This window comes from Panthera tigris, chromosome B1 (genome assembly GCF_018350195.1).
Source record: "Panthera tigris isolate Pti1 chromosome B1, P.tigris_Pti1_mat1.1, whole genome shotgun sequence".
NCBI classification, from domain to species: Eukaryota; Metazoa; Chordata; class Mammalia; order Carnivora; family Felidae; genus Panthera; species Panthera tigris.
The window spans coordinates 51,815,742-51,959,920 of NC_056663.1; the positions used below are offsets into that span (position 1 = coordinate 51,815,742).

At 47.2% G+C, this 144,179-nt stretch overlaps 1 protein-coding gene across 1 annotated transcript; it reads right to left on the bottom strand.

Annotated features, from left to right (window-relative positions):
- Positions 1–14,673: 14,673 nt before the first annotated feature.
- Positions 14,674–65,737, bottom strand: LOC102967572 (XK-related protein 6). The gene is made up of 4 exons (XM_042984742.1): positions 65,706–65,737; positions 64,565–64,721; positions 39,852–40,048; positions 14,674–15,638 (listed from the first exon to the last, which is right to left on the bottom strand). Exons 3-4 carry the CDS (start codon positions 40,033–40,035, stop codon positions 14,674–14,676), a joined length of 1,149 nt encoding a protein of 382 aa, XP_042840676.1. The 5' UTR covers positions 40,036–40,048; positions 64,565–64,721; positions 65,706–65,737.
- Between the last annotated feature and the right edge of the window lie 78,442 nt (positions 65,738–144,179).

Genomic DNA, 144,179 nt, shown 5'->3' on the forward strand with positions numbered 1-144,179 from the left:
CAGACCTGGGTGTTTGGGGTCTCTGCCCATGATTTTAGGAGAATGCTCTTGGTCCATTTATTTCTAACAAGGGTTCCCAGAACTTCCTCCTAGACAGGACATGTATCACTGGCCTCCAAGCCCCTGCCTCTCCATTGACCTAAGGTGACTGGTGTCCTGGCCACAGTCCCAGCAAACACAGTAGGTGGAGTCTAGATGAGAAAGTGCAATTCTGAGCTGCTAAGACAGGGAAGGTGGGCCCTCACAGCCTTCCTCTTTAGCTCCTCCTGCTGCTGCTGGCCAGCAGAGATGGCAGAAAGAAGGGAAATCCAAATCTGTCATTATAACCTGTGGAAGGCACAACCTGTTGCTGACCAGGCAACCAGAAGCATTGGTTTGTGGCCCTAGAGAAGGGAAATATTGACAGGCTTAGCTCAGAGCTGCCTCTTCCAAAGGTCTTCCCTATTTTCAAAGTCAAGCACTCCCTCCACTGGACCCCTACAGCATTTACTTTGTGCCTCTATGTTTTTATCATATTCTGCCTTCCACTACACTAGAGTTCTTTGAGTTTCTAGCCGATTCATAGTGGTCAGAGTGTGTTAGAGCTGAAAGAAACATTTTGGAAACAAATTGATGACTAGAGAGCCTACATAATTGATCCAAGGTTACACAGTGTTGGGCCAGAGCTCAGATTTAGTAGTTTCTGACGGGGAGTCTTCATACTGTTCTGTTAGGACAATGGAGATGTCGTTCTTAGCATCTGTACCTTCCAAATTTTCATTCAATATTTTTCCTCCCTTATTGCATCACCCATGGGTAAGGACTGTGTTTTGCATGTATTAGGTTTCAGTTAAATGAAATTAAATCACATTTTTTAGAATAAGAGCTTTTTTTTCCCTATCCAAGGGGTACATTAATTACGTAGCACATGACAGCAGTCAAATGCTGATGGGCTCTCACTGATCTGTAACACAGATCTCTTTGCATAAGCCATACTGTGTAGGTCAAGTGTGATGAAGGGCAAGAGTCCCTCCTAGGTCTCCACCCACTTTCTTTGGCTAAGCCACTTTCAAATAGTCCTTTCTCTGGAAAGAAGGGACTAGAAATAGGCTCATTTTTATTCCCTTAGGTTGAAACTTTGGTCAACAGCAGGTGGCCATGAACCTATATGTTTGGGAAGCTCAGCTGGTAGACCTAATCCTTAACCTACAGTTCACTCTAAATTATTTTTAACACCACCAAAGAGTCAAGGAAGACATAGTCTAGGCTTTGGAAGCTATATTCCACTCACACAGCTGCTGCTCAGAACAGAAGAAAAGGGAAAAGGAAAAATTTGCAGCCAGATACAAGGGTGAGTCTCATGTGGGTGAGAGAAAACTCCCCATCTCGTTGAAATGGACAGAGAGGGACTAGGGTACACAGCATCAGCCTGGAATTGACAAGTTCCAGAACTTTCTTGTTATGGATGCATCCCAGATCATTTGCTCAGTGGGGGGAAATAACTGGAATGTCAGAATTAATGGTGTTTACAACTCTGCTTCCTTTAAATCCTCCAATATTCATACAAACCAGTTTTTCAGACATGGCTAATGCTCAGAGTAAATAGAAGCAATGAAAGAATATTTTGTTAGCCTTTTAGGAAAAATGGCAAATTGTATGCACTCAAGCTGTTGAATTACCTGAGAATTTGAATAGTTCTGCTCCATAGTCAGTTAGCAGTATCACCATCTTTATTGGGTTAAAATCGGAGGAATGACTAGTAGAAAAATATCCAAGAAAGACTAAACAAATGTGAAAACATCCTGAAAAATAATCATCATTTTGAGAAGAGAGATTCGATTGCAGCCTTCTGACCACTGAAGGCTGTGTCACCTAACCAGGCAGGCGGGTTGAGAGAGCCAGTGACCAGGTGAGCACAGGAGCAGACCCAAAACATTACTGCAGGGTGAAGTCAGTGAGGCCAGAGCCACGATTCTGTGGTCTGTTCTCAGGCAGACACAGACTTAGAAAATGCTGCAAAGTCTGCCCAGCTGCAGGGAGAAAACTGTATTTGCTTTGAACGGCAAACCCACAGACATCAAGACATGACAGAGACTTGAGGGCATTCTGTTTCTCTTTCTTTCTCTCTTTTCCCTTTCTCTTTTTGCCCTCTCCACTTCACTTCCTTCCTTCCTTCCTTCCTTCCTTCCTTCCTTCCTTCCTTCCCTGCTTGTATATTTTCCTCTGTAACAAATCTGTAATTTTTTTAAGTAAAGGAAAAGAGTCACATAGGAAGGCAGGGTTGCACCATTAGCCCCTCCGGAATTCTGTCTCATCTTCCTATTTCCTACCTCCAAATTTCTCTCCTTGTTGGAGCCCATTTTCAGTAACACCAATAGAAAAGTAGGTTTCTTGGAAACATGTCTTGTCACAAAAAAGTCCGTGTAGGAATAAAGATAATGGAACTGTTATACACTGAAGAATGACTTGGGGATAAGAGGACATCGATAGGGAAGGATGTCACATATGCTCCTGGAATGGCATTTTGCCCAGCTGGCTGTGTGCCGTACCACCAGATGTGCATCTGTGACATGTTATGGGAAGGGACCCCAAAAGCTGTTCCTATGGGTGGGCTTGAAAAGATTTCTAGGGGTTTTGTCCAGACCCTGTGGTTTTCTCCTACTTAACACAAGGCCTTCTGGATAGCAGCGGCTGTCTTACCTGCACCTGTCCAGATTCCAAACATTCTTAGAATATGTCTCACATCACTGCAGGTGGCTTCTCTCGCCCTTCCAGTCAAAGGAGGGACCTCAGCATGGGATGCGAGTCAGGAAAGAAGGCCTGTAACTCAAAGTACTGTATTGCATTAGTACCTTTCCCCTCTAGGTAACCTCAAATGCTCTTTTCCCTTCACCCAGCATAAGCAAATATCCTGGCACCTTGGGTCATGTGGATTCTGTCACAAGGGCAGGAGGGAATTTGAGTGGCTTTTTCACAACGAGTGTACCTATGTCTTCCCTCTGACAGACTCCAGGCGTGTTGTGGCCATCCAGGCCTACAAAGTGATTGCTCCAAAATGTCTCCCCTCTATTAAAGTCACCACAAGGGGATGTCACACTCCCCAAGTCTCCAGCAGGGAGGAGGCTGCTTCACTAGGCTATCTTCCCATCATCTGAAGACATGGCTACTGTAGGGCCAGACCCATCAGGTTTGGGTTTCATGGGCCAGAAATCTGGCAGCCTAAGGACATCTAATGCTGACCAGGGTCCAGGCAGTAACTTCCACCTTGCTTCTTTTGGTATGCTTCCCTCTCTTCACCTGCTCTGGGGAGGGCTGTGCCAATGGGTCAGAGTTATTTGGTGTGATCTGAACTCCAAAATGTGGGGAGCTATCAAGAAAGCTACTGCCTGGAGTCTATAGGTTGCTCTGTGGACCTGCTGAGAATTCTGGGAGCAACTGGAGAGTCTCAAAAGCCCAGCACAACCCCTGTTGGCCTCCTGTACTGGGTGGAGGAGAAGAAGGTGCATCTCAGCCCAGGGGGTCTTCATGGCCCCACACCCTGGAGAAAGAAAAACCCATCTAGGCTAGGTCTATTTCAAGCCCGGCAAGAGCCCTGAACATCAAGATACTCTGCTTCATCAACTTTTTAAGTCCTTTTAAGGAAAAGATACATATATATCTATACACACACATATGTATGTGTGTGTGTATAGTATACCTATATAGACATATATGTGCCCAATATTGGCATGTTTATGTATCTAGCAGTGATCAGTAAGCTTAGAATGCAGTTATGTGATCATGTACTTCAACTGGGCTCCTTTTAGTTATGCACAATTTGCAGTAATCTCAGAATCTCAGATCACTTCATAATTTATGTGATTTCCAGTGTACTCTCTCTCTCTGTCTCTGGCATTTCATAATCACTATAATTTCAAGCAAATAAAAATAAAGCCCTCAAAAATAAGGAGGTACCATAGGTTAGCCTCCATGTTGAAACTGGAGGGGACCCTACCACAGTGTGACCCATCACATTGCACAGGGCTTTTTGCTACGTTGATGTGCTAAATGCCCTAGATAGCCCAGGGGCTGTGAAAAGTGTATGTTCACTTGGAGGCCAATATTAGTCTCATAAGTTATCAGTGGGTGTCCCCAAATGCTGAAGGAACAGTCACCCTTTCCTGCCATTCTTTCATAAGTCTCCCTCAGAACCCTTTTAAAGAGCCACACCTTTTAAAGGCATATATATGTATGTAAATGAAGAAAGAAATGTAGCCTGTCCTTGACCTCAAGCAGGCTGGGCCAGTTGAGAAGCTGGGGCCATGGCTCAGATGAGGGGAGAATGACATATTTGGTGGAAGCATGCAGCAGCAGTGGGGTCAAGGAGAGGGAAAAGGCTAAAGGGGTTGAGTTTGGACAAACAGCCAACCTGAAGCAGTACGCATATGAGAACCTGCCTTAGGGAAGGAAGGCCTTTTGGAATGAACACCAGAGGTGGGAGCTGTCTTGGACACAGTCTGGAGAAGGGCAGAGAAGCGGCTGAGAAGCACAGCGTGATGTGGGGCCAGGCAGTACCAAAGCTGAAGACATCCCTTCCTTGGGTCCTGGGTTGGAAGGAAAAGGGCTCCGTACTACCTTGGGTTCCTATGCAAACTCACATAGGGCCTCCCAAGTCCTGTGTCCAAGGTGGAGAGAACCACTGTGGACCATAGAGTCCCACATCTTTTCAAACCAAATAACCTTCCCTTTCTCCTTGTCCCTTCTGCCCTTTGAAAGGAAAAGAAAGTAATCCTTTTCTTTCCCTAAAGACGGGCATCATATAATCATTTTCAAAATAACAAATGGTTTCACTCTGGTCCTAAAACCCAGAGGAAGCCCCCACTGAGCTCTGAGGATGTTCTTTCTGTGGCACGGAGATTTCTGGGGGATGGGGAGACAGCCCTAGTAATACTGACAGAACATTCCCAAAACTAAGCTCTGGCGCACTTCCAGGAAGCTTCACCTTGGGGCTGGAGTTCCAACCTGTTTAGTTCAATAGGTGTTTGACTTTTTGTAGAAACTAGATAACTTTGGGCACAGCACTCAACAAGTCATTTGAGATGTGCTATATTTTAGAATATTTAAGAATCCAGACTTGATTCCTTGAGTGTGTTTGGGAAGGGAAGAACTTTGCACATGGATAAACAGATGAGAAATTTTAGAAGACTTTTGATAGCTAAGCAACTGAAAACTCCTCCCCCCACCACCATGGGAAAAAAAAAGTTTTTTAAAGACAAGTCACATGTTTTGATTTGTTTTCTAGTAAAGACCCTTGTCTTTGGAAGCCAAGACTTCCCAGCAAACAACAGTATACCAGACTCTCCAAGGACACAAACCAACCAAAACATATCCAGCTATTGTTCCAGCACAGCATAAGCAAACTGTTCTCTGGGTCTGGAGAGAGAAGATGAAGGCTATGGGAATACTGAGGCTGAGCAGGAGAAATGATTGAAATAATAGAGCCGTATCTGCTGGTCACAGGATGCGCTCACTGAGATTTGCCTTCATTTTCCCCCAAAGGGAGGAAATCAACCAACATTAGTTTGCTTCTCAGAATAGCATTCTCTGATGGAAGCCAAAAGGTTTAAAGCCCTTCCTTCTTGCCCAAATATTTGGGAAGGAAAGAAGAGTAGCCTTTCTGGGTGGAAAGACAGAGAACATCTTTCTTGACCCACATAGAGATAACTCTGTTATTCTGTCCTCTTGTAATCATTTAAAAATATCTATTAATCAAAAAAGAGGAGAGGAGCTAGATCACCTTCCCCTTCAATTGAAGGAGCTCAATTGAAGTTTAAAAGGATTTTAAATAGGAAGCAAACTTGATAACCATAATACTTTTATCCTCAAAGTGCTTTACCAAGACATTAATTACCTTATCCTCACAACACCCCTGTGAGGTAAGTAAGCAATACTCTTCCCATTTTACAGAAAGAGAAATTGGCCCCAAGAGTGCCTTGACCTAGGTCCACAGAAGGATAGAGTCCTGGATATTTTACTTCTAGTGACATGATCTGTTCATGAGAACGTGCCTTTCTTTTCTTGAGATGCTTTCTCTGACCCTTCCATAAAACAATAATGCTTAAATATGTCACTCAGTAAAATCGATTTCCTCTGTTTGAATAGAATATGCTTTGCTATTTCTGCCCCCAGAGTGTGTAGGAAGTAACAATTAGACTGTTGCAAATATTTTCTTTCCACATACTTCCGGAAGCCTTCCTCTTCTTTATCACTCTTCCTACCCAACTACTGAGTCATTTTGTTCTCTGTGGTTCCACGTGTCCATCTTCAAAGTCCTCATTCATAAATGCTATACAGTTCATTTGCCATCCATCCCAGTCAAAAGAGGAATGCCGATGAGAACAGGGAATCAATCGGAGGTCTCATTTATTCCTTCCTTCAGGTAACCATCAGAAATACCTTGTGGAAACAAATAATCCCAGCAGAATTTGGCCTATCCACAGAATGGTCAGATACAAAATCAAACAGAAGTCATTACTGAATTCCAAACTATGGTCTGGTCCCTTGTGCTATCAAAACAATAATATTAGTCTTGGAGAACAGAGTCAGAGCAGGTGGGAAAGGAGTTCTTGTCGGGGATCCACAGCCAAAGAGCAGGAGGATTTGCAGCAACAACTAGAACCTGCTTGGGTGAACTATCTGTTCCTTTGGGATAGTCTCAGAAGGTGCATTTTTTTATATAGAATTTTTATATTGAAATATGCCTGAACTCCAAGGGCCAGAGCCAGGTTGACTGATTGAGAACAGGTGAAACTTCTAGAATTCTCCTCTCCAAGAAGGTTCCAAGAGCCAATAGAAAATCAATGTTGCAGCTGGTCCTCCTGAAGTGCTAGTGTTATTCTCCACTGCTCCCACCTGCCCTCACTCTAGTTGAGTCCTAAGAACATGGAGGTTCTTAGCATGGGTCTATTTTCTTGTTCAAAGGGTATCTTGGTAGTTGAATTGATAACAGTCAAACCATAGTAAAGAGAAAAAAAAGAAAAAAGGAAAGAAAAAGAAACTCAACTAAATTTTCCAATTCAAATGTTGAGGAAAAAAATACCCTGATTTGGATAAAAATCAATAGTGATATTCCCCAGCCCCTGTTTGTCTCTGAATCTTTGCCTGCAGGCTGCACTCAAAGCACACCAGGGAATGATTAAAACCCACCATTGGGACACACATTTTGGCTGATGGATGTTTTTTAAAAAACAAAGTTTGTTACTTTACTCTGCAGAGAGGCAAAGACAAGGTGAGTCCATTTGATGAGGTGAGCCTCAAGGTTGAAAAAGATTGTGAGAAAGAACAAAAGTGAGGGATATTTCCCAAAGAGCTTTCACCCACCTTAAAAACCATCCAAATACTCCCCATGCACCTATTCTCTTGTCTTCCCAAAGCTCAATGAATATCAGTGTTCAAATTGATCCCTCCATATATTCTCTGATACTTTAGGAAAAATTAACATCAGGACATTTGGTTTAGAACTACAAGTGGCTGGCTTGAGCTAGGTGACCCCTGGTCACCTGACCAGAGTACCATTGTGCTGGGTTCACAGTGCTGTGAAGTGTCTAAGAACTATACGTGTGTGAGACTTCTCCCTATCCAGCAGTACTGCTCATCCTGTGGGCTTCCAGGTTCTACTTCCTAAGTAACGAGGTCACCACTATTCCTTATATGATGCCTTCGCTACAGGCAATAATGACTGAATCCTCACAGCATCCCTGAGCAGGAGAGAAAGAAGAGGTTGGCTTTCTCTCTCTCCACTTTACAGATGGAGAAACCAAGGCACCGAGAGGTGAAGTGAGTTATCCATGATCACAGTGGGGACCCTGAATCAGCCTGTGATATTTCCTGATCTTTCTGGGTCTAAAGAAAAGCTTCTAGGAGGCCTACAGCTGAAACAAATCTCCTAAACCCACTCTAGCCTGAGGATCCCAGAGCCATGTTGGGGATAGAGAAACAGACCAAAGGAGTTCATCGAATTGGTGACCAGTTGTCTATATTCACCATGACATACGGCCAAAGGCTGCTTCTAGAGAGATGTTCACTGGGTTACCAATTGGCACTATACCCAAAGGAAATTATTTTTATTGTCCTCCTTGGTAGACTTGTCCTCCTTAAGGATGGACTTTAGGAGTAGTCCTTCCTGGATGAGCATGGGTGCACTGACTGACTTCAGTTTGTGTTGTGGGGTCTTGTGATTCATGTTAAGGATTGGCAGGGGCAGGCGTCTCCTATCTGGGCTTGCATATTGTTCTGCATGGGATGGGGCAGGCCAGGGCATATGCCCTTTAGGTCCTGCCTGCTCATTTCCAATTTGGTCTATTCTTAGCCCTTGACACAAGGTGTTGGCCATGTGCAGGGGGAACTCCTACGGTTGTCCGTCTGCTGCCCTCAGGAGCTGCCATTAATAGCACTCCCAACCTTTGGCTCCAGTACATACCAGCCATGTCCTGCCAGTCACTGCAAGGAAAGGTAGAGGGAGTGAGAAGGCACAGCTTCTTTCCAGGAGGTGGAGAAGAAGCAGATGGTGCCCGAGAGAGTCAAGTAAGGCAGACAGAACCAGGCAGGCAAAGAAATAAAGCTGCAGGCAGATCAAGGCAGTGCCCTTGTCTTTTGATATTTGGCCAATAGCACAAGATGCGGTGTTTTAAGCAAGAAACAGAATGTTTAAAATAGCTAAAGATGGATGAGAAAGAGGCTTGTGTTGTCATTGCAGGAATGAATCTTTTTCCCCAGTGAGGGGCTTCAGAAAAAAATCTCTGAGAGGGCAGAGTTGCCTCTTTACAAGTTTTGCAATTGGGACAGACACACATTGATTTAAGATGCTCTGGGGGCAGCCCTCATACAAACTTATGGTTTTATAGCCTGTGATAGGTCAACCACTGCAATTTCCATGTCCAGGAGGTTGACCTGCAGATGAGAACGGAATGTTACCTATAACTGTGGCCAGTTTTAGATGAAGGGATAATGCTACAGACTTTAACCTTGAAGAACTTCCCATTTTATTCACCTCATTGACACCTGGACTTTAATAAGAGAAGCTGATGTTGACTTAAATTCACAAGTATCATAGGATACTTGTGTGTGCTTCATAAGGAGGGCTGCCCGACAGAATCTAGTAATCAATAAATGTTTGAGAATGAAATGAACAGAACTGCTACCTGTAAGGCTGATCCAGCCACTGGGATGAGTCTGTCTACGCATCTGTGTCCTTCTCTTTCATCATGCAGGATCTTTCCCAGGACTCCTGTGAGCTCTTCAAGACTTTCCTGGCAGTTTTCTAAGTATACACTAGGAACATCACTTGGAATCTAAGTGAAATTAATTGCAATGAGCTCTCTTTGCATTCTCCAAATTTATATGCCCCCCCACCAAATCTGGCAGTGTTATTTTAACATTTTTTGGTTTAGCAAAGAAATAACAGATTTTAGCTTTTTGATAAGACAATCAAATGAGTGTGCACAAGGAATGCACCCACATCCAGGCCACCACCTGAAGGTGCTGTCATCACACACAAGAGGGCTGAAATGGCTCACTTTGAATAATGAGGCACTTTCCTTGGAAAAGAAAATGCCATCTTGTATACTAAGCAAATGTTAGGTGGCCCTGTTCACCCCACTGGAGAAGCTGGGAGCCAGAAGGTGTGGATACTGTAGGTAGAATATACCCCAGGCCCATTCTCCTTTGGGATCTGACATCCTTTTCTCTAGACCAAAGGCTCTAAGCCTGCATGCTACTGTCCTTTCCTTGCATCTGTTCCCAGGTAATGGAGAAAATTTTGCTACAGTCTAGGGGCATCAGGGCTTGGGGCTTATTATAGATCCCTCCATCCCCAGGAGCAGAGTAGACAAGGAAAGGGGAGGTATGCTCTATCAGGCACATAAACACAGGGAAAGAAGTTTCTGTGTATACAGAGGAGCAGGACCATGTCCATTAAGAGGTCCTCCAAACAAGATCAGCATCAGAAACCTCTGCTTCTGCCACTATGACTGTGTGGGAGGGGGTAAAAGTAGAGGGAGACTTGAGAAAATGATCTCATTTGGTGTTTTTTAAAAACCTGTAAATTTTTCTAGGAATAAGGCTCCAATTGGGTGGCATAGGGTCTGTTGCCTATGGCATGAGATGCCACAAGGCCAATAGAATCATCCTCATGACCATGGTCCAGACAGGTATATTTGTACTCTTTTAAGCCATTCTTAGACTCAGAGGGGCCATGGCTATGAAGGTGATGGTAAGTTAGGCCACCAGGGCCATAGAGTATTTATTGACTGAATTTGTGCCTGGGGAGGTAGAGTGAGGGGGATCTGGCAGGAGTGGGGAAGCCCCTGGGGCCATAAGGAAGTGTCCTCCTTGACTGGAAAGGGACATGTTGGCAGCATGTGCCATTAAGAGAGATGGTGCCTGTTCCCCATAGCACCCCTGCCCAACTTGTTCAGAACAAGGTGAACCTTTTGGAGACAGAGTGGAGAGGTGTGTTTGAGATAGGAGAAACTTTGGGGGGTGAGTGAGGCCAGTGGGGGCTCATCTGATAAATTAAACCCTCTTAGCTCCCCTCCTCATGGTCTAAAGAGACATGACATTCCTACTTGGGATGTCACAGGTTTGTGGCAATGAGCTCAGGGACATCACCTTAATATTATCTGAGGAGAACGAGGTTTCTTTTCATTCCGAGGCCCAGAGAAAAGGCACACTCCCTGAGCAAGGGAGAAACAGAACTTGCAGAAAGGATGCTAACAAAATCAGCCAGATTTTAGAGATAGTACATATTTCTGAGAATGAAGAGCCAAAGTTCTATGGGGGGTTGTGGGCAGATTTGATGGGGGGAGTGGCAGTAAGTAAAGAAAGGAGATTACCTTCCTATTTTATTCTACAGCTGCTTGTACAGTGTGCTCATCTCCCACCAGAACTAAATATAGAGAGTTAATTAGTCTTCATCAAGCACTCTGCTGGGGGGCAGCTGGGGCAGCATAGCCCTTAAGAGGTTTGCCAGGCGCTCAGGCAAATGGCAGACTAAAAGCAGGTTCCCAGTGTGGGATGAGGCCACCACTGCTCACTGAGTGATTCTGCCACAGAGCAGCCTGAAGGGTCTGGGTTTTCAGAACCAATGTCTTCCGGGTAAGGAGACAGACCTCCCAGGGGTGGCTCTGAGCAGGGGAATGTGTGCATTCCGCCAGCCACCAGCAGCCCCAGAAGCAACTGGAGGCGGGGAGAAGACCCAAGGGGACCTGCTGGTTGGGACTAGTGGCCAGAGGGTGTCCAGGGGATTGGAAAACTTAAGGACCTGCTATTGGCTGATGGTACTGAGAAGGCAAATGAAAACTCTCCTCTGTTCATTCTCTTCATGTGTCCCTGCCCCTCTCCCATGTTTTCTACTTCTTTCCAGACTTTTCTTCCTTCTTCTGTCCCTATGCCAAGACAGATTTCCCTGCTACTGCTCATAATGCATATTTTCATTTTCATCATTAGGAAAGTAACCGGCATGATGGAGAGGTGGGGAGTAACATTTCACGGGATAAGTGTGCTCTCCTGCCTGAGTCTTGTGGAGCCCAGTCCAATAGAGATGGAAAGAAAGGATTTCTGAAATGCCCTGTGGTCTTCTCATTTGCTCCCAGTGGCTAAGACCCCAGAGGGCCCTCCCTGAGTTGGAAGTTGTCACCCCAACTTTTGGCGCTCCAGGTCCACAAATGTTGGTAATTTTCTCATTTGCATGTAAACATAAATACACACACACACACACACACACGCAAACACACTCATGTGCGCACATGCTAAATGTGGAGTAGTAGAATACAGGTGGCAAATTAAAGCCTGTGACTGTATCAAAACGAAACAGAAAGAGAAAGGACAGGCAAACAAGCCAAAGTGGCAGAGGTCCCAAAGGGATGCACGGGGGACAATGTCTAGGATTGCTCCAGTGATGGACGTCTATAGGGCTCTAGGCACACACGGCCCCAGAGCCGAGGCAGACAAGAGTTAGGACTATAGCAAGCCAGGATGGGATGGCCCCTCTCAAATGGCCTCACCTCTTCCGGCCTCAGCAGAGTAAGCAGCAGATAAACCCTCGGCAGGGAAGCAGAATAAAAAGGAAAGCACCGCTGACCAGATTGGAATTCCCAATTAACTACTGAGTGGCCCATGGGCCTGTCCCTTGGATGGGCGGAGACAGTCCCGCATAGCTGGTCTTTGCCAAGGCCTGGGTGTGCTCTGTGCATCATGCTTCCTAGACGGATGGGCACGAGGGCCACAGGCTCTCTGCACCTCTCCTCCCTTCCTCCTTTCTGCCAGGAAGGACCTGAGGAGACAACCGAGTCAGGGAGAGGGACAGGACAGCGCTGCTAAGTTTAGTAATAATAAAGGAAATCAAAGGGACCTGAACAAAAAAAGGAGCATCCAGTTTACAACTGAAAGAAAATTTAAAACTTGTTCTTTTTTTTTTCTTTTCTCTTTTTTTTTAAAACAGCTTTAGATAAATAATAAAGGGGGTGGAAAGGAGAAGCCTCTTTGAATAATAATTAAAAAAAACCCCACAAACATAAAAAAATTCCTCAGGTTTTGAACTTCTTTTGAGAATAGTTCAATGTGAGGTCTTGCACCCTAAACAGTTATATCTGGAATTAAAAAAAAAAAAAAAAAAATTGCAGCTCCACACAACAAAGACAAACAGTATTTACCGAAAAATTTTGTGTGTGTATATACACATATACATATATATATGTGTATATACACACACATACACAGAGTTTTATATATATATATATATATATATATATATATATATCTTTTTTGTGGAGATTTTTTTTTCTTTTTGTGATTTTTTTTCTTTTCCTTTTTTTTTTTTTTTTTTTTTTTTTTTTTGTGCCCAAGTAGAGATACAATGGGATTGAAAAGATGCCCTAGAACAGAATATTCCTTACAGGAGCAATACTTTTTGAAAAATAACATTTAAAAATGGTTGAACATACTTGCAACACCTCCAGAAATTCAACTTGGTACAACATGAAAATAAATAATTGAATCACATCTTCACCCAAATGACGTGCCTCTAAGACCCAGAGTATTGCTGCTGGTATGAGTCTCGCCATCCAGACAGGGGCTGATATTCAAGCACCATTCCCTTGTCCCTGCTCCCACTCCCCAGCACCCTTATACTCCACCTCAGCCATACCCAGAGTCTGTCTTGTATCAGTTTTCTACATTTCTGGCAAGACTTTGCAGCAGACACATACACACACATAGATGTGTGCTATGGGCACACACACGCACATGCACACACACACACACACACACACTCACTACACACACAAAATTTCCCACTCAACCCAGATGCACCAAGTGAGCTGAATGACTTTCAGCCAACCACAATGGTGAAAGACAGAAGCACCAAACAGTCTTTGAAATGGGTCAGTTATTACAATTTGACTTTTTTTTTTATATTCTAATTTTCCTCTTTTGTTAATATTTTTAAAAAGCACAAATGAAAAATGAAGAATTCTTTCCAGATCAATTTAAGGCTTCCCACCAAATGGAAACAGAAGAGGCCTTACACAATATCACATGTGATAAATGTATACCTTTCACGGCCTTAAAATGACAGAACAAATCATTTTTTGCCGGTCACTGATTAAGTATTGTGCCTTTAAATTGATGTCATTCTTTTTGCTACTATGCTGAGTTTTATTATTACTGATGTTCTTTGATTACAGAAATGGAAATCTCCTTTAATTTGCTTTAGAATTTCCTGTTCTTACAGAATTATTGGGGTGGCTTTTTGTTTTGTTCTGTGTTGCTTTACACCAGGAAACAAATGTGATTCTCAGTGGGTGAATGCTAAAATGGCACATAGTCAACCTTCAAGTAGCTTCTCCAGCCATTTGAGTTTCAAACAGCCAGACTTTGGCTCCTAGAAGGCGCTGATTAATTAGGGGCAAGGACAGGAGACTGGGAGAGAAACCAAAAAGAAGGAGGGGTTTTTATGCCTTTGCTTTTGGTAAATTTGTTTTGTTCAATACAAATAATCAGATAGGAAGAATGATTGCTTTGTGATTTTTTGTTGGTTGGTTTTTGTTTTGTTTCTAGATTTGTTTCATTTGATTGTTTAATTTTCCCTCTCCTGGTGCAAAAATCACCAGAGAGTTTTGCATGAGAAAACGTGACAGTACTTAATGAAACTCAGCACCTAAGGGCATAAGGCAGTTGAAGGTTTTTTTGTTTGTTTGTTTGTTTGTGTTTGTTTGTTTTGTTTTGTTTTGTTTTGTTCTTTCAATCAGCACCAATCCCGTAAATGATCTACACTTGGTGTAAGGTATAAAACTTTGTTTTTCTTTTGGAGTGGAGACAACTCCTCCTTCTCCACCCTATGAACCATAGTGTGGGATTTTTCAATACTGTTTCTTATGTGTAAAAAACAAAAGAAAAGTTTTCTTTTTGTTTTTACTTACAAAACATAGAGAATATCTTTGTATACATACAGCGACTGGAAAGAAAGCTTATCTGAAGGGGTTGTGACTTATTTTCTTTTTTGTTTTTTGTAGCATTGGTGGTGGTGGTGATGGTGGTGGTGGTGGTGGTGGTGGTGGTGGTTCTGTGTGTTGGGGAAAGGGAGGGTTATATTTCTTGTAAGCGGTGTTTACCACAACCCAAACTTAAGTTCCCTTCTCAACTTGGGTCAAGATGCTCTTAGAGTGAAGACTCATACTGTAGCAACTCATAAAGGAGCGGTCCGTCTCGATACCGAATGCCTACTGCGGTGGGGGTGACATACTGCAGAATGTTAATAGTCCTTCTCAACCTCCTGTCTACAAAATGAGCATCCCAAGCTGGGTATCTCTTTCTTGGCATGTCAATCTTAATGAGGGGCCCTTCTGGGTGGTAAGGACGCCCCGACGGGGTCAAGGGCCCCATGGGTCTCACTTGGAAAACGGGCAAGCAAGTGTCAGCCGTGAGATCCTCCTGTTGTTCTGTTACGGCTCTGGTAGGCGTGACCTGGGTCCCCCGGTACCCAGGGGTCTGAGGCGCCATGGGCTCAACATCGGGGGGCAGAGGGATGCCCCAGAGCAGCTCGGCACAACAGGAGCTGGCCAAAATCTTAACTCGCGGCCCCATGGGATGCAGCACACCATAATATAAGAGCATCAATGCGATCCCAGCCACAAAGCTAATAAAGACACAACACAGTGCTGGCACCGCATAGGAGTCAGTGGTCTCCGGGTTTCTGTAAAAATACCAAAGGAACGTCAAGGCAGCATTCTCGGTCAACACTATCGTATAATATGCAAACATTCGATATCGAGTCCGCCCTTCCTTGACGTTAAACCAGCAGAAAATGTACACGATCCCTACCACCATGTTGAAGAGGATCTCCTCCCACTTGGACATACAGAAGTCTGTTCCGCCATGGATGATCCAGAAGGCCATGGCGCACCAGTGAACCACCACGAAGATCCCGAAGTAGAGCTGGAATATGGAAGCAAAGAGGGCAAAAGAGATAACTCTGGATGAGATGGTGAAGAGGCGCCAGAAGAGGTGGATGAGGGCCCCTCTGTAGCTCATACTCTTCTTGTCGTCCCTGGAGTCCCGCAGCAGCTTGTGATAGGAGGCTAGCACCCAAGCCAGGGACATCAGGGAAGTCACAGAGGAGACACCTGCCAGAAAGACACAAACCCACACAGTCAAAACCTTGGACATCCCACATGGGGCACAGTGGGGCTGTTGGCCAAGGAGATGCCCACACACACCGAAGTCTAAAGGAGGAGGGAGAAAGAAACACATAATCAGGAACGGGCCACAGAGGCTATAGATGTTCCCTAAACTGACAACTTTTGAGATCAACTTTTAGTTTTAAGGCCCCAGTCCAGAATTTCTGGGGACTCACAACTCAAGAGTGAAGGCTGAGGCTGATGTGCCTTGCCCGGGAAGCCAAGAACTGGAGCCACCGTGGCAGTTCCTTGCATCTGCTGTGGGTCGGGTGGCACGTGTTCTGTCTGAAGGGATCACGAGCTTGTGGGGGATCCTTGTTGCACACTGACATGTGGCCAGGGTTGGTGTCCCTGTCACCAGCAGCCTGTGCTCTTAGAGGAGCCGTAGAAGGGATCACTGATGGTGAAGACTGACAGCTTGCTCATTGCCCCAAGTTGCACAACTATTCTCCTCTGGGAAGACACTGGCATCTCTCCCACCTTTTCATCAGCTCACCCAATGCATCTTAACTGAAGCTTTGCATTTAGCTTCTCCATCCGCTGCCTAAGGCCACCTTGACCAAAAGCCCTGGGATCTTCTGTCTGGGTGGCTGCCTTTCTCATTCACTCCTTTCTCTCTCATTCTCACTCAGTCCTTGCTGCTTTCCCCACCCCAGCATGGCTCCAAGTTCTCCGAAGCCTTGACTTGGAGGCCCATGCTTCTCTGGTATCTGTCCTAACTTAGGAGTGTTGCTCATGCTTTGGAAATGCCTTTTCCACTCAGCACCGCTGTTCATCATTCCCCTGCATTTCAGTGATACTTCAATCATTATGGAGCAATTTTATTAATAATGCTACCTATTTGGTATGTGTAACTGAATCAAACTGAACACAACAAATAGTTACTGGAGTCTCTGACCCACGCACAAGCAACCAGCTATTAGTCAGGTATTACCATGTGATCTCCTCTCAGGCGAGACTCCCCATCACCCCTAGTCTCTCACATGTGTTCTCCACTCCGACCATCTGGAGCCTCCATTTTTCCTTTCTCCTCAGATTTCAGAACTAAATGCAATTAAATTTGGTTGAGGTCTTGAATACTGTCTCATCAAGTGACTCATTAAACTGCCCCAGCCCTGTAGTCTTTGAATTGTCTTTCCCTGGGCCCTGCTCACCGCCCCACTCCCCTCCAAGCCCCAGTGAAGAGTCAAAGTCATTTTACACCCTCCCTGCATCCACCTTCCTCACCCACCTCACGGAGCTTCCTTCCAACCTGAGAGACGCTCAGGTTCACAGCTTGCAGAACAATATAGTGCGATAACAAAAACCATTATGTTGGCGTGAACCTAGAAAAAACCCCCAGACTGTCAACTGTTGCAAGGAGTATGTGTTGCTTTCATAATAATAGCAACCAAGATTGAAAGCAAACAGGGGAGAAACCATAGCAATTTTGAAAGCCAATCTTGAAAACACCTAACAGTTTCCTCTCACCTTTCTGGAAAGTTCTGAACATGATACTCTGTGTGTCTTGCTCTGCCCTTTGTATGCATAGGGCATTCCCACCGGCATCTGCTAAGACCATGTGTGCTCCACAGCCACGTCACAGTGGTCATGCTAACGTTTTAGAGCCTCCTGTGTTTATGTTGTCTGGTGCACTAGGCAGGGAGGAGAATGGGTGCTTTGGGAGTCACATGATTTAGGCTGTAGGTTTCTGGAGGGCAGGGAATACGCAATCATCTCAGCAGTCTGTGCCAGGCTTATTATCAATACTGGAGCATCATCAGAAAGTTCCTTTTAAACATCTTTGTGACATCAAACCCTCTCCTGGTAAACTCATTTCTTGCTGTTAATAATCTTGGTGGTACAGCTGACCTTTAATAATCAGATGGGAGTTCTACAGAAACTGAATGGGAAGAAGCCTTGATTTTTTTTTTTGTTCCTTCTAATAAATCAGAATGTATTACTCCCCCAGTTCAAAAGAAAAACATGAGTGCCAAGCTGGAGAAATAAGAAAAAGCAGCTTATCTTTTGCCGGAGCGTGGTCTCATTCAGTCTTACTCTGGGTGTGCTTTTGAACAGACGTGGGGTTCAGAAGTAGGACAGCCCCTCAGCCTTCACCATGCTGATCTCGATATTCTGTGTGTTGTGACATTAGCCCGTCCATGCCAAATATGAATAAACAGGAATTCAAATGTCCATCAATCTCACATAGCAAAGCCAAATACAATTGTTCCCCATTATTCTATCTTCTGGGTTACCTCTGCCATTTCCTGATCTGTCCCTGTGGCTTTGAGGTCTGAGTTCTGTTCCTGCTCCACCCATCATGAATTGTTACAGAAACTGCTTCCCTCTGAGCTGACCCAGACACTGCCTTGGATCTTGGTCAATGCTACTGGAGTTGCTCTCTAGAATACAATATGAATGCTCCCCAAACATCATAAGACATTAATGCTAATTATAAGGAGGACTTGGGACACAGTCACATGGGAGACACATCTGAGCACTTGGCTCTGGGGCTGCTTGTCAGCTGATGCCCAACCCCAGTCTTAACTCTCTGCCTTATCTGTCCCAATTTGGTATATTGTATATCACCAAACAGAATATCCACAGGGAGATTCATGGACTATCCACTTCAACCCACTCATTCGACAGGATGCAGAAGTACAGGCATGTGGGTGCCTTGCCCAAGATTACCCAACTACTGACAGTAATGTTAGGCCCACAGCACAGCTCTCTGCCTGCCTTTTCATATTGGTCCCAACACTCCATTTTTTCTGCATCCTATCCCTTTGTCAGCTCGACCCTCCACCAGGTAGTGCCTTTACTGAGGTCATAAAGGCCATCAACCTTCTCTAATAGCAGGTGTCTGTTCTAACACCAAGTTGTTTGTCCTTCAGGGCCTTGAATGCCAGGCCACATCCTTGGCATTGTGCAAATGCTCTGAGTTAAAGGGAAAAGGGAAGGTGGGAACTTCTGACATTTGGCTCATGTGCAGGGTGCCCAGGGCAGAGGTCCTGCCCAAGACCAAAAAGAGTGCATTTGTCTGGGACCTCTCTTCTCTTCAGAGCCTGAGCATGGCAAGCAGGGACAGGAAGAAACATGAATGGGGTCATCATTCCATGACAAGCCTGCCCCGCTCTCTCTGCCAGCAGCATTGACAAAGATGATCCTTTGAAAGAAGGAATGTCTGGGTGTGGCTACCTTATAATTCACCACATTCACCAAAGAACTCCCTGTTCTGTGCAAAGCTCCAGACACATTTTTTGGGTCCAGAGTTAGTAGGCTGAGTACATCCTGAGTGGAGCCCAGAAAAAACAGGCCCATTTTAGGAAGCCATTTGGGACTTGAGTTTCTCACTAGATGCTCAACACAGAGAAACACTTGTCCTCTGAGGGCTCAGGAACCAATGGTAGAAGCCATTAGATACACTTGTTATCAACTCACCTCCAAGAAACTTGTCTGGACCCCATCTGTGACATTGGCACATTTGTTACGCTTGGTCAAGGGATTAAATGTCTCATGACTTGCCACCTTTGCATCATTTCACTGGACAAAGCCTGTGGCCTCACAAACCCACAGGACTCTAACGGCATCTCTTCCTTGAAGGACTGTCAGCAGAAGGTGCTTCAGGGAAGCCAGTTCATTCTGGGGGCTCAACCGGGGTGGGGGAGGGAGAGAGTGCCAGACAGATGTGTTCCTTAACAGTGTACCTGACTGTCCCAGAGAACACAGCATGATTCACTGAGCATGTACATTATCTTATTTGGAAGAACCTTGTGATGTAGGTACTTCTTATAGGCTGAACTGTGTCATCCTTCCCACAAAAAAATTCACATGTCAAACCCCTAATCCCCAGCACCTCAGAACGTGACTGCATTTGGAGACAGGGCCTTTAAAGAGGTGGTTAAGTTAAATGATATCATGAGAGGTGGCCCTAATCCAATCCGACTTGTGTTCTTATAAGAAAAGGGGATTTGGGCACACAGAAACACCAGGGAATGTGCTCACACATAGGAAAGGCCATGTGAGGACACAGGGAGAAGGTGGCCATCTGCAAGCCAAGAAAGGAGGCCTCCAGAGAAACCAAGACTGTCTCCACTTTGGTCTTAGACTTCCAGCCTCTAGAACAGGGAAGAAATAAAGGTCTGTTGTTTTAGCCACCCAGCCTGTGGTATTTTATTACAGCAGCCCTAGAAAACTAATACAGTGCTCTAATTACATTTTTTAGATGAAGAAACTTAAGGTTTTTTTAATGTTTATTTTATTTTTGAGAGAGAGAGAGAGGAAGAGAGAGACAGAGTGTGAGTGGAGGAGAGGCAGAGAGAGAAGGAGGCACAGGATCCTAAGCAGGCTCCAGGCTCTGAGCTGCCAACACAGACCCTGACTCAGAGCTCAAACTCACAAACCATGAGATCATGACCTGAGCTGAAGTTGGTGCTCAACCAACTGAGCCACCCAGGTGCCCCAAGACATTTTTCAAAATACATACATCTATCAAGAAGTAGAGTCAGGATTCAAACTCAGAGTCTGACTCCAGTGGCCCTGAAAGTAACCACTGTACTAACGGGCCCTCCAGACATGGCCTCAGAAGGGGGCTGGGTGAGGTGACAGGATAGAAAGTCTAGGTTCTCTGGGTACAAAGGATTTGAATCTTTTGCTGAGTGGACAAGAAGTTAGTAGCCGTGGGTATCTGAGAGACGTCCTTGATTTTGGAGCTAAAAACCAAATTTGCATTCTAGTCTACCTTCCTCAGGAGAGTAACATTCAAACCACAAGTAAAGAGGTGGTTCTGGTGAGATGGCTTTCCCTCTGTCAAGTGATTAATCTTCAAAGGCCTACAGTGTATTCCATTGCAGAGGGAAGAGGTGCAAGATTTTCCCTCACTGCTGTGGCTCACTAGAAGATTTCTGTCTCACCTGAGGTCAATCCAAAAGTCAATGCATTATCTTGGCCAGGACCCAAGCCCACAGGAATCAGCCTTGGAAGGGGCCTTGTGGCCCCCGGTGAAATTCTCAGACAGGCTGGGGAGCTTTATGATTTGCTTCCACTATGGCCCGATCCGTTTCTACATTCCAAAGATCAGACTGGAAATTGTTAAACACCTCACGTTTGGCTGTGACAAGTTCTGGGCAGTGACCTTCACAGCTAGCTCACTTTTAGTGGTGCAGACCAGGAGGCGGGGCTTGCGGTTGGCCCACTGAGCTGCCTGGAGTCCAGCTCTATCAGCTAGGAAGTCACTAAGCTGGCGCCTCCTAGGAAGCCACTCCCTCTGAGAAAAGCTTGGGAGAGGGGCCTTCAGGTTCTGATCACTGGAGCCAGGGTTTAAGATTTCCAGAAATGGAATGGCCACACCTTATGACCAACAGAACAGAGAATGAAAGGCTGCAATCTGCAGTGGGACACCCCTTACCAGTTGCAACCAATCTGCAGTTGACTAGCCCTAGTCATCAGGGAAGGCCCAATTTGGTGGCATCAATGCAATATCCAAGGGTCACTGTCAGTTGAACGGTTGCCAGTTGGGGAACAAAACAAAAGCTGTGAGTATGGATATCCCATCGTGTGAAAAGCATAGTGATATGGTGTTTGGGGAAGGATGGGATTCTAAAATCAGAGGGCAAGCAGCAGATGAAGTGGCTGAATCAGGAGGAAAGATGCAATGCAGTGGAAGGGATCAGGGCAGTGGGAGGGCCCAGCCACCAGGGTGAGGTAGAGAAGCTGAGATATGACAAACTGAAGCAGGGCCATGATCAGGGCAGGGCTGCACCAAGGGGCCAGCAAGTGGGAGCCCCAATACATCAGCAGAAAGGAAACTGGAAGGAGAAACCAGAACACTACAGTATCTCACAGGGAGAACATAGCATGTGGGTTTGAGGAGTACTTTGAGAACCTCCAGGGGTATCTAGAGATGGCCACAAGACTTTCTGAGCAAGAACGGAGGGGGCAACAGCAGGATTTGGTTTTGCCAGGTAGGACATGCACACCCAGGTCTTCAGCACCTGCCGTCTCCAACCTTTCTGCCGCAGTGCTCCGTTCCACCACTAAATCACATGGTGGAGAAACACTCAGAAGAGGGATGGAAAGGGCGCTAAGCACAGGATAGAGCAGGGGTAGGAAGAGTCGGCCCTGCCGCTCCCAGCTCCCTCTCTCCTGGCTCCTTCCCATCAGCATATAACCACAGTCAAGTTCCTCTTATCTTACAAACACTAGCTCTCAGGACCCTGCATTTTCTGCCAATGAGATCCCACCTTTCTTTGTCTCTTCTCCAAACTTCTTGAGGGTACTCTCCTTGCTCCCTTGACTCCTGACCTCCAATCTCAATGGAGAGCTCTCTTGGAAGTCACCAACCAATTCCTCTACGCAGACGACTAATCTCTTCTCCTGCCTCTGTGTGACATTTGGCATTTGGAGCCCCTCTGTCCTTCACGCTGGGCCATTAGCTATTCCCCTAGTTATGGTATCCTTTCTTTGCTGGGCTATTACTCCCATTTTACAGGTGAGGAAACTGAGTTTGAAGTTAAGAGACTTCAATGTGACTGCAGCCATGTTCTGACATTACATACTCACCTAATTTGCATGGTATTGTACCCCTAGAGGTTCCCCAAACCAAGAAACATGCTCAACTGGCTATTTGTCTACCTGCACATCAAGGTCAATATTAACCTCTTTCAACCTTCCCCTCTTCCCTGAAGTTAATGTTTGGGGAAAGTCAACCATCTGCTCCTCAATTCCCCCTGTGTATTTTCTCCACACCGAGTTCCTTTTAGATGGGCAATACTTCACTTTCCACCCATCCAACCTCCCTCTATCTTCCTACATTTTTAAAAAGCTTCGTTTCTTCTTGGAAATGCTCCCAGGAAAAAGATGGAGCAGCTGTGTGCAAGGTTGTCTAAACATTCCTGCCTGTCTCCTGTCCTCACCTCCACCCAGGAGGCACAGCAAGGAAGCATGGGTACAAAGCTACTTTCCTATGCCGGCAACCACTAGAGGAAGGAAATAAGCCTCACAGATGCCTCCTGTGAGCCAGGCTCAAAGACGTTGAATAACCTAGCCAAAGTTACACAGGTGGGAAGCAAGAGTGCTAACAATGATTCCTGGGATTATCTCACTCCTCAGGCATGATCAGCATGTTCAAGCCAGCGCATCCTGGCTCATGGCATCCAATTGTTAAATTTGCAGGGATTTTGCAGGCTGGCTGATGTCATGTTGGAGGCTTGAAATAGGCATGGTGGGAATATTTACACCACAGAAACTGGCAACTGCTACAGACCAGGGTTCCTCCAATTCTGCTAAGAGCTGGTTGTTAAGCATTTACCAGCATATCACTTGGCAGGACCTATTATCCTTCTTGAAGAATTCAGTGGGCCTCATTGCATATTAGATGAGCCCCATAAGGCTGTCCTCTTTATTCCAACACTGCACTTCTAGGCAAACCAGATGTGCTACTGTGCTACAGTCAGAATTATACTTAGTAGACTTAGAATTATACTTAGTAGACTTGATGTGAAAGCAACCAAGGAACCAATCTCCTTTTTAAAGTTTCACTAAAAATACATTCATGGTAAATAATTGAAGATCTGACCATTTTCTTCCCATTTCCGTCACTCGCAAGCATTGACACCCTCATTTTCATCACACTTCTGTGTTTGGAGAGGGTGTGATTCCTACATGAGGTTACCACATGGGGTGGCCTTAAGACACCCTTGATATTTCCAGACTGATCCTTAAGAAGGGTCAAAATAGAAGATGGCATCCACCATCTGTGGATGTAACCCTCAGGACTGACAGATGTTTGTGGCTGAGTTAATGTGGAAAAACCCAAGGGCAATCAAAGTAGCCTGATACAAACATAGGAAGGAAAGACTGGAAGGTGTCAGGAAAACCGACATCTATACAAAGATGTACATCTATACATCTATACAAAGACCATACTATACCTTGGCTGAAGAAAAAGCTCTTTAACATCAGAGGGATGGGACAAGGAGGACAGAAATCAAATTTGGCCACTACAGATGTGATCTCTGTTGTAGAAAATCATTTTACCATGGTTTATAGGAAATACCTCTTTATTGCCTTTGTATCCAGGCTGATCGGTATCTGCTAATCTCTAATAAAGATTTCAATAATGACGATCTCTTCCCTTTACTGAACAGCTACCTTGGCCCAGACTCTGTGCTAAGCATGTGACAGAATTAACTCAACTATTCTTTCCTACAAATATATCTGAAGCAGGGGACTGATTTGAAGATGGGGGAGACTAAGGCTCACAGGCTAAGGAACTTTTCCATATCAGGTAGTTAAGAAATCATGGAACTAGGATTTCAACGCAGACCTGCCTAACTCCGAAACTCAGACTCCTTTATATATATATATATACGTATATATATATATATATATATATACGTATATATATATATATATACTTATTTTTGAAAGGGGGGAGGGGCAGAGAGAGAGGGAAACAGAGAATCCCAAGCAGGCTCCAGGTTCCATGCTGTGAGTGCAGCCTGACATGGGTTCGAACTCACGAACAGTGAGATCATGACCTGAGCCAAAATTGGACACTTAACTGACTGAGCCACCCAGGCACCCCAATCAGATTCCTTTTTTAAACACCGGGATAGGTATGTCTCCTCATCCATACCCACAGATTAATGAACAAGCATTCAGATTTATACATCAATTTCTTATCAGTTTGGTTACTGTGTGGCAGCTCTCTGATCATCTCTGTGAGCACAAAGTCAAGTTTGTGGGCTTGCCAAACTGAGGACTCACCCCTGGAAGGCCTTGTCTGAGTGTCCCAGTATGTGCAGAAGCAGTGACATCTCTATTCTATGTTGGCATGGCCTCCAAACTCATTTCCTTGTACCTGCTCTCGTCCCAGAAATCTCTTCATTATGCAGCCAAAGTGACTAAGCTAAAGTATGCCCCTCTGCATGGCCCTGCAGGCACAATAGGCAGTCATGGTGCCTGATTTTCAGCACCTTTCCCATGGGAGGATATGCATTCTTGCCCTGCTCAGCTCCAGTTCCCGCCTGTGGCTGCTCTGACCAGGGAAACATGAGCAGAAGTATGGGTGTCACTTCCAGGTAGGAAGCCAGGCTCTCCCATGCTCCAAAAACAGGCTGCTCCACCCGCGACCTGTGATAGACATACTGCAACAAGCAGGAAATGAATCAACATTTTAAGCCACCGGAATTGTTGGGGTATCCTCCACTGCAGCATGACTAGCCTATCTGGACTGACACGCCATCTTGTTTGGTGTTAATGCCATGATAGGTCCTTTAAAAGGACTTCAGGGCCCTACATGATACAGCCTGGGAGTTACAAGTGTAACCTGTCCGTTCTCTTCTGTGCCCTTCAGTAATTCCCTTCTCCAGTGGGTGCAAATCTAAGTTCCTTTCACGGCATCAGGCCTTCATGCAAGGCCCTACTTGAGATAGCTACTTGTTCTCCCTAGGGGGTCACCTCCCACAGCTCCTCACACTCCCTTGGCCCCAGATGTGCTCCTGGCATACCCCCAACTCAGGGCGCACACACTTGCTCTCCCTCTGCCTGAAATGCCATTCCCCCAGATATCCAAGTGCTTCATGGAGCCCTTGACTCAAAGATCAGCTTCTCAGCGGGGCCATCCTTGACCACCACACTGGAAACTGCAGCTCCCCCCCCACACTGCCCCGCCAGTGCCTCCTTCCATGCTTTATTTTCTACCTTAGCATTTCCCCCACCACCTTGATAGACTTTATCTCTTACTCTTACTTCCTCTTTTTTATGTGTATTTATTTTTGAGAGAGAGCACAAGTGGGACAGGGGCAGAGAGAGAGGGAGGTGGAGGGTCCAGAACTGGCTCAGAGCTGACAGCAGTGAGCCCCATGTGGGGCTTGAACTCACAAACTGAGAGATCACCCCCTGGGCCAAAATCAGATGTTCAACCGGCTGAACCACCTAGGTGCCTCCCCTCCCTGTTTTGCCCATATGTTCCAAGGGCAGGGCAGCTATTTTGTCTGCTCCTTCTGAAACTATGTGCAAAATTGTGTGGGTATTTTTCTCATAAAACAGCCCACAGTATCCTCTGATTTCTAAGAGGGCCCATAGGGAAAGGGGCTTCTGACCCCACCAGCCATCACAAGTGCCCACCTCTAGCCCTAGATGTGGGAAAGGAAAATTCTCTGGGAGCCAACATTTATCCCTTCATCCTTCAGGAAGAAATCCTTGAGGGGAGAAAAGGCCGATGAAAAGGAAACGAACATCTATTGAACGTTTCCCATGTATTAGGCATTATGCCATATACTTTGCATGTGGTACTTCATTTAACCCTGACAATACTCTCATGAAATGTCTACTGGTGCCCCATTTTACCGACAAGGCCACCAAGGCTCAGGGATGTAAAAGGATTTGCCTGAGATTCCTGCATTAAGCATGTCCTTTTATTCTCATGCTTCAACGTCTGGGGCCCTGCTGACTCCTGTGCATAGCAAGCAACTGGTGCCCTTCCATGTAAACCAACCAATCCAGAGGGGGCCGCATTCAGCCCAAACAACCATAATCATCCATTTAACAGCAGAGCAAAGTCCACAACGGGGGTGATTTTGCCCCCACCCCCAACCAGGGATACGTGGCAATGTCACAACTCTGGGTATGAGTGCTACCGGCATTTAGTGGGCAGGGGTCAGGGGTGCTGCTGAAGATTCTACAATGCATAGGATGGCCCCCCAACACACCATGAAGACTTGCTGGGCCCCAGATATAGTACTGCTGAGGCTGAGAAGCCCTGTGATAGGGTATTTCCTATTTCCTCAATATTCTCAGTAAGTCAAAAACCAAACTGTGAACCTGGGTGTGTCTAGTAGCTGGAGATTGAAACTTTCTAGACAGTTCTTCCTGGGAAGTGACTATCCTGGAAGAGGTCCATGGGATACAGACACAATGATGTCGGGAGAGGCCATGAGAACAGCATCAGTCTGATATCTGTGTGATGAGTCTCTTCTGAGCAGCACACCATGAGCTCATAGCCACTCTGGGAACATGGTGGACATAGCAAGGTAGCAGCACGCCCCTCAAGGAGCTTCAAGGTCAAGCACTGATATTTAAAGGACACAGCAGAAGGAAAGCTAGAGCCAGCCCTCTGCTTTGCTTGTCTCTTCTCTCTAAGATGCTCTCAGCGCTATCAAAACACTATCTTCACAGCCAGCTGGAGAAAGACAAACTTTAGAGATTCTAGAACAAATGTCAGCCACTCAGCCAGTGTGGCGCAGGACTCACAGATGCCTGGATCCTGGCTGGCCTGTAGCACACAGTGAAGAAGGCCATCTGCCGTCACTAGAAAGTTCCAGTAAGTCCCTTCTCATTGAAGAGAAAATGGCCAACGAGGCTCATTCTCCTGATGCTCCCAGAATGAGTGCATTTTAACCCAGGTTGTGAGATGCCCTGGAAAGGACATGAGCACTGGTACAAACAGATCTGGGCTTAGCATATTGTTTGTGAACCATGGGTAAAAATGTGGATTTGGGAGTATTCAATAAGTTATGAATATAAAACATATAGGCACATCTTTGATGTGTGTGCATACTATACTATATATTCATATATCTATAAATAGAAAAAAGAACATATATATATATATAGTGTATATGCACATATTGAATATGCATATTGAATATTGCATATTCTGTAGTATCAAAGATGTGCCTACATGGTAGTCCTGTCAACAGTGCTGAACCTCAGGGCTCAGAAGGCATGGCAGTAAGGCCTACTTCCTGGAGCTGCTGTTCATCTGACATAGCCTGACAAATGTAAAAGTGCTTTGGGAATTGTAAAATGCCTCATGTACATTAGCTCTTATTAAGTTTGTTTTTGTTTTTGTTTTTATTTGAGAGAGAGAGAGAGAGGGCACGCGCTTGAGTGGGGGAGAGGGGAAGAGGAGAGAGGCAGAGAGAATCCCAAGCAGACTCCAAGCTCAGCACAGAGCCCGACACAGCCTGATCCAACCACCCCAGGATCGTGACCTGAGCTGAAGTTGGACGCTTAACTGACTGAGCCACCCAGCAGCCCCTAAGCTGATAACATCTTTTTAAAAGGTGGAGAATCGGGGTGGATCCTATCTCCCATGGCGTGGGATAAGATAGCTGTCAAAGCCCTGGAAATTCTGTCAGCCAAAATGGTCTTGGGTTCCTTTACCTGAGGCCACTGAGGCCCTGAGGATGACAGGCCTTGATTAACTGGACAGAGCTGTGACAGAAGCTCAGGAGGGGTAAGGGGCTCCTTACCAGGTGGCTCTCAGATACGCTTTAGTTCCGTGGCAGCTCAGGTGGGCAGTTTTGCAGAGGGACGCAGAACTGCTGAGCAGGCGAGGTGGGTGTGTGCCTGTGCAGGGCTGACTCGGGAGTGGTCCTGGCCCCTTAGCTCAAATTCTCTGTGGTCAGTGGTCCTGGATGAGAAAAACCTTCCAGGTAAAATGATGTGGTCCAATCGGAGCCTTAGGTGCTGAGGATGGCAGCAATGTGTGCCTTCCACGGTAGGCAGTAGAAATACTAGCCGCCATTGTCAGAGTGCTTCTTCTGTGCCAAGAACAAATGCATTTCACTTCCTCCTGACAAAACCCCCCTGGGGCAGGAGCTATGAGTTGTGCTTTACAGATGAGAACCCCGAGGCTCAAAGAGGCAAAGGCCTTGTTGGAAAGGATGTGTGGTTCCTATGTGCAGAGCAGGTGTGTGACGCCAGGCCTATGAGGTCCACGTCAGGAGCTTTCTACAGTGCAAAACAGGAGCAGCACGTTGTCTTGCAAGCGACCGGGTCAGGAGACCACCATGTGGACCAGCAGAAGAGGACTCAATGTGCCAGGCTGTCACTGGTGAAGGGTGAAGTGTAAAGGAAATGACGGGGCCCCCATGTTGTCACAGGTGGGCAGATTTTCCAACCGGTAGGCTCCTCAACTCCAGGGTCTGGCGGCCTGGGATGCATGATGTCTGAATGCACAAGTCTGAATGCACAGGAAGGCCTAGAATTAAAAGAGGACTCAGCTCTCCTCTGCTCAGCTTTAGACCCATCTTTATCTCAGGTTGGCCTTAGAGTGAATGCCACAGCATAGAACTCCTCCTGATGTCCTGACTCGCACCTCCAACTGGGTCCAGTTGGGGGTAAATCTTACAGATGAAAAAGTTGAGGCTCAGAGAGGGTGATTTGCTCATAACCACACAGTAAGTGGAACAGCTGATGGGAGTCACCCCCAGGGGTTTCCTTCTCGGGGTCTCTGCCATCCTGCCCCCTCCCTGGTGGTGACAGATGTGTGACACGGAAGGGCACTGCTTGTGAAACTCATGAGCTTTCTTTCCTTGGAAATCTTAAGGGATACAAAAGATCTTTTGAAGATCACTTAACTGCTGTCTTTTCCTGGAGCTCCAAGTTCCCTCGAGGCCTAGAGTTGGAGATTGTCTCTAATGTGAATGTCAAGCTTAATTAAAGACCGATACTGCCCTAGTTTCACTTTTCCCTTCCTTAGAGTCAAATGCTACCAGGGCTGAAAGGGTCTTTGGGAGTCCCTCCTGCCCTTACCCACAGTAGCACTAGCCAGGTCTAGAGAAGATGACGTTGCAGGGATTTGCCTGGGATCCCTCACATTCTCCCAATCAGACACACCACCTAGGGTGAGCCTTTTCCCTATGCAGGGAAGCCGGGGGAAGAACTTACAGGGGGGGAAGCTCTAAGAGGGGTGTAGTGTCTTTGTGGGGCAATGGACATGTTCTCAGATGAATCGGAGTGGTGGTGACAACTCTGTGAATATACTAAAGTCAGTGAATTGTACACTTCAAGTGGGTGAATTGTATGCTATGTAAACTGTATGTCAGTAAAGCTATTTAAATATTTTTTCCTTTGTTTGTTTGCTTATTTATTTATTTATTTATTTATTTGAGAAAGAGAGAAAGTACACACAGGAGGGGCAGAGAGAGAGAGAGAGAGAGAGAGAGAGAGGCAGAGAGAGAATCCTAAGCTGGCTCTGCACTGTTAGCTCAGAGCCTGACACGGGGCTTGAGCTCACAAACTGTGAGGTCATGACCTGAGCCAAGATCAAGAGTCAGATGCTTAAGCAACTGGGCCACCCAGGTGCCCCTATTTAAGCATTTTCTAATAAAGAATAAGGAGAAGTTCTGCTGGCAAGACCTCTGGGCAAGGGTAAGATACAGAAGCAGCCAAGAGACCTATCTCGGCCGAACACTGGAGGCACCCTCTTAGCTCAAGCCCTTTGCCCTTGGCTGTTTCCTCTTCCTGGCACACTTGCCTCCAAAGCTTGTGGGGCTGGATCCCTCCTATCCTCACATTTTTGCTCTGGAGTCACCTTCTCCAGGGAACCTTCCCCAGCTGCCTCAATGAAAACTGCCCACGGCTCTGCTCCCCTCCCATCTCTCTGTGACATCTTCTCCCTTAGTGCCTATCATTTTCTAATATAGAAAATAAAATACTTGTTTTGTTCGCTGTTTGCCTCTCTCTACCAGAAGTGTAAGCTTTGTGAGGGAAGGGCTTTCGATCTCTTTTGTTTATGGCTATATCGGTCCCTAGGTCCTAGAACCGTGCTTGGCACATTGTAGGTGTTTAATAGTTATTGATTAAATGAATAAATGGCCCAATTATAGTTACTGCTCAGGCTTCTGAATCTGCATCCCTTAGAGCCTTCCCCTCTGAGGTTGTACTGGTCAGCCAGTGAGTGCTGAAGAAGCCTACCTTGAGTCCTTCCGCGTTTCAGCATTTGACACACAAGCATTTCCAGATGGCCAATTGCAATTTCATTTGTGGCAACTCTAATGAAATCAATTTAGTTTGCCTTTCTCATATATTTTTCTGCTGCTTTAAGAAGTCTCTTTTGTATGCACGTACTACATTTTCTTTTGCACTTAAAAATTTGAATTTAAGAGGCTGGATTTCACATATAGTGTTCCTACTACAATTAAAAAAGAGGGCGGGGGGAGAAAAGAACTCTGCCTCTGTCCTTCTCTTGCCAGTTGGTAGGGGCAATCTCAGCCAGGGCCTCAGAACTGTAGTCAGATTCAAGGTGGATTGTGCACTGAAAGGGTTTAGGTCTCTGCTTAAAATGCTTGCAAATTCTGTTTGAGAGAGTAAGGTTTTAATGTGCTGTTTAACAAGGAGCCATTGGTCACTGAAGCAGGACCGTGCTCTGGAGTTGGCTGGTCAGGGAACCCTGTGCGCAGACACCAAGTAGATGTTGCATAGGAGAGAAGGAGGGTGTCTCCTCAAAAGCAGGACAGGATACAGCTGCAGAGAGGCCACTGTGGGGAAACTGGGAGAGGCTGAGTTCGTGTTCTGGCCGGAAAAGGCAGTCATACCTGTGTGCCTCTCTTCATATCAGTTATAGATGAAGATACAAGACAGCCAGGAGATGCGAGTCAACAGGGGATATTGTGCATCCTTTCCTTTCTTTATCTGCTCCCTGCTAAGACACGGATGTGTGATAAGAGGCCTGGAAATTGCCATCAAAGGCTGGAAGACCTCTGTACCAACTTGGTCTGAAACCCTGGGACTATCTCTTAGAGATGGGCAACTCTAGCTCAGCACAGGAATGAGCTAGGGCAAAGGGCTCTATTCACTAGTAAGGGATGAGGGGCATAGAAGTTCCCTATGACTCTGGGAAAGGCAATTCATTATGTGATTTGTTTGATGCAGTGGGCTGGTTGTTTTAACAGCAAGTTTTACTTCTTGGTAATGAGAAAATGGAGTGTGAAATTCATAACTCTGGTGTAGATCCATCATCTTCAGGCCACACAACCAGATTGCCATCACTTTTTGGATTGCAGCTTCACCTAATTTTAACCAGAATCCTAAAAGATCAAGGAATTAACTTTTGTGTCCCAGACATAGAGAGTGACAGCTAATGTCCATATGAATAGGACTGGAGAGAGACCAGAATGCATTTTTTTCAAATAAGTAAAAAGAAACCTACCAGGAAGAGGGACATGGAAATTTCCCATTGTGGGAGGAGGTGAGAGGGCTGTTTAAGCCATCTGACAGCTAAGAAGCAGCCTCTGGGCTTTCCCCTCACCTGAGAGCCCGAACCAGGTGGCTTGGTCCCTCACAAGGAAGGGAAAGCTGACCAGGGAGATTGATGCTGGAGAAGTTTCCTCTGGGATGCATTTCGTCCTCAGTCAGGAAAGGAGGAAGTGTTTGGGGAACTAGCAGCTGCAGACAAAGGCACAGACAGTTTAGCTCAAAAGGAGCAGAGAAACGGGAATGAACACTTGCCTTTGTGAATCTCTGGGATGCGGTCAGGGCTCTTGCTAGAAAAAGAAATAAATGAGAAGCTAAAGTACAAGTCACTAGACGGGCTTTGATGTAAGAGAAGCCAGCAGGGAAGTTAAGAAAGAAGACTATTATGGAGGTTAACACCAAAGAGACAGAAAGAAAAGGCCCTAATTGGATCTTAGAACTCAGCATTTGTTTAAAACAAAACCAGTGTCTAAAGACAGGGTTTAGTATATATTTTCTCATACTTCCTTGTCTTAGTAAAGATGCTTGTTTTTATATAACTCTGGGCCGGGATATCATGGTTATTGATGGTTAGGTGCGGGGTGGGAAGAACTACCTGAGTGAGGCTTGGTATTTGAACTACATCCTATAGATGCCATGCTACCATCTCAACCATAGGCCCAGTGTGGCAAGAAAAGGAGACTTTTTTGGGAGGCTTCCTTGCTGAGTGACCTCAGGCAGCTTACTTACCTCTCTGTGCTTCGGCTTTCCATATGTTAAACAAGGATGGTGGGTTAGATGGCCTAGTCAACCTCTTCAGTTCTAAAGATTCCATTGCTCTAAATCCCTTTGGAAACTGAAGTCGTGAGATTCAAGTCTTTTCACACCAGACATACCTTTATGTGTACCCTCTGCCAGCATTTGCCTGACCTCCACTCACAGGGGTCTTGGAAGCCCTGCAAGGTTTTGCGTGGTGGATTGTCACCTGTGAGAACAAGTCAACTCTGCTTTGATCCTCTCTGAGAGAAGCCGTTGCCCTCAGGAGAAGCGCACCCCCTGTGTGTGCCCCCCGAGCAGGACTGTTCTGCACTGTGCCAGCTAGCTCTGTTCTGTGGTCAGAGGTGGCTCCACCTTCAAGTTCCAGCCCTAGCTTAAGCCCTTGTGGCTATCTTGAGCCTCTGGTCCCATCCAGGAACTTCCAGTCTTGCCCCCTAGCCGAATTAGAGAGTTGAGGGGGACACACATAGCTCAAAGGGTATCTGGAGGTGCCTGGGATTTTCTCTAAGGGTTCCCAGATGGATTTAAGAAGACAGAGGAACATGCACCATACAGACATGGGGGGCACTGGGTTTTAATAGTAAATCTCTCTCTAATTGGGTATGCCACCCATTTGTGTCTGGCCAAGCTCTCCTGGTCTCCAGGGTCAGAATAGAAACTAACCTCAAAGAAAGGCCAGTGTATCTTTCTCGCTAATAGGTGTCTGGGGAGCTGTGAAGGTCTTGGGTCTTGGACCCATTCCCTCACCCCTTGGTCGGGCCAAGCTTAGCTCCATAGTGAGACAGCAAGTCTTTGCCCTGCATGCCTAGTAGAGAAGGCGTACGCAAAATGCTCTGGAAGGTTGAGAACATTTTCAAAATGCCAACCTCTGAGCAGAGATTTCGGGGGCAAGAAGCAGAAGCATCATCTTCTGCCCTTGTCAGTATAATTGCATCTAAGATACATAAACACACACGTGCACATGCACACACACATACACGCTGGAGCTGATTGGTCTGCAGTGCATATCAGCCCGTGCTCCCTCCCTGTATCGGTAACCGCTTCCCCAAGAACCCATGTAAGTCTGTCTCTTTAAGACTCAGACACAGCCATCCTTGCTAAGGACACAGGCATTAGAGCCCAACCACCTAGGTAAAGATCCAGCTCTATTGTTTACAAGCCTTGTGGCTGCCTCGTGCTGTTACTTAAAGTCTCTGGACCTCAGTTTCATCACTTATAAAATGGGAGCAATCAAAAGTATCCACTCATTGGACTGCCATGGGAGTTTAATGGGTTAACCCATGTAAACCTCTTAAACTAGCCTGTGGCACACAGTGGAGCTCCCCAAAAGTCTTAACCAGCATTACTAGCATCATCCTCTTCACTACCCTACCACAGCGCCCCCCCCGCAACCAGCTTGATGCAATATACCCTATGCTCTAGGTGCCCAGGACCACTCGCTCCATATCTACGTTTTGCTCTCCCAGGTGTCCATTTCTTGGCGCCTATGGTTCCCCTGTCCATAAGAGCCCCCAAACTTCTCTTTCAGGCAAGCTCCTGTGCATCCATCGAGATCCAGACCAAAGTTACCTCCTCTCTCATGCCCCCAGAAACAGCAATATATCCCTCCTCTGTATATGCACCTATCACAGAATTTGAAATGTGCTGCACCAGACCATAAACTCCTGAAGGGTAGGTGTGTTTGCAAGCCCATTGCCAACACGGCGCCTGGCCTGTGGCAGGTACCTGACAAAGAGTGCTGGTGTGATGCCGGGAAAAAGTGGTCAGCAGAGCCCTACTTATAGGATAACTCCTCCGTGCGTGCTTAACCAAAAAAGGCAGGCTCAGGTGCTATGTGGGTGCAAGGGGCTCACCCCTGACCCCTGCCAATGTTTACATGGAAGGATCAGAAAAACCCAGAAGTAAGGAAAAGTGATAGAGCTGCTAATTCTTGATCCAGTCCCCCAAACCTGTTCCCCTATAAGGTCTCTTCCATCTCTACATATCCAGTGAGAAATCACCACCTCTTCCGTCTATCACTGCCTACACCAGTTCTACTAAGTCTTATTGGTTTGATCTCCAGAACAGCCCTCAAATTCGTGCACTTGGTATCATTTCCCAAATGCTCTCTACCCCATAATTTCATCCCTGGATCTCTTAGCTCAGCTCTTGCTTCCTCCCTGAACAGCAGAAAAGGAGATCTTCTTTAAATCCAGGTCCAATCCTACAGCTTTCCTATGTAACCCTTCCCAGTATACTTGGTATCAGCCCAAACTGCTTGTGGGGCCCTGCAGACCCTGCTTGATCAGGCCTCTGACTTCTCCATCCTCCCCTGATATCACTTTCCTCCCCCTGCCCCACCAACCTCAGCTATGCTGGGTCCTTCACTTGCTGGAACAAGCCAGGCTTTTCCTACTCAGGGCTCTTTCCGCTGCCTGGGAGGTTATTTCTGTTCTTCCCACAGGTGGCTCCTTCTCTTTGCTTATACTCAGCCTAAACATCAGCTCCCTGGAGAGGCTTTCCCTAACACTCCTGCCCAAAGTAAGCTCTCTCCACCCCTCACCACATTATCTGTGGTCTCAGCACCAGGTTTGTTTGCTTCAAAGCACCTAACATGTGTCATCGGCCCCATTGTTTTTGTTCTGTCTGCTCAGAAAAATAAGACTTTCGTGAGGAGAGGGTCTGTGTCGGTTCTGTTCCCTGCTGCCCCTCAGCACATAGTATCGCAGTTGACCTGACGCATTTTTGTGGAACAGTGGATCATATCAAGTGCCCACCACATGGCAAGCAAGGTGCTGTAGGAGTGTATGCGCAGCTCATTAGACCTTTACGACACCCCCAAAGGTAGCTTCTATTCACATTTTACAGAGCAAGAGGCCCAGGTAGGAAATGAATTTGCCCCAGGCCATAAAGGCAGTAAGTGGTGGATGGTGGTATTGACACTCTGTCTCACTTTTCCTGCCCCGCCAACTGCTTTCCAAACCTGGCCCTACCTAGAATACTGGCAAAGCTTTCAGCAGACACTACAATGTCACCACCAATGTAGATGACATATCAGAATAAGCTTTGTTTTTATCTTTACTCAAACTTTCAAAACATCAGATTTAAGGAAACCCTGCTGAGATGCTCAAGTGACTTCAGCATAATATTTGTATGATTGTTTATTATTACCATATTTTTCACTTGAATGTGGTCTTCTGGGGAAATTGGATACAATCCATCTTGCAGGCTGAATACCACAGGGTTAGCCCAACAATAAGTGAGGGCCACAAGGTGGAGAGATGGGAAAGGTTGGGAAAGGTTGGCATTTGGCAAGATCAGTGGAGAACTCGCATATTAAAGTGATAGTGGTGGGGCACCTGGGTGACTCAGTTGGTTAAGCGTCTGACTCTTGGTTTCAGCTCAGGTCATGATCTCATGGTTCATGAGTTCAAGCCTTGCATTAGGCTCCGTGCTGACAGCGTGGAGCCTGCCTGGGATTCTCTTTCTCCCTCTTTCTCTTCCCTTCCCCGACTCTCTCTGTCTCTCTCTCTTCTCAAAATACAATAAAATAAACATTAAAAAAATAAAGTGGCAGTGGCAGCGGTCTTCCTAACCATTTACTAGTATTAACAGTGTAAATGGACAGCTATGTCATCAAAGCCCACAAAGAAAGGCCAATTAGCCATGGATCCCACCAGTATAGCTTGTAGTCCAATTCAGGAAGTGTATCTACAATAAAAGTTCTCCCACCACCAACAAAATGGCCAGGTGTTGTACCTGGCATGATATTGGTCATGTCATCAAATGCTCATAACAACTTTTTGTGGTAGGTACTAATATTATCCCCATTTAAGAAACAGGAAAGCTCAGGAACAGAAAGGCTCAGTAACTCTCCACAGATCAAACAGCTATCAGATATCAGCATGGGAGTCACCCACATCTTTCTATGCTGCCATGCTCTAAGCAGTCACATGGCTGGAAGATTCCATGTCACCATGTCCCTCCCAGGGTAACAGACTTTCTTTAATGTGTGTACATTTCATACAGCTTTTTATGGGAAAAAAGAAGGAAGGCATCTATTTCCAAACAAAATGGTCCAGTGATGAGCAGATGTTCTACAAGTTAAGTAAGAGGGAAATGCCAAGACCCCTGCAGTCTGTGCTCAGTGAGGGCAGGTTTCCTTCCTTCCCATTAATCCAACTAATGCTACAGACCCCATCCTTGTCTTGGGAAATCACATTCCAACAGCAAAGATTGCCACTGACCTTTGTTTAGCCCAGCAGTTCCCAAATGTATTTAACCACGAAAGCTTGTTTGGAGAAACACCTATTCCACATACCAAACAAATGTGGGGGAATGCTTTCCTGACCTCTGAGTGAGCTGCTCACTCTAAAAGAGGGGTGTGTGGGAGAAAAAGCCAGGGACAGCTTCCCTAGGGCAAAAGCCCCACAGCAGCCTGATCCTCGTCACTCCAGCTCCTCTCCCAGGGTGCCTGCTTATGGCAGCACAACTAAGCAGCCCCTTGGCCTTCACGGACTTGGCCCCATGGGACTCCCACATCAAGAGGGCTCTTAGGGAGCAACATCTACTTCCCCTTGAGTTTCTTCTCCAGGGATTTCACATTCAGCTTCTCTGTGTTTATAATATGAGCAGCTATCATAGAAAGGGCAGTCTCAGCAAGGAGGCTGGGACAGGGATGACCCACAGAGCCAAAAGGGGTGGGGTGGAAATCTCCCTAGGATCTCGCCCACGCCACTCACCACCAGGCTCTGGAAATGACAAACACACACCCTTAGGTGCCCTTGGAGCTTGACAGTTTACAAAATGATCTACATGCATTACATTATTGCATCCTCCCTAAATATTAGGTAGTGCTGTCACCTCCTTCATTACACCAAACAGAAAAGGAGGCCTTGATAAGGTGAAGGGCAAGGTCCAAAATCATACCAGGGTATAAGTGGTGACCAGGATCTTGGTCTGGGATGAATGTCCTATCAGGAACTCACCCCCTACATCACCCTGCCACCTGTCCCATCTATTTGCGGTGCCTGGATGTGGCGAAGGGTGCAAGAAGGATAACTTTGCTTCCCTGGTGATTCTGGGGGTTGGGAGGAGATCTGAACAACTGAAACAGCAAAGAACGGTTTAGATTGGGGTCTCGGCAACAGAGTTGGAAAAAGGAGGAATCGGATGGGAGAGAAAGAGGCCTTCCCCAGTCCCCCAGCAAATCTGTCCCCTGGAGCATGTTGCCCTGATCTGGGGAGGTACAGCCCATGGAAGGAGGGCAGTCTGGGTATGGGGGCTCCAGAGAGCAGGCAGGGTCACTGTGCCTATCACTGGGCACCTCAGCCCATCATCAGGGTCCCATGAGGACTCCCTCAAGACTTGCAGAGCAAGGCTGTGCACATCAGACCCTGCGACACTGGTGTTCTTCCAGAATCAACCCCCGAGTGGTTCTCTTGGTCTTGAAACAAATGGTGCTCTCTAAATGATGCACTTTTCTCCAAGGTTCAGAGAAGCAGGGGCTCCCGGGGCCTCGGCGTGGGCAGTCACACCAGATCATTGCCTAAGCAGATGGCCTGGCTCCGCGGGCACCCTGAAGACAAGGTCTCCATGTTTCCTAGTTTTTTCCGATGCCAGTGGCAGTGTATGTGCTTATGAATGGGAGTCTATCCAAAAGAGAAGGGACAGGCCAGACGGACTACCAGCCCTGCCTCCCTCACCATGGCTTCCTGCTCAGTGTCAAGATGCCCCAGTGGAGCTAGATGTCTATTTAGCTCCTTCCAGCTCTTCTCCAGGACAGGTCACTGAAAACTCCACTGGACCCTGGCTCCAAACAGCTGATGCCCAGGGGCTGGGTGGTGCCTCCTGCTAACAGTGGGCACTGCCCACCAAAGTTTCCCACATTCCCCTTTCTCCTTGTCTCCGTGAGGGATTCACAAGACTGCAGCCGGTGCTCTGTGGGACAGAGGGATCTGCCCTGAGGCCTCTTTCCCTTGGGGGCACTTCCAGCTGGGGTTATGCTGATTTGGGGTGGGTAGGAGGATTCATCAGGGAGCCAAGCTCCCATAGGGTTGGGGTGTCTGTTGGCAGTGCAGTTGGGCTCAGAACTAGGTGCTTGGGCTCTAAATGTCAGGAATGAGTTCACGAGCTGAACAACTCAATGTTCTCTGGCTGGCCTTGGAAGATTAAACTCCTTTTCCGCACAAGTGACCAGGGAACTGGACATTGCCAAGGACTGGCCAGTCTGGAAAAAGTCAGGAGGCAAAGCTGTTTCACGAAGGCCAGAGCTTGGCTGCTCTTGACAGACCACAAGGTGTAAGGCGGGAGGGTGTGGAGTCAGGAACCTCTGGGCTGAGTCTTCTCAGCAACATTTCTGCTTGAATATTCCTAGTGTCAGGAAACTCACTACCTGCTGAAACACTCTTTCCACCACTGAACAGCTCCTGCTGTTTGAAATATCTGCCACATGTTGCATCAGTAACACTCTCCCTATAGCTCCCTCCATCCCTTTAGGATGGCCATTCATTCCCCTTCAAATGTTGGGATTCTTGCATCCCAAGTCTTCCTCAAACTAGACATTTCCAGTGTCCCCCACATGATGGGATCTTCAGCCCCTCCTCATCCTAGACCTACTGGAGCTCCAGTCTCCCTGAAACATGCTCTGAGACACAGCCATGCTGCTTGCAGTCTGTCTGACCATCGGTGACCTGGTGTTGCCTTGGCCAACAAAGTCTAACCTCAGAAGGGCTTCTCAGGCAACCAGGACATGCCTAGAGACTTCCCACTGCTGCAGATATCAGTGCTATCCCACTGGGCTCTGGGGGCTTCTGGGGCTCCTTGGAGACCATCTGGGGCCACAGGGGACATGAAGGAGGTGGGTGGGGTGCGCCTGGCTCTGGATCCCCATCCCTATCCAACTAAAGTAGAGCTATTTGAGCATGTTTTAAAATGGGGCTGCTACATAAACTTTGATTTCAAGCAGTAGCACCACAACTTACAAATGTCTAAAATCGCTGGTGTTGCCTATTGTGATTTAGTCTTAGGCCGACTCCCCTATCCTGTGTATGTGCAAACACTTCGGCTCAGGCCAGCACCAAAGAAAAGGAGGCACTCCTCCCAGATTGGGAGACACAGAGCCCTCTGTTCTGCTGCTCCCAGGGACATTTGGGCCCCTGGCTCTGCTCTGTTCATGAGAACATAAGGTCTTGAGCAGGTAGGGCAGCTGGCACATGGGTGTATGGGGAACATCTGTGCCACTCATGTGCTTTTGGTGTGGGCTGGGTCAGCATCACATGGGGGCCTGGGCAAGGTGGAGACTCGGGGATCAGGATGGGCAATGCCCACAGGATGTGCCAGGCACTGAGTGTGCAGGTGGCAGTCACCAAGTGGTCCCCAGACAGAGGGCAGAGCCCTGTCCCAGCCCAGGTCATTCCCCCAGCCTTCCGTGGGGGGTGGGTGTGGGACACTCACAGGGCAGCGTCTCGGCGCTGTTCTTCTGGATCATTATGCAGAGCTGTAGCACCAGTTGGGGGGCGCTCTCCAGGAAGGTCTCAAGGAGGCGCAACATGTTGACGTCTGCATATTCATACATCATAGCCCAGTAGAAGCGTCGCTGGTGTTCCTTCCGCCGCTGGCTCTGAATCCCCAGGTACATGGTGCGGATATACCTGCCGAGAGAACAGGACAGAACACACAGAGCGTGGGTGGGAGCAGGGAATGCGGAAGGGTCATGCCATTCCCCAAAACCAAGGCTTGCCTGTGCCGATGTCCCCTCCTTTGCTGTGAAGTTTTCCAAGTGCTTGGACCAGGGTTTTTTCCAGACCACAGACAAGGTGCTAAGGCTTTGGAGTGAAGGGATTGGGAGTGGAGGGGGACAGGCCAGGGAAGGGGTCGTAAACAAGTTCTCCCCTTCCTGGTCTTGGTTTGCTCATCAAAAAAAAAAAAAAAAAAAATGAGAATGAAAGAGTGGGACCAGATGATCTCCCGGGGCCAGCCAGTGAAGCATCATAGGTGAGCTCAGAGGACGCATGACCTTTCTCACGTTCAAAACCCCAGGGGGAACATTCCAGCAGATATTCACCTCTTCTGCACAGCCCTGCACCCTCTCTGGGTGAGGAAGGGAAGGGAGTTAGGATTTGCGAGGCTCCTACGAAGTACCACTGGCTGGCTGGCCGCATGGTTCCAGGGTCCCAGGTGACCCGCAGGTGTAATTCCTATGTAAGACACATGGGGAACCACTGCACCACACCTGTACAGGCTGCATAGCTGGATGGTGAACCGAATGGGAGCTGGCCCCAGACTGCCGGACACCAAAGTTTGAGCTCTACACTAGGGAGCCACGGAAGCTGCAATGGAGCCTTTGTCCAGGGGTGACACAGGACACAGTCATTCTGACCCTGCACTGACCCTGCTCCATCAGCAAAGAAAGTGGGTGTAGGGGGAGGGCATGGGCTCTGGATTCAAATGCGGACTCTGTCATTTGTTAATTGTGGGATCTTGGACTAATTACTCCAACTCTGTGTCCTTGTTACCCTTCTCTAACATGGGGAAAAGAATCATAGCATCACAGGGCTGGCGGGGAGATCAAGGAGATAATGTGTGTGGTGGACATGCATCCTGCATCCCCCGTGCCTCACTTATACCTGAACTTTAGGAAGCTGTCTTTAAACCACAGTCAAGGGGCGGATTAAAGATACATGTAAGTCATCCAGCGGTCTCTGAGGCTGAGCCCGGGCCAGAGAGGCCAGTAGGGCCAGGGCAAGAGTGAGGTTCAGGAAGCACGGTTTTGCAGGCCCAGTTAAGATCAAGAACATGAACCATAAACCAAGGGCCACGGCCAACAGACAGAAGCACATGTGTGACCTTGATTGTTCCCTGGGAATGCATATCACTGTGCCCTTTAAAACACTAGCCTGCATCATAGGGGTCGAGAGAGCATGGTTGACACAATCCATAGTCCCTGTTGTCTTCAAGCACTGTCAGGTGCCTACTTGGGGCTACCAGGCAGTCCCTTCTCTCTGCCCCCATCACCACCCCCAGCCTGGTCTCTGCCATCACCCCTCTTGCCTGAATTGAAGCAGAAGCCCCCTAACTGGTCTCCTGGGGTCCACTCTTGCCCCAGAACAACCCTTTCTTCACACGGCAGCCAAGGTGCTTTTTGAAAATCATAAGTGCAATCAGTCATCCCCAAGCTTCTTCCAACTCTCCCACGGCTTCCCATAATGCTTAGAATGCTTAGATCCAAATGCCTTGCATGGCTCATGGGGTCCTGCCTGCCCCTCCAGCCCCACCTCCCACTCACTCTCCACTCCTTTCTTGTGTCTTTTCTGTCTCTCCTGGAGCATGGGAGCTTGTGTTTTGTTCACACCATTGCCTCAGTGCCTATGGATATAGAAGGAAGACTGTCCTGTAGAAGGACTCCTGTCCTGCAAGGCTGAGGTGTCCTGGTGGGACAACACTGTCACAGTACTGTGAAGGTAGTCCATGCCCACATGTGCAGCAAATTCATGAAGAGCTTCATAAAGCCAGTCACTAAGAGGGGCTCTGAATTTCCCCGGAGCAATGGGAGGAGCGGGGCATTCAAGATCTTGTATCGATGTTACAGAAGCTCACATTTTAGAAGCAAAGATGCAAAAGCATGCATTTATAAAATAGTTTAAAGTGATGCTCCTCTCTGATTCCAAAATGGTGGGTCTCCCTCCTGAGCATTAACCATGTACTGGACTCCTCAATGAACAAAGGCTCCAGGGTCCCCTAGACTGTGCATTGGGACACAAAGCAGCCCCACTGAACCATTGGTGTGACCTACAACAAACACACTAGCAACAAGGAGCACCCATCCCACACCAGATGAGTAATACTATGTCTGCCTCTCTAGATTCCTAAGAGCCTTTGGGTGATGGTATCTCTGAAGAGACCCACCCTGGGAAGCTGGGATGGACACCTTACTTCCCTCCAGATGCGCTCCCCACAGTGAGCAGAGCAACAGTCCTGCTGAAGACTAAAGCAGGAAAGCCTGGAGGTGAGGACTCAAAGGCAGGAAGGCGCTGGGGTGGGGCCGGTGTGAGAAGGGCAGGTGCAGAAGGCCGGCCATCTGCTGGAGTCCCTGCCATGCCTCATGGGGCAGGTCTGGTTATTGTCATTTAACTCATGGGAAAAACTGAGGCTCGAGTGAAGTAAAGCATCAAATTCTGGTTCTGTTACAGATTCTGGCACTTACTATCTGTGGTATGGCCCAAAATCAAGGGATGAGGCAGGAGGCTTGGAAAAGGGCAGGGACATTGTTGTAAAGCTACGGGGTCACTGAGAGAGAGAAAAAGAGACAGAGAGTGAGACAGGGAGACACACACACACACACACACACACACACACAGAGACAGACAGAGGCACAGAGACACAGAGCCAGACAGAGAGACACAGAGAGATACAGAGACAGAAAAGCACATACACACAGAGAAGAAATACAGAAAGAGAGAAAGAGAGAGAGAGATGTGAGAGGGAACACAAAGAGAGAGAGAGAGGAAGGAGAGGAAAGCAGTGTCACAATTTTGGGCCTGAAGGAGAAGACCAACTTCAAGAAGTCATGGCAAAGATATATTTGGGCAGGGGAGGGTTTGCTGTAAAGAGATATGATCACAAGTAGTCTGGGAGGGGTTGAGAAGCAAGGGTGGAGGAAAGGGTCAAATTGGTCAGATCTGATGGTGGCCTGGGAAGGCAGAGCAGTGGAGGACAAAGGTGCGCTGGCTGAGGTCAGGGCTGTGAGTCTAGAAACTCCACACAGCACCCAGAATGACCATGTGCCTAGTGAAGCCTTGGTGCCTTGGGTCTCACAGGTCAGATGTGGCCTCCATGACCCAAATCTGAGCTCTACCCACATGTGGCAGCTGTAACACACAATCCATAGGCCACAGACTCTCACAGGGAGTCTCTCACAGGGACCAGATCACAAATTTATACTCTCTAGGGGTACACTCAGACCACAGACTCTGCTTCTCCCAGCCTCACGAGGTGGAGGAATGATTATGTGGCAGAGCCAAGCCTACGCGTTCAAGTCCCAGGGCAGGGTCACGTCAACACTCAGATTCACCTAGCTCTGTCCTGCTAGGGCAAAAGGAGCACTTGATGTGTGCCCCCAACTCCATTTTCCCCAAGCCACAGGCCCCTGTGCCCCATCATTCCCATGGAAATGGAACGCAATGAGCCCAGGACATGCTGACTCAGCTATAATATCTGCCAGAGAAAGCAGCCTTGAATTTTCTTCTGTGAGAACATCGCAAGGGATGGGAAGAAACAAAGGTGGGAGTGGGCAAAACCAGAGCCTCTCCCACTATGTTGATGAGCAAACAGATGCTGGCAGCCCAGAGTGCACCAGGATCAAGTCCAAAACCAAATCTGGAAATCATGCCTCCTGAGACACCAGCTCACACAGCCTCAACCCCCTGTAATGGGAGCTGCGTCACGGAATCCAGTTCAGGATTTCCCAATCAAGTGCCTTCTTTCACACCTTCTGGCTCCTGGACCCTTCTCCTCTGTCCTTGAGTCTCTGGGCCCCCGAGAGGCAACTGAGGGTACTTGTAAAATCCAGAGGGGGTCTAGGTGACCTCTGGGGCCATCCAAGTAGCTGCCTCTGCTAAGGCTCCAGCCCCTGTGCGAAGACAGCTTTGGCCTGTGGCCACAAGGTGGCGCCATACCCTAAGCGACGGGGGAAACGCTGCTCCGCGAGGTGATCTCATTCCCAGCAGGCAGCCTCCTAAAGCCTGCACCCTTCCATGCAGTAGCATTGGGGTGCAGGTGGCGCAGGCGAGGCCCAGAGCAGGGCCAGATGTGCCAAATCCCCACAAGGAGGGCTGCTGCTCCTCCAAACCCTCATCCCCGCCACCCCCCGCCCCCAACTTGCCTGGCAGATTCCAAAAGCTCACCATCCCCTGGACACTAGCTCAGGATAGAAGACATCCAAGTCTCTTCCCGGATTTGTTTCCACATCTGATGGCACCTGTCATGCCATCTCTCTCCCAAGAACATCAGATCATGAAATGCTTGGGTCTAAAAGCAGGGAGGAAGTGTGTCATGATAGAGCGAGGGCTCATAAAGCTGGGCGGATTTGGTCTACAGTCTGAAGGACCTGCATGGCCTTGGGCAAGTCCGTCCCAAGGCGGAGCTTGTGCCATTCACCACCGCAGAGGGCAGACGAGGACCTCAAGCTTCCGCCAACGTTTTCACAACTTTATCCTTTCTTAACCGAGTGGCTTCAGAGAAACTGAAGTGTGCCCTAGCATCTTCATAAATAATAATACCTGATGTGTGTGTGACACATGTGCTGGGCACTGTACTGAGCATTTTGTACCTATGAATTTATTTAATTCGTTTAATCCTCACAACAACCTTATGAGGTAGATGCAGTATGAGCCTCATTTTGCAGACAGCAAACTGCAGCAGTGAGGTTCTGTTCTGCAGTTTGCCCAGCTGGGTAAGTGGTCGAGCAGGGCGTCAAGCGGGCAGTCTGGCTCCAGGACCAGTGCTCTTAGCTCCCACCCACGTGCTGATCAGGGACAGACCGTCTGCCTCTTTCCTTCTGAACTTAGTCCAACTCATTCCCCTCACTACGGTGGAAAAGCAAACCACCTGGGCTCTCTTCCAGTTCTTTCACTGGCTGTGTTACCTTGGGGAGAACATCTCCTAACCTCTTTGGGCCTCAGTTTCCACATCTTTCAAATGCCTGGGCTAGAGTAGGATCTCAGGATATGTTGAGTAAATAAATGCAGGCAAACATGCCCCCTCGGGGAGTCGCAGAAGCCTCAAATGTGTGTGAGACTACCTGGGAGACCAGATGGCCCAGAGGGCAGCTATTCCTGCCTCCTGAGGTGCTCCCCTCCTGTCTTTCCTTCAGCACACGCTGGTTATCCCAGCTCTGTCTCTTCCTCTTACTTTGTAAACCATGGAATTGTTCAAAGCTCCACATATCTGCCTCCAGAAGAACTTTCTAGTTCTCTGAGCATATTCTCACCTTTTCACCAGCCCTTTGAGGGAAGATACTTTGTTACCCTCTCTTTCCCATCTGGCACATCTGAGTCTCAGAGAGGTGGGGTGATTCCCCCCCAGGCACACAGCCAGTCATAGTTCAGGCAGATCGAAGATGGTCTTACCCAAACTATGTTGCCTCACTAGGAGTTAGCTATAGCTCTGCCTAAAACTGGCTAGGATGAGAAATAAGTGACTTCTACAAGAGGCAGGAGGCTGAACAGGTTTGCTGTCTGGGCCTACAGTCACATGCTGCTTCTGGTGACATTCTCAGAAACCGTATTTTCAAAGAACAATCCACCCTCGAAGCCCCAAATGATTTTGTGGGGCCTGCAACTTGACAATCCCTTTTAAGAAAAATAAAGCCTACCAAACATTTAGGGTAGAAATAGCACCCATTCTACCCTTTTTTTCCCAAAAAAATCAAGAGGAAAGAACACTTTCTCATTCATTTTATGAGGTCAGCATTACTCTGATATCAAAACCAGACAAACACTGTATAACCAAATAAAACTACAGACAATACCTTTCATAAACACAAATGCAAAAATCCTCAACAAAATATTAGCAAATCAATTCCAGTAATATATAGTAAGAATGATACACTATAGCCAATTGGGTTTATCTTGAGAAAGTAAGGCTGCTTCTATATGCAAAAATCAATCCCTGTAATCAAAGATATTAATAATACAAAACACGCATTAATTAATTAATTAATACAGATAAAAGGCATTTGACAAAATTCAGCATCGATTCATGATTTTTAAACAAAGAAGAAATGCTCAACGATCTAGAAATAAAAGAGAACTTCCTTAACCTGATAGATGAAGGACACCTACAAAAACCCACACTTAATGTCACACTCAATAATAAAAGTTGAATTCTTTCCTCTTAAGATCAGGAGCAAGGCAGTGATGTCTACTCTTATCACTTCTACTCTGCATCATACTAGAAGTCCCAGTCAGTGCAATAAGTCAAGAAAAAGAAATAAAGTATATACAGATTGCAAAGAAGGAAGTCAAGTTGTCCCCATTTGAAAATGACACAATTGTCTAGATTGCAAACCCCAAGGAATATACAAAAAAGTTCACAGAACTAATTAGGAAGTTTAGCAAAGTCTCATGATACAAGGTCAGCATATAGAAATTCAGTATATTTCTATGGACTACTAATTAACAATTGGAAATCAAAATTTGAAATTTAAAAAATATATACCACTTAAGGGCACCTGGGTGGCTCAGTTGGTTGAGCATCTGACTATTGATTTCAGCTCATGCCATGATCCCAGGGTTATGGGATCGATCCTTGAGTTGGGCTTTGCAACTGGGCATGGAGCCTGCTTAAGACTCTCTTTCAGATCTCTCCCTCTGCTCCTCCCCTACTCACACACTCTCTCTCTTGAAAAAAAAAAGTGGTAGGGGCGCCTGGGTGGCTCAGTTGGTTGAGTGACTGACTTCGGCTCAGGTCATGATCTCACAGTTTGTGAGTTCGAGCCCCGCGTCAGGCTCTGTGCTGACAGCTCGGAACCTGGAGCCTGCTTCCGATTCTGGGTCTCCCTCTCTCTCTGCCCCTCCCCCTCTCATGCTCTGTCTCTCTCTGTCTCAGAAATAAATAAACATAAAAAAAATTTTAAAAAAGAAAAAAAATGGTATATGAATATATAGATATAATATATATCACTTAAATTGGCTCCAAAAATTGAAATACTTAGGAATAAGCCTAATAAAATATGCAAGGTTTGTATACTGAAGCTACAACACTAATAAAAAAAAGTCAAAGAAAATCTAAGTGATAGAGAGATATACACCATGTTCATGGGTTGAAAGACTCAATATAGTGATGACACAATGACAATTTTCTTCAAATTAATGTATAGATTTAACATGATTTCAATACAGATTCCAGCAGGGATTTTTTGCAGATATAGACAAGCAGATTCTAAAATTGATATGGAAAGGCAAAGGAACCAGAAGAGCCAACACAATTGGGGGGCAGGGGAGAATAAATTTAAAGAGCTCACAGTGCCGGATTTTGGAACTCACTATAACACTACAGTAATTAAGACAGGGTGTTGTTGGCAAGGACAGAGAAATGGATCAATGGGGCAGACAAAAGTCCAGAAACAGACTCATACATATGTGGGCAACTGATGTTTGTTTGAAGGTGCAAAGATAATTTAATGAAGAGAAGTAGTCTTTTCAACAAATGATGTGGGCACAATTAATCTTTCCCATGCAAACAACTAACTTAAAATGTATCAGAGATTGAAATGTAAAACTAGAAAACTTTCAAGAGAAAATCTTTGTGACCTTGCATTAGCAAAGAGCTCTTACAGAGGGCAGCAAAAACATGATCCATAAAAGAAAACAATCGATGCATTGGATTTCACCAAAATTAAAAGTGTTTGCTCTGTGAATGACATAAGGAGAATAAAAACACAAGCTATGGAATGGGAGAAAATATTTGCAAGTCACATATCTGATGAAGACGAGGGAGAACTTGTCTCCAGAATATGTGCAGAACTCTCAGAATTGCCTACTCACGAGAAGGAGGGTAGGAAGAACTCAAGCAAAGGAGATACAAGAAGGCTTCCTGCCTCACCTTCCCTGGGCTTGGCCCTGAGCACCTGGCCACTGAGGACAAGTCTCTGCTGATGGACCCCTGGGTAGGAGGAGAAATGGCCGGGGGTGAGGGGGCATGGACTCACCCCCCAGGGGCTGCCCTGAGCCTGGGTAGGGGCTAAGTGTGTAGAAGCTATAAGGATTTAAGGCAGAGCTTGCCCCACAGGCCTCCCCCAGATGCCCTGGGGACAAATGAGCTGCTGAGGGAGCTGCTGGGGGGAGGCCAGGGGCCTTACCATCTACTTAGGTAGTGGACCCAGGCAGGGCGGTGTTAGCACGCCCAGCTCTCACAACTCACCTAGCACCTGGCTTCTTCAGGAACCCAATTCTGTGGGATCTTACATTCCACCCAGGGAGTGATGGTCACCTCAGATGGTGCCTCGGGCCTCCATCTGGCCTTGGTCCCTGAAACTTCCCTTAGGAAGGTAAAGAAAGACCCTTATAAGACAAGGGTGGCATACTGAAGCAGGAAGTACAAACGGGTCTTGTGGACACATGGACAGGGCTCCAACTGCACGTACTAAACCCCTAGGCCTGCCTTCCTCCTCTGTTTGCAAGTCTCCAGGCTCAGGGCCAGCTGGTGTCACTGTGATAAGGCTCTTCCTTCAAGGCTCATATGCGAGTCAGGGAAGGGCTGTGACCCCAGGAAGCCACTAGAAATCTGCTGGGCATATGCCAGGTGGAGGCTACAGCAGACCCTGCATTTCACCTACAACACACAGGTGTAGGGGGAGGCCAGGTGGGGAGAGCTGGCCAGGTTCTACCGGGCAGGGTTGGAGAGTGGCGGTGAGTTTCGACCGTCTTGCCTCACAGGCATCTGCAGACGCAGTCTGGTGGCAGAGCTGAAACAAAAGCACACAACACAGCTCCTGCCCTCCCCATGGGGCTCCCAGGGGCTAAGCGGCCACTGGTGTGCCACCTCAAGGAGAGCATCTTGGTTGACAGCAGTAACACTGCTTGTACCCCGAACGTACAAGACTTATACACAGAGACCATAATATTTTCCCCAGCCATGAGCTGATGAACCTATCCCCAGCCAGCAAATCCCCACTTTCCCTAGCTGGGGGGCGCCCAGGCTCCCTGATCCTCTCCAACCAAGCCACGGGAAGGGCAGCTTCTTCCCTTCAGCCAGCACATGGGCTGTCCTCCTGGGCCCTGCACCAGCATGCAATTGGCTCAGTACAAATGACATGCCAAGGCTGAGGTCGTGCGAGGACACAGCCCTGGGCCTGGCTGCCAAGCTGCCAGGAGGCCACAGGGCTAGGCCACCAGACCAGGCTCCTCAGACACCAAGGGGGGGGGGCATGGTAAAGGCTCAGTGGCTCCAGCAGGGAGGCAGACCTCAATGGGGAAGAGCCCAAGGAGGGGGCCATTCCTCTTTGCCTTCATGATACCAGGGGCCCCTCTCTCCAGGCCCTGTTCTCTTTCTACCCTCTCCTGTGTCTGCCCTCCCTGCCTAAAGCCTCCCCCCACCAGCTGGACAGTATCCTGCCTTTCTGGCCCTTCTTACCTCACTCCTCTCCCTAAACACCCCTCCACTCACCCTTGCTCCCCCAAACATAGCCTCAGCCCTTCACTGCAAAAGGCTGTTAATTGCTCTGTAAGTCCCAAACTGCAGAATTGTCTGCAGGGTTGGTACATGGAGGCAGCAACAGAGGATAGTATAACAACAACACAAAAAGTCAGAGGAACTGTAATAGCCACTCACTCAACGTGCCTCAGGCCTGAGATGCTACCTGCATCATCCCATTTAACCACACCCCCTCCCCAACTACGTGAGGCAGGCATTATTACCCGCCTCTGGAGATGGGGAAGCTGAGTATGGAACTTGCTGGTGTCACCAGCCAGGGTCTGCTGCCCCTGTGTGTGCCCTCAGAGCCTGTGAACCTTTCTTTGTACAGTGACCATGCAGCTGCTGGGTATGTGTGGGAGTGGTAGTTAAGACCTGTCACTAGGGGATGAATCAATGGAATCTACTCCTGAAATCATTATTGCACTATATGCTAACTTGGATGTACATTTAAAAATTAATTAATTAGGGGCACCTGGGTGGCTCAGTCTGTTAAGCATCCGACTTCAGCTCAGGTCATGATCTCACAGTCCGTGAGTTTGAGCCCCACATCGGGCTCTGTCCTGACAGCTCAGAGCCTGGAGCCTGCTTCGGGCTCTGTGTCTCCTCTCTCTGCCTCTCTGCCTCTCATACTCTCTCTCTGTCTCTCTCAAAAATAAATAAACATTAAAAGAAATTAAAAATAAATAAATAAATTTTTTAAAAATTAATTAATTAATTAATTAAAAGCAGAAAGACCTGTCATTCCTGTGGGACCCTAAGCCCAGGAGAGAGCCCAGCTTTGCAATAAAATTGTGTCCTCAGCCCCCCGGCACAGCACCTAGTACACGGGAGGAGAACATCTGCTGACTGAATGAGGGAGCAGGGCTGGGCCTGAGTCCCCACCTCTGGCCCTCAGAGCCCACCATCTGTGTGGCCATGCTACCTGGTTGCTCCTGTGCTCCCTGAGGTGAGGAGGCTGGAGAGGCCAGTAGGCTGAAGACCACCCCAACCGACAGGGTCTTGGCTCACCCAGAAGGGCCCTGAAGCCCAGAGGCGACTCTGGGCTAATGCCACAGCAGCACTCAGCCCCCCAAAACCCGTCCAGGGCTGTGACCCCCCAGAGCCACTGCCGCCTCGGCCACCAGCAACCAGGCCTGTGTGGTGGCTACAGCTGTCCCCTCCGTGACCAAGAAGTGTTCCAGCTCTTTCCAGAAAGACTCAGAAAGCTGCCCTCGAACTCAAGATACACTTCTTCTCTAAAACTAATAACAGTAGAGTCATTCACCTGGACAGCTCTTCGCTATTCTTAAAAAATATGTCTTTATATTTTTGTTGCATTTAGATACAAGTAACCATGTCTTCCAGGACCACCATGAGGCACCTTTACTCTTATCCTGGGTGCGTGTGACACACGTGCTCTCTCTCACACACACATAAGCAACTGCTTTCATACACACACCACCCCCAAGAACCCACTCCACACCAGCACCACACATAGACATGCATGCACACTGTACCACAATGTACTCACACTTTGCACAGAAACTTCCCTGGTGTGTACATGCTAACTACACATGAAATTCATATACCCACACAGCCACACTACATAGATGCACCGTGCCCTGCACAGCACAGAGATACACATGTACAAACCACATATAATGTACATGGCTCACACGTCTAAGCCCCAGCTGTACAGACACCTGTAGGCACATGACGGCATCCCTGTGTCACGGCCAACCCTGGATCACAGAGGGGGTGGTCTCCCACCTGTGCTTCCTTTCATGCCCCCCCCGCCAGTCCTTCCTGCTCCTGGCCACTAACTGTCATCACGGCCTCCTAACGAATGGGCGAGCAGACACAGAGGACAGAGGCAAATCCAAACCCACATCAAAGCCCTAAGCTCTCTTCAGTAGCTGTGAACCAGACCAGAGAACAGGGACACTGTAATACTAGTCAGATGAGAAGTAAGAGGGTAAGGGGGTTTGCAAATCCGATGACATACTGCCCCCAATATCAAGGACAAAGCTGGGCTAGCTGCCACCAAAGCCCCCAAGGGCTCACTGCTATCTGAACTCGCGAAGTACCCCTCTAAGCCCTGTTCACACGTATTCCACTTTCCCTCCACCTCTACCTGGTTGATTTGGGAATCCTGACTTGTCATGGTAGCAGCCGAGGTGTTAAGAGCTGCTGGGACTGTAAGTGCAGACTGGAAGATCTGCATTCTCGTCTGGTCCATCCTTCTGGAGGTGGCAGCAATGCCTCCCAGGTGTCCTTTCCATTTCTGACCACATACCGGGACAGGAAGGATCTAGGGCTTATGGCCATGCAGTGGCCGTAGGAGAGGATGTGCCAAAGGAGGGGTGGGGGAGCCTTCAGGGGGCTTGTGTGGAAACCTCACCTGTCTGGGGCTTGTCCCCTGCTGAGAATTGCTGAGCTGGGTCACCAGGTCCATTCAGGAAAGTACTGACTGGGGAGTTCTGAGGCTGCTATATCATAAAGCAGTGCTGCTATCTGCATGCATTTGATTCCATGCCCAGCAGGAAACCCTGTGGCTGTTCCCTGGGGTCCTGGAGCAGAGAGCAGGCAGTGGGACAGAGCAAAAGTCCTTCCAGTTCTCCCAGATCATTTACCTATCTGAAGGACATCAGCAGACATGATTAGGGAACAATCTGCAAGCCTCTATCTGGTTATCACTATCACCATTCCCATTTCACAGATGAGGAAATCAAAGCTGACCTAGGTTTAGTCACTTGGGTGGGTCTCCATTGGCTCTGTATCCAGGGACTCAGTCTCCTGCCTCCCCCATCTCTCTCCCACACCTGCTCCCTGCCCCCTGGCTGCACCAAATGGGTCTCCACCCCCAGACCCCCATGGTGTGTGCCTGTCTGTATGTCTTTATGCTGTTCCCCACCACCTGGAGAGTCAGCAAGGTGTGGCCCTCTGTTCCTTCCCACAGAGTCCACAGTCCACAGGTCGGAGCAGGAGGGCCCTGTAGCCACGTGCCTTACTCCATGTCAAGGTCAAATGACTTTCCTCTGCATCCTCCCATTATACCGAGTCCCCAGTAAAGTAATAGCTCCCATTTATTGGCTTTCCCCTGCATGCCGGGCACAATGTAAGCACTTTACACGTATTAAGTCATTTGACACAAAAACTTTAACATTGTCTACAGTGAAGAAACTGAAGCAAGAGAAAGCCCAGCGCATAGCTACTGGGATCCACACCGGGTAGCTGGAGTCCAGACAGGCTGCTTCTAACCCGGTACGCTATATCTTCCTGTTCGTTATCTTTCTCTCATTTCCCCTCCATCCCCATCTCATGTACTCCTTTCAACAACCTAATTATTAGATAACCTATTAGCCCCATTTCACAGATCAGGAGATTGAGGCTTAGAAGGATGAAACAGTATGCCCAAATTAGAAAGCCAAATTTAAGCCTCTGTTTGTTTGGCTCTGTTTTCCACCTGGAGGCCCCTCGCCTCTACTACCATAGCTCTGTCTGAAGCTCACACTGTGGCAAAGTCACGTACGTACAGAGATGCTTCCCACTAGATTTGAACCCCCAGGACAGGCATCTGTACACCCAGTGGCCCCGGCCCACCATGGTGAACATCCAGCAGAGGAGCTAAGGTGGATGTAGCCCCTGCTTTAATGGAAAACTGGTCTCATCTGGCCAGGAGATGCCTACAACCCTAGCTTCAAACACATGAAATGCACACTCCCCAAGGTAGATGGCCAGAATGGGGCCAGGAGCTCAAAGAAAAATCAGGAAAGATTTGGGTTGTACACAAGAGAAAACTCAGCCACCTGAGTGGCAGGACAACGCTGCAATGAAACAGGTTTTCTGCCCCTCTCTGGACAGTTGAGGAAGACAGAAGCACATCTGTTGGGGCTGTCAGATGTCAGACACTTCCGGCTCGTGGAGGATCACAGCTACACCAGCCAGGGGCCCTCTCGGCCCTAGCACTTTATCACAGGCACAGCACAGTGCACCCAACACCCACAAGAGCATACACATGTGTCCATGCACAAGTCTACCTGCAGCCTCCCTCAAAACTGCTTGAGATGCCAGTTCCAGGTGCCTTGAGGGGCCCTCAAGTCTGGCACAGGGGAATGTGTGTGCCCACGCAGCCCCAACTATGGACCATGGGCTCTCTCTGAGTATGAGCACAGATTCTAGAACCTTCCACTTCCTCGCTGGCCCTGGAAGCCTCTGTCCCCCCCACCCCACCCCACCACTGACAACCCCCATAGATACACTCCAACTGAAATGACTTTTGTGTAAAGAAAAGGTGGAGGGGCTAGCTGCCAGCTCACCCCGAGAGCTGCGCATCAAATGAGAACTATTTTTAGCCCTTCTCTCCAGTGTCCCTGACATCAGCTGAGCAATGGTGGAAGGCTCGGGGCATACATCTGGGAAGGAAGGCATGAAATGGCATTTCTTTGCCAGGGCCCAGGGGAAATAGCGGGGAAAGCACCAGACAGCTTCAGGGAAGGGATGTGGAATCACTGGGTGTCATCTAGCAGTCCCCCTGGATGTGCCTTGGTTGACAGGTGGCCTAAGCATCCTTTGACATCCCGGGGCTCAGAAGAGCAGAGCATGGGTGACAACTGCCCCCACACCACCCTGCCCCATTTCCCCATCAGCACAGTGAGGCCCAGGCTACTTCTCTGAGACCTTGCAAAAAACTTGATTAAAAATATTCAAACACCTTGGGATGCCTGGGTGGCTCTGTTGAGCATCCGGCTCTTGATTTCAGCTCAAATCATGATCTCATAGTTTATGGGATCAAGCCCCACATTGGCCTCTGTGCTTGACAGTGCAGGGCCTGCTTAGGATTCTCTCTTCCTCTCTATCTCTGCCCCTCCCTCGTTCATGCTTGCGCTCTCTCTCTCTCTCAAAATAAATAAATAGACATTTAAAAATATATATTGAGGGGCGCCTGGGTGGCTCAGTCGGTTAAGCATCGGACTTTGGCTCAGGTCACGATATCGCGGTCCGTGAGTTCGAGCCCCGCGTCGGGCTCTGTGCTGACCGCTCAGAGCCTGGAGCCTGTTTCAGATTCTGTGTCTCCCTCTCTCTCTGACCCTCCCCCATTCATGCTCTGTCTCTGTCTCAAAAATAAATTAAAAAATAATAATAATAAAATAAAATAAAATAAAAATATATATTGAAACGTCCTGAAAACCTGCATATTGGAGAAATGCATCTTGTTCCCTATCATAAGCTCCCAGAAAGCCAGAGACCAAGTTTTGGGGTTCCAGTTTATCTTTGCATACCCGATGCATGGTACATTATCGGCCACTTGGTAGGCATTCGGTGTCTGTCTCATGAAAGAATGAACCAATCAGACAGTCTGCTAATAAAATCCTTGAGCTCTAGAAAGTTCATACATTTATATTCTAAGTGCCCAGGGCAGGTATAAGGAAAGCCTCCCTACCTCCAGGCTCGGGATCGCCCTGAGCCTCCACTGGGACATCCAGGACCTGGAGCTGGAGCAGCTCGGCAGGCCTCCTCCCCGCCCTCCCTCCCTCCCTCTTGTCTCTGAGCCTCACTCTGGCCCAGCCCAGGTCCCCAGACCTGAGTGATTTGACTCTTTGCTCTGACCAGCATGTGTTCTTTCCAACCAGGCAAGCAGGTCCATGGCTAGCACTGCCTTGTGCTTTTCAGCTTGGAAGTGGAACCACTGGCATGTCCACAATGGGAGAGGCCACTCTGCTGTTCCCCAAATTAGAATGAAGACTTCTGACAACAGGCTCCCCAAAACACTGCTCTGCCTGCATCCTGGTAAAAGGGCATTGCCGGGATCCAAGGTAGCCCCTGTGCACACAGGTGGAGGCAGTAGAATGGGGGAGATCAGCTCTGTAAATGAGGGAAATCATTCATGGCTGTAAAAGTACCTTCCAATTCTGGGAGGGGCCCACTGATCCAAAGTAAAGTCACCCCCACTTTGCCAGCGGCTTTGAGTCATGTGATAAACATAGAAACATGACTCTCCCCTTCCCCGCCAGCCCAGTGACCCCAGGAAATCCCACGCACACTAGGCAGGAGGACATGCCTGTGCCTTTGCCATAAGCCTCAGGGGCAGCGTGTGGCTGAAACACTCCAGTATCCCCTTTCTAGCCCACAGTGGATCTGTGGTGTGTGAACTGAATTGAATTGAATGAAATGAATTGAGGCGGCTCTTGGGGATCATGTACCCCAGTGGTTTGCTCTCTCATATTCATCCCCTATTCATTCACTTGCCCCAGCTTTTCCCTTTCAGACTCTCACAAGCAGCAACCCAGACGCCTCCCATCTGTATTTAAGCATTCGACAGACATAACTGAGTTCCCACTGCATGCCAGGTGCTGTGCTAGGTACGGTAGACCCACCCTAGTCCCTGCCCCGCCCCCATCCCATGGCTCTGTCGGTTCCTACCGAAGATGCAATTGCTGCCTTGGTGGTGTGCGAGTTTCGTACTTAGGCTCTAGCTGTGAACGCTGCTGTTGACGAGTGAGAAATGGACTGAGGAATCCACGTGATGACTCACTGATGGACTTGACCCTGGCCTCAAGGTTGTTCTGCTTCCACCATGTCCAGGCTGCTGTGTGACCTTGGGAACATTCGTGGCCCCTGTGTTTCCTTCTTACCGAAATGAGTGGATAAGACCAGATGAGCTCTTAGGCCCTAATGCTACATTGAGACTGCAGGCCATATAGGATCTAGTCTGCTACTCAGAGATCTTTCCGGATTAGTGGTCACCCTATAGGACTTGGGCTGTTTCCTCCCAGACCATCTCCACCTATCCACCCCAAGGCTGCTGTCCTTCATGGGAGAGGTTCAGCATCTCCCAAGAAGGCAGCCTCTGCTCCTTCTAGTCCTCTTCTATATCCAGGCCCGTCTCCTGCCTCGGAAGCCAGACAACGTCATGTGTGCTATTTCCTGGGGCCGCCCAGGGAAGTAAGCTAAAAATAGAAAGAGACGGTGGCATTGAGTGGAGTCTGCACTGTGCCAGGTGATGCAAGGCTAAGGTCCACTCACCAATGTCCTGGGCAGCCCAACCTCGCCGGGAGGCCCCCCAAAGTCAGGCGCAAGAGAGGGTGGCAAAGGCCGGGGCATTCTCCTGCACCCAGGCCAGAGTTCTGCTGTGTAAGCCTCACACTCGGGCTGCTCGCTCCCTGACAGTGTCCCCATTCTGGGCTGGGACAGCAGGGAGTGCAGGAAGAGTGGTGACTGAGAGTCAGGAAGCCTGGGTCCCACGGCTGCCTCTGCAGTTGACTAGCGTGAGAGCCTGGGACTTCTTGCCCTCTTTGCCCGACCCCAGACCCACATCTGTAAAGTAAGGAAATGAATGCTAATTCCCCAGTCCCTGTTCTAAGGGGGCAGCCATGCAGACTCTCTATAACTGTTCCATAACCTGCAGGGAGAAGGGTGACCCAGCTCTGGCCTGCCTTCCTCTTCCTTGGCAGCAATGCCACGAAAGAGGCCATTGGAGATGGGACAACACCTTAGCCATATGGACAGGGGTGAGAGAGCTGGCTCTGCTCATAACATTCGCCAGCTTCACCCTGGCTGGGGGTAGGCGTGGGAAGCGGTGTCTATTTGGGCTTAGGTGACCTGCCAAGTTGGAGATGCCTTACTTTCTGGGGCTCCAAGCCGGGAAGCAGCATGAGCTCCTTCTAGGAGCCTGTTGGAACTGAGAGCACCCATCTTATGCCACCCAGTCCTTAGCAGGGCAGAGGGCAGCCACACCAGGAATCATCTGTGCAGGCCTTTTCTGTCATTCCACTGACCAGCCCAGAGATACCCAGAATCACATCAACATCCCGAGCCTCGGGTCACTTCATCCTTAAAATGGGGAGAAGGATCTCTTGTGGATTCTCTTCTAATGTCTTACAGGTGCAAGCAAAGAAAATGATGTGGCCGTACAATGATCTTCATCTAATAACACATAACAAGAACAGAAACAGTCTTGTCTCCTCCCTCAGACAGAAAATGCTTAATAATTCATTCATTCATACCTCAGCACATTCGGAACAGAATTTGAGATGGCAGCAGCATATGATACAGTTGGCCAGCACCACAGACTTCACTCACTAGCCATACTATCCGTCTCCTGTGAGTAATTGTTGAACATTTTCTATGCGGCAGGCAGTTTGCTAGAAGTTTCTCATGTGCCATCTTATTTAACCCTCACGGCTGTCCCATCAGGCAGGTATTATTACTGTGCCTTTCTACACATGAGCAACCTGAGATGATATTTTACTTGCCCAAGGTCACAGAGCAAGGACGGGGGGGCTGGAACTCACACCCAGGACTGACTCTGAGCCCTAGAATCTCAGCAGTGTGCTGTACGGTCTCTCTGTGCAGGTACTTGCAAAACTGCTAAGTGCTGTGTCGGGGCCATTCACCCATCAGCTTCCCCAGGAGAAGCTATCCTGGGCCAGTCCCTGGACCAACGTGGCATCCTATCCCCAGCCCTGCCCCACCTGGACCTCATGTTCCAGGTGCAGGCAGACAAAAAAGCTAAGGGGCAACTTCATTCTCCAGGGTGATAAATGCTGCAGGCCAAATAAAGCAGTTGAAGGGAGGGAGCTGGAGGAGTGCACGTGTGTGTGCACGCACACCCAACAGGGGAGGCCACGGCAGACCTGATGGGGAGAACCCCGGGCTGGAGCGGAGCGAGGGGCTGAGCCATGCAGAAGGAGCACCCAGTCGGCAGTCCAAGGAGGAGAACAGCCAGTGGAGCTGCAGCCAGACACTCTCCTGGGGTCTAGAGGCTGGGCAGGCATGAGAAGAGACAGGATTACCTGGGGCTCATCAGGGAAGAGCTTGGTTTTAGTTCCAAATAACAGCAGTAGCTACTCGTACATTACATATTGCGTTGTTTCTTTCTGATCTTTGTCCCAATGTCACTCTGCAACCTTTACACAAGTCCTTCAACTTCTCAGGACGCTAGTGTCCTCACCTGTAAGATGAGAACGCTGGTCTGGACAACACTTACTGCCCCTTATCTCCTTCCATGCCATCAGTGGGCATTTGGGACCAGAACCTGATCTTCTCCTAGGGGTTAGGGCCAGGCCTGGGAACATGTGGCCCAGCCTGGGAGGCCAGCAGCCTGCCCTGTGCTGCCTAGGTGATCTCCCTAGGGAAGGGTGCAGCCAGCAGGGTGGTGCGGGCAAGCATCTCCTGGGCAGGTGACCCCAATAGGAACCTGTGTGCGGTCAGCTGTCGGGGAGCACAAGACCCCTCTGTGGCCTGCCACAGCTTGAGCCAGCATGAAATGAGCCCACACATGGCTGGTGGCCTCAAAGGAGGAGGGAACAGGAGGGATATAGTTTCCTCCTTACCAGGCTTGAGGAGGACATGGGGATCCTGAGCCTGGGGAGGGGGCCAAAGCAAGGAGCCAGCATCTGGTTCGCATGACTGAAGAAACTGGGCTAGAGGCTGACAGGTGGACCAAGAGAAAAGCACCAGTCCCTGGCCCTCCTTCAGTGGGCTGGGAGAGCATAGGGTCAGCTTTGGTTCTGAGCAGGGCTGAGTGGCTGGGAAGAAGGGCCAGCTATACAGATGTCTCTTCTTTCCCCTGAGCACAGCACCAGGGTCCACGGCATAGCCTCCTATAGCATCCCTGCACCCCTCCTTGGCTTTTCCAGAGCCCCCACCTCACACCTAGGTTGCACCTGCCTCCAGGCCAGGCCATTACTGCTCTCTAATGGCAGAACATTTTCATCACTCCAAAAAGAAACCCTGAGCCCACTAGCAGTCACTCCCCAGTCCCCTCTCACCACAGCATCGGGCAAGCAATACTGTGTTTTCTGTCTCTAAGGATTGCCTCTGCTGGGAATTTCATAGAAATGGAATTATGCAATAGGAGGCCTTTTGTGTCTGGTTTCTTCCATTTAGCATAATGCTTTCGAGGTTCATCCATGTTATAGCCTGTGTCAGTTCTCTATTCCTTTCTACTGCCAAATAATATTCCATTGGATGGATACACACTGTCTCTTGTTTCTCTATTCATCAGTTGGTGAACATTTGGGTTATTTCCGTTTTTGGATACTATGAACAATGCTGCTGTGAACATTGATGTACAAGTTTTTTGTGTGGACATGTGTTTTCAATTTTCTTAGCTATATACCTAGTAATGGAGGCATCAGGTCCTATAGTAACCCTAGTGTAACTTTTTGAGGAACTTCCAGACTGTTTTCCAGAGTGACTACACCCTTTTACATTCCCACCAGCAATGTACGAAGGTTCTAATTTCTCCACATCCTTGCCAACATTTGCTATTATCTGTCTTTTTAATTTAAGCCATCCTCATGGGTGTCAAGGGACATCTCATTGTAATTTCCATTTGCATTCCCCTGATGACTAATGATGTCGAACATCTTGTCATGTGCTTATTGGCCATTTGTATTACTTCTTTGGAGAAATGACTATTCAACACGTTTGTCCTTTTATTAATGGGCTTATTTGTCTTTTTGTTATTGATTTGTAAGAACTCTTTATGTATCCTAGATACCAGTTCCTTATTAGATATGTAATTTGCAAATATTTCTCCCATTCAATAACCTGTCTTTTCACTTTCTTGATGATGTTCTTTGAAGCACAAAAGTTTTTGATTTTGGTAAAGTTCAACTTGTCAGTTTTTGTTTTCATTTGTTCCTTGTTGTTTTGGTGTCATACCTAAGCATGCTTTGCCTAGGGGCACCTGGGTGGCTCAGTTGGCTAAGTGTCTGACTCTTGTTTTTGGCTGAGGTCATGATCTTACAGTTCATGAATTCAAACCCTGCATCCGGCTCTGCACTGACGGTGTGGAGCCCTGCTTGGGATTCTCTCTCGCAGTCTCTCTCTCTCTGTCCTTCCCCTGCTCATGGTCTCTTTCTCTCAAAATAAATAAATAAACTTTAAAAATTAAAAAAAGAATGCTTTACATAACCCAAGGTCATGAAGGTTTACTCCTGTGTTTTCTTCTAAGAGTTTTTATAGTTCTGGCATTTAGGTCTGGCATATAGACATTTAGGTCTATAATCCATGTTGGATGGTTTTTACGTAAAATGTAAGGTAAGATCCCAGGTTTATTCTTTTGCATGTGAATGGCCACTTGTCCCAGCACCCTTTGCTGAAAAGATTGTTCTTTCCCCCATTGAACTGTCTCAGCACTCTTGACAAATATCAATTGACCATAAATATAGGGGTGTATTTCTAGACAATTCTGTTCCTTTGAATCACATGTCTGTCTTCATGATAGCACCGTGCTGTCTTGCTTACTACAGCTTATAGTAAGGTTGGAAAACAAAGTATAACTGCTCCAGTTTTGTTATTCTTTTTCAGAATTTCCCCCCCTCCATGTTTTTCTCCCTGTTTTCTAACATATATGGAGTTCAGACCTATGTCAAATATAAGCCTAAGTGTGTTGTGTGCATTAACTCAATTAACATGACCTGTGAGGTAGGCTCCATGTGGTCCCATTTTGCAGATGAAGAAACTGAGGCACAAGGAAGTCATGTAACATGCCTAAGGCCACACAAGTGGTAAGTGGCAGAGTTGGGAGGTGAACCTGAGCCATGTGGCTCAGATACCCATGGTGATGCCAGAAACATGGGAGTGAACCAGTCTGGGCCTCCCCTTTTATAGAGAAACATTTGGGGTGTAAAGAGGCTTGCCTAAGGCTCACTGTGAGACAGGCAGGATGAGATCCAGGTCTACAGATCCTGGCCTCTTCTGCCCACACTAGCCGCTTCCTGCTTGCATGTAGTGCTGCATGTTCATTTCAGTGTGAAGTTGCCTTGTCAAAATACTGACACAGTGGCCATGTGGTGATTCCTTTGGCTCCTGGCCAAGAGAGTGGGGGCCATGATGCTGGGCCAGGGCCTAAACAGATCCTTGGTCCTCCTCAGAGGTAAAGGGGCCTAAACTTACTGCCCAGGAAGCAAATTCAGGACCAGAACTGCATGGGGTCACTGTTCCCACTGTACTATACCACCCATCACTTTCTGTCTAGCAGTATCCCTGGAGTTTGTCTCCTTCCTGAAACTGTAAGCTCCAGGATTTTAGTGGCCCCATTTCCCATCCTTGTGACCCTGCTACAGACAGCCCACACCTCAGCAGGCACACAGCAGGCCTTGGCTGACACTGGCTGAACAGGGTGACTGAGTCATCTCTGCAGCCTCCTTCATTTGGGATCTAGTCTCCCCAGGCTGTTAGTCAGCAGCTTTCATTGGATTAACACTGCCTAGACCTCCCTAGTGCTGGAGGCAGCCTCCTCCTAGCTGCTGTCACCCCTGCAGAGAGCCCCACTGCACAGATCCTGGCACCTAAGCCACATCTGTCTATGAACAATAGGCCCACCCAGCAAGAAGGTCAGGGCTGGGGTGGCTGACAATTCCCCTGCTCCAGGCAGGAAGTAGGGCTGCTGACTCATGAGCCACCTGCCTCTCCCCTCCCTCCTGTCTGTCCCAAGACATTCCCCCTCAACACTTCCTAAGCCAAACCATTCCTCACTCTTTTTGTTCATACTCTACAGACTCCTGAGATGCCCTTTTCCCTTCAACTGATTAACCCCTCATTATCCAAGACCCAACCCAACTATTGTTTCTGGGAATTCACTCTCCTTCCCCCATCTCTACTCCCCAGGGGAGAGTGTGGTGCCCCTCCCCTGTTTCCCTTCTCCCCCAGCACCTGTCACTATGGCATTCAGTGTCTTAGTCTTGTGTTCTGTGATTTGCTTTTCCTTTGGCCTCCTTTATAAGATCATGAGCTCCTAATGCAGGACTTGTCCACACAAGGCTGGGCTCATGGCCATGCTCAGCTATTTTCTGAGAAGGGAAGGAGGGAGGGAGGGAGGGAGGGAGAGAGGGAAGGGGGAGGAAGGAAGGAAGGAAGGAAGGAAGGAAGGAAGGGAGGGAGGGGAGAAAGATAGGGAGAGAAGGAGGAATGAATGAGTAGAGACTAAATCAATGGATGAATGAGACTGCAGGTTGCCTCAGAGAAAGCACTAGAAAAGTCACTCAGTGATCAAGCTAGTCTTCAGGCAGCTTTTAGCGAATTATTGCTGCCCAGACCACCCAGATGACAGTTTAGCAAGCCTCCTCCCACCCCTGCAGGAGCCCCCAGGGGCCAGCTGGGAACCCACCTGCCCATCCTGGCCCTTCCCTCTTCCCACATGGTCAGGACTCACATGCCCCTCAAATCCTTCCTGTCACAGAAGAGAAAAATTGATTAGGCTAATTCACACTAAGATGATAATGGCTTAAGGTATTATCCCTCCAAACAGAGGAGCTAAATGCTTGGAATAAAAGGAATGATGTTTCAGACAATGCAATAGGCTCCCATTGCAGAGTGGACCCCACTCTCCTTTCTTCTACAGGAAAAACTGGCTTTGCTTATTCTCACAGATCTCCTTTCTATAGAGAAGTCTGTCTGACCAACCACAAAAATCCATCCTTGGACCAAAAGACACACCTCTTCCCAAACTAGATAGAGTAACCAATGTATGGAACTCAGTGCACTTCCCATTTATTGTTTCCCTTGAGCCGATGATGTAGATAAAATAGGCATTATTATTCCTCCTTTACAGATGAGGACACCGAGGGCTGTGAGGGTTGGACTCAGTGAATTTCACCCATGGAGACATTTAAAGTCATGTACCTCTGGACAGGCTGGTCTTCTTGGGTTCTCCAACATCACCCTCCCCAGCCATGGAAGTCCTGCTAGCTCTCCCTGGCTTCATCCATCACAGTCATCCTGGAATATCAAGTCATCTGTACGGGGAAGTCACTCCCAGAAATGGATACCCAGGGGTCTATGAGCTGAATTGTGTTCCCTCCAAATTCATATGTTGAAGTCTTAACACACCTTAGACTGTGACTGCCCTTGGAAACAGGATCTTTAAAGAGGTAATTAAGGTAAATAAGGTCATTAGGGTGGATCCTGATCCAATATGACTGGTGTCCTCATAAGAAGAGAGTAGGACAGACACAGGAGGACTGAAGGATGATCATAAGAAGACACAGTGAGATAAGATAAAAAGAGAGAGGAAGGAAAACCATAAGAGACTCTTAAATACAGAGAACAAACTGAGGGCTGCTGGAGAGGTGCTGGGTGGAGGGGAGATATGCTAAATGGCTGATGGGTATTAATGAGGGCACTTGTTGGGATGAGAACTGGGTGTTATATGAATCACTGAATTCTACTCCTGAAATCATTATTACCCTATATGTTAACTAACTTGGATTTAAGTAAAATGTAATAATTAAAAAGAAAAGAAGACATAGTGAGAAGGTGGCTGACATAGACTGAATTGTGTCCCCCCAACCAAATTCATATGTTGAAGCCCTAACCCCACTGTGACTGTATTTGGAGGTAAGGTCTTTGAGGAGGTAATTAAGGTTGAGATCATGAGAGTGAGGCCCTGATCCAATAGGACTTGTTTCCTTATAAGAAGAGAGAGAGACACTGGAGATCTCTCTCCCTCCATGCACACACAGGAAGGAAGGCCTCAGGGAAAAGGACTCCTCCCACCCCTGCAGGAGCCCCCAGGGGCCAGCTGGGAACCCACCTCAGGGAAAAGGACTCAGGGAAAAGGAAGGTAGCCATCTACAAATCAGGAAGAGAGGCCCCACTAGAAAGCAACCCTGATGAAACTTTGGTCTCAGACTTTCAGCCTCCATAATGTGAGAAAATGGGTTTCTGTTGTTTGTACTTACTGGGTGTAAGTACCACCCAGTCTGTGGTACTTAGTTATGGAAGTCAGTTACAAACTAACAGAGTCCTAGGACCATCCATGTAGAAAGGGAGCCTCCATTTATTCATTCAGCAAATTGTTGCCCCATGAGCGCCGGGCCTGGTGACCATCTGGCAAGGAGATGAGGTGGGATGCAGAGTGTGGGTGAAGGGGTTCTGAACCTAGAAGTTTAAGCTTCAATCCCTTTCCTGCTCTCATACAGTCATTCCTTTGACTTAAGCCAAATGAGGTAACACATCTTGTCTCGCTTTGCAAAACTCACAAGTTAGTGGTAGAATGGGCAGGAATCCAACCCCTTCCTTTACAGATGAAGAAGACGGAGGCCCAAGAGAGATGTGCCTCACTGTGATTTTCCCCCTGGTCTTTTGGCTCCTGGCCTGTGTTTTTTCTGCCACCTGCTGCGTTCCCTTGCAGGTCATCTTCCAGGGCCAGATGTTGCCAGTAGGGTGCAGAAAGGAGAGCAGAGGCCACTTGGTTAATCACAAGTTGTGAAGACACAGAACATCCCTCTGTGACCCAAGGACTAGATTACCTTCCTCATCTCAGTGGTCACCTCCTTGGTTTTGTTTCCCTCTATTTTTAGCCTGGCCTGAGATGCACCAGCAGCTGGACAGTGGGGGTGGATGCTAGTGGTTTGCCACATCTCTAGCCCTGTCGTGGGCCTATCTTCCCTGCCCTGAGGCACCAGTTCCAGCCTTCCTACAAAGTGGGGACCAAAGGCCTGTCCCACACTCTGAGAAGTCCCCCCCCCCGCCAAGGAAGCAAAGAGCTCATGCTGAGGTGGGAGAGGGTGAAGAGCCCTCACCCTGACTTCAGACCCTGGCCGACTATCAGCAGGGAGGGACACTCAAGGCACAATGGGAGCCCAGCAAGCTCCAAGGAATCAGGAGTCTGCAGCCACTAAGGACGTTCCATGAGAAACTCAACAGGCACCAAAGAAAAGAGAAGGTCAAACCGGTGACTTCACAGAGGACACAGCCAATTAGCACAGCAAAATGGCTGGCTGCTCCCTCTGCCCTTTCCGGCCCACCCTGTACCCCAGTGGCTACTGGGGAGAGACTGGACTAGAATTTGGGATTAAACTGCCTTCAGCTTCTCAGATACAAGTAAGGCCTCTATCACATCTGCATCCCCATCAGAAGAACTGATTCTCTCTTTACAGGTCTTTCCACTCAGCTGGGCACCACATGTCTGAAGAGAGCTTTGAGAAGCAGACCTGAGGTCCACTGCGTGCCCTCAACTCCACTTACTTCTCTTCACAGTGACAGGCCCCCAGGGATGGGGAGATTAAGTGTCAACGTCTGGCAGCCTCCCAGGAGACAGACAGGCAGACCCTGGGATACTGATGCCACAGTCACAGGAAGAAAAAATAAGAAGGAAGGCAGGACAGATGGAGACCTCACCTGCCAAGAGCCGCTGACTCCCTGCTCTGATGCCCAGTCTTACTCGTACAGCATGTTCTCATGCCTCTCTGGCCATCCAATCCTGCCAACAGAGACCTTCACCTCATCCCAAGACAGGACTCTCCTTCCCTCCTCAGAACCAGCCAAACTGGGGACTGGGGAAACCCATGCAGACCAGAATTCAGTTTTTTTGATGCAGGAACTTGAACTAAACCAAATTAAGAGCCAACAGTATAGCTAATATTAGAATCACCCCAATATTCTTATTCTTGCTCTTTTTTACTGATTTTTTTAACTCTTAAAAAAACTAGTGAATTATAGTTAGATTTGTAATTAAACATTGACATTTTCTAAAATGTCAATTTTAGAACTTGTTTTAGAATTTCTAAAACAAAACAAAAAGAAAAAACCCACAGTGATTTGGAAAGTGTGTTGGTCCAATGATGTGCTGTGTGACCTGGGGTAAGTCACTTGCTCTTTTTGGGCCTCAGTTTCCCTTATTTATGTCAGGCTAGAAGGTCTCAATGGCTCTTACTGCTGTTTAATCCCTAAATCTCAAAATAGTCTCTAAGTGAACTCTGCACAGCCTTCCATGAAGTTCAGTTCTCTGTCTGGATGATAACCAAGACAAGTCATCTGGAAAAGGAATGTTCTATATGTGCCATCTGTGAGGAGCCTGGGAAACAGAGGACCGAGCCCTAGGACTAGGGAAGCCTGCTGACTCTTTGGAGCCGGCACTAATGTAATTATGTGATTAGGACATTCACCTTGGTTTTCACTGTGCTTCATTTGGTTAAATCAAAAGTGACAATGAGCTGCCTGGTGGGTGATGCCATTCTCCCAGGAGGCCCCATTTATTCTGGGCAGGGGTCATCCTGAGATCTGAACACCCACTAGCAAGGCAGGCAGGTTAGGAGGCTTCTGTTGCCTGGGAAAGAATGTGCCTACTTCTGTCAGGGGCAGAACATAGAAGCTGGGGTTGGAAAGCCCTGGGCCACCACCCCAGCCAACCTTCTCCTGGAGAAGCAGGCCTGGGTAGCTAGCTGACAAAGGTGCCCATTTGTACCTGTGATTTCTTGCCTTTGAATGGAGAGATGCACTCCTTCTCTGTCCTGTAGACGAATGAGGAGCTCAAATGAGAAAGTAACACTGAGAGCCTTGGAGACAGAAAGCAGAAGGAGGAATTAGGAGGGATCATTCTCCTTATCTAGCTCTGATTGCTCGGAAGCAAGTCCTGGAAGCATCGCTGCTTTGGGGGATGGGTCTCTCCTTTTGTGCAAAAGCTACATCTGCACTTCAGTGGGAAAACATTAAGCCTAAGAAGGGGGGCCAACCCTCCTGGAGACTGCAGCACACATCTCTCCAGGGCTCCTGCAGCCAGAAGTGGGGAACTGACCCCCTGAGTTCCAACCACTTCTCCTGGGTCACAATGGGCATCTGTTTGCTATGTAGCTCCCCAAACATGGGCTCACACAGAGATAATGATGGTTTGTGTGGCTTTCCCTGCTCTCCAAGATGGCCAATGGGTTTCTCTAGTAATTCTCCTTTCCCTGCTCCCAGGTGAGCTTGATATGGAGACCACAGAAGTGAGAGAGGGACAGAGTTCTCCCTGCTGCCACATAGAAAGGGGCTACACTTGTTCCCTGAGGTCCCAAAGGGTGGGAGCAGATAGGAGCAATGGGCAGATGTTCTAGGGAAACTGGTTTTGCCTAGTGTATTAGTCAGTTCTAGCTACTATAACAAAATACAGTATGCCAGTGGCTTAAACAACACATAGACATTTATTTCTCACTGTCTTAGAGACTGGAAGTCCAACATGAAGGCACTGGCGGATTTGGCTCTTGTGAGGGCTCTCTTCCTGGCTTATAGATGGTGAGCTTCTCGCTGCATCCTCACATGGTGGAAGGAGGGAGATTTGGCCTCTTCTTCTTCTAAGGACACAATCTCATCATGGGGGCCCCATCCTTATGGCCTCACCTCACCCTAATTACCTCCCAAAGCCTTATGTCCAAATACTATCACATTGGACTTTGACATGTGAATTTGGGGGAGCAGGGACACAAGGATTCAGTCTATCACAGCCTGTATCAGAAAAGATAGGAGGAAGAGGCAGAGGAATCAGCCACATATGCAGCTGGACAAAACACTTTTTCTCTGTGTTTTTATGGCTCTGGGAGGGATCTGAGAATGGGTGGGAAGTGGTTTTCAGTGTCCCTTCCAAACGTGAGCTTCCATGATCAGCAAAGGACTAGGGTGAAGACCTGAGGAGCAGAGAGTGCAGAATTTAAGGTGTACTCATTCTCAGGTGAGACCCTGTGCTTACCCAACCCTGAAAGTGAGGGCCTCCTCACATTGATGCCCTGGTGCCTTGCTTGACTCTCATGAGTCCTGGCCCTGTTTTCAACCTGCCCCAGGGTCCCAAATGCCTCAGGAATGCCTTTTCCTACGCAGATTGGTTCAAGTACAGTCTCCTCTGGGACGTCAAGGGAACCCTCAAGTCAATTAACCCATGAACACCAGGCAGTGTTAGAGGCGTTACCTTGACAGCATCAGCCCCTGGGGAAAGGAGTCCTGAGTTCTCCAAGGCAGGAGAGAGCCTGACTAAAGTGACAGGTGAGGCCCTCCCCTTGATCATGGAATAAGGCCAGGTCTCCACTGGAGAGGAAGAAAATGAAAACTCATCACATTCCCACTGTGGGTCAGGAACTAATGCATAGTTATCTTATTTGACCCGCAACACAGTCCAGCAAGAGAGGGCTGTTCTCAACTTACAGATAAGGAAACAGAGGCTCAGAGACTTAAAAGGATTTGCCAAAAGACACAGAGAAACAGAAGCCCAAGTCTGACACCAAAACCAGCTGCCTCAAGACCCCAAAGCCTGAATTTTCATTTTTGTCTCACTGCCTCATCTACTCACCCATTCAGTCTCTCAAAGAAAGATTATTTAAGGGCCTACTGTGTGGCAGGAATTGTTCGAGGAGCTTGGGATATAGTTGGCATTTTAGAGATGGGCAGGGAAGAAACACATAAGCTAAGCAACAGTGCCATCAAGAAAGCAAAACCGAGAGCACGTGGGAGGTTGAGTTGGTTAAGCATCTGACTCTTCATTCTGGCTCGGGTCATAATCTCACTGTTCATGAGATCAAGCCCCACATACGGTTCTGCTCTGACAGCGTAGAGCCTTCTTGGGATTCTCTCTCTCTCTCTCTCTCTCTCTCTCTCTCTCTCCCTATCTCTCCCCCTCTCCCGCTCTCTCTCTCTCTCAGAATAAATAAATAAACTTAGGGAAAAAAAAGGAAAGAAAGCAAAAGCAGAAAAATGTGATAGGGGCCAGTACGGGTATGGCCAGGTTGGACTGACCAGTCAGTGAGTTCTCTCTGAGGAAGAAACATTTGTCCTGAGAACTGAATGACTAGAAGACAGCCACGCAGAGGTCCAGGGTAAGAACACTCAGGGCAGAGGGAAGAATGAGGGCCCAGGTGCCTAGGAGACCAGAGGAAAGGTCAGATGGCTGAGGCACCATGAGCAGGGGACAAAAAGTGACATAACACAAGGTCAGAAAGAAAAGCAGAGGTGAGCCCATGAGCCCACATAAGAAGTTGGATTTTTTCTAAGTACACATGGAAGCCACTGACAAGATTTAAACAGTGGAGTGGCACATGGTCCAATTTGCCAATTAAGAAGATCACACTGGCTCTCATATACCATCAAGCTGGGAAGCCGGGAGGCTGCGGGGTAGCCGATTGGCTACTGGCAATATTCCAGACAAGGGAGGGCGGTGGCCAGAATACCGTGGGAGCTGTGAGGTGGAGAGACGTCAGTGGTGCAGAATGGCTTTTAGACAGGAAGCTGCATGACTTTGTCACTGACTAGCTGGGAGCTGGTGGCCAAAACAGGAATCGGAGAGGGGACTCGCTGGAAGCCAGACTGCGGACACCAGCTTGACCTTCAGAGCAAGACACAGTCAACATCTAATGAATGAAGGAAGGAATCCAAGGGAATTTCAAGATTGTCCCTTCAGGCAGAATCTCAGTCATGTGGGCCAGCCCAGATGGAGGATATATGTGGCTTGAGGGTGCTGTCAGCTTCGTCAACATCATCAGGCCAAAACTGCATGCGGACCCCAGAGGGTGGCAACCGGGACCCAGAATGTGGAAACCAGAAGTGTGCACTCGGGTTTGCTTCTTTTTACCTTTTAAATGTGAGGCTGTGGTCACTTTGTTTCCCCACCACTCCCCTGTGACCCTGCTGTCCTAGAGGACTTCATAAGAGAGAAGAAAGGCCAGTGAGTGGGGCCAGCTTTCACCATGCCGAGGGCCACAAGAATTGTTCTTATTTCAATGACAATAAAACGGGCCATGTTGTATTCATCAACCACAAATGCACGTGTAATTATACACTACCTTTTTCAGAGTAAAAGCTATACCTTTTATTCAGGGGGAGAGCATTAAGCGACTTCTCCCTTAAAATGCTGATCTCGCTGCATGCTGTTCTTTGAAGTACAGGGAAGGAAACCTTGGTCTAATCTCGACTTTTATGGGGGGGGCGGAGTTAGGAGGAGGGGGTACCTCCTGAGAACACAGAGGGGACTTATTTTCAATCTTTTTTAAGAGGTAAGAAAATGCAAACCATAAGTAGGCTTAAATGCTTTTTTTCTGAAGCATAATATTATCATACAATGGAGAGGCTATTAAACGCATTATACAATTTAGTTCTGTGACCAGCTTTGGGAGACAGAATCGCACTGTGCTTCTGAGGCCCCCAACTTGAGGCCCAATTTGCCACTGCGGGGCTTGGAATCCAGCTCTAGTAAACCCTAAGAGGGGCATCCCTGGGCGCTCTGAGAGACAGAGGACTTGACTGCCTCCTTCCGGAGTTGTGGTCCAGGGAGAATTTTCTCTAAAAGGTGTAAATGTATTTTTTGTTTATCTTTCATGTTTTGCATCTTTGGAACTTGGAAGGGGGATTAGGTTCAATGTCTTTTATCTCCCCTGCTCCATTTTTAGGCTGATATCCTGGTTCATCTGTTTTTAAAGCTACTGAAGATCTCAGTTTGGGCCCCTGTCAGAATTTCTAAGTATCGACTGTTCTTTGACCCTGAGCATCCTCAGTAGTCCGCCCACAACCCCCCTGGGCCCCTATAGCCAGTAGACTTAATACTCAATACAGCCACCACTACTCTGCTCGGCCCCTCCAGTGGCCACTGGCTTACTCAGAGCCACAGCTGTGGTCTTAACAAAAGCCCCTTGCTCCCTCCCTGACCCGCCTCCTGTCCCCCTCACTCACTGGGCTCCAGCCACACAGGTGGCCCTCAGGCATTTCAGGCCTGCTTCTGCCTCACGGTCTTTGCACAGCCAGTTTCCTCTACCTGGAATGCTCTTTTCCTCTGTTTATTAGCAAGGCCTTTCCTGACCACTCTTGTCTAAAATCTCAGCCCTCCCCCTGAATGCTCCTCCTCCCTTCTCTCCTTTATTTTTCTCCAAGCCATTTTTATTGTCTCAACTTCGCTGTACCATTTTACTTAGACACTTGTTTATCGCCTGTCTGCTCTCATGAGAATGATCATGTCATGAGGGCAAGGATTTTGGCTCAGTGTGAATCCCCAGGGCCTAAAACAGAGTCTGGCACAAAGGAGGCCCTTAATAAGCGTTTACTGAGTCAATGAATGAAGTGAGCAAAGCATGAACATGGGGTCAGCCCTGGATTCAAATCCCAGCTCCTAGCCATGTGCCACTGGGCAAGTTAGTGAATCTCTGTCTAAACGTTCATTTCCACGTCTCTAAAATGGGTGACATAGTCCCCACCTCAGAAGGTGTCTGTGAGGAACATGTAGACCATCTAGCACAGTGAAGGGCACAGAATAAAGACTGAACAGATACTAGCATTCTGCCATCTCCTGCACACCCCCACCCCCAATGTCAGTGGCTGCAGAATTCATTGGTGGTAATGGGAGAGCTCAGTGTGTCCAGAGGGGTAGCCCTGGTGGGGCATCGCCAGCCATCCAGAGTCCACAGACTGGAAGGATCCCTGAGCCCTCACTTACCATTAGCCCTGGGTACCACTTGGGGGTCTGTGAACTCCAAGAATATTCTCCTGGGCATCCCGGACTAGGTTTACTCCCCCAACCCACCTTTCCACAGCAAGGGCTGCTTACAGCCTTTATGTATCCCAGGGAACACCTTGCAAGGAGAGGTAGTTGTGGGAGAAATAAGTGGTTGATTCTATAAACCCTGCACCCCCACATCCTCCTGGGGCTTCCAGGACACGGGTCTTCTCAGCTCTGCTAGACCAGAGAGAGCACACTGATCCCCTCAGGGCCTGTCCTGCTGACACCGAGCCTTACTCCGGGCTGGAGCTCAAACCTGGAGGTTCAAAACCACAGGTGGGACAATAGCTCCCACTTGCAGGGCCTCAGATCCCCCATATTCAGGGCATGGAGAACGATCATGACGCACACTACTCCCAAAGTGCAACCCGGTTCACCTGGAACATGTGAGGACACCGACCCTGATCGTTTCAATGAGGGGAAGTGACACCTCAGCAACATTGTCTTGGTCTTGAAAACAAAAGGAAATCCTAGTAATCACCTTCCAGAAGTCTCCAACAATCTGCACCTGCCTGTCACCATGACCTGCACCCACAAGTTGCTCCCTGCCCATCCTGGAGCTGGCCCTGGCCAGGGCAGGGGCCCATTATCTTCTCGGTTTCTCCAGCAACTGCAGCATGGGAACCATCTTGCTGCCAGACCTGCTCCCAATGCCAAGGGGATGAGCCTGGGCTAAGGTCAGCAGCATTCTCTAAAGCCTCTTTCCCTGCACAGGGCCTATATCTGCGGGAACTGCCTCTTAACTCAGTTTTCCTGATCGGCACTCCACGGTCCGCAAAACCTGCCGTCCACAGCATCACAATATTTTTCCAACCCTCTTCCATAAGCAGCCAAGCTCTGTTCTAGATCTCCTTCCTTTCCCTCTTCCTTGAAAGGGCTGGCCAAGGGCTACCCACTCGTGGATACTCCCTGGTGGCATGGCTCTGGGTTGGGCATATTCCCTTGATCTGCTCACTGTAGAGGGAACAGAGCTACAATGGAAGGTCAGGCTTCCCCCAAGCACTGGTCCTCTGAGGGTCTGAGGGCTCGCAGACATACCTACATGAGGGGTTGCCTGGAGGAAACTGTCCCTCTGTTGCTGGCTGGCACCTTGCACAGCACCTGGTGTACACAGAATAATTGGCTACATGAACACAGGTAGGAGGAATACAAGAATATGGCAATGCTCTCACTTTCCGGTCATTTTACATGGTAATCTCAGGCACTCAGGGGCCCTGGGGGAGCAGTTCCAGATTACTCTCTTTCCAGAAGGAAAAGGAAGACAGCAAACAGCTCACTTGAGACTTGAAGGGTGGGAGGGGTTGAGGGCTTGGTGCCTGAAAGCACTCTCTCTCTCTTTCCAGCAGCTGCAGGGTGTTGCCGGGGCAACAGACGGCTGTCTGACAGGATTTGGCAATTTAACTCTTACTCGCACAAAACACGAAAGTGAGAACGATTTAACAGATGTTCCTGCTTCCGACCGTTCACTCAGTGGAGAGAAGCTTGTGATGCATCTGGTCTGGGCCTAGTAAAGGCACTTCCGACTTCCTTGTGGTACTGGCTCATGCCCAGCAGGTGCAGGCTTCCCAGTTCTCTGGGAACCAAAGAATGATCTTCAACATCCCAAATACTAGGCTTCCTCAAGGGCACCAGGCTTACCTGCCAGCCCGGGCCCAGGAGACTGAGTTGGAATTTTTTCAGGTGCAGTGATGCCAGAGGTCTACAGTGGGGGCCCTCAAGCCTCAGAGTGCATCAGAGTTACCTGGGTGGGGGGAGGTATTTGCTAAAACACATATTGCCGGGCCCCACCCACAGAGTTTCCGATACAGTGTGTCCGGGGGTGCGGGTGGCCAAGAATTTGCATTTCTGACAGATTCCCAAAGGATGTTGATGCTGCTGGTCCAGGACCACCCTTGAGACCACAGGTCTATATAGCCTTGCCACTCGAAGCATGGTGCTGGGCTAGGAGGGCCAGCATTGCTTGGACATTTGTAGGAATGCAAGTTCTCAGGCCCTGTACTTAGCTCTCCGGAATAGAATCTCTAGGGGCAGTGCCCGGGAGTGTGGGTTTTAGCAAGACCTCCGGGGGATGCTGAGGGGATTCTCACACTCATGTTTGAGAAGTGCTGGGCTGGGGCAGAGTGTTTGAACCTTTGGGGAACACTCCGAGTGCTTAGCTGCACTCCCATCTCTGGCAGTGGTGCGCAGGCCTCCCTTACGTTTAAAGCTCCCCGGATAATTATAATGAGCTGAGGCTTGAGAAGGTCAGGTCTAGAGCCCCACTGCACAAGTGTGGTCTCAGGACCAGTGGCTTGAGTACCATCCAGGAGCTGCTTGGAAGTGCACAGGCTCAGGCTCTAGTCTGCTGTGCCAGAATTTCCATTTCAACGCGGTCTCTGAGTGGTTGGTCTGCACAATGAAGCCTAAGTTCCATTCACTGATTTAGAGACCCCTCCTGCCCATACCTACTTTGTATGACCCATGAACAAGGCATTCGTTCTCTCTGAGTCTCAGTTTACTCACGTCTTGCACACGAGTGTCTCGATAACACTCATGAGCTGCCAGTTCTTAGAAACTGGACTCCTAAGAAATCACGGTCTTTCTTGGCGCACCTGGGTGGCTAGGTCAGCTGAGCATCTGACTTCGGCTCAGGTCATGATCTCATGGTTGGTGAGTTCAAGCCCCACATCGGGCTCTGTAATGACAGCTCAGAGCCTGGAGTCTGCTTTGGATTCTGGGTCTCCCCCTCTCTCTGCCCCTCCCCCACTCATGCTCTGTCTCTTTCTGTCTCAAAAATAAATAAACATTAAAAAAATTGTTTTAAAGAAATTACAGTCTTTCTTAAATACAGAGAACAAACTGAGGGTTAATGGGGGATGGGGGAGAGGGGAAAGTGGGTGATGGGCATTGAGGAGGGCACCTGTTGGGATGAGCACTGGGTGTTGTATGGAAACCCATTTGACAATAAATTATGTTTAAAAAAAAAGAAAAGAAATCACGGTCTTATTTTCTCAAACCAGGCTGGGCCCAGCTAGAGATGTTACCTAGTAGTATCTAAAGAAACTCAGTGAAAAGGACTGTTCAGGACTAGATTTAATGAAGATGATGGGTTGGATTATATAAATTAGTAGGTGGAAGGTCTATGAATCAAGCAGGATAAGATAAATGTGGGTTCCTGAGCGCCTGGGTGGCTCAGCTGGTTAAGTGTCAGACTCGATTTCAGCTCAGGTCATGATCCCAAGGGTGTGGGATCAAGCCCTGTGTCAGGCTCCACACTGGCCATGGAGTCTGCTTCATTAAGATTCTCTCTCTCAGGGCTCCTGGGTGGCTTAGTTGGTTAAACATCTGACTTTGGCTCAGGTCATGACCTCATGGTTTGTGGGTTCGAGCCCCATATCAGGCTCTGTGCTGACAGCTCAGAGCCTGGAGCCTGCTTCAGATTCTGTGTCTCCCTCTCTATGCCTCTCCCCTGCTCATGCTCTCCCTCTCTCTCTCTCTCAAAAATAAATGAACATTAAAATAAATTGAAAAAGAAAAAAAGATTCTCTCTCTCCCACTGCCCCTCTCCCCTGCTCTCTCTCTCTCTCTAAAATAAAAAGATTAAAATATAATGAAATAAAATTTAAAACATTAAAAAAAAGACAACTGTGGGTCCCTAACTGCACACAGGCATGCCTGTCCAGAATTCACAGCATTAATGGAAATAGAGAATGTGCACTTAGCCCAAAAGGAAGTGCAACAACAGAGTTAAGGGCTGGGTGGGTGTGATTATAAAAGGCCAAAGGACCCCTGCAATTCGGCCTTGAGACAAGAACTTAAAAGACTCTGAGTATGAAGGGCATTGAGGAGAAACGGAAGCACCGCCCATCTCTTTCACTGAGGGCTGAGTTCACGTGAGGTCATAGACTCAGCCTTAGACTCCTGCCCAGGGGCCACTAGACACTGACTATGCAGGTAGCATGTCCCCCACAGAGCTTAATACCAAGCCTGACTCTCATCTGACTGGGACAGTTTATCTGCAGTTCGGCCAAAGACGGGATGCGTCCGGTGGCCTTTGTTAACAATCATTGTTCAGCTTTCTCACCTGTGTGAGGGGAGCGGGCAAATGTTCCCCTGGGTTCCTGCGTGGGTTCTCTAGGAAAATGCCATGCCAACCCTAGATGCCCAGAGAGCCCCCTGAGGCTGCCCCGTTCAGGTGAAAATGCACGTCAGACACTAAATGCTCACCACAGAGAGGCAGGGCTCACCAACAGCTTGGTTCGGGCTAATTGTCAATAGCCTTTGGGCTCAAGTGGGAGAAGTGAGCTGTCTGGCTTTGGTCAGACACCTTGGCTCTTCTCTGTGCTCTGTGCCACCATAACTATGCTCCCACCTATCGATGCACTTCTCTCAAGATGGGAGACACAGACAACTTCCGTGCATTCTATAAATGCATCCACCGTCCTATAAGGTCAGGGGACCAGGCCATGGCAGCAACACAGTGCTGAGTGGTGGCCCAAGGACAGAGACTCTGTACTAAACCCAAACCCACCACTACCCTTTGTGTGATCATGGGCAGATCAAGACAGCCCTCTGGGCCTTAGATGATGCATCTGTAAAATGAAGGCACTGGACCAAACACTTTCTCAGGTCCTTTGTGGCCTGAATTCTCCATGTCTGGAAATCAGCATATGATTTCACAAATGTTCATTGAGTGCCTACCGTGTGCCTGGTGCTGTCATAGATGCCAAGGCACAAAGTCTCAAATTAGTAACACAACAGGCCCTCCCCAGAGGATTTAAACATGAAATGACCAGGACCCAGGAATGCTCCAAACTCATCGAGACATTTAATGTTAAGTGTTCATTCATGTAGAATCTCAGTGTCGTTTCTCATCAAGTGCCTCAGTTTTAAGTCAGGTAACAGACATAGAGCATATTATTTTAACCATTGGGATGATTTCCCTGGGATAAAATTTAATGTGTTTGCTCTTAGATTGTATGAGGGAGCAAAATGAGAAATGTCCATTTGAAGAAAGGGTGTGTAACAAAATTTCCACCAAACACTGTTATTTCTGCCTTTGCTATGAAGACAAGATAATATCAGGTAGTAAATTCCTCTAGTGCCAAGATGTCTCTCTTAAGAAAAACCTGAAGTACTCTTTGATCAGAGAATATGACATGTTTCCCTTTTTGCCTTGGCTGTTGGGAAGCGCAGTGACAAACTGAATGCTTAACTGCAGTTATATTCATCTCGACACCTGGCACATCTATTCTTTGGCCTCTTGTAACTGGGTTTTAGTTTAGACTCTTTTAATTTTCTTGTTCCTGTGTGTTTTGTAATTGTGAGCAGGCTTAATACATTTTGGAACTGAGTAGGAATAAATATTCCAGAGAGTTACAGAAGGTGAAAGCTTCAAGAGCCCTTTTCTTGCACCAGAAAGTAAGTGACTTACCTAATGCTAGTCAGTGTGTTGTGACTGAAAGGGGATTCAAGGCAAAGCCCCCCCCCCCCCAGCCCAGTGGTCCTAACTACCTTCACCCTTCACACGATTCCCTAATGACCCTGGTAGTAGTTCCTCTTCCCAGTAGGCAGCTGAGATCCCAAACACAGGAGAAACGTGTACTGTGCACACTAATGGAGGGTGGAGGGTTCTGGCTGCCCCCACCTTTCTGGCATCCTGTAGCCTCTTCCTCGGACACGAGGAGCATGGAGCCAACTATGAGAATGCGTAGCTCACCAATCAGATATATTTGCATCACTTCTTTTGGTGAATGACAGACGTGACCAAAAAAAAAAAAAAATATATATATATATATATATATATATATATATATATATATATATTTCTTGGGGCCGATTCTCTATTCTCAGTTTCCAAAAATATATTTGCAGTGTTTTCTTCTTAAGATGCCCTTCCATCTCTGTAAGTCCTGCTAGGATCTAATCCCATAAGTGGCAATCGGTGACTTGCATCAGTACCAGGCAACTGTTATTAAATATTTGTTGAAATATTTCTGTTCTGAGTAGTGATTAGCCACAGGCTGAGACACCCTGTCCCCATCCCCAACTACTCTGGGGTTTGTATGGCCCAAACCCCAGGGGCCCCAGGTCACCCCCTCCCAAGGAGGTCTATCAGTGACTGTGCCTCACAGTTGGTTCATTATTTTGAATTATCAGCCCAGGTTCAACAGAACAGAGCTTTCAAGGAGAAATAACATGGTGTTTGGAGTTTGACATTAGATCAGAGTTTGAGTGTGTGCTTTGCTAATTGATGATGTAGGACCTTGGGCAAATTACTTAGCCTCTCTCAGGATAATATCTGTCTTATAGTGTTGGTAGGAGATGGACAGAACACGTACATAAAGGTGCTTTGTAAACTCTAAAAGGGCCAGCGGTCAGCATCTTGGAATGAGTCAGCAACGGTGGAAGTGGACAAGCTTGTTAAAATCGTACCGAGGGTGGGTGGGTAAATGAGATGTGGTCTATACACACAATAGGGTATTATTCAGCCTTAAAAAGTGCAAACATTCTGACACATGCTACACGGATGAACCTGGAGGACATTATGCTAAGTGACAATAAGCCCGTCACACAAGACCAAGTACTGTGCAATTCCAGTTACATGAGGTACCTAGAGTAAATAGAGACAGAAAGTAGAAGGTGGGTTGCTAGGGACTGGTGTGGGGAGGATATAGGGAGTTCGGTGCAGTGTCAGTGTGGGAAGATGAAAAGGGTCCTGAAGGGGGTGGTGGCGATTACTGCACAACACTGTGAGTGCACTTCATGCCACTGACTGTACATTTAAAAATGGTGAAAACGGTAAGTTTTATGTTGTGTGTATTTTACCACAAAAAAAAAAAGAACTTAAAATTTTAGAACTATACGGGGTGCCTGGGTGGCTCAGTTGATTAAGCTTCTGACTTTGGCTCAGGTCATGATCTTGAGGTTCTGAGTTCAAGCCCAGTATCAGGCTGAGCGCTGTCAGAGCAAAACCTGCTTCAGATCCTCTGTCTCCCTCTCTCTCTCTCTGCCCTTTTCCCACCCCCTCTTTCAAAAATAAACAAATAAAAAAAATTTTTTTAAAAAAAGAACTATACCAGGAGTCACACACCACAGGTCCCAAGGGAGACACTGGCATGCCGCTGGGAGGAATATTCATACGTCTTTGTGTATGGAGTTTGCAGGATTTAATCTGGCTGTTCAGTAACAGTTTTGCTCTCTCCTATTTCTTGGGAATATGGCTGATTGATGAGGCTTACGACTCAGTTCTTCTGGACTATTAGGGCATTCTTGTACACCATTCAGGAGTGTTCCTTGAGAATATGCATTATAGGACTAGGGTTTTAATTACTAGGAATTGATGGAAACCTATTTTGAAAGAATGAACTTGACCCATGTTATAAGCTAAGAATTTAAAGTAACCCATCACCAACTGTCACAGATGTCTCAGTATCTTAGTTGAAGATTACTACGAGTAACAAAACAACTATGGAAAAGAGATGTTACACTGGCCATTCCTCCCGGGGCAGTCATCAAAATGCCCACTGCTCAGAATGCCTGCAAAGAGTTCCTCTAAGTTTAGGGTTCCATGGCTACTGGCTCCAGTCTGTGAAGGGAAGGAGTGACATGAACTGAGCCTCAGTGTACCAGACTTTCCCATATACTCCTTCAATCTTCCCAACTGCCCTCTGAAATCTATTCTATCCCCACTTCACAAATGAGAAAACTGAGCCCCAAGAAAGGCATAGGCTACTGATATTTCTTGAGTGCCTACTTTGCATTGGTACTGTGACTAGGTGCTTTCCAAATTGTATCTCATTTTTCTGGATCTTCCTCTTCCCTTCCCCCTTGTAATCCTCCTCTTTCTTTTTTATTTAAGAAAATTTTTTAATATATGTTTAAGTTTATTCATTGGGGGGGGGGAGGGGCAGAGAGAGAGGGAGAGAGAATCCCAATCAGGTTCTGTGCTATCAGTGCAGAGCCCAACGTGGGGCTTGATCTCATGAACTGTGAAATCATGACCTGAGCTGAAATCAAGAGTTGGAAGCTTAACCAACTGAGCCACCCATGTGACCCTTCTTCTTTTTACAAGTAGGAAATTGAAGCTCGGAGAGGTTAAGCCATTTGCTTAAGATCACACAGGGAGTGCATGAGTCAGAATGGAACACATATCTTTCCAATCACCCGGCAATTCTCCTCCTTATATCCCAGTTGCCTTTGTGGGATGTGGGAAGGAGGAATAGGTACCTTAGTAGGTACCTGGCAGCTAGGTGGGCCTCAACAAATGGCAGCAGACTCTGATATGTCAGTCTTCAGAGAACACTGTGCTGTATACTTCTAGTTTTAATATGTAAGCCGGGAATTGGGGAGAAACACCTCTCCTTGGGAGTGTGGGATGAGCAAAGCCTGACTGGAGGGCTTCTTAATGACAGGAAAATGGATGGACAGAGAGGAGAGCATCTCGCCCACAGTCACACAGTGGGACCAGGGCTGCCATATCCCCTCCTGAGTTCCTTTTCAGAACAGTGCATGGGCAGCAGCGAGTTAGGGTGATCAGTTCAGGGGGAGGTGGATGACCCCAGGAGAGGCAAGGGTACTTCTGCCCCAGCCTGAACCTTGACCACAGTCCCTGCCAGGCCCTAGTCACTGGGCAGCTCGGCCACATCCTGGGCTGGTCCTTCTGCAGGAAAAAAATCACTTTTTATTTCATCCATAGCCCAGCTTCAGTGGGGGAGAAGGTGACAGATGAGTACTAGGTTACTCTAGGATGCCCAGAGAACAATTTTGCTTTTATCCCCACTCTCCCCTTTCCCTCTTGCTGAGAAACGTTACTCCAGTGAGATTCCATTCCTTTCCCAAGGGCTGCTTCCAAAGAAAAAGCCTCCATCTGTGGCAAGTGGCAGAGGAAAGAACACAGAACTCAATGTCAGCATACCAGGGTTTGTGGGCAGAAGAGGGACAGTGTTTGTGTCCCCCCAAATTCATATGTTGAAGCCCCTAACCCATGATGTGATGATATTTTGGGGTGGGGTCTTTGAGAGGTGACTAGGTCCCAATGACATCATGAGGGTGGGGCCCCATGATGGGATTAGTGAGCTTATGAGGAGAGGAAGAGAGAGAATTCTCTCTCCCTCCATGAACACACTCTGAGAAAGGGCCATGTGAAGGCAGAGGGAGAAGGCAGACATCTAAGAGCTATGCCACCTGCTGGCCTGTGACCTGGGATGGGGTTAGCCTCCCTCAGCCTCAGTATCTTCTCTGTCAAGTGACCCGATGATTATATGATCTGCAAAGCTCTACATTTGTACCAGTAGCTACAGGGGACAGGAGGGAACCAGTAGCTGCAGGCTGGCAGACAGCCCCCTCTGCTGCCCCAGGTGCACAGTGCCATGGGAGGCGGTGTGGCTGACTTGACCCCAGCTACTCCTGTGTCTCCCACTCATGAGCGGTCAACAGAACTGCTTCTCCCAGCAAAGGACAGAGCAGCATCGAGGCGGACTGCTGCCCACGAATAAAAACCACTCTGGCACAATCCCCCAGCTCTCTGAGAAGTCAGGTTCAAATAAAGTTGTGATGAAAAGCAAACACCAGCTAAGCAATGTGTTTTAAACCTTTGTCATCTGAGTGGGCCAGAATGGTGGCTCTTTCCCTCTGCAGGAGTGTTCCCGCGCCCTCGCCCACCAGCCTGCTCTGGGCACAGGGCTGAAAGAGGGAAAATTATATCTCTGCTCAGGCCCACGCTGGCAACAACACATGTGCTCTTGCTGATCTGCGTGGTTCCTCTGTGGGCTGGAGAAAAGGTGAAGAATCAGTTCCAGAGAGTTTTTCAAGAAAGTGGAGGCACAGCCCTCTGTAGAAGCACTACTGTCCAGAGAGTCAGGAAGGCAGAACTCCAATCCCAGCGCAGAGATGGCCTGGCCGGGAGCTGGGCTGACAATACATCGACATGGGCTCTGCTCAGGCCACTGCTGCCTCTACCACAGTCTCCAAGGGAGACTTGGGTTTGAATTCCTGCTCTACCCCGTGGACCAGCAACTCCGTCTCTGAGTCTCCCCCATTGGAAACATGATAGTATCAAAACTTGTCCCCAACACTGTGGGAGCATTTATGAGGTCATGAATAGAAAAGTACCTGTACTTATTGAATGACTGAATAGAAGAGTAAATGGGCCCAGCAAAGAGCCATGGTTTTCCTTCTCTCCATTACCATGGAGGCTCCATAAATGGGAAGGAGCCAGAGGAAAGACATGATTCCCAGAGACCCAGGGGACCCCAGACAGCAACTGGTCCAGTCCTTATTTGTAGGATAGGGACCCGCGAGCCAGAGGAGCCAGCACATGCTAGCTCTGAACCTCACCTAGCCGTGGTAGAGAGATCTGTATGCACTGCTGTCTTCATCAGACCACCAGCTACTTGAGGACAGCACTTCCGCATTCGTGCACTGAATACATGACTATTGGGAGTCTGCCGGGTGCCAGACAGTGGGCGCGTGAGGATGGAAAAGAGACAGCCTGCCTTCAGAAGTGTTAACTCCACAGTCTAGGAAGAGCAATGGGGCACAGACCGACCGGGTGTCATTCTTCTCTTTATTCTAGTGCCTGGCACAGAAGAGCACCCAATAAATATTGAGTGAATGAACATCATGAAGCCATTAAAGTAGCTTCATGGCATCAGTGTTCCTGAACCAGCCCACTTGCTGACTTTCTCACTATTTGTCTCTGTTTCCCTCTCTCTCTCTCTCTCTCTCTCTCTCTCTCTCTGTCACTCTCTCAGAGCAGGGTATGCAGGACAATTTTGCAATTAATTAATTTAACAATGAATTCCTCCAAAACTGATGTGGCCTCACTGAAAGCGGAACACATCTGGCTGCCTGAGCGCCCATTTACTTGAGGGCTCGAGTGAACCAGGAACACATGTGTGGACACAGGACATGGTCATGACCAAGCATGCACTCCATCAGTGCCTGAGCTTGCGGACACCCACGTGGGCCATTCCTCACTTGCTTGCCTCATTCTCTCTTCCACTTTACTGAGGCCTGGGCCACCAGATGTTGCACGACTTCCAAGGTCCAAGGATGCCCTTCTAAAAGAAACGTACTTCAAAGTGGCCAGGTGATATGCCTGAGATTACAAAGCTAGTAAATTTTCTTGAGTTCACACCTGGGACCCTTTGCTTCCCACATGAGACCTCATCTCATCGAAGCTCCCATTAGAAGCAACCTGGCAGCCTCCCATAGCTGGCTGGCACCCCAGAAGTGGTCCAGGCCTGTACCCTTGTTTCTAAGATGGAGCAGGCAGGTGTTCAGGAGTGGAGCAAAGTCTGGAACCCTTGCCTCCTAATCCCATTATTGTTCTCACCCGCCCCCTGCCACACTGCCCTCTGGTGGCCATCTGGAGACCACCTGTGAAAAATGACAAATCCTCTAATCCAAGGTAAAGAAACAAGATATAGAGGTTTCTCAAAAAATTAAAAATAGAACTACCATATGTTCCAGCAACTCCACTTCTGCTTATTTATCCAGAAGAAATGAAAATACTAAGTGGAAGAGACATCTGCACCCCATGTTCATGGCAGTATTATTTATAATAGCCAAGATATGGAAACAAATGTCCACTGATGGGTAAATAAGTTGTGTGTGTGTGTGTGTGTGTGTGTGTGTGTCTGTCTGTCTGTGTGATGAAATATTATTCAGCCATTAAAAATGAGGAGATCCCGCCATTTGCAACAATATGGACGGACCTTGAGAGCATTATGTTAAGTGAAATAAGTCAGATAGTGAAAGACAAATACTGTATGTGTGGAATCTTAAAACATAACCCCCTCCCCAACTCATAGAAAAAGAAATCAGACTTTGGTTACTCGAGGGGAGAGTTGGGGGAGGGGGGATTGGGTGAAAATGTCCAAAAGGCACAAACTTCCAGTTACAAGATAAATAAGTACTCGGAATATAGTGTTCAGCATGATGATGGGAGCTACCACTGTCCCATGATACACAGCAAAAGTGTTAAGACAGTAGATCTTAAGAGTCCTCATCACAAGGAGAATTTTTTTCTTTGTCTTTCTTTTTTTTTTATATTATCTCTATAAGATGATGGATGTTAACTAACTTACAGCAGTAATTGTTTCACAATACATGCAAGTCAAATCATTATGTTGTCCACCCTAAACCTATATGTACTGCATGTCAATTATATCTTAATAATATTGACTCGGGGAATAAAAGAAAGAAACAGGAGAATTTCTAAAAACTGAAATAGTCTGTCAGTGGGCCTTGGGAGGTGGTGAGTCCCCCATCACTGGAGAAATCTGGGATGAGACAGGCGATAAGTGGGGATGTGACTCAAACTTTATAGCAAGTGGCACTACACAAACAAATAAGCCCCAACAGCTTTTGAAAACTGGAAGAGCAGAGCCTGGGCTCTCCAATTATCAATTTTGCCACCCTCTCAGAGATGGTAGGAGAGCAAAGTCCCTCCATCCCTTAAGGTCTATAACTGAGGCCAGTCCTGGAATGGAGACAGCATAGGGTCATGGAATGAGGTGGGCCTTTGGAATTGAGAGAGTAAATTAGGCCAACTACTTAACCTCTGTTTTACTTCCCAACTTTGTGTAAGAATCAGAGGGGCTAATTTTTGAAAAGTGCTGTCAGAGCACTTTGGCTGCTTGTGGTGATGGGGTGATGATGTCAAGACATGGCTTTTCGGAGCAAAAATTGTCATCTGCATTGCTCCAACTTCCATATTTTGACTCTTTTAATCCCATGTCTGAAACCTAAAGAGTCCACCTTCTTGAACTTCCTTCCCATTCCATTAGCCAGAGGGATGGAAACTGAAGGGGACTGGCCCCTAGTTCCTGGGCACCACCCGGGGACCCAGTGACATCCAATGACAGTCTAGACCTCCCCCTCCACTACCACCTAAACCATAACTTACCACAATTCAGAACAGATTTATAAGAGGGAATAGATTTATTGCCTAATATGTATATTTAATGATCTTCAAAGATAGTTCATAAATACACCATGCAATTTATTGGTATTTAATGTTATACATTAATTAATAATTTTTAAGCCATCCAACATTTGCCAATTTGAAAAACTTAATATAACATTCAATAACTCTTGTCAAGACTTAATAAATTTCTGTGGATTTATACATCCTACGAAATGCACTCTGTCTCAAACAAGTTAAATAATGCGTTTGGGGGGAGGACAATTTATTAAAGCCTGATTTCACAAGAAATAGGTGTATTTTATCAGTTGAGCTTTCTATTAGAGACTCTTATGCATTCTCTTCCAAAGAAACAGAGAGTCACCTTAACACACCCTGTTCATGGGGGCTGTGTTAGACACAGTATTAGCCTCTGACTCTAACACAGAAGGAAATGTGGTTCCTCTTTCCCTTCCTGCCCCAGCTCTGTCCTTGACCCTCCTCCCTTCTTTGCTTTGACAAAGGTCTGTCACTTTCAGCCTCAGCCACTGTCTCCATGGATTCACTCACATTCAACAGCCCAGCCCTAGGCTGCCAAGGGCTTCTCCACCAGACTGTGTGTCTTAGGCCCAGCACACTGATGCTGCTGTGGGCCACTACCCACCAGTCACCCTCTTCAGCACCAGAGGCAGCCAGACAACTCTCCCCATAGGCTGACGCAACACCTTGTCCTGTCGCTCTCTGCCTAGGAAATAAAGTGGCTACCACGGCCTGTGCGCAAGGCCACACTCCCGAGCTGGACATTCTAGGCCTCCTGAGTGTCATCCTGCCACCTTCCCAGCCACAGCTCTAAATAATCTCACACCGAAAGCCCCTCTAGGCGAATTACCCTGCTGTCATGCCCACACTTCTCCGTCCTGTGCTTCCCCTGCCTGGAATCCTGTTGATGTCTCCTGCTGACGTCCTGCTTGAGGGTCAAGGACCAGCCCCATCTCCACTGTCCTTTCTACAGTCTCTCTGAATCCCCAGCTGGAAAAGAGCTCATCTTCCTCTGCAGGTTCCCTGAGGGTCTCATGGCATACCTGACTCTACCTCCAATCTTTCTCCTACTAGAAAGGCTCCCAGAGGGACCATGGCCCACTCATCTGTCCCCTCATCCCTGCAGGGCCCAGCGGGACTCAATGTGCATTTGCTGAGATAACACACAAGAAAACCAACTAATGTTCCTTTGCATTCACAGAAAAACAAGGAAGCAAGCAGGTGCTTGCACCCACAGGCACAGGAGTCCTGGTGGCCCCAGGCATCTTCAGCCCTGCCCAGCAGCCAGCATGGTCCTGGTTCCTAGTGGAACCACCTGGAACTGAGGCCAACTCCAGGGTCACCACATTAGACCCAGCCTCTTTGACAGTCTCTTTTCTAGCCAGGTCTTTTAAAAAGACTCCTGTCTCTCCAGCCACCCACACAACCAAGATATGCACATGGAAATCTGGGCAAATCACTTCACTTGACTGAGTGCATTTCATTCTCAGTGAAGTGGGCTAGGCCTTCCCCTACCCGGGTCCCAGCGTTCTCATGGGACCACATGAAGTCACATGTTTGCAGGTCCTTTGCGGACAAGTGTGGTAGCTGGAACTGCTGATGACTGTAGCAGCTCCTGGCTGCCTTGGCCTCTTGCAGGTTCCTCTCTGGGCTTTGACCACGGCCTGTGTGCTTTGGAAAGAGGAGATGTACGATGGTGAGCTGCTGTGCAGACGTGGTGGGTGAGATCTTGCAAAAGACTAGAGGACCCGCCCCTCTTGGTGTTTTGGAGGCCCTATAAGGACCTCTACAGTGACCCTGAGAAAAGGGTCCATGGGAAGGTTCACTCGCCCCAACCCCAAGCCTACGGATGTAGTCGGCCATGCCCCATCCTCGTCCATGTGGACCTTGAGGCCGAACTCTGTTCCTGGGAATTCCCCAACTGATGCAGACAAGCAGGGGGTGCCAAAGGAAACCAGAGCTGGACAGTAGTTAAAGGTAAATACACGTTTTACTCAGGAACTATTGCAATAGGAGAAAGAGACCTCAAACTGAAACTGGGCCTAATTCCAAATAACAAGGAAAAATGGGGATTTATAACCAAGGAGCAGGGAAGGAGGTCGGTGGATAGAAAGTTTCTAACAGGTAGGGACTCAGGTGAAACCCACCTACCAGGATTCTCGCTAAAGCAGGTCAGGTCAGCCGACCTCACTGTGGGGGGTGGGGGGGGCAGTGAGGGAATTGATTCGATATGAGGGTGGGGATTCTGGCTAAACTGATTAGGCAGGGCTTTTGTTAACACTGGTCAATGCAGAGACAGACACAAAAGTGCAAAGGTAGATGGAGGCCTGGCTGGGAAGCCGGTTCAGACGAGGCTGACCAAAGTTTGGTTGAGGGCGGGGGGGTGGTCATCATCAGTAGCCACAATGAGATGCCTTGGGCAGGCCAGGAGTACAGAGGCAGAGGGGTCTCAGAAAGGCTCGCTGGGCTGGGCTCTGAAGGTGGTGCACCCTGTCTCTTTGGGGGTGGTCAAGGCAGGGGAGCAGCCGGCAGAAGTGGGGGTGCTCAGGAGGTTGGGAAGGGGCAGTTGGCTAGGGCTGCAAGTGGGAAGGGACAAAGAAGGGTTGGCAAGACCCTCAGAGGTCCAAGTGAGGAGGACCCTGATTCCAGGCAGAGATGTTGGCACCAGATCTCCTGGGTGACAGGGAGCTACTCTAGGATGTTAAACAACAGATTGGTCTCTCTGGTTTATATGCAGAAAGGACCACTCAGGACAGGGATTCTCATCCACCTTGTTCATTCCTGGTCCTAAATACAGAGAATGTGCCTAACACACAGTAGATGCTCAAATGGCATTGTATGGGTTGTGACTGATGGATTATGATCTCTCTCTCTCTCTCTCAGATTATGACCAGTAACTAGGGGCTAGAGGGACTAGGGACAGCAACACTTTGGGGTGGCAGTAGGACCCCATAAATTGTTGTAGTAAAAAAAAGACAGCAAAAGCAAGTTTTTAGGGGGAAAAATACCCGGTAAATGCAGACACTTTTTCAAATTTTAAATTCCTATCCCACTTCTGCCCCCACCCCAGAAACCTTCAATGTCTGCTACCACTTATCCACTGTTAGGTAGGCTCAGGCAAGAAGCCCAATGAGAAAAGAGCAGAACAACACACATAGACACAAAACTCATACAAAAACTCGGAGGCAAGGAGCATGGCCATTTCCCACAGATCAGTGTGCCCACAGGTGTGGGTTTGAGTGCATAGACAGGAGATAAACAGATTCTCTGAGAGTGAACTTATTCAGAACTCCTATGGCAGGATGAATTCTATCAGTCACGTATGTGGTCTGGGATCCGTGGCTGTGTTTCATCTGGGGCCCACAGTGGCCTGAACCAATGCACAGCAGGGAAGAGACAAGGAAAAGAAAGGTTTCCAAGATCAAGCCAGCAGGGCTTGGTAAGAGATCAGATATGAGGAGGACAAGGGTGAGGAGGACAGCTTTGGAAAGAGATGAAGGGTTTTCAGGAAGTGACCAGGTCTAGCTGAACCCTATCACCAGGTGGTTGGATAGAAGTAGTTTAAGAGAAAAGATAGCCTACCATTTCTAACCCTGAATCTAGAAATTCGTAGATCCAGGGATCTAGAATAAACCTCCCAATTTACTATCAGCTATACCTTATAAATAATAAAATCTAACAAAATTTCTTTTAAAGATGTCTAGGCAGCGACACTGCCCAGTTTCCTTCAAAACTTGTTCTTGTGTCTGATTACGCTCGTGTCCAGCAATCTGTTCCTTACAACTAAGTTTAATCCTTCACACTGTACCTTATGTCTGTCTTTGCTTATTCCTTCTTTCCCCAGTGGAAGGGCCACCATTTTGTGGTTAAAAAATAGCACCTATTATTATGCAGAGATATCACATGTCAAACCCAAACAAGGGCTGATGGGAAAATGGGTAAATCCATGTATTGTGTTTTATTCAAAAGCCTAATTGTTTAGAAAAAGTTCATGGTTTATATTAAGGCTATTCAGGATTCCAAGGTTAGTTACTAAGCCTGTATAAAGTAAGGCCCATGCTGGCCAAACAAACTTTTATGCACTAAAGGCCACTGTCAGCACAGAAGCTGTGGTTGCTGCCCTATGTGGAGGCTACTATGAGGGTAAACACTTCAAAGTGGAAATGCAAATCAGTTAACACCAGTGAAGTCTGCACTCACCTCTTTATGACATCTTTCCAATAAGCTCTGTTTCAAAGGGGAATGGCAGTGGCAAAATTAATATGTAGCAACAAAGTAAAGATAAATAAAAGATACAGCAAGAACTACACGTTCCCTTTGGTTTCTCCCAGTTGAAAATCATTTCCAAGAAAAAAGGCAGTCTGGGGAGATTTCCCACGTGTCCTGGTTTCTCTAAGATGCCATAGTATAATGCACGCAAAAATGATAGGCACACTTAACTTGCTGAGCTCAGGTCCCACCTCTGAAACAGAACATGCAATGCTGTTTCTGAGCAACCCCTCTCCTATGTCTGAGCCTGTCTGTGACTCTGTGCCTGGGTCCTGTACCAATGTTTAACTCACCCCTGAAGGCTGGGAAGGAATTTTAGTGGCTTTTTGTGATGATGAGCAAAATAGGAAGAATGTTCTCTTTGCTGTCCAATTAGCATTGGCAAAGAGACCACAGTCCAGGAGAGATCTTTCTGGAATCAGTTTTATAAGCTCAGAGGAAGTGCTTTGGGTACAAAGGTCAAAAACTACCAGCAACCAGTTTGCAGCTGGAATTAGAGCCCTGGCTTTTCTCAAAGCCTCCAAGCACTGTGATCTTCACCTGTAGCAGGTGACATGGCTGAGGGAGGACCGAAAGACTGGAAGGTATTCGGAGGGAGCAGGCCTGTGGCAGCTCCATGGACATGTGGCTGTGTGTCCAAGGACAGGCTGGGAGAAGAGCATCTGGGTAGGGTGGCCCCCCTGGGACCCCATTTCTGCTTCCTTGTACCTATGTGAACTTGGGCAAGCCGTTTAACTTCTCTAGGCCTTTTTAAATCTGTAAAATGGGGGTACATACCAATTACCTCACAGATCTGTAAGAATCAAATAAAAGAATATATATGAATATGTTTTACAATATCTAAATAATGTACAAATGTAGACTCTGAGGTGGGTCTGGAAAGAAAAATAATGTAATAAAATACACCTAAGAAAAGTAAAAGGGAAGAATTAATATTGATAAAAAATTACTGAACCAAAAAATTTTAAATGTAGAACAGATATATAAATTCAAAAGTTGCTTCTTTGGGAGAAAAATAGAATAAATTATTAGCTATAACAACAAAAAAAAAGAAGAAAACAGAAATGCACAAAATAAGAAATGATGATGGGGAAATAGTCACAGATACAGAAGATATTAAAGGAATTATATAAGACTTATTTGCAAACTATACAGCGAAATCTGTGAACCTAAGTGAGATGAACATTTAATAGAAAAGTACAAATTCCCACAACCAACCTCTGGAAAGACAGAAAAAGTAAAGAGAACAATAACCATAGAAAAAAGTTGTCACAGAGCTGATCCTTCTAAAAGAAATTGGGCCCAACTGGATTTATAGAAAAATTCTATCTAATCCTTTGATAGAAAGAAACAAGACAACTGCTCTGAAACTGTTCAGAGCATAGAAAAAGAAGGAAAGCTTACAAAAACTAGTTCTTTTATAAAACTAGTATAACATTGACATCAAAACCCAAAAAGACAAAACATAAACAAAAACTGCAAACTAACCTTATTTAGGAATATTATTGCAAACTTTTAAATGAAATATTAACAAATAGAACCCAGCAGCACAGTAAAAGAAGGACACCTTTACACAAATGAGTCATGTATTCCACATACACAGGGATGTTTTAAGAAATCTATTACCATAACTTTCCATATTAATGCATCAAAGGAGAAAAATCATATGATATTCTATGATACTGAAAAGGCATTTCATAAAAGTCAACATCTATTCTCAATCAAAATAAAACTCATGTTTAATCTTTAAATATGATAAAATTCTTACATGCACACACATACACATGCACACATATACACACATCTCAACTCAAAAGTCTGTGTTGTACTTATTTAGGGAACATGGGAAGTATCCCCAGAACATTGATTAGTAATACAAATTTTTAGCATTGGTACTAGTCAACTCAACTAGAGACTGAATAAGAAAGAAGACAGAGTACACAGTTGGAAAGAGGAAGATAAAGTTATCCTGATTTTCAGGTGAAAACTCCAGAGAATCATCTGGTAAGTAAAGGAATCCAAGTAGGTGGTTGTACAGAATTCATAAGCAGAAATCATCAGCTTTCCAAATGAAAATGACAGGCAGATGAAAGCAAATACCAACATAATAGTAACACAAAGGATAAAATACACAGGAATATACTTAGCAGGATATGTGTGTGAAGAAAATATTAAAACTCTACTAAGACTTACATAAATGGAAAGATGTCCTATGTTCTTGGTTGGAAAGTTCCAATGTTGTAAAGATTTTAAATCCTCCCTAAGTTAATCCATAAATTTCATATGACCCCAACAAAAATACCAGTGGATATTTGCTTGACTAGATAAGTTGATTCTCAAATTCACATGGAAAAATAAACAAACAAGAATACTTAACAAGTTTCTGGAAAAAATAAGACTACTAACAGATGCTAAAAATATTGCAAAGCTATGTAACAGTTAAAACAGTGTAGTTCTGTGGTGCCTGGGTGGCTCAATCTGTTAAGCCTCCAGCTCTTGATCTCCGCTCAGGTCATGATCTCATGGTTGGTTCAGTTCATGGGATCAAGCCCTATGTTGGGCTCTGAGCTGACAGTACAGAGCCTGTTTGGGATTCTCTCTCTCCCTCTCTCTGTGCCCCTCCCCCACTTGCTTGTGCACATGCACATGCGCTCTCCCTCTCTCTCAAAATAAATAAACTTAAAAAAATAAAAGTGTGGTTCTGACATATCAGATACAGACAGATCTACTGAATAAATGAGAAAGGCCAGATATAGACTGAAAAGCACACTGCAGTAAAATAAACAAAAGTGGCATGTCAAGTTAGTGGGGGAGGGGAACAGATTATTCAATAAATGATAGTCACACAGATCATTAGACTTCTGGAAAAATGGAAACTGGATATATACTTCACAACATATAGCAAATTAATTTCAGATTGATCAAATATTTAGACATACAATGAAATTATATTAGGATTAGAAAACCAATAGGAAAATATTTGTATAATCTCATCACTCAGACAGCCGTTCTAAATATGATGTGTCCGGAAAAAAAAAAAAAGGATCTACAAATGTGGGTTTTTTTTTTAAGTTTACTTATTTACTTTGAGAGAGAGACCATGTGTAAGCAGGGGAGGGGCAGAGAGAGAGGGAGAGAGAATCCCAAACAGGCTCTGTGCTATCAGCAAAGAACCTGATACGGGTCTCGATCTCACAAAGTGTGAGATCATGACTTGAGCCAAAATCAAGAGTTGGACAGTTAACTGATTGAGCCACCCAGGCACCCCAAATGTATGGGGTTTTTTTAAATTAATTTTCCATTAAAAAAAAGGTACCAAAAAATCAAGACAAACAACCAACTGGGGAAATTTTTGTAACTCATATTAAAGATAAAAGGACAACCATCATCTTTGTATTTTATGATCTTGGTCCTCTGGAGAAGCTTTAAAAGAAGTTTTTCCTACAAAAAGGTGGTGGAACTTTGTGATCAGCAAGAGAGGGACTTGGCAATTTTGGTGCAGAAAAATGAAGTGGGAGGCATTAGAAATGTCAACAGTTAAAAGAACAAGCTTTAGAATTAGACACAGCTGGCTTAAATTGCAGCTCCACCACATATCAGCTGAGTGGTCAGGGGCAATATTTCTTTTAATCTCACTGGAATTCAGTCTTCTTATTTACAAAGTAAGAATACTAAGATCTTTTTCACAGGTTTGTTTTAAGGATTAAATGAAGTGTATATAATGGGCTTAGCTAAGTGCATGATATATAGTAACCTATAAATATTACCAATGTATTAAGAAAGTCATGTTTAAGCAGCTTCAAATATTTAAGAAAGTCCAAAATACAACACAGAAATGCATCTATATATAGGCTGAACAAATGGGTGCAACAATACTATATCCTGGAGAGACACCTTCTGTGCTAGAAATCTGAAATGGCATCACCAGTTCATCAATGCATTCAAAACTCTCAACAATCCAGTTAATAAGAGCAGCAGCATTATCATGCAATTTAGAGTTGAGAAAACTAGGAAACCCATCCTTCCAGCTGTTCAGGTCCCAAACCTTGGAGTCAGCCTAAACTTTCTCTCTCTCTCTCTCTCTCTCTCTCTCTCTCTCTCTCTCTCTCTCTGTGTGTGTGTGTCTCATACTTCACATCCAATCTATTAGTGTATATTGTAAACTTCAAATATATATTCATATTTCAACCACTTCTCACCAGTCTTTATTGTGACCACCTTTTCTCCCACCTGATTATTCCCATGTAATAGATGTTCCCTTCAGGAAAAACTCCTACCCTTGTCCCCACACTCTAGTCTTCACTGCAGCCAGAGGGATCCTGTTAAACTGTAAGTTATTCTTCATGTCTCTTCTCAAAAACCTGCAATGATTCCCATTTCACTAAGATCAAAATTCAGAGTCCTTACTTTGAATGACAACATCCTTATTTCTGCATAGCAAAGGAAACCACCAACAAAAATTAAAAACCAACCTATAGAATGGGGAAAAATATTTCCAAATCATATATCTGATAAAGGATTAATATCCAAACTATATAAAGAACACCTATAACTCAGCCCCCAAAAATCCAATTATAAAGGGGGCAGAGGGGGTGCCTGGATGGCTCAGTTGGTTAAGCATCAACTTTTTATTTCACGGCTCATGAGATCGGAGCCTGCACTGGGCCCTGTACTGACAGTGCAGAGCTGGCTTGGGATTCTCTCCCTCCCCCTCTCTCTTTCTCTCTCTCTCTCTGCCCCTCCCAGGCTCACACTCTCTCTTGTTCACTCTCTCTCTCTCTCTCAAAATAAATAAATAAACATTAAAAATGGACAGAGATACTGAATAAACATTTTTACAAAGTAGATTCTCAAACGGCCAATAGGTGCATGAAAACATTCTCTACATCACTAATCATCAGGGAAATGCAAATCAAAACCATGATGAGATATTACCTAATACCTGTTAGAATGGTCACGATTAAAAAAACAAGAGATAAGTAAGGGTTGATGATTTTGTGGAAAAAAGGAAACACTTGTACACTGTTAATGGGAGTGTAGATTGGTACAACCACTAAAGAAAACAGTATGGAGCTTTCTTTAAAAAATGAAAATGGAGCTACCATATGCTCCAGTAATCTGATTTCTGGTTATACATCCAAAGGAAACAAAATCACTATGTCAAAGAGACATCTGCACCCTCAAGTTCATTGCAGAATTATTCCCAATATCCAAGATATGGAAACAACCTGAGAATCCACTAATGAATGAATGGATAAGTAAAATTTGGTGTGTGTTTGTGTGTATAATGAAATATTCAGCCACAAGAAAAAAAATGAAATCCTACCATTTGCAACAATGCAGATGGAATTGAGGGCTTTATGCTAAGTGAAATAAGCCAGACAGAGAATGACAAATATTGCATGATCTCATTTAAATATGGAAGCCTTTTTAAAAATAAAGATGAAACTCACCAAAACAGAATAGAACAGTGGTTTCCAGGGGCTGGGGGATGGGAGGAAATGAGAGATTCGTAAAGGGTACAAACTTTCAGCTTAGATGAATAATGTCTGAGGATCTAATGTAAAACACGGAGACTAAAAAAGAAACTCAAAGTCCTTACTATGGCTCCCAAGACTCCTCATGGCATGGGCCCCGATCTCCTTCGGGAGATGTTCATGGGCTGACATCGTTTCCTCTCACCCTCCCTAGTGTCTTCCCCATCCAGCTCAAATGGCCTCCTTGCTACTCCTCAAACGTTCTAGGCAAGATCCTGTCCCAGGGCCTTTGAAGAAACCTGGAATGCTTTTTCATCTATACCTGCATGCTCCAGTCCTCACTTCTCTCACATCTTTACTCAAGAATCACCTTCTCTGCGGCATGGGTACATTGGAGGTTTAATTATTCTGTCCTCTCTGCTTTGGAACATGTTTAAGTATTTACATTTTGAAAAGTATTATTTAAGTTGATTTCTTAGGGGGGCTTTCTCTGGCCATCCAATCTAAATCTCAGTAGTCTTCATATCCCCATCTCCTGCTTTGTTTTTTGTTTCTTCTCACTGTCTAACATTTTCTTTATTTATATTCCCAGTTATCTAACTCCCCTCTAAGATGTCAGTTCCATGAGAGCATGGTTTTTTGATCCGTTTTGCCTGCTGCTGTCTCCCCAGCACCTGGCACGGCTCCTGACATAAAAGAGGTGCTCAGTAAATTTTTGTTAAATAAACAAGTAAATGAATTAACTCAGTCATTCTCCCAAAGATATTCAGTGATTTTGTTTGGCAAATTCTGGTCTCTTTTGGTATCTTTTGCTTTCATTCTTTGGAAATCCCCAGTAGACCTTATAGACATTATGTAGACCTATCAACACCATGTAGACATCACCATCATTTCCAGGAAAGCTGACAATCTCCATTGTCATGCAAATATAACCATGATCTGAAGGAGGAGGGACTTTAAGCTCAATTCCATTTTTTTCCCATCCCTTCTCTGCTTTTCCATAGAGAGTACACTTAGAAATCAGGGCTATTGAGGAGGAAGACAGTGTAGATTTCATTACATATTGGCTACAAAGAGGAATAACTCTGTGCTTGTTCTGAGGCTTGTCAGCAATTCAGAGCCAAGAGGTATAAAATGTATCACAATCCTAGAACTTGGTACCAGCTTAGGATGCCAAAGGAAGAAAGAAGACAACGAGAGTTACTGATCCCAATTCTTCACAGAATAAACCTGAAAAGGCGAAGAACCATGACTCTATGAATTCAAGGTCTTCAATCTGCCATAGACCCTGCTGTGGACTGAAGATTTATTCTTCCACCCAGTGGCTTGTGGAGTATATCCCAATGACAAAAACTCACACCATTCTAGGTGACTCAAGGGAAAAGACAGAGGACAATACCCTGGACACAAAAGACATACTTGACATTACCAATGGGATTCGGTCCTGGCACTCATTGAACACCACCGGGAACAAGCTACATCCTTCTGTTGATTCACCACAACTACCTGTATTAGGTACTAGGAAACAGACAAGGAAGGGGACATCTACAGTCTAGTAAGGGGCATGATCTCTGTGCAGGTCATATTAAATAGGGATTTGGGTAGTGCCTAAAAGGAGCAATGTCCAGGTGAGTGCAATCACCTGAAGAACCCAGTGGTTGAACAGAAGAAGTGAATAAAAGACTCATTTGCTTGGATGAGGGAAAATGAATTGTGAAATATCACCAAAGCTGACAAAAACTGTTTGTGGGTTAATACTTTTCTAATAATTCCTTTGGTTGTATCGTCTGTGAGAAAACAAGAAAGCTGGGGAGGGAGGGGTCATTATACAATGACTTGCAATTGGACGTAAGAGTTAGCTGAAACTTGCCTAGGCCAAAATCACAAACCAAATGAGACATGAGATCACCAATATCCATATTAGGCATATTCTAAAAATCAAATCTGTTTCCATCATTGAAAGAAGTCATGAAGGAGAGAAGAGGCTAAAATGAAAAGCCCTCAATATAGCACAGTGTCTGGAAGAATAGTTTCACAATTCCTGGCTCCACCACCTGATGCATACATAACATTTAGTAAGTTCCTTACTTAATCTCTCTAAATTTCAGTCATAGCCATAAAATTGGGCCAATATCATTCTACCTTACATAACTAAAGTTATGAGAATTAATGAGATAATACATGTAAAGCATTTAGCATAGTGCCTCGCAGATAGTATGCACTCAAAAAGAATTTTAATAATACTGTGACAATGCAGGGACAAGTATCCTGTCTGAGTCACAGACTATAGGAAAAAAGTGCTTCCTTGTGAATAGGAAATAGTCTGGCAGAGGTTATGTAAGAAACGATGTAGCCAAACTCACTTCCTTGGTCCCTCACTTGTAGTGTCTTTCGACTGACTTCTGTTTGCTACATGTAACAGAGTCAGATGAAATGTCATGATTCAATATTTATCTATCCATATTCAGGAGATCATATGATCTGCAAAGCAGATCACACACTGGGAATCAGGTCATGGTCACTGTTGTACCATGTGATCTACAGGACATCATCATTCTCTCCCAGAGAGCAGTGACGCCCCTTGTAAAATCCTGATTGACATCACGATACGCCACACCTCTTTGAAAGGCTGTAAAGTGACAGACTTACTATATTAAAACAAACAAAAAAAAAGTTTTGTAACAGCCAAGTATCTGGATGAGTAGGGGTTATATTGCATAGTGATTTTCAATGCAATGTTAACAAAGAACTGCTCCAGGACAGAGAAGATTCTATCCAGGGGCTGTTAGTGTATGGGGCTGCTGCTGGCCATGGTGCTGAAAAGCTGGCTCTGGCTCCAACAGGAGCTGTCCATGTCCACAAGCCAGAGTGGCTAGGAGTTAGCAGAGCATGGGGGCAGCTGCAGAATAGTTAACTGTTATTTTCACACCAAGAGCTGCTGACCATGGATTCAAAAAGCCTTCTCTGGTCCAAACAATAGCTGTCACAACTCACTGTGGCTCAGACTTGTTCTCAGTGTTCAAAGCTTTGCTCTAGCTGAAAGTGCCTTCCCCTTTCCTTTTAAACTCTAGTTAGTTCTTCCTTGATCTTCTGGCTAACTGAAGCCTGAGGATCATTATGATTCAGAGGATTCAAAGAAGGTTCAATTTCAAGATTAATTTGGATGTTAAGATCTGGACAAGATGAGTCTATCTTTTCTGGGTCCTCAGGATTGCCAGAGGTCTTAATTTGCAGCAAAACCACAGCTCAAATCAATACAGGAGCAGACTGAGGGGACCTTCTACACAAAGAATGACTCAGGCTCAAGCAAGGTTTTCTACGGACTTGAGCAGTCAATGGTTAATCTCTGGACCCATATCAGACAAGAACCATGGTTTCTAGTCTAAATTTCATTAAAGTTGAAGTTGCAGGATTACTGTCTTCGGTAATTTATATTCAATGTCTACCTCCTATTAACTCTCAACTTTCTTTCCTCATGCTATGTAAGATAGCACTTTTTCTTTTTTTCCTGACCATACATCTAAAATGGAATTGGTTCAAATGCTGTTCGCCTCTGGTTTTGCTTCTAAATACATGAAGAGAGTAAAGCCTAGTGGAAAAAAAAAGTGGGAAAACAGAACTAGATAATTTCATTTTCCACTTACATCCTGGCTTCATATTTCAGCTTCCTTTTTATAAACAGGTGGTTAACAACGGATGTCATGAGACAGCCATGTGATGGGTACAGCAGGAAGCACAGAACTGGGCAGGAGTCCTACCCACAGGCCTCCATAATCTAAATATCAAGATCTGCACTCTTCAGGGAATGGAGATCTATAAATAGCAGAGTGATGATATCATCACCTTCTAGCCTGTTGCTGTTCAGCTATCAATTATTTTTTAAAGAGCTTACAAAAAAATTAATAGATGGTGGTAAATTCTATAGCACCATTTAACCATAAGCATGCATGTGCGCGCACACGCATGCGCGCGTGCGCACACACACACACACACCACAGACCAATAGATTTTAGATTTTAATGGCTACTTATTAGAATGAAGAATCATCTATCCAAAAGCACCCTTCTGATTGTATGCCAGAGCTCCTGTGTCTAGCTAGTCCCTAATGCCTTCTCTATGTCTAGAGGGGCAGATGTGCTTCTCTCCATAATTCACTGGCATTGTCTATAAACAAGGTCTCTATTTCTTTGTATAGTGAGAAACTCAGGGTTTAACCTTGAATGAGTAGCAGCCTGTGAACCTTTAAAATAGATCTGATGTGTTAAAGGGAACTCTAATCTCCCTCCTTCTTACCATGAAGTGAGGCTCTGATTGGACACCTCAGGAAAGAACCTGGGACTAAAGCCTCTACTTCCACATGACCTTGAACAAATTTCATGACCTCCTCCATCCTGCTAACCAAGCAGTGACTGTGTATTAAGCATGTCAATTCTGCATCTGGAGAGAAAGTCTCCCAGAGGACAAGTGTTGTAGTGAGAGCTTTGCAGGAGATGGAGGAAGGAGTGATCCTTGGGCATACTCACAACCCCTGGGACAGCACCACCAGATGGACCTCCATGATCTCAAGCCCAGCTCCACTAAGTTCCTAAATGGTGCTAAGCCTCAAGCTGACCTGAAGCAGCAAACTACCTCAGAAGGTCGGAGAATGTCATTTTTCCCCAACGACCTTGGACCCTTAACACTTCCTTTAAAAAAGTGGTGTCTGGTCTCCATGAATAAATACCAAAGAGGAAGAGAAGAGGGTAGGTGGGAAATAGAGAAAAGACTCTGTTTAAAAATGTATATATGTGCGTTTCTACATTTATATAAATAGCAACCAAAATGGAACATGGAGGGGCACATGCTATTTTAAGGACAAGCTGCAGTAGTAAAGTAATCTCCTGAGTGATGCTACTTTCTGGCCACATGCCCTCATGTCCAGGCAAGGCTGTGGTGGTTTTTATTCTAGTCACATTGAATGCCTCTTACGAATCCATCCATCTTAATCAGCACCTACCATTTGCAGCAGCAGCCCCGCAGTCAGGAAGCAGAGGAGCAGACAGCAGGAGAGGACGGGGTGTGAGGGCAGTGGCGAGAGGTGACGTCATAAAAGGAAGGAAGGACAGAAAGGGGGGTGGGAAAGAGCTGGTGAGGTGGGGGAGGAGGCAAAAACCCAACTGTCCAGCCCCTCTGCCCCCACCTCATTCTGAATGGATGCTTCCTTCCTTGGTGTAACTCTCCCAGCCAGGTGGAGGGCTGAACCGTGAGCCAGGGCCTGTGTCTTCAGGGTGGACATGCTGCAATGCTCAGAGGTTTGAGGAGCAGGTGCCCCGCCAACCAAAGCTCCTGACGCAGAATGGATAGGAAGTGCATGGCAGGAGGGAGGCCAAATAGCTGTCTTCTGCATCTTCCCTCTGCTCTGCTCCTCTGCTCCTTGCCTCAGCTCCGTCCCACCACGTGCTGGGGGGCCTGTGTCATGGAACAGTCCTGCCCTAGCCACCTTGCCCATATATATACCCTAGATCCTCCCCTGTTGTCCTTTGTAATGGTTCCATTGGAGTTTCAGTCTTCCAAAGGGAGTCTAGGCCTCCCTACCCCACAGAGCCATAGCTACACAAGCCCTATACCCACAGCCTTAGCCCAGCCCATATTAATCAGGGTGGGGCCTACAGTGAATTCGGAGCTCAAAAAACCCTCATGCCCACCAAGCCTTCGTTTGCCCCCATCATAAGGCCTAGATCCTGCCTAGTATTTGACTTAATTGCTATGGTCAGAACACATTAGAAATTGTAGCTGCCTTGGCTGGGCTCCTAAAATCCCTGCCAGCCCTTGGGCCCTGACCCTAACCCCTAGCTGGGAGCTGAAGTCCCTCTGCAGAGCAACCCACAATGTAATGTGACCAGCCACCCATGTCACCATGCCAGGGAGCTACTAAGAACTAAGACCCTGGGGAAATCAGTACAACCTAAACCAAGCACAAGCTTATTATACACCTTCAGACCCTACTGTTCTTTAGTTACTACATTGTCTTCACTGCTCCACCTCCTCAGGCCTGGTTCCCAGCTTTGCTCCTGAGGGTGGCACTCAGCAAAGCCCTCTGGAGTTTGAGGCTTCCCCGTTAGGACTTGGCTGAAGGACTTGAGCTCGAATTAGGGGGGTTTGGTCATGTCAAAGTTCAAGGTCAGTGGGAGACCAGCAGGAGGCACCCTGTCCCAGGAAGTGCAGAGGAGGCTTGGCAAGATAACTGTCCTCAGGCCTGGTCATGAGGTTGCAGTCACTCTAAGAATCAAATCTCGAAATCAGACTCAACAATCAGAGTTAGAGGTGACCCCCGTGTTATTTACAAATTATCTCCACACTCAGGTGCCTGAGAGGTTTAAGGAGACTAATATTTATGAAATGCCTGTTCTCTGTTTATACATGTATTATTCAATCAGCAGAACAACTATAAATAGGAAAAATCATACCCATTTACAGATGAGGAAACTAACTCAGAGGACTTTGGTCTGACCCCAAGAACTAATAAATGGTATAGCCAGAATGCAAATAAAAATCTATCTAATTCCAAAACTGATGATATTCCCCCCACCATCCCAGGAAAAGAACAGAAAAAGCTTGGGAATGGGAGGAGAAGACGGGTAGGGCCACACAGAAAACAAACTTCCTGTATCACAAGTTACATCTTTGCCAAGGCTGTTATAAGAGATAAAGGTTGACCCCTGAGTTACATTCACCAGTCTCCTGGCAAGGACTGCTTGTATTTAGACAGCACTGTCTGAGAACATGGGGGACTTAGGCTAGACCAATGCTGCAAGAAGCCTCAGCAAGTAGTGACCATGCAAGATATATAGACACGAAAGCATTTTTGTCTCTGTTACCAGTGCATGCTGGTAAGAGGCGGGAGATAGGAAAAATCAATTTGTGAGCTATTAAATTTGGGATGTTAATTTGCAAGGCTGAACTGGAAATCAAGAAAGCTGCTTAATTGGAAGCTGCAGCATGCCAGAGGGTGAAATTAATGGAGGAAGAGGAGCCTCCTTCAGTAGAGATGGCACGAATATGAGAGGGGTAGAAGCTAGGTGGCCCCAAAGGGTCCTTCCAGCCATTCTCTAGGTCACCTTCAAAGGTAGGGTTTTGGGGACATGCGAGGTTCCCCATGATTATTCTTCTCATAATTTCTCAAGATGTTTTCTTATGATGGATCCCACAGCTGAGGGTGTGAGGACCCATATCCTTAGAAGGAAAGCTCCCCCATCCCCGACACACACACATATGTACACCTTACCACTGAAATGCTGCACACTCAGACCTGGTCTTCAGCCTTTTTAGGAAGTCACTCATCTATTGAGAATCTTAGGATTCTGTAGGAATCTGCAGGAAAAAGCATCTAGACCCAGTTACATACATGTTTACATTCAATGCCAGGGAAGAGCCCTGCTCCAGAAAGTCTCCCTACATCAAGACAAGATTCTGCCTGCAGAGACTGTCTCTGGGGAACTTTATGGGAATATCAGTACCCAAGGAGAACAGAATCCAATTCCATAAACAAGACTCTCTAATGGAGTAGGGCTGGGGGGCTTTAATCTGCTTTTGCTCCAACTTTTCTCTTTCTTTATCATCTATCACAGATCCAAGTTACCTCCTGAGATTCTCTTGAAAATGACTTATATTCCAGCCTGGATGATGTCCAGCACCAGTAAACGCTGAATGAGATGCAACAGGGCAGGGGACTGAGCATTGTGACTGGGGGCAGGAGGGAGGGGGGTTGACTCATACTACTTACTGCATGGGGCAGTTGTAAGGATTAAGTGGAACTATGTCTATATATTAGTCAGGGGTCTCCAGACAAACAGAACCAGTAGGATATAGAGAAATACATAGAAGAGGAGGGTGATTATAGGATCTGGCTCTCACAGTTATGGCAGTTTACAAGCTGAAGACCCAGGAAAGCCTGTGGTGTAATTCTGGGTCTGAGTCTGAAGACCCGAGAATGAGGTGCAGCAATATCTGAGGGGAGGACAAGAGGGATGTCTCAGCTCAAGTAGAGAGAACACAATCGTTCTTCCTTCCCCTTCTGTTCTATTTGGGCCCTCAATGGATTGGATGAGGCCACCCACATTGGGGAGCACAGTCTGCTTTATTGAGTCCACCAATCCAAATGTCAATTTTTTTTGGAGACACCCACACAGACACCCAGAAATAATGTTTAATCTAGCACCCTATGGCACAGACAAGTTGACACATAAAATTAACCATCACAGTTTATAAATGTGCTCCACAGAGGTTAGCTTGTCCTAGAGTCAGTACTCCTCCTATTGGGAACAATATCACTGGGCCAAGTGACAAGGTCCTACTGATTAGGAATTAGTATATTATTCCATTGCCTAATGGAACTTTGAGAGGTTGTAGATCTGTACACAATCACACGCACACCATTCATCAGTTACCCATGAGTCACACCTTCCCCTCAGTTGGTTGGCTCTCTTTGACAACATCTCTTTTCTTTGCTGGACATGGACAGGTGAGCACTAAGTGAATGTGATCATATCATATGAAAGACCTGCAACTTTACACTTGTCATGTGTCCTTGGGCAAGTTGTGCATCCTCTTGGGCCTCGGTTTCCTCATCTATATGATAACAGAGGTTGAAGTAGATCTTCTCTAAAACTCTTTTCAGGATTAAAGTTATCATAGTCTGTGATACAGATCCACCTAATATAAATCGAGAGAGAACTTTTAAAGGAAGAAATACCCAGAAAATTAAATACTTTTCTTTAGTAATCATTATCTATTGTCAAATTCTCACATCAATAATATTTTTCACAGATATTGACTAAAATAGCCTTTGTAACTCACCATGACTATCTGTATTCTATTAAGAATCACTTTCAAGGGTGTGCAGTATAGTGGGCATGCTAAGCTTCATATTAACTGGGTGTCCGAAGCTCTACAAGGCACTTTCTTCTGTCAGTGACTTCTGTTCTCTCAGGACAATATTTCTGACTGCTTCCAGCTAATTTGAGGAAAAGCTTTGAATTGTTTTTCTATAGTTTCTGCTTTTTCCCTTATGCTCTTTACATACAGCAGAAGTTAAGTGTGAAGAAGTAGAGCACATCTCTACACTGCTGAGAGCAAGAAATAAAATTTTCCCAATTACAGGTTTCCTCTGTAATTTTCCTCTTTGAAGAACAATAAAACACTACACCCACCCATTTGCATCCCCTTAGCTTTTTGTCTCCTGTATACAGAGAAGATATAAATGGAACTTTTTACACATGGTGTTGTTGTGAAGACTGCTCTGGTCCATAGAAAAGGGACTGGCCTTGGGGAAAAGGAGAGTAATAAGCAAAGTCTTTCCCCACCAACCAAACAGGTGCATGTGCACACACACGTACACATGCAAACACACACACAATCTTTCTAGTCATGTGCACTGTCTCTCCAGGAAGGACACCAAATGTCTTCATAGTTTTTCCTCAAATCACCTCATATGTACTCACTTTTCATATCTTCTCTACACACTTTGTTATAAATGACTCCACTCAACAACGGCTTAGGGAATGTCTGGTATATGTCAGGCTCCGTGCTCAACCCAGGGACTACAGCAACCACAGCAATTCCTTATAAACATCTCATCCTAATCCTCAAAACAACCCCACCAGTTAAGTATTATTATTATTTACTTTGTGCGGATTGAGGAGATGGAGCACAAACTAACCCAAGGCCAGAGAGCTAGTAACTGGAAGAGCCAGGGTGTAAACCCAGAGAGTAGAATGCCAGAATCTATGCTTTTCACCTCCTCAGAACATTGCAGACACTGATATCTCCTTCTAGCTGGTGAGATGGCCATATGAAAAAATACTTAAGGCACAACAGGTAAAATTCCTTCTTTTTTTCATTTTTAAGTTTATTTTAGAGAGTGCATGCATGCAAGTGGGGGGGAGGAGCAGAGGGGAGACACAGAGAGAGACAGAGAGAATCTTAAACAGACTCCACGCTCAGATGGAGCCAGACCCTGGGATCATGACCTGAGCTGAAATCAAGAGTCAGATGCTCAACCAACTGAGCCACTCAGGAGTCCCTAAAATTTCTTCTAACAGACTGGGGTTGCGGAGAGGGAGGGAATAGCACCGTTAATGGCCTGTAGACAGGAACCTTTGTAGGGGCCATGAAAAGCAATGAGTGTGTGGGTGGGGTAAAGAATATTGGGTGGTATGCAGTTTGTATGTGTCATCTTGACTGGTCCATGAGTGACCAGACATTTGGTCAAATATTATTCACGGTGTTTCTATGAGGGTGTTTCTGGATAAGATTAACATTTGAATCAGTACACTGAGTAAAGCAGATTGCACTCCCTCATTTGCGTGGTCCTCATCCAGTCCAATGAAGGCCTGAATAGAACAAAAGGGCTGAACTTCCCTTGAATAAGAGATCATTCTTTCTGCCTGACAGCCTTCAAATGGGGATGACTTTTTTCCTGCCTTTGGGCTCGTACTGAAACATCAGCTCTTCCTGGGTCTTGAGCCTGCCAGCTTGCAGACTGGAAATACACCCTTGGCTTTCCTGATTCTCAGTCCTTCAGATTCAGACTGGAATTACACATCAGCTCTCCTGGGTCTCCAGCTCACCAACCACAGATCCTGGGGCTTATCAGCACCCATAATTGCATGAGCCAATTCCTTACAATAAATACCTCTCCATCTCTGTTTGTGTTCTCTATTTCTTTCTACGTCTTCTAATTGGTTCTGTTTCTCTGGAGAACCCTAACCAACACAGGTAGGAAGTGCTGGGGGGAATGAAAAGAAAGGCTAATTGTGTCCAAATAATGAAAAGGGATTGAGATCATGGACGAGAAGCTAGGCAAAGCTGTCTCTTGCCCTTTCAGAGAATTCCATGGTAATAAGCAGTCAAGGTAAAACTCTCCAAGTGGAGTGTCTGGCATGATCAGGGCAGGTCAGGGACAACAGGGAAAGGACTTCACAAAGACCATAAAATAGCACAGTGAGAGGCATTTGCAGTCCCAATCATAGGATGCATCCTAGAGCTAAAGGGGAATTTAGAGAGGTCCTAATCCCACCCTCTGGTTTATACAAGAGAAGGCTGGGTCTAGGGAGAGGAGGTCTGGGGTGATGCCTGTGTGTGAAGCCGGAGGGGTGCATCAGCTTTCCCTGAAACAGAGTCTAGAACTCACCCCCCAAAACTGCACATCCTCTCACTGACCCAGCTGGCCCTGTCCAAAACACATCCAGGAGAGCTTCCCCATGAGGTAAGGAAAAGAATGAGGAAGAGTGGCCACACATGCACGTACACACACATACACACATCCTGTGGTTGTCATTTTGAACCTAATTGTTTTAACACCAGCTGTCAGGTCTGCAAAATTCTTCTCTGGTACCAGTGACCTGCAAGCTCTAGAATAACGAGGATGTGTTTAAAAATAGTCCAGATTCCTGGAATTCACCTCTCCTTCTCACCCTCCCTTCTCCATCTTACTGACAGGCCGGGTAAGAACTCCACTTCAAATTTATGAGAACAAAGCCAAAAACTGTGATTCAGATTTATTAGAAGTGGTAGAGAAAAGGGGAGGACAAGAGCAGGAGCTGATGAAGCAGGGACTCGGGCTGTTTGTCCAACAAAACAGGCTAGAAACCTTGGCAGAGGCTCAGCCCCAGATTCCAATAGGTCGACTTTCCTCAGCTCTCCAGGTGGGGTGCTCCTTTCATCTCCTGCCCCCAGCCAGCTCTGGTTCCCCTGAGCAGACAAGCACCTCAACCTATGATCTGAAACCTCTTGTTGGTGGTGGGCATGCCAGCTCCCCGCATCCCAGTCCACACCCCACAGACTCTGCTCCTTCTGTCTCCAAGCAGCATGGCAACGAAGGAGAAGCCAACTCTGCAGTCAGACAAACTGAAGGTCAAATCCTGGCACAGCTGCTAACTAGCTGGGTGACTTGACAGCCAAATTCCCAAATCTCTTGAAGTGTCTTTTCCAGCTGCAAAACCTATGGTTGTTCTAAGGATAAATGTGAACTATAAATTACCCTCCACTCCATGCCTGGAAGGTAACAAAAATCTTTCAATATTTGTTCTTTTACTTCCCCCTTTGTATGCCCAGTTGTCTTACTCTTTCAAGCACACTTTGGTAACATTAGGTAAGGGGAAATTTCAGTCAGAAGGAGCTACCATGTTTGTGTAGGGGTTCAATCATGGAGCTATTTACGGCATTGAAGAACTGAAGGCAAGTTCACTGTCCAACCTTGAGGAAATGACTAAGTTAAGATTCATTTCTTCTATGAAGTCGTGTGCAGGCATTCAATTTCTATTCTACTGACATGAGGAAATGCACACAATATGATGTTAAGGGGAAAATTCAGCATGCAAATTGTGTCTATAATATAATCTTATTAATGTGAATGAAAACACTAAAATAAAACTAGGCAAAATGTTGACAGATTGGTACTGGGTAGAGGCCTTATCAGTGAGAGTTTTCTTTTCATTTACGCTTTTTTATTCCAAGAACAAAATGTTTAAAGAAATAAGTCAATGGTCGCCAGATTTTTAGTTTCAAAAGAGAAAAATTGGGCTGACATCGTGGGGGAACAAAAAGTCTCTTCCTAGACACCAAAATAAATTAAAAGTTCTGAAAAAAGCTGTTTTCCATATTTCACCAAATAGTGAGGTAGCCCAAAGAAACGGAAGGAATGAATCTCGTTCCACATCTGGTTTGATTGGTTAAAAAGTGAGTTGAGAGGAAGCTTTAAAGGAACTGGCTGCCGTCCTGCAGATGGGGTGGGCATAAATGTGTGCAGACAGAGCCCAGAAGTCACTTTGGGACACATGAGACAGTCAGCTCCATGCTATAATGAAAGTCATGGGGCAGGGTTGAGAAAGCTTCTCCAGGATTTAAGACCAAATAGTACAACTCTCCCGTTGCTTATGAACAATTTAAAGGAATATGAGAGAGGAAAATGTCTGGATGCACTGTTTCCTATGACTTGCCCAGACCATACGTTTAGTTAATCGAGATTTCCATCTGTGAGGACAACCAAAAGCTTTGTCCTTGGAGGAGCTTCAAGGAGCACCTAACTCAAGACATTCAGATCATAGATGAAGAAAGACCCACAGAAGTGAAGTATTTTTTCCCAGAGTCATGGAACCAATTAAATACATATTTTGGATAAGAATCAAGCCCTCCTGACTCCTAGTCCTGTCCTCTGTCACTAATTCTGGATGGTAGAGTCCACATTTAGAAGCTTGTCTGAAGCTCTATGGAGAAGGGGGCAGGAACAGAGGCCAGTGCAGCCTTACTGCCCCCGCGCCTTCTAGTGAAGAAACAAGATGACTGCAGCTAACCCCTTCTCAAGATTAAAATGGGATCGAAATGAGAAACGGGTAACAATGCATCACAGCATCTTGTTTTCTTCTTCACTGAGCACATAATTGCACTTTTATATACATATATTACATGTTTTGGAATATCGTTATTCTTTCCTTAGAGATTCTTTGTGTAATTTCATCTCCTTAAGCGTTTGCCTTTCTGCTTCAGAAAGTGTATCCCTCCCCCACTTAAAATAAACCCTATATATATCTGAAATCTGGATCTAGGCAGAGGAAGGAACAGAACAATCGCTGGATTTATATAATGATTTAGCACACGGGCAATGAGAAATGGAACTAACATTTGTTGAGCACATGCTAAGTGTTAGATGCCATACACTCCTCTAATTCGAAAACAACCCCGTGAAAAAAGAACCCCATTTTTGATGGAGAAACCAAAGCTCATTAAAAAGTGACCTGTTCAGAGTCACCCAGTTAGGAAGTGGTCTCTTTTTTACAGACTTCCCTGAGGCTCCCTCAAATAGAAGCTGAAAGAAACCGCTAGGAAGAGACAGGGTCTTGATTCTCAGATACTCAAACTATTATCTCATTGACAACAATACAAGTTTATTCCAACTGAGCAGAAATTTGTCTGATGTAAAGAAAAATTCTCCTCCGCCCCCTGGAGCTGGTCCCCAGATGGCAATTCTGGGCCAGCGAGGCTTGCTCTATCACTACTTCTGGGTCCACCTGCCTCCACAACGAGGGGATGCTGTCACTGTTGCGTCTTGGAAACTCACTAGGGTAAGGAAAGGAGAGCAAAGAGAGAGCCCATGTGTTGAAGCAAAACCAGGACAAGACAGAGAAGGAACCTCCTGGCCCTGCATGCCTCAGAAATTCACTGGCCCCAGAGTCACCACAGTGTCCCCTGCTGGGCCGCTCAGAGCCAGTCACGGGCAAGCAGCAGGCAGGCTCTGGATCCTATGCCATCGATGGCCCAGGAGACCTTAGGGTGCTCACATCCCTTTGCACTACAGGCTTCCCAAGTCTAAACACACTCTCTCATTGCCCCCTTGCTCCCCACAGCACTTCCTTTCAACAGACCTCCGTTTTCTAATCAGACCTTCAGAATTATAAGGATAACTCTGCTTTTCTTCTCTAGTAGATGACTTCAGAGGATGAATCCATGTTGTCACTGTATGGGTTCCAAAGAATATAGAGTCATTCCAAGTTCTTGCCCAGGAAGTACAAATTACTTCAAACCACTTCTGCCTCTGTGCACTTTTTCAAGGCATATCCCTGCCAGGAATGTTCTGCCCTCCCCCATCCTGGGCCCCGTGCATTCTTCCACAAGGACACTCCCCTCTGAATTCCAAAAGCTCTCCAAGTCATGCTTTCTTCATTTGGTAATTACTTGTGTCCATATATGATCTTCCCTCCTAGACTGTGAGCTTTTCAGGGGAAGACTCATTCTGTATACAGATGTGGCAGGTTTATAACCCTTGAATAGACCAAGCACTCAGCAGTGCTTGTCATTCTCTTCATTGCTGGGGGAGAAAGGAGCTATGGAGAACATAAATTGACCAATATATACAGCAAGTGGAAAGGAATAGGTGAGGTAAATGTCCAGATCTCCCCCCCCCCCACCACAGCCCAGCACAGGAGGCACCCAGTAACATCCCCAACAGGTGATACACTAGCAACAGCTAATTGCTCTTACCACCCCCTAACCATGGGACAGACTAAGTCATGATGATGTATGAGTTCAGTGACCTTGAGCATTGTCTTCTCCCATCCAGCCCCACCACCATCATGGCTAAGATGCCAGTTTTGTGCTGAGCACAGCCCTGGGCACTCAGAGGGCAAGGAAAATGAGGCAAAAGGGAAATGGAGTGTAGTCTCCATCCTCAAGCCCTTGTGCCCATTCCAGTTGGAATGTCAAACTCAATCCTAGAAATAATCTGGGTACAGTTTCAGAGCAAGGCACCTTGGATGGAAACCAGTGTTGCATGAGAGATTTGACTAGGCATCCCCCATGGGGGCTCCAAAACCGAGAGGAAGGAGGTGCCCAGCCTGGTTAAGGGCAGTGCTGAGGGCAGACCCCAATTTCATAGTTCTAGGTTGAGGGTTTTACACACTGTGCTGCCTCAGCTCACAAAATTCACAGTCAAGGAGCATTCAGAAGGGAGGCTCAGCTGGGACTAAACAGGTTAATTCAGGAAGGACTGTCCCCCACCAAAGCAATTTAGCACTGAAGCAATTAATGTATTTTTTACTATGGATTTCCTCTCTAGCAGACACTGACAAAGCAGAGATGAAGCTGCATGGCACCTGCCTGAGGAGTAATCACGTTGGGTCAGAGAGATAAGTATATCATTGTCATAATTGTCATCACCACCACCATCATCATCATCACTACCACCATCATCACCATCAAACCCATCGTTATCATTGCCACCATTGCCACCATCAGTCCAATCATAATCACCACCACCATCACCATCATTATCACAACCATCAACCCCATCATTATTACCACCACCACCAATATCATCACCACCACCACCATCATCACCATCACCACCATCATCACCATCACCCCATCACCATCATCATCATAATCATCATCACCACCACCAACCCCATCATTATTGTCACTGCCACCAATATCACCAACACCACCATCATCACCACCACCATCATCATCACTCCATCTTCAGCAGCAGCAGCAGCAGCAGCAGCAGCAGCTTTGCTCATCATAGCTACAATACTGATATAAATACTAAAACACTTAATTGTGTTACTTGGGCTACATGCATCACCTCCAATCCTCAAATAATCTTTTAGTAGTAGAAATTATGATCCCCATTTTACAAATGGGCAAAGTAAGATTCAGATAAGCCACACAGCCTTATTCAGATAAGCCCAGTGTTATACTGTAAGAATTGGGATTCTGGAGTTGGACTGCAAAATAGTCCCTCTTTCTGCTTTTTCATGCTGCCTCCATCAACAAACAATTATGCTAACACATGATAAATGCTCTAACAGACATAGGTAAGGAACTCCAGGAGTACAGAGAAAAGTGTGGTTAATTCTGCCTGGGATGGTGAGCAGGAAGTTCACAGAGGAAGACACAGTCAAGGTGACATCTTGGGAAGGCTTTCAAATCCTAGGGGAAAGAGGGATGGCCATATGTCTCAAGGAGAGGAGGGAGCATGTACAAAAACAGGGAGTGGGAAGGAGTGTTGGGCACTCAGTGTACAGAAGGTCCTAGAACATTGTATGAGTGAGTAATTAGGGAGTGAGGGAGAACAGTGACAGCTGGGACCAGAATGTAAGGGCCTCATCCCCTGAGCTACAAAATAGAGTTAAGTCTGTGAGTTTGGAGGAGCCCTGGGAGTCTTGAGCCAAAGCAGTGAGATGCTCAAATCTGTCTCAAAAAGCTCACTGTGGGATGAAGATATATTGACAAGGATGTTTATTATTCTGATGCTTATAAAAAGTGGCAACAGCTTACCAGGTCAGCAATCCGAAACTGGTTAAATGAACTCATTGCTCATCCAAACAATGGAACACCTTGCAGTCATTAAAAATGATGGTATGTATGATCCAGCAATTCATCTTCTGGGTATATGCCCAAAAGAAGTGAAAGCAGGGACTTGAAGATGTATTTTTCCACCCATCTTTATAGCAGCACTATTTACAATAGCCAAATGGTAGAAGCAATCCAGTGTCCATGAGTGGATGAATGGATAAACTAAAGGTGGTGTACAGATACCATGGAATATCATCCAGCTTTAGAGAGGAAGGAAATTCCAACACATGCTATAACATAGATGAACCCTCTAGGATTTTGCTCCTCTATAAAAGGAAAGAACTGCTAAGGAAAAGGCTCATTCTATACCTGTCCTCTTGTTTCCAGCTAGGGATGCTGCTCTGATACTTGGAGCTGGGGCAGCCAATTTATGACCAAGAGGGACAGGTCAGGAGAGTCACAGAGACAAGGTCCAACATCCTAACACTTTTGAACTGCTAGACCATTATTGGAAATATCCATCTCTAGCATCTTGTTACGTAAGATAATTAAATTCCTTTGTTATTTGGCCTCTGTTAATTGGGTATTCTATTCCTTGCCACTAAATGCATCTCTAGTAATATGACTTCCTTGAGACCAGGTGATAATGTGAGAGCTTTTGTTGGTCTGGCAGCAAAACCTGGGTCCCAATGATCATTTGGTGCCTAAAAACCAATACTTCCCTTAGTCAGGTCAGACCTCCTGCAGCCTTTTACACGTACAAAGAAATGACGCTGTTAAAATAGCTTCCACCCAGCTATCAACACCATGACTGCCATCAATTGTCAACGAGCCAGTGCAAGACAAATTATATCAAACCCACAGAGGAAGACAGACTGGTGGAGTCAGCTCCTCTCTTCCCCCCAACAAAACAGGTGAAACACGCAGGAAGCAAAACAAAAGGGGAAAAGACTCTACCCAGATCTCATCTACTCAGATGCAAGCGTGATCCAGGTAGCACTGTGGGTTCCTGAAGTTCATCTTTGGTGGCCCTGGCTTCATTCTAGGCTCCTTCTTCTGGGCTTGCTCTCCTTCCCTTGGAGTGGAGGAGGTAAAACCCAGGTGAGTGTGGCAACCAAGAGAAAGGAGCTTGCTGTCACAGAGGTGGATGGCAGGGCAGAGGTATGTAGGGCCCTGACAAATAAACCAGGGCTGAGTGAGGAAAGAGAGGGAAGCATGGGTCTGCTTTTTTCTGGCTGTTGCCTGCAGGGACTGAATTGCATCTCTGTTGCATTTGCTCAAGGGGAGGACAATGAAGTCTTCTGCCAACCAGGTTTTGTCAGCTCTGCATCTGAACCTCACTTGGAAAACACCTGTGGAGAAGCTGCTGGTTTAACGAACCATTCTTTCATTTTATTCTCATAATGCCCTCTTCTGCTCAAACACCCTCACTGGCTCCTGCTGTCTACAGAATCAAGCCTGATCTCTTTAGCCCAATCACCCACAATACCCCACCACAGTGGCCTTGTCTCCCACCTAGCTCCAATGTTTACCCTAAAGGCTGGCCCAGACACTCAGGCAGGTGGGCAGTGCATGGAAAAACTGCTACCTATCTCCAAGGATTTCTCTGATTCCCTCTTCCTCAGATTGGAGCATCCCATCCCTTGCTCTGCTCAGCCTCTTGGGGGCTCCAAAGGCTTCCCACAGAGTCCACCAGCAGATGAAACACATCTGTCTGGGCTGAGGTGCTTCTGGGAGCCTGGGTGAGCCACAGGCCAAGCTGCTCATATCATGCAAGGAAATCCAGTCATAGGGCCCCAGGTTTAGTGAAAAAGAGCACCTGTGTCCACTGCAGCCTAGTGGGGCTCTCCCAGAGCTGAGGGACACCATTTAGATGCAAGAGGACCATCAAGCTCAAAAAGAGCAAGGGCTAGAGTCAATCTTCTTAAATTGTTGTCTAAAGGGGGTTTGTTAGCACAGACAAGTAGCCAGACTCCAAGTTACACCTCTCCTACAAAGTCAGTAGGTGTTGGGATGCCTGGGTGCCTCAGGCGGTTAAGCATCTGACTTTGGCTCAGGTCATGATCCCATGGCTCCTGAGTTTAAGCCCTATGTTGGGCTCTGTGCTGACAGCTCGGAGCCTGGAGCCTGCTTCAGATTCTGTGTCTCCTTCTTTCTCTGCCCCTCTCCTGCTCATGCTCTGTCTCTCTCTCTGCCTCACAAAAATAAATTTAAAAATGTTAAAAAAAAAAATGAAAGTCAGTAGGTGTGGGTGGGTTCTATTCTATAACTTCTTGGCCTTTGGCAAATCACTCCACAGTAAATCAATCAATGTCTCTCTCTCTCTCTCTCTCTCTCTCTCTCTCTCCCCATCCCCCTCTCCTACCTCTCTCTCTCAATGACAAGAGACAGGGCCTAGTGGAGGTAGCATGAACTTTGGAATAAGACAAATTTGGGTTCAAAATTGGTCCCAGCCATTCTTTCTTTTACAGAACACCTGACCAGTACTCAAAACTGTCAAGGTCATCAAAAACAAGAAAAATCTGAGAAATTGTCACAGTCTATAGAAGTCTAAGGAGACAGGATGACAAAAAAGCAATGTGGTATCCTGAACAGAATTCTGGAACAGAAAAAGGACATTGGGGAAATCAAGGTAATCTGAATAAAGTATGGGCTTTAGTTAATAATGTATCAATGTTGATTCATTAATTGTGACACATATTCCATACTAATGTGAGGTGTTAATAATAGGGGAAAGTGGGTATGGAATATAGGGGAACTCTCTGCATTACCTTTGCAATACTTCTGTAAATCTAAAACTTTTCTAAAATAAGATGTTTAGGGGCACTTGGGCGGCTCAGTTGGTTGAATGTCCAACTTCAGCTCAGGCCATGATCTCGTGGTTTGTCAGTTCAAGTCCCACATCAAGCTCTCTGCTGTCAGTGCAAAGTCTACTTCAGATCCTCTGTCCCCCTCTCTCCCCCTCCCCTGCTCTCTTTCTCTCAAAAATAAATAAACATTTTTAAAATAATAAAATAAAATAAGATGTTTATTAAAACATAATAATAGGGGCGCCCAGGTGGCTCAGTCAGCTAAGCACCAGACTCTTGATCTTGACTCAGGTCATGATCTCATCGTTCATGGGATTGAGCCCCAAATCGGGCTCTGTGCTCACAGCATGGAACCTGCTTGAGATTCTCTCTCCCTGTCCCTTTGCTGCTCACATTTTCTCTCTCAAAATAAATAAATAAAATGTTTTTAGAAATTAAAAAAAAAGACATAATAATAATAACTGGTCCCAGCACTACATGTGGTATGCCTTTGAACAAATTATTTCCCTTCTCTAAGCCTCTGCTTCTCGTTTATAAAATGGAATAACGATATGTATTTCATGGGAGTGATATAGCACATGTAAAATGACTTTCCAATACAATGCCTAGCACACAATCAGCACTCATTATACATTTTTTAAAAATCCCACCCAAGAAATGTATTTATGAGTCAATAAGAACTAGTCCATATTCAAAACTTCCCTATTTTCCCCCAAATGTCCTTTATAGACTTTTTTTTTTTTTTTTTTTTTTTTTTTTTTTTTTTTTTTTTTTTGGTCCAACATCAAGCCTCATATATTCCATTCTACTAACAGGACTCTTTATTAACATTTGGTCTAAAACAGCAGACCTCTCTTACCTTTCTTTCTTTCATGACATCGACACAGAGTTAAACCAGATATTTACAGCAGGCCAAAGAACACAAGCTTCCTCTCCCACCCAAGTATTAACCAGACCTGACCTGCTTAGCTTCCAAGATCAGATGAGATCAGGCACATTCAGGGTAGTATGACTGTAGACTGAACACAAGCTTCTTGCCACAGTAGCAGCTAAAATCTGGCTGGAGTGACATGGTAATTTTTTACTCATCACCTCCTGTTATGCCATACCTATTGTGTGCTAGGCATTTTGCTATGCACACTGTGCACATTGCCTCTATATTTCTCAACAACCCTACAAAGTCAAGATTATTATCCCTATTTGACAGATGAGAAAACTGAGACTCAGAACAGTTAAGTAAAACCTTAACAGTCCCAAAACCATAGCAGTCATGAATAGAGCTGAAATTTGAACTCTGGCCCCAAACTCATGCTCCTTCCCACACACTGAAGTCCCTTCAGGGAACCCCCACCTAACAGGGAGAGACTGGCATAAAAACAAGCCATTACAACAATACAATGAGCCCTCACATAAGCCAGTGGGGAATGCCACAAGAAGAAGAGGAAGGGAATGTGGACTCTCACAGGAAATCAGCAGGACTACAAGGGACAGGGTTCTCAGGCTGGGCTGGGTAGAGGGGAGGGCCATCTGGCCCTGCAGCCACAGAGGGGATGAGCATTCTACAGAAGGACACAGGTACATGGCAGATGAGACTGGAAAGGAGGTGGGTACCAGCTGAGAAGGGTCCTGAAAGTTTTCATTCATTTTTTCATTCATTCATTCACTCATTCATTCATTCATTCATTCAACAAGTATTTATGAAGATTCTACTAAGTGCCAGGCTCATCCTAGCTGCTAAGGATACAGCAGAGAACACAAGGGGTAAACACCCCCTGGCCACATGGAACTTACAATTATCTAATGGGGAAGGAGACAATAAACAAGTGATTCAGATGGCCTTAATGTTATGGAGAATAAAGCAATAAAGCAGACAGGGACAGACAGGGAATATCTGGAGTCAGAGGGTTTTGATTTTCAGTAGCTGGAAAGGCCTCACTGAGATATTTCAGTAAAAACCTGCAGGAGGAAGTGAACAAGGTGCTGGTGGTAAGAGTGGCTGAAAGAGCCCAGTGGGAGAAAGCCACCAAAGCCCCCAGCTAAGAGCTGCCACTTGCTCTGGGGTTCACTGAGGGGCTCCTGTGATGCTAGAGGAGTAACACACACCTACAGGTGCAACAGAACAGTTCAGGCGTGTTCATGCTGTCAGCTTTGGGACCATCAGCTGTGTCAATGATGGAAGCCCTAGTTATTTTCGTGCCCATTTAGGACCTGAGTGAGGAGTACTGGGAGCACAGGAGGCAGGACTGTGAAGCCCCTATCAGCGCACACGGGGAAATCCACCCACTTCACCTGTGCCTGCACACATGATCCCTGGCCTGGCACTCCAGGCACAGGACCTTCGCCACATCCCCCTACCCTGACCCTGAATACCAGCACGGGGACACACAGGAAAGTAATGGCCCAAGCCTATTTAGAATCTCAGCTGGGGGCTGGGTGGCTCAGTTGGTGGAGCACCTGACTCTTGATTTCAGCTCAGGTCATGATCCTAGGAATGTGGGACGGAGCCCTGCGTTTGTCTCTATACTGAGCATGGAGCCTGCTTGAGATTCCCACTCTCTCTCCCTCTTCCCCTCTGCCCTGCTCACATGCTCTCTTTCTCTCTCTCTCTAAAATAAAACAAAAACATAAATTAAAAAAAAAAAAAAGAATCTCAATTGCTTAGGGAACTGCTGTGCAGGTAAATTTCACCTGGCAAGTTACTTTATGTCTCCATGCCTCCATTTTCTCATCTGTGAAATGGGAGTAATAATGACACCTATCTCATAGGTAAGATTACATGAATTAACAAATGTGAAATATTCACAACACCATTTCCATATAGTAGGAGCTCAATAACTGAGTATCTATTCATTATTAGTGTCCTTGTAACTGCTGGTATTATTATTATTAGCATTCTGATTGACAATAGCCCCAAACTACATTCTTAGTAGACCTAAGAGTTTCCAGCCACCATGCGGGATGGAGGAGAGCTGGAAGAATGTAAACAGTGGACAAGATATCCCCCCCTTCTCTCTACGTGTCTTCCACCCCCAGTTTTATGTGTTCCTCTCCATGGCCATCTCCTTCTTCTCTAGTCTAGTACCCTCATTCTCTGGATTAATCTTTGTTTTGATAGCCTTCCCCAGTAAACTCACTGGTAAGTACATTAGCAGCTCATTAATGACCACAAATGAATACATTTTGCCTCATGTCGGGCCACTTCTAATCATTTGCTGTAACAAACACAACTCCATTCTAATAATTGCCCTCTGCACTTGAGGACATCTGTCACCCAAGGCCTTGCTGACCTGTCCTGGTGCCCCAAGAATGAAGCAGTGCCTTGTTGAATTGCAGTATTTTGACTTATAAGAGCTATAAGAGCCTTGATACATCTTTAGACCACACCTACCCTCAGTCTGAAAATAAAAATGAGGCCCAGAGAAGGGAAGTGAATTTCCCAAGGTCACACAGCAGATTGGGGGCCAAGTTGAAATGGGAACCTGGGTTTCCAAGTTAACATGTATTAAGCCCTTACTACATGCCAGGCACTTAATCTTCAAAGCAGGTACCATCAGTATCTCTCTTACAGAGAAAGACACCAAGGCTCAGAAAAGTTACAGAAACTGCCCAAGATCTCCTTGTAAAGGTAGGTCTACCTTTAGGAGGAGGAAGCTGAGAAGACTGATCTTATCCACAAGGTGGTTTTCTAGGAGGCTCTCCATCAAGGAAGAGAGGGAAGGAGGGCTGTGAGGGAGGGAGAGGAGGAGGATTTACCACAGCACTTCATAAAGTGAGGTCTAGAAATACTGTCTCTTAAGGCCAAAGAGGGGCCATGTCAGAAAACAAGGCTGTGTGTGCTTATTCGAGACTTATGCTCACGGTCCCGTAGCCACCTGTAAGGGCCCTGTCTGGGTCAGCCTGGCAGAGACAGGCTCCAGACGGTGAAGGATGGACTTTCGTACCAGCAATTGTCGCCACAGATTCATTCACTTACTATTGGGCCCTTTTTGTGAAATCGCAGCGCCTACATCTGGCCAGGATCTGTGCTGCTGATGGGAACCATGCCACCATTAATCCATAACCAGTGGAGAGAAGAGTATGTCCCTACAGTCGGTATGGAAACCGGTGCCTGCATTTTTATATTGATTCTCCCCCCGTGCTTTGCAGAAGGAAATAAACAAAAATCAAAACCTACTTCAGAGGGGGTCCTTAAGTAGGAGAGATTTGCTATATGAAGGCTGGGGGCCACAGACGGACCTCTAGAGTCATCCTGTTAAGGTTGACTTACCAGAGGTCATCTTCCAGCCCACCTGTACCCAAACCACTCCTGGGGGGTTCCCTGTGAGGCCACCAACCTCCTCCAGCATCTGTGCTCCTTCACCAACATCTAGGCCTGCAAGACAGACCCAAATCCATCCCAGGCCACTGCGCAAAAATTCTTTGTCCAAACACTTCTTTACTTACAGAGCAGACAGGCCTAACGGGCCAGAGGGATTTGTTAGGCTCTCCAGATCCATCATAATCTGAGTGTTTAAAGGTCCCCAAATGCCCATTTAGACAATCCACATTTTCTAACAGCTAGTAAATACTCTGGGACTGGGTCAGCATTTTTAAAGGTCCTTAAATAGCTCATTTGCATAATCCATATTTTCAGAGCCCCTAAGCATTTGTCCTACCAAATAATCTCAATCTTTATTATGCGTGAGAAAGAAAAGGCTCCCAAGGAGTGTAGCAGCCCTTCACATTCCCTTCTGGGAGAATTGATTCTTGTTTTTTAAAATGACCACATTTTCAAAGGCAGGCACGGAGCTAACCACAAAAGGAAAATATTTAAAGGGAAGCTGTTAACCTGTGTAGGCCTGCAAATGTTCTTTCCTTGAAGGCAGGAAAATCCCCTACGGGCTCCCAAGGATACTAATTACACAACTGGCCCCTGAAAACATTTCAATTCAGGTCAGAGGCCTCCCCCTCCGTCCCCGCCCCTATTGGTTCCCTCCTGGAGGCCATGTAGGAAGAGCACAGGTTCATCCAAACATCTTTTTCAGCATCATTTTTCCAGTTGGGTCTCAGCTCAAAGCCTTTCCTGGGGAAAGGAAAGGCAATTTGCTAAGAGAAATTCAGGGGTCAGGATTGTGGGCCATTGAGCCGACATCCTGGGTAAAGCCTTTGCCCAGTGGGCAACAGGGAAGTTGATTCCTGCTGTCATCAAAATAACACCCCAGGGACAGTGAGAAAAAGCCCCTAGTAAGATAAATCCAAGGCAAGAAAGACTTACACTACTGCCGCTCTACTCTCTGGGATAGAAAAATTATCTGAACCATTAGGAAGGCTACCCAAATTCTGAATGAGTCACCTGCCACCACAGGCAAAACATAGACAACCCTCCCCAACATAATGCTGAGCCAAAAACCAGGTCTGAAAGAGTGCATATGATTCTGTTCCTACAGATTTCTAGAATAGACAAAACTACTCTATGATGGGAGAAGCCAGGATGCTGGTTGCCCCGGAGTTAGGGCTGGTAGGAAAAATGTGTGGGCCTAAGGTGCTGATAATAGCTTGATCTAGGTGCTACTTACCTGGTGTGTTTACTCTGGCTAAAAGTACAGAGCTATACTTTTTTTTTTTTTTTTTGAGGCAATCCAAATCTCCTTAGTTCTAGTTTCACTTCCCCAGTTTCTTCTACTATTGCTCTTAAATCACTGTCTGCTGCCCCTTTATTTGTGCTCTTCTGGGCATATCCCGGATGCCCCGTTCTGGATGAAAAGGGGTTCCTCATCCTGTGTCCAGACTGTTGATTTAGGAAAGGTCTGGGGAAAGGGAAGTATTCATAGTAGCAAGGATGTCTCTAAATGGACTGGGGGTTCGGTTGCGATTTTTTGCCCCTTAATTCCCACACTTGATAGAAACCCCACCACCTTGGAGAGGGGTACCTAGCGGTGGGTGGGGGCTGACGACAAAACCTCAGCCAGGTGTAACAAAGACGGATGTCTCCCTGTTGAAAGTCTCTGAAGCTGGGAACTGGCGCCAGGCCAGGTGACTGGGTTTCTCCATCCTCTGGCAGGATGCAAAGCAGGCCCAACCTGAGACCCACCGCCAGATCGGGCAGACACTGGCTGGAGTTCAGAACCAGAAGGAAGGAGGGGATAGAGAAAGCCAGGGAGGAGTCTGGAGGAGAGAGAGAGAGAGAGGGATGGGGAGGAGGAAAGGAGAAGAAAGGAGGAAGAAAGAAAATTGACCTGTATTGAGGGTGGGCTGGGCATCCGTCGGTGGGGGTGTCAACATACCACACCTAAGTCTCTAAATCTGGGCTCTTTCTGGCCGGACTGCTGGGCGGGGGCGACTAGGGAGGGCAGAGGTACTTTGACAATCCGGCTCTCTCAGCAGATCCTTCGTTAACACCCAGCCTGGCCCGCTCCCCTCGCTCGGCGACACCGCCCAGTCCTCTGATCTCCCCTTGCAGGCGCTGAGCCCTAGGCTCCGCGCGCCCTCCTCCGGGCGCCCGTCGGAACTCGCGCGGTAGGCACTCCCCTGAGCGCAGCCCGCCAGGCCGAGGGACGCGCACCCCGGCGATGGGGATTTGGTCTAGAGGCTGGATCCAGAGCCCGAATTCCGGGAGGGACCTTCCTCCACCCTTACGCCCCCACCCCCGCCCTGGACGGTGAGAGTGCGCTTCGCGCAGCAAGTTGGCGTCGCGGCCGCGGGTGACGTTGTGCGCCCGGGCGGGCGACCCCGGGTGAGTGTGCGCGCCGGACAGCACGCTCGCCGCTGGGTCCTCCGCATCCGGAGCCTAAAGACCCTTCCGCGCACCTCAGCCCAGCGCCCCGACGCCTTCGCCTGCACGTCGCCGCCCCGGGTTGCCGGGGCTGTCACCAGGCCGTCCCCGTCCGCGCCGCGAGAGCGCCATTCACCGGTTGGCTGCGGGTGCGCCGAGCCCTGGGCGGGGGCGTTTCGAAAGCCCCCGCCTTCCTCGTCACGGCCGAAAATGACATCATTCCCCCTGGAGCCCTCGCCCCCACGCCTTAGTCTTCTGCAGCCGTCGTCCAGCGGCACCGAGGCGTCCCTGCCTGCTCTCGGCCCTCTATCCTTCACACCCCCGCTCGGAGCCAGCACATCTTTGCCCACCCACCTCATCTCTTCCCGCGCAGGGCTGGCAAGGCCCAAAGCCAGACTAGCCTCCTCTTCCTCTGTTTTCCCAGTTCCTTAGTAGCTTCCACCTCCTCTCAGACCCTCCAGTGCCCAGTCCTGAGGAGTCACTTTCAGGTGATAATAGATAGATAGGATAAACGGATAGGTAGGTATATATAGATAACAGATTCATATAGATAGATGATAGTTGGATATATGGGCAATAGAGATAGAAAAATAATAGATAAATATAAATTGATGACTGGTAGATGGATAGGAAGATGGTAGGTGGATGGATGGATAGATGGTTGGATATGTAGATACGCAAATATATACAAAAGGGATAACCCGGGACTCCAGGCTGGCCAGGACAGTACCCAGGCTTTCACAACCTGCTTCATAGAAAGGAAGCTGCAGGGTTCCAGCTGCCTAAGCTGTGCAAACTGTAAAGTGCTTGGAGCAGCTTAGCCTGGAAACCCAAGTTCTGCTTGCAGATGGTTTGAGCACAGCTCTGGTTCTACTGGGCTGGATTGTTGGCAATTGCCATTCTTTCAACAAGCCTCTCTGACCTACTGTGCAGTCACACATGGCTGGGTCCTGTGAGCCAGAGAGTAACAGGGCGCGTGCCTGCTTGTGAGGGGCTGACATTCTGACATCAGACCCCCACACGGTAACCTCACGTGACAGGCGCCCTGGCACAGGTGATAGATGGAGATTACGGAACACACAGGAAGGAAAGCCTTTGACCTGGGTCTTGAAGAATAGGTTGGGGGTTTCCAGAAGAAAGAAAGGTATTTTAAGTAGAGGCACCATCATGTGCCTATAGGAGGGATGGGCCCGACCTTTCCTGGGATGGGGGCAGTTCTGCAGGACTGGATGGCCAGGTGGGTAGCCGACTGTGCTCAAAGAGGAGAGAGCTGACTGAGGCCAGGCTGAGAGGGGCCCTGACCATCAGTCTACTTTATCCGTTCCGGAGTCCTCTGCTAGACCTGTCCCCAGGCACCTAAGGTGACATAGGCCTCTTGGCCAGGTCTTCCAACTATGGACACATGACAATACAAGAGTTAATCAGCCCTCCCACGGGAGATGGCTCCGGATGTCAAAGGGTTACACTGCTGTCAGCAGGCCCTCCATCTGTCTGACCTAAATCCCCCCACCCACCCAGGACTGCCTCCCCCTCAGGGTGACTCAGCTCATGGCTCACTTCCTGCCACCGGCTGAGATGTGTAATTGGTTACCATAGTGATCCCAAGGAGCCAGTTCATACCTATGTTTCCTGAGGAGACCTAGGTGTCTAAATTGCTCCTGAAATCAACACGGGTACACAGCTGCTCACCAGCAGAGGTATTTGACAGGTGGCATCTCAGGGCCTTCTTTCCCTGCATGAATGCAGAATGGGGGGAGTGGTAGGGAAGGGGGGACCTCATGACAGATGCCTCCACTGTGGGGACGCTAGGCTGGTATTTCTCTCCATAAGATTCAAGTCTCCAGAGGGAGGGGGACAGAGAACGTGAAGGCAGGAGCTAGAACTACCATCAGAGTTTAGCGTCTGTGGAAAAAAACCCAGGATTTTCCACTATTCCAAGTCATGACACATATGTAGCCTTCAAGAATACACTTGGCAGAAAGGCACACTTTTTTGTCAAATGCTATAAAATTCTCATCAAATCTACACACACACACACACACACACACACACACACACACAGCACCATAATACTCTTCCTGAAACATGATCCATTACTCTCCTGCCCCAAACCTTCAATAGCTCCCCAGTGCCAGGAAGACCAAACTCTCACTCTGGCCCCAGCCTCCCTTTTATACCTCTCTCATGACCTGGCTAGTAACCATCCTTGCTGCCCCTGACAGAGTCCCGCCACCCCCAATGCCACAGCCTTGGCAGACCACTTCCTGCTTCCCAGAGGTTCTCCAGCCAGTATGCTTAGCCCACGCTAGACTGGGCTTCTCACCATGTCCACATCCTCAAGTCACCCTCAGCCTCAAAGCTCAGCCCCAATCCTCAGGCTCCCTCGTCCTTTTCTTATCCTCAGTTCAAATGAAATCCCTCCTTCCCTCTACTAGGGGTTTTTTGGACCCCTAGTAGAAAACTGAGTCTGTCATGGATTATGTGGATTTAAGTGTATCTATCACCCACCATGGCACACGGCCCCTGAAGGCAAACACATGGATTTGCTTATTTTGGTGTCCCTTTATCCTTCAGAGGGCCAAGACTGAAGCCAAAACCAATATAAGTTGCATGGCACTGATTTGCCCTCCCTCTCCTCTCTGAGTTGGTTTTGAAAAGCTTCACCAAAGATAAGTGAGGAGACCCTGGGTGGACTAGCCATTGCACATCCAGCCATACGAGCCTCCCTCCCCTGGTAAAGAGATGGGGTTCCAAGAGCAGAGGGACCAGATCCTTCCCCTCTGGAGTTTTGGACCCCCTCGTAATGGTACTTCCCCCCCCCCCAACTCTTCAGAGCTGCGGCTACCCAAAGGGAGATGGGTTTCTGGGCCTTCTCCTCTGGGGATGGAGACAGGGCTCCCTGGCATCGGGCAAAGGAGACAAGAGACTCAGTAACAGGCCTCTAGCTAGAACAGGCACATGGTGCTCCAGCTACACCCAGGCCTAGCCCTAGGGTGTGGACCTCACCTAGTGGGGGAGTAAGCAGCTTGGCGGCAGGCTCTGGTCTCCAGAACACAGCTTGGGGAGGCTGCGGGGGGGAACCCTGACAGGCCTCAGCAGAGCTTGCAGACACAGCCTGCGGAGGCAAGGCTAACGCGGTTAATTGGTTCCAACCTTCAGCTAAGAGTACGAGCATTGATTGGGCACCCGTGGGGCTCAGGAGGTGTGACCTCTGAGGATTCTTTGCTTCCTTATAAGCTTGAACCCAGAAAAGAGAAATCCGATCACAGGTCGTGGTGCTCACTTCCAGCTGGGCCAAAGCATGGCAGAAAGGCAATGGGTTATAAATAGTGGAGAAGCAACCACCGAGATATCAATGGTAAAGAGAGAAGAAGGCTCTTTTCCCCCTGGTTGAGCATGGCAAGCCTCTCCAGGGAAGAGCCAGGCCCAGTTAGAGCAGATGACAGGGGACAAAGGGCCACCTTCCACCTAAGCCCTGTCACAGTCCCCTGGCCTTTGTCAGAAGGGCTTGCACCTGCCCTGACTCCTGGAACATGGGGGCTTACAGGGTGGGAATGGGGTGAGGGAGCTTGGCTGTGGAGCCAGGAGTCCACTCTAGTCAATGTGACTGAATGCAGGAAGTGGGCGCCATATGCACACACCACACCCAGAAACCCGAGCCCATTCTCCTGTCATTCCTCAATCCCTACAGAAACTCATCCATACACCCAGTCACTCAAATACCTGGTCATTCAAGAATTAATTCAACAAACAAGAATTGAGACCCTACTCTGTGTGACCCCCTCCTGTAAAATGGTGGTAGTTCTACCTATGACCTGTGCCTCATAGGGCCCTCATGAGAATCAAATGAGAAAGCCAATGTCACGGGCTTGCAGCCTGTGAAGTATTAAGCACATGCTGGGAGATGTGACTTGACAGGGAGAAACCCTTTGGATGCTTCCAAGAGACCCCCTAACAAACGCCTTTCCCCTTCTTGGTCCTTGCAATCCCATCTAGGTAGTCCTTGACTGACATCACTGGCTAATTTCTCAGGCCAGCTTTGTACTTTATCCTAATATGAAGACTGAAGACATAATTTTGATGTCCTTACAAAAGTATGCTCCCCCCAAAACTTGCTGTATGACCTCAGCAGGTCAGGTGACCTCTGCGTGTGTCAGTTTTCCCATCTGTAAAGTGTAGGATAGTGTGAGTAATTATCTTACGGGGCCACTGTGAAAACCTGAAGGGTTTGCATATGCAGTGTTTTGAACAACCGGCACACAGTATGCAAGGGTGAGCTGCTTACGACCATGATGCCATATGCCCATGGGAAATTAGGATTCAGGCTCACCTTTCACCAAGGACCTCAGGGAGTCTATTGGACAAATGCTTTTGGCTTGAAGATACATCAAACCCTAGTCTCCCCAGACCTTAACCCACCTCCATATAACAGCTTTCTTGGGGAGGAGACTCAGGGCCTCTCTTGGAAACTCAGACTAGACACTACAGAGTCTCACAGGGGAAGGAGGGGTAAATGAAGAATGCTATCTTTGCTCTTCCTACAGTCAGGTAGGTGAACATGTTGGATTTTCACTGTGATAAGGAGAAGAACAAGGCATACAACTAAAGCGATGGACAGCTGAGGGTTTCTAGATGCTGCAGGCTTCCATTGCATTCTATCAGATTAAGGATGCTCTCAGTATACAAACCCTTAGGCAGAGGCACGGCCTTTAAGTAATGGTTACCACTCACAACACAAATATTAATCGATAGTTATTTGCTTCTTTGGAGCCTGGCACAGTTCATAGTAGCTTCTGATCTTCTGCCCCCTCAGGCAGAAAACAGTCCCCAAAAGAGTAAGAGGAAGCTGTGACCAGGAGTCCAACCAACATCACGTAGGATCCTCAAAAGCTCCAAAGTGCATGGAGGCTTTGTTGTGAAGCACATCAGAGTTCATGCCTGCTGTATATTCTTGGTCCTGCTATACTTTTAATTAAAAAAAAAAATCCAAACAGAGCCTCAAATCCTCCCTCCTTGCTTTGCTGCTTTATTCTACTATGCTAAGATTTAACCAGCCTCCAAAGATGTCACTGTGATAGGTAAGACACAATCCCTGCCCTCAAGGAACAATTATCTCCTTGAACTTGGCCTCGTTCCACCTAGCCCTCTTTCCTCCTGCCTGTGACCCTCACACCATTATTGCTGGCTAGTACTAAGGACTGCTTCTGTACTCCCACCAGCATTTATATATAGCCCCTGCCTCTAGCCGAACACTGGACTGGACACCGCAGAACACAAAGAGAAGAGAGCCACCAGCCACAAGGGGACCACAGCCCACTGCAGAACTTTGCAAGGAATGTAATCAAAGCAGGCCAGGCCTTGGAACGCTTGCAGTTCACTGGCAGTGTGTCCTAGACAAAGCAGGCCCTCTCTTTAAGACAGCAGCATTGGGGCGCCTCGGTTCAGTCAATTAAGCGTCCACCTTTGGCCCAGGTCATGATCCCATGCTTCGTGGGTTCGAGCCCCGCGTCAGGCTCTGAGCGACAGCCCAGAGCCTGGAGCCTGCTTCAGATTCTGTGTCTCCCTCTCTCTTCCCCTCCCTGCTTGCACTCTGTCTCTCTGTCTCCCAAAAATAAATAAACATTACAAAAAATTAAAAGAAAAACTTTAAAAGACAGCAGTGCTTCTCACGCATGTGATTATGACACATAACAGACAGTGGGGGCAGAAAGCACATGCAGTCTAGAACAGGGCGCTGAAGAGCAGCTTTCCCATAAGCCCTCCTGGAAAAGGCCTGCGGTGGTGACCAAGCCCACCAGCCTGCTAGGTTACCATGACCGTCACTGGGAGGAGCAGCATCTTCAAACGTGGACTTGGGAATTTGTGCTCTGGGTTCAGTGAACCAAAACTCTCTGGCTGATAAGAAGCGGCCAAGTGGTCCCTGGATCCAAGGCAGAGGGTCCACCTCAAGGGCGAGGGTACATGATGACATTAGGCCAACGCCAGAAGATCCTGGACTCGGTGTGTGGGACAACGACTGAGTGTCAAAGTGCCAAAGTGAGTCATCCCTCAAGGGACAAGACAGGCGGTGGGAGTGGAGAACCTCTGTGCTTCCACCTGTTATCTTCTCCAGTCTTTGCAACAACTATGGTTGATGATTCCCCTTTTACAGATGCAAAAACTGAGGCTCAGAGGGGTTATCCTGCCCAAGGTACTGCAGTTGGTAAGTGGCAGAACCAAGACCCAGGATTTTTGTTCCTAACGCTTGGGCTTTGTCAGGTATACTTTCCATTTCTATATTTGTTATTAATATTGAATCAATATTTAATCCATCAGGCCCCTCTTAAACATCCTCAATGTCTTAGGGCCTCGGCTAGGCGTCTCTATAGCAAGTCTCCTTGAACTTGGGTTCCTTGCCTTCCCAGGCCCGCGGGAAAGTGCCCCTCCTTCCCAATCCGGCGCCGCCTCAACGCTGGCGCCAGCAGTACAGAGCTCCCAGTTACCCCGCTGAGGCAATTTCAGTCCAATTTGTTCAAACTCCAGACCAAAGGCTCAGACTCAGCCTCTGATGTGCTGAACAAAAACCAGAGACAGGAACTTGTCTCAATCAGTGAGTCGGGGCGAGCGACGAGAAAGTGCTGGGGCGGGAAGGACGGCTCGCCCTCGGCGCGGTGTCCCCATTTCTCACGGCTGCGCGACCCTCGCCATCCCGGCCCCGCCTCCGCCAGGGGCGCTGCTCTCAGACCCCGTGTGCGCAACAGACACCTGCAGACTCCCCGCCCCGCCCTGCCCGCCGGGCGGCTGGGGCGCCTCACCAGCCCGTCCGGGCCTCTGAAGCTGGTGGTTCATAGGCCACAGTTTGAGAAATACTGCCTGGGGGCGGGGGGGGGGGGGACGCTCAGGCGGGGGCAGGCGGGGGCAGGCGGGCGTGGGGAGAATCATGATTGCAAAAGAACCGAGGAAAGTCCTCAAAACTATCTGCTCTTACATTATAACACACATATCACTGCATACACAGACAGCCCTCAGCCAAAGCCATGTTGCGCATCTTAAAGTACTCATAGAAGATAATGTACAATTGCTTTCCAATGTCCACTCTTTGCTCCATAGAAGCAGTCCAGGAATTACCTCTCCCATAGTTTTAAATGAAATGTTAATAAATTATTTTCCCTTGCTGCAGACAAAATTAAGAGGGGTGTGTGTGTGAGAGAGAGAGAGAGAAAGAGAGACAGAGGCAGAAGCAGAGACAGAGAGACAGAGATTCTCCACCCAAGTTTACTCCTTTTCTGATTTTGTGACTTTGGGTTGTTGACTCCTGTCCCCCTGTCCCACCAGCCCCTCCCCAGTTGGGTGACCTAGGACAAGTTACCCAACTTCTGATCTGTTTCCTCACCTGTGAAATGGGCATAAGACAAAAGCTGTGTCAAGCTTTTGGTGCTCCAAGTATTAGAGAAGGTAATTCAGGTAAAAGGCTTAGTAGGGTTTCTGGCACATAAAAAGTGTTCCATAAATGATAGCATGAATTGATCATCACTGCTATTAATGAACTGAAATACTGCTACCTACCAAGTATGTGGCTGTCCTCAGCCCCTGCCTCATGCTCATTACTCAAGGACTTCATCCACCTCCATGCCAGTGCCATCGCACCTCTGCCAAATCACCCAGACTTCTAAGAGGTGCCCTCCCTCCATCATTTCCATCACCTGGCCTCCATGGCTGCCGAGGAGATGTGGAAGAGAGTCTAGAATTGATGCCTCTTAAAGAGACAGTACACAGGGTGGGAACTGAGAGCCCTGGGGACACCCAAAGCTGGACTGTCCCTCCTTCCTCCAAGGTTGCAGGTGTGTCCTGAGTTGCATTAGCAACTGTGGCCAGCCAAGTCACATGCTCACCATTAACCTGGTCAAAGCCTGCTCCCTGACTCGGCTGTCTCAGAGTCCCTGCAGTTCCTCAGTAATCAAAGCCTGCAGGCGGGGCCACAGGGTCAGATCTGCTCCTGAAGAGGGCTCTGACGCGAACACGGGGAGCAAGGTGCTCTCACCTTCCACAGCGCCTTGAAGCTGACTAGAGCATGTCCCGCAGGGCTGAGACAGAATTTAGTTCACCAGAAGTTCAAATGCCTGTGACAAATTTCCAGACACTTTTGTTCTGGCATCATCTCCCAAACAGCCACCCATCTGTTGGAACCCTGTACTCACCTCTCCAGATTCATGTCTACTCAAATAAAAACTTCAATTCGGTGGTTACATTTGATGTCCCTGCTGCCTTTCAACACAGTTTTACATCATCTGACTTTAGAGCCTTTCTTTATAATACGCTTCTCTTCTAAAAGGAAACGATACTTTGGTTGATGGAGTCTATTCAAAAATGCCTATTGAATACCTGCTGGGGCCAGCCAGCAGCTAGACACTTGGGGTGCAGGGAGGGGTCGTGGGGGAAAGAAGGATGCGAGAGACACATCCTTTCCCTCCAGAAAGCTCCGAGCTGGGGCAGTGTGAGGGAAAATAAAGACACAACTAATCCCAACACATGCCAGGCTTGGTAACTACTCTGAAAGAGGTGAACACGAATTGCTTCAGGAACAAAAGGCTAATTCCTGGGTTTGCATGGCCTGTGATTGCAAGCCTGCGAATTCATGAGTTAGAATTTATGAATATACAATCGTGGTGCGTGAAATAAAGCTCTTGATCTAATAATACTAATACACGCTAGATAGAGTGTGACTGGATGAGTAATTAGTGAGGCTCTGGGGTGTGATATTGTTATCCCCACTTGTAGAGGGAGGGGTGGAAACTCCCTATATTTATAAACAGCAGTGCTCTCCAGCAGGACAGCCTCAGGCCACAAGGGGCTAGTGAGCGCCAGAAATGTGGCGGTCCCAACTGAGAGGTGCTGCGCGTGGTAAGTCTCCACCAGATATCAGGCTTACTACAAAACACTGGCATATTTCAAGAGTAAACGTTGTATCGATTACATGTTTCAGTGATGATATTTCTGATAGATATTGGATTAATGAAACATCACTATATATGTGTTCTTAAAATTAATTTCACCTACTTCTTTTTACTTTTGTGAATGTGGCTACTAAAGATGTAAACTCCCAAACATGGTTTGCATTTTCGTTCCATGTCACGTTTCTGTTGGCCAGTGGAGGTCTAGAGCATCATTTAAAACTCACAAGTCTCCAAAGTAGGTATTAGCTCCATTTTATTTTTTTAAAAAATATTTTTTTAAGTTTATTTATTTAGAGAGAGAGAGAGAGCATAAGTAGGAGAGGAACAGAGAGAGAGAGAGAGAGAATCCCAAGCAAGCTCTTCACTGTCAGTACAGAGCCGGATGTGGGGCTCAAACTCAAACCAAACCGCGAGATCGTGACCTGAGCCATAATAAAGAGGTGGACGCTTAACCGACTGAGCCACCCAGCATTAGTGCCATTAAAAAAATTTTTTTTAATGTTTATTTATTTTTGAGGGTTGGGGAGGGGCAGACAGAGAGGGAGACACAGAATCCAAAGCAGGCTCCAGGCTCTGAGCTGTCAGCACAGAGTTCGAGTCCTGCTCCAGCTCACAAACTTCGAGATCATGACCTGAGCCAAAGTCTGCAGCTTTAACTGACTGAGCCACCCAGGGGCCCCAGCACCATTTTAAAGACAAGCTAACCAAGGCTCAGAGAAGTGGCAAATTGGCCCAGGTCATACCACATTAGGCATCAACAACTCACTTTTGCCTCACCTGCTTCCTCACCTGATGTGGTATAGTAACAAGCAGGAAATACATTCTCAGCTTTCAAGCGGAGACAATCATCCTAATATCACATATCCTAAAAATAACCCTTCCATGCACTGTCTTCTGCTCTCAACAACCACCGACAGTTACAGCTCCCAAGGCTGTGCTGAGAGCCCCCTCGTCCCTGGTGCCGCCCTTCCCAGGGCCTGTCCTCACCTGGCCCTTCCCACACCCCTGCATTGTGGTGCCACAATGGCTGCTACCTGCCTAACAAGAGCGGTTCCTTCCTCCCTGCATTCCCTGTGCCTGATACCATGGTCCCCAGATGATTGCTTAACCACTCCACGACTTGCCATGAGGCCTGGGCTCCTGCACAGCCATGCTACTTTCTTGTTAAATAACAGACTTTCCCTTTTAAGGCAGTTTTGGGTCCACAGCAAAATGGAGGGGAAGGTACAGAGATTTCCCATGTATCCCCTGCACGTGCTTCCACACACAGATCTCCCGTGAGCAACATTCCCACCCCAGCATGGTACGTGTGTTACAATTGATCAGCCTACATTGACACACCATTCTCACCCAGACCCTTAGTTTATATTAGGGTTCACTCTTGTGTGCACTAGGTTCTGTACATTCTGTGGGTTTGGGCAAATGTGTAACATCATGCAGCCACTATTACAGTTTCACTTCCCTAAAATCCTCTGTGCTTTACCTGTTCTTCCTTCCTTCCCCTTAACCCCTGGCAACCACTGATCTTTTTACTGTCCCCATAGTTTTGCCTTTCCCAGAATGTCATGCAGTTGGAATCAAGCTTTCCAGACTGGCTTCTTTCGTCTAGTCTTTCCATGCCTTGATATGCTCATTTCTTTTTTAGTGGTAATTATTGAGGGATAATATTCCATTGTCTGGATGCACCACAGTTTATTTATCCAGTAACATCTTGGCTACTTCTAAGTTTGGGCAATTGTGAATAAAGCTTCTGTAAACATCCATGTGCAGGTTTTTTGGTGAACATAGGTTTTCCACTCCTTTGTGTGGACGCCAAGGAGCACAGCTGCTGGATCATATGGTTAGAATATGTTTAGTTTTGTTAAGAAACTGCCACACTGTCCCCGAAGTGGCCACACCATTTTGCATTCCCACGGGCGATGAATAAGAGACCACACTACGGTTGATGAGCTGTTACCACTAGTAACATGCTACTTTTTAGGAGCTGCGCCTCTGTGTCCCCTGCCTGCTGAGCCCAGACCCCAGCTATCCAACTTTACTGAGGCTCCTGTGGGTATTTAGCTCTCAGTGTATGTACCTTTGCTCCTTAATAATAATTATGCTAATGGAAAGCACTTAATATGAGTTGGGCACTGGGAAAAACTCTTCCTACTAATCTTCACAGCAACCCTGCGTGGGTACTATCATTATCCCCATTCACATGCATGGAAACTGAGGCTCAGATATGATCATGGCTTGCCAAGGTGACCCTGCTGCTGGGGGGTGGTAGTGGTGGGATTCAAACCCTCTGCAGGTTACCCCTGGGCTGGGCTGCTCCTGACACACGCGTCTCTATCTTACTCAGCTGTGAGCTCCTTCTGAACCAGGACCATGCCTCACTCACCTGGAACTGTGCCTTCTTGGCGGTCATTGTGAACGCTGGCTGAGCCTTCAGTGACCCTCCCTGTCCTATGTTCACAGGCACTGCTCTTTCCTCTCACATGGGCTGTCCCCAAGAACGCAGACTTGTTTCTCTGCCATCCATGCCCCTCTCTCCCAGGCTCCTGCACCCTCACATCCCCACTTTTCCTTCTGGGCTGACGACCCTCAAATCTCACACCTAACCCGGCCCCCTGAAAGGCTCTCTATCTCTCCATCTCTGAACACCATGGGCACTTCTCCTAAATGGCCCTCTGCCATCACATTCAGCTATGGACTGAATGTTTGTGTCCCCCCAGAATTCATGTGCTGATACTTCAGGTGGTTCTAATACCTTAGCAACCTGAGGGGCGCCTGGGTGGCTCAGTCAGTTAAGCGTCCAACTCTCAGTATTATCTCAGGTCATGGTCTCTCAGTTATGAGATCGAACCCCACATCAGGCTACACACTGAGTGTGGAGCATGCTTGGGATTCTCTCTCTCTCTCTCTCTCTCTCTCTCTCTCTCTCTCTATGCCTTCCCCACTCATGTTTTCTCTCTCTCTCTCTCTCTCTCTCTCTTAAATAAACATCTAAAAAAAAAAAATACCTTAGCAACCTGTTTAAGCAAACCAAAACCTAAGGCTAGCCCTCAATGAGATATAGTTAGGAGGTGATTGGGATAGATGAGGTCATGGGGCCCCCCATGATGGGATTAATGCCCTTATAAGGAGGTGAAGGGATAGGGCTTGCTCCCTCTATCATACAAGGACACCGTAAGAAGAGAGGGTTCTTACCTGAACTCAACTATGCTGGGTCAAGGTGCCTCAGTAACTTGAGACATAAATGCCCATTGTTCAAGCTGCCCAGTCTGTGATATTTGTTATTGCAGCCCAATCTGACTAAGAAAGATCTCATTGTCTCCCCTTGCCAAGCCCACCCCATCCCCATTTCCCCATCTCAGTGGTATTTCCTTTTGCCCTTCTGCCAGTATCCTGAAACCTGGAAATCTAACTCCTCTCTCTTACTCAAATTCTCACCTCTCAATTCTCCCTTGAGAACTCCACTCAGACTAAACTTTTCCTTTCCATCCCTGCTACACTCTGCTGATCCAAGTGATTTCCATCCACTTTGGAACAACTGTTACAGTCCAACTGGCCTTCATTCCTTCAGTGTCCCTTTATCCAGTCCATCCTATGTATAAATCTGCAAACAATAATACCCAAACCATGCACACCACTCTACAACCTGCTATGGCTCCCAAGTGCTCACTGGATTAATACTCTTTAGTATTCTCTGTATTTAGTAATACAGAGTATTTAGTAATACTCTTTAGTATTCACAATCTTCAGTAATCCAGCCCCCAGGCTGTGCCTGTCTCAGCTCACCCCACATAGATCTCTGCCCCAGCCCAGCCAGCTCCCTGTCTCTTGCCTGCCCAAGCTGTGCTCATTTCCATCTCCAAGTGGCTCCACATACCATCCCCTGACCCAAAATGCCCTGGTCCCTCTTCCTTTTCCATCTGGATGCCAACAGGCCTTCCAGAATGGTCCCAAATCTGGCCACGCCAGGAAAATTGTCTCATAATGCCATCCCTGTGGCCTTGGTCCTTCCTGACTGTCCAAAGAGAGAAGCCTGGTGTTGCCATTGCTTTTTCTCCCTTGACACCTGGTAGCTCAAGTCCCTTGTGCACTAGTTAGTACCTACAGCAGGTATCTACAGTGAGAAGGTATCCCAAAAAACCGCAGATTGAAACCTTTGATCAACATGAAAGTAAAAAATAATCTAGTGACAACACCCAATAAAATATAACCTTCCTCTTGAGAAATCTGGTATGTGGCTGAATGATACCCATGCAGTGACCTCGTGCAAGTGTCCCATAGAGCCTGAGATCCCTGTCAAAGGGATGTTTCTGAGGTGGAGGGGGTATGGCTCAGTTAATATTTTGGGGGCTGTGATGACAGGACCAGGTCCAGTCCAGCCTCCTATTAGACAAGGATGAGGGGCCTCTTGCCACCTCCGACAGAAGACTCACGGCACAGAGTGCTAACAGTCGTTATCAACGATCTCTGAGGCGTGGAAGGTGGCGATGGCATCAAGTGAAACCCCCCTACTTTAATGCCCTCATCTGAAAGACCCCAAATCGGGAGGCCAGCCAGGGAAAGCCTCCCTTCAGCGCCTTCACCGAGTACACGTGTTGCTACCACTTAACAGATGTGAATCATGTGCCAGGCCTGGGGTAAGAGCCCTAAGTGCTGCTCCATTTCAATATTGCAAGAATCCTATCAAACAAATGGTCAGTCTACTACCATTTTAAAGATTAGACAATTCAAGCCCGTGGAGGTTGCACAGCTAGAAAAAGGCAGAGCTGGTGTCTGGGACATTAAGTAACTACCTCCCTGGCTCACAGTGAACCTTCCTTCTCTAACTTCCCCTCCCCCAGTCTCAAGGGTGGGCCCCCGCTAGCCTCGCCTCACGGAGCTGACCCTGTCCACTGGCTACTGCTGGCTGGATCAGAGATGGACTCCTGACTCAAACTGGGCCAATCAGAAGCCCTTCCCCAGACTCCGCCCCCTCAGCAGAAGAGCACCTGACCCAAGCTGAACCCTTCAGAACTTGGCACTGGGAGAGAAAAGTGCTGAGACAGATTGAGAAGGGGAGGGAGAGAAAGCACCTGGGATCGTTTGGACTTCCACCTGCTGACTTGTGGTGATCCCAGGGCCCAGCTCTTGCCTTGGGTCTCCTGAGATATCTCCGACGGGCTATGGCAGCTCGCTGGTTTCTGTTACATCGAGAAGGCTACTATGCAATCAAGGTCGGACTACATATAGCCCTGTGGCTGCAGAGACAAGCGTAGCCCCCAGAGGCTCCTGGCTTAGGAAGCTGGCTCCACGGTGGAAGGAAACACTCCGCCCCGCTCCACTCCCACATGGAGATGGGCCATGAGAACAGAACCGAGAGGCTCCGCAGGTCCAGAAAGCTAGCACAGGAAAGTGGAGACTCAGGGACACTCAGCAGCTGTCTGCCGGGACCCAAAGAGCTGCCACACACAGAATGGAGAACTGCTCTGAGCTGGACCAGGGGCGGAGGGATCACAAATGGCTGGAAGCCCCATGGAGGCCAAGTTCAGGGTACTGGAGAGAACCTCACTGGAAAGTTCCGTCTCAGCTCAAGCCACCTCGTCCTCCAAATCTCCCCTAATTCCCCAGGCTAAAACGAGCCTCCCATGTGAAACTAGAACGCTAGTCACACTTCCTGGTCTATACGTCACTTTTTTTTTTTAAGTTTATTAATTTATTTTTGAGAGAGAGAGAGTGGGGGAGGGGCAGAGAGCGAGAGGGGGAGAGAGAATCTGCAGCAGGCTCCACACTGTCAGCACAGAGCCCAGTGAAGAGCTCGAACCCACGAACCATGAGATCATGACCTGAGCTGAAGTTGGACACTTAACTGAATGAGCCACCCAGGAGCTGCTATACATCTCTTTCTACTCAATGTTATAAAGTTAATATATAAATCTTCACTCTCTACTAGACTGGAAAGTATGGAGACAGAATCCATGACTGATTTATTTGTGGAGTCCCAAAGCACCCAGTCCATTCTCCAGCCTGTAAAAAGAATGGATAGATGTTTATTGAATGAGTGCACATCGAGACCCTTATCAGCAGGTACCCTGCCACAGCTGTGTCCCCATCCAAAGCTTCCAAGAGGGGCTTCCCCTGGGGGCAGGAGACTGGGCTTACCACAAGGTCCCTTACAACTCCTGAACTACAGGGTCCTGGTGCCCCTCTAGGAGAATCTTGCCTTTGCTCATCTAGTTTTTCCTTTGCCTCCTTCACAAGTTGGCACTAGACGTAGGGCTGAGAGCCAGATTAGCGACGAAAGCTGTCAAAAAATATCTCCCCTCCAGAAAAAGCAAGGGAAAACAACATCTTGGTGGGTTTTTCCAGGGGAAGAAAAAGTGAAATAGTCTCTTTCTGCCTTCTATGTGTTGCCCTAAAATGGCAGTTTTGCAGAGGGAAAACATATTTTTCCTGAGCAAAGCTGTTTGTGGTGTGAAAGATGGAGTGTGTGTGCTGAGTACAAAGACACAAATTGGCCTGAGGCTCAGCTACGCATGCTATTTTTGCAGGAGTTTAAATTGTGAAGGAAGGGGTTGGGGAAAGAAAAAATAAAATCTTTGTTTTGTGAAAATGGAAAAAAAAATATTGGCCTGGATCAAATTCAAACCTGGCATCTGGTACGAAGGAGGCCCATAATAGAGATGCACTGGATGAAGGAATAGATACCAAGAGGACAAGCACCCTATTTGCTCTCTCCAGGCTCACCAGGGAAGGTGTAGGCTCCCTCCGATAGCAGAATGGCTTGGCACATGGGGCCATCCACAGACTGGAGCACCCAGGGTCTGTGTGGGGTCATGGTGAGGCATTCCTCTGAGCCCTGCCTCACAAGGAACTTGAGAAGATTGAAGGAGACAATGCCCAAAATGGCATTTGCACCAGCCCTAGCCGCTGATGAGCTCTGAGGAGTGGTGGTGGCTTTGCTGGTGATGGTGTGCAAAGGAGGAGGAGGATGATGACGGTGATGATGACGAGAACGACAACGACGAAGGCCATGATGGTATTGATAGTGATGAAGAAGATGATCATGATGGTGATGATGGTGATGGTGATGGTGGCTCTTGCCTCACCTACCATGGGCACAGCTCCACAGCCCCTTCTTCCCCCCACAGCTCTACCTGTCTCAGAAAGGACCTGCCTCAAAGTCTACCTGGACCACAGTCACCCAAAGATCATCTGAGAACCACCAGCACCAGAAAGCTCCCCGGGTGTGTATGAACCATGCGGATCCTCAGCTCACCCCAGAATTTCATATTGTGACTCTCGGGGTGGGGCCTGGAAGCACATTTTAAGCACACTCCCCAGGGAGTTCTTATGTAACTGGAAATGGAGAACCACCTGTGAAGTCCAACTCGCTCATTCTACATATGAAAAAACTGAGGCCTGGAGAGAAACAGGTGAGCAGCCCAGGGATGGTGGAGCCAAAACCAGACCTGATCCTCAAAATCCAAGAGCAGGGTGCTTGCACCCCAGCACAGCCTATTATTTGTTCAACAGTGATATGTTGAGTGCTGTCTGCAGAGCACTATCCGGGACCAAAACCATATCAGATGAAATGCCCGCCCTCAACAAGCACACCACCTGGGTGGGGGAGAAAGTGAGTGCCAGGAAAGGGGAGCAGGGGAGGGGCTGCATGGGGAGGGACGGCGAGAGCCATGGAGCGTCTCAACGGTTGTGTGAGACAGTGTGCAGGGAAGGAGCTTTACAGGATGAGCTTTGCAGGATGAGCAGAATTTGCCAAACAAAATAAAAAGAACACTGTGGGCGGAGAGAATAGCACAAGCAAAGGCATAAAAAGGTTGAAGGAATGTGGAGGATGTTTGTGGGTAAGAGGAAGAAGCTCCTGGTGGGACAGAGCCACATGAGGCACAAGGCTGAGGAGCCAGACAGCATGAGCCCAATGCTATGCTGAGAAGCTTGGATTTTACCGTATAAGCAACGGGGAGCCACGGGAGGCTTTCCAGTAAGGGAGAATCATGCATCTTAGGAAGATCTCCACGATGGCAACTTAAAACTAGATGGATGGGAGACAGTATCCGGGGAGGCCAGGGGATGCCAGTTGGGACAGCTGCCTAGGCCTGTCCACCCTCCCATCTCCTGCCTGCCTTTGATGGGGATGGGGTGACAGGTTTAAGGGTGAATATGTGACATTTAATGTCCAAGGCTGCTCTATGCTGTGTCCCAACCCAGCACACCCATCCGTATACTCGGTATATCTCAGTCCAGCCTTGTCTGTTCCCTTGTGACAATAAATAAGGCAGGCTTCTCTTGGGGTAGGTTGCTAACGTGCCGGCCAAACCCTGAGAGGCAGGGTGGGTGAAGGAGGTGGTAACACCAGCGGGGGCCCCAAAGACTCTGAATCTCAGATCCATATTCATTTAGTAGTAGTGTGATCTTGACCTATTTGCAGATTCTCTCTGAGCCTCAGTCTCCTCATCTGTAAAACAGGGATGATGATACTTACCTTAAGCGGTTGCCCTGAGGTTGGGAGACAAAGTATGACACACGTGGCTCAGTGCCCAGCACAGCATGGGCTTGGATGATGATGAATATCATCAAATCATCTTCCTGCGTTGCGGTGGGTCAGGCCCCTTATTAGCCACGCAGGAACCAGGAGACCAAAACACAGATGAAGCCCTCTGCTTCAGACGCTGGGCAAAGCACAGCCTCTGGAGGATCAAGACCAAATCTCTGCACCCAGACAGGCTCTCTGGCCTCCAAGGGCCAAAGAGTCCAAATGGGGTGAACTGGGGCTCACTGCACCCACACAAAGGGCATCCTGAGAGACACTCCAAAGCCTGAGACCACGCTCTGCTCTACAGTTAAGCTTGCAGAACCCAGGCTGTATATTGGAGTTCTGGGGGTTCTTGATGAAGAATCCAGAGGCCTGAAATGTCCCATTCTGCCCAGAAACAGCACACGAAAGGATTTTGTAGGTATTGACAGTAACAGTCCCTTACATACGTACAGACAGTGGCGGGTCATTTACAAAACACTTTTGGATACATCATCCTGTCGGGGAGGCAAGGAGATTCGTAAGTTGATGCTGCAGATGGGGTAACTGAGGACAGGGAAGGAAGTGGTTTCCCCAAAGTGCCACAGCTCACAGCAAGGAAAAAGGCAGGTCTGCTCCTCTCCTCATCTAGTGCTGCTCTGTGTCTGATTAGATGTCACCTGTGAAAGTCCCTTCCTAACAAGTACAGAGAAGAGCATCTCAGAGGTTATAGGATCTCAGAAAGTTTCCAGTCTGATATGATAGATAGTCACCTAGTTCTAGATGAGAGGAGGGATCCTAGAATGACACACTCTGTGCCCTGCCTCAGTGAATCGTGTATGTTTAACATAAGAAGGACCCCATAGAGATGTTCTGACCAAGTAGTTTTCAAGCTGTTGAACTTGAATCTCACCACTCAGTGTGGACCAGCAGCATCAGCGATACCTGGGAGCTTGTTAGGAATGCAAATTCTCAGCCTCCACCGCAGACCTGCTGAGTCAAGATCTCTGGGGGTGCACCCCCCCCCCAGGAATCTGTATTTTACCAAACCCTCCAGGTGACTGCACGCTAAATTTTGAGCATGTAGCACACTAATTCTGTTGCACTCTGAAATTTGTGAAACATTGCTGTCAAGAGTGAGGAAAAGGGATCTGGGGAGGGTTCAACAGAAGTTGGAGGCAAGTTTCATGAGGTTGATATAACGATGTTTTCAAGCCACAATAAAAAAAAAATAGCCCTTGGGGCACCTCGGTGACTCAGTTGGATAAGCATCCGACTTTGCTCAGGTCATGGTCTAACGGATCGTGGGTTTGAGCCCCACATCGGGCTCTGCGCTGACAGCTTGGAGCCTAGAGCCTGCTTTGGATTCTGTGTCTCCTCTCTCTGCCCCTTCCCGCCTTGGTCTCTCTCTCTCTCTCTCTCTCTCTCTCTCTCTCTCTCTCTCTCCCTCTCTCTCTCAAAAATAAAAAATAAAAACATTTTAATAAATAGCCCTAATGCTCTAAGTTATGTACCAAATTTTGCTACCTGGGAGGCCACCAATACCATGAGCTTGGGCCACAGGATTGCATCACAATTGTGCAGACTGGGCCAGGAGACTCAAGTTTGAACTCCCCAGAAGATGGCTATGGCTATGCAGAGGTCTTCTGTGAGCACAGAGCTGTATATGCCCAACCCTGTCAAATGCACTCGCTGGCCCACTGAGCTGGCTCCCGCGGGCTATGCTCACTGAATGCCAGGCGTGCAGATGCTTCAGACGCCTTCCTGACTTGGTGTGACAGCCAGCTGTGCAATCACAGGAAATGCACAACTTGTTCTGTTCTCGTCATTTCATAGATAACATCATTGCCTTTTGTAGGTTTTTCTATTTATTATGGTCTCATTCATGTTTATGATAAGGGATGCATGTCATTCAATGTTTTCACTGTGGAACAAAAATTATCCAAGACTCCTCTGTCAAGTTTCTGGATTTGTTTCACTCAAGAGGAAATAGCTCAACAGTTACAAGTTGGACTCTTAGAAAACTCTTACCACTTAGAGCTATAAGATTTGAGCTGATCAGAATTTTCTTAATATTGTCACACACACACACACACACACACACACACACACACACACACACAAAATGGAAGTAATTAGGGGCACCTGGGTGGCTCAGTTAAGCATCCGACTTCAGCTCAGGTCATGATCTTGTGGTCCGTGAGTTCGGGCCCTGCAGTGGGCTCTGTGCTGAGAGCTCAAATTCCATGTTTCCCTCTTTCTCTCTGCCCCTCCCCCGCTTGCACTCTGTCTCTCTCAAAAATAAAACAAACATTAAAAAAATTTTTTTAATGGAAGTAATTAACGTCAACAATGATGTGTAAGTATATTAACTATAACCCCTGACTTCAAATCTGCATATTGTCAGAGTGGACCCATTTTTCCCCCTCACTTACTAATTCAAAAAAGCAAACATTCTAAACTCTAACTTATGGGACCCTTTTTTATATGAACAACACTACTTGTATGTATTTTGTATTTGAGAACTTCATACAAGGTTACATTTGAGGAAAAGATGCCTCTGCTTTTAAAACGATAGAAAATTAATAATTTCAGCCAATCTTTTCATTTTATAGATAAGGGATCTGAATCTTCCTGAGGTGATGGGAGTCACCTGAGGTCATACAGGTATTTTAAATATAATTAAACCAGAAACCAGGGAAACATTTGTTGTACAGAGGAACACTAATAAATTGAGGGGAGAAGGGAAGGGTATACCTCAGAGACTCAGAGAAGGAATTTTAGTCATTTAATAACTCTAGTGATTTTCATCCTTTAAGGATTTGGAAAAATCATTAGTTTTGTTCACTTTGGCCAGAGGGGAGTGGGTGGGCTTCTGTTGCCTTAACTACATGGTTACATCTACCCATTAGAAAATGGGAAGCCCCCTGCTGCACCCCCAAAATCTCAGCCCACAGTTCACTCTCACTGTGGGAAGGATAGGTCCCTCAGACCTGGCCACTCAGAGCTCACATTCCCCTGGGCACGGAGGCTGGTTCCGGGAAGACCCAGTTGGAGCCAAAAGACCCAAGGAGACTTTAGTGGGAAGAAGCCTGAGGTGTAATCACTGCCACAGAGACCCAGAAAGGAAACATGCACCACTCACTTCACCTGCTTGGCCAATGAAAAGCCAAGATAAGTAAGCAAGCAAATGTATTCCAGGCACACAAATCCATTTTAGATCTAACTTACTGGTCTGAAATAGGAAAGAGGAAAAGTGTAGCAAAAAAGGCAGGGAGAGGCAGCATGGAAGGAGAGAGACTGAGCACCTGGGAAGGTGACCAAGATTGACAGTGCGGGTGAAACCCAGGAGCATGGGATTTGCAGCCTCAGCCCCCCCCCCCCCCAGCAACCATGGCAACACTGAGGCACCCTGTCCCTTCTTACTGGGCATGGCCTGTGTGTGTTGGGTGAGTATTTGGGGCCTGGCAGGCCCATGAGGGACCTCTGTGGACCAAGTCCTTTCACAGATGAAGACAATGGGGCCCAGATGGAACCGTGGCTGGTGCCAACAAAGGACTTGGAGCAGAGAGCACCCTGTCTTCCAAAGTGAGCATGAAGAGTGGGATTATTGGGGTCATGGAACAACAGGCTGACACTGGTGGCTGGAAAGCCAGCCTGGTGACCACAAGCCCTCCATGAGGATTTGCATCAACTCCCCTTTGTACTCCCCCCTTCCCTCACACAGCCCCCCGGGATGGCACGTGCTTGAATACGTGTTTGTTGAATGAATGAGTGAATGCCCAAGGCCCCACCTGTGCATACAGTTCCCGCTCACCAGCAGACCCAAGTGGGGAAAGCTGCTCTCCAGAGAGCAAAAGGACGTCAGCCGTTAGCAGAACAAGCTTCCCATTCACTCCTTAGCAGCCTAACTTGCTAACTGCTGATGCACAAAATTATTCAGGAATCATTCATGCCTCCCTGGCTGGAGTTTCCTGCCTTTCAGCAACCACTCACGTTTCCCATCCAGCCAGCCCTCCACCCCCAGGTTAGGGAGGTGAAGAAGTCAGGAAGAAAAATAACCACAAGCAGTTCCTTAGAAAGGACAAGGCTTTGGCATGGCAAAGGAAGACAGGCAAAGGTGCCCCCACTTTCCACTTCCCTTCCTCAGAAACAGGGCGTTTCCTTCCTTCCTTCCTCTTTCTTTCTTTCTTTCTTTCTTTCTTTCTTTCTTTCTTTCTTCCTCCTTTCTTTCCTCCCTTCCTTCCTCTCTTTCCTTCCTTCCTTCCTTCCTTCCTTCCTCTGTCCCTCCCTCCTTCTTTCTTTCCTTCCTCCCTCCGTCCTTCTTTCTTTCCTTCCTTCCTTCCTCCCTCCCTCGCTCCTTCTTTCTTTCCTTCCTTCCTCCGTCCCTCCCTCCTTTCTTTCCTTCCTTCCTTCCTCCCTCCCTCCTTCTTTCTTTCCTTCCTTCCTTCCTCCCTCCCTCCCTCCTTTCTTTCCTTCCTTCCTTCCTCCCTCCTTCCCTCCTTCTTTCTTTCCTTCCTTCCTTCCTTCCTTTCTTTCTTCCTTCCTGGCTCACCTGGCCTCCTGTCAGACAGGAATCACTGGTCACAGCTGTTGCATTCCCATAGGGAAAACCAAACCTCAGAGTTTAGGAACCTAAAGAAGAGCTGTCAATTCAGGTGGGTGTATTGGGCAAGTGCATGCATGAGGTGCTTCTTGGACGTCTACTCTGCATTAGGTGAGGATCTAGGCCCTTTATGGATCTCAGCACATCGTTCTCTCAACATGCATTTGAGGTAGTGGTTACAACTCCAGCCAGGGTCAGTGAGTAAATGCTGTTTAGAAATTAGGGAGCAGTTCAATGTATGGTACATCTCTGCAATAAATTTCAAAAGTGTTATCCATGAGGAGTTTCCATGTTTGTTTATTTATTTATTTATTTATTTATTTATTTATTTATTTTGAGAGAAAGAGAAAGTGCATGCATGCAAGCGGGGAGGGGCAGAGAAGGAAAGGGAGAGAGAGAACCCCAAGCAGACTCTGTGCTGTCAGTTCAGAGCTCAATCCGAGGGTCTGGATCTCACAAGCATGAGATCATGACCTGAGCTGAAATTGAGAGTTGGACACTTAGCCGACTGAGACACCCAGCTGCCCCTATCCATGAGAAGGTTTTAAAAGTTGGAGAATGCTTTTAACAGAACATTCAGGGAAAACAGGCAGAACAGAAAAATGTGAGAAGAGCAGGATATGAACTTAGCTTTTGAAAATAATGTTGACGACACAAATGTTGAAACAGAAGAGGTACTGAAGGGTAGATAGCTGGTGATCTCTGGGTGGTGAGGTTGTGGGTCATTCAGAAATTGATATGTTGATATTTTCCAAGTTCTATCCCATGAGAAGGTATTACTATCACAGCCTGGGGAGAGGGTGACATCTGATGCATCTGACGTGTCATTATCGGCTGTGAATATCTCAGAGCAAACAGATTTGACCGGCCAGCCAAGCTGCCAGGGACCAAGGAGACAGGGGAGCAGGGGAGCTGGCATGGAAGGTGCACATCAAAAAGCAGAAGACCAGGTCATGAAGACAGGATGGAGGAGCAGAGGGCTGGCAGGAAGGAGCTGTGGGAGAGGTTGAGTGCCCCAGGGGATGGAAACAAGAAGCAGGGGGAAGAGGAGCAGGTCCAAGCCCTGGCCAGGATTGCAGGGGGTGTTGGAGGGGCTGGAAGGTAAGCCACCTTCCATCTGGCCCAGGCCAGGAAGGTAAGCCACCTTCCATCTGGCCCTGGCCCTGGAGCCCTGTACTACTGGCAGAATATATTTAAAATGGTTTTAATACAGGGGCGCCTGGGTGGCTCAGTAGTTTTAGCGTCCAACTCTTGATCT

Coding starts and splice junctions, on each gene's coding strand:
- LOC102967572 (XM_042984742.1), bottom strand. CDS start 40,035: ATGTACCTGGGGATTCAGAGCCAGCGGCGGAAGGAACACCAGCGACGC. Junction 15,639..39,851: donor CAGCGCCGAGACGCTGCCCT/GTGAGTGTCCCA, acceptor TCTTTCTGGCAG/GTGTCTCCTCTGTGACTTCC.